The 144,179-nt window shown below is 44.5% G+C and overlaps 1 protein-coding gene across 1 annotated transcript; it reads right to left on the bottom strand.

Moving 5' to 3' along the window:
• Positions 1-41,259: 41,259 nt before the first annotated feature.
• FOXO1 (forkhead box O1) lies at positions 41,260-133,487 on the bottom strand. The gene is made up of 3 exons (XM_068984219.1): positions 132,819-133,487; positions 44,949-46,305; positions 41,260-44,483 (listed from the first exon to the last, which is right to left on the bottom strand). The coding sequence occupies exons 1-2, from the start codon at positions 133,485-133,487 to the stop codon at positions 44,971-44,973; spliced, it is 2,004 nt and encodes a 667-aa protein (XP_068840320.1). The 3' UTR covers positions 41,260-44,483; positions 44,949-44,970.
• Positions 133,488-144,179: the final 10,692 nt, after the last annotated feature.

Genomic DNA, 144,179 nt, shown 5'->3' with positions numbered 1-144,179 from the left:
AACCCAGGTCTCCCGCATTGTAGACAGACACTTTACCATCTGAGCCACCAGGGAAGTCCTTCAGTTATATATATATATGGAAATGGCAACCCATTCCAGTATTCTTGCTGGAAAACCTCATGAACAGAGGAGCCTGGCGGGCTACAGTCCATGGGGTCACAAAGAGTTGGACACGACTGAAGCAACTTAGCGTGCATATATATATATATATATATATATATATGTATACATAACTTAATTACTCCACACCAGAAACTAGCACAACATTGTAAATTAACTATACTTCAATAAAAAATAATCATTTGGAGGAGACTTCCCTGGTGGTCCAGTGGTTAAGAATCTACCTGCCAATTCAGGGGACATGGGTTTGATCCCTGGTCTGAGAAGATCCCACACGCTATGGGGCAGCTAAGCTCCTGTGCCACAACTACTGAAGCCTGTGAACCTAGAGCCTGTGCTCCGAAACAAGAGACGCCACCACAGTGAGAAGACTGAGCACCACAACTGGAGAGTAACCCGTGCTCGATGCAACTTGAGAAAGCCTGTGCCATCAGTGAAGAGCAGGCGAACTGCAACAAAGACCCAGCACAGCCAAAAATATCAGTAAAGATATTATTTTTATAAAGAAAGAGTCTTTCCTGAATGAGATTTCCCATGTGGGGCAGTAGGGGTAGATTTCTCATCAAAAACATTCCACTGGTTCACACTAGTAAGAGACAGACGCCCCTTGACTTCTCATGGTCTACGCCCCTTGGAGTGGGCGAAGTGGGAGAAGGGCTAGAGCTATGCCTGGGGCAGCAGGTGCTCAGAACAGAAGTCCATCCTTCTAGGGTCTAGGGGTGACACCAGATGTGTCCCTCTTCACTAATTAGAGTGAAGAATCCAAGCATGAAAAAAAAAAAAAGAATCCAAGCATGTATCCATGACTTCTTTTCAAAGATCTTATCTTCTTCATGTCCTACCTTGTTTATTGTGATCTGAAATGTTTTGTTACAATTCACATGTTTAATATCAAAATATGTCTATGGACTCTTTATGCAAACGCATGAAAAATATTTTGTGGGGCATTTATATATAGGTGCTGTATTATAAAGTACATGCTGGATAAGAGAGAACTTCTATTTTGAAGAGGCATGGATAAGAACTGAATTCTCAATTTAAAATGATAAAGGAATAATTTATCATGACATAGCTTCTGGCTCCTTCCATTTCCAACCCTGATTATCTTGCGTCAAGCACATATTTCCAGTGCCGGGTGCCTTAGCACCTGTTCTTATGAAATATTAGCTCATGGTGCTGGTGGGGTCAGTACAATGGGCACTGGGAGTATTTCTGGAAACTACGCCTAAATCAGAGTGGCCAGAGATACTTAACTCTACACAAGAGTGACTGGGAATCCCATCAATATATGCCTCTGACCCAAACTAAATGTTTGCCCTACTCTACTTGCCTTAGTGTGGTCCCTAAAATGCCTGCAGCCACCAATTCAAGAAGTATATGGAGAAGAAGTCATATGGAAGGTCAAAGTGGTCTTAACCAACTAAAATTAATTTCTCTTCGGTGTACAAGTTTTACAAAAATACATGACCATAGGAATGGACACTTGCCTAGAGCCTTCACACAGCTGTCAAAACAAAGGGTTCTGAAGCTGAGACTTGACTACCTTTATGAAAATCCACTCTGGCACCAACCAATCAGAACAGATGCTGGGTGTAAACAACCAGTTCATCATCTGTCACATACTGGCCGAATGAACATCCCTGAATTCTGACTACTGACATTCATAAATATCCACGGATGCCAAATGTCCATAGAGACCTGACTCTCATTCTAACTCATGAAAAGTTCTGTTACGCCTTCTTTTCTTTTATTAGAAGTCAAGTGGGGCTTAGGAAGCATCACTACAAACAAAGCCAGTGAAGGTGATGGAATTCCAATGGAGCTATTTCAAATTCTGAAAGATGATGCTGTGAAAGTGCTGCACTCTACATGCCAGCAAATTTGGACAACTCAGCAGTGGCCACAGGACTGGAAAAGGTCAGTTTTCATTCCAATTCTAAAGAAAGGCAATGCCAAAGAATGCTCAAACTACCGCACAATTGCACTCATCTCACATGCTAGTAAAGTAATGCTCAAAACTCTCCAAGCCAGGCTCTAGCAATACGTGAACTGAGAACTTCCAGATGTTCAAGCTGGTTTTAGAAAAGGCAGAGGAACCAGAGATCAAATTGCCAACATCCGCTGGATCATCAAAAAAACAAGAGAGTTTCAGAAAAACATCTATTTCTGCTTTACTGACTATGCCAAAGCCTTTGACTGTGTGGATCACAATCAACTGTGGAAAATTCTGAAAGAGATGGGAATACCAGACCACCTGACCAGCCTCTTGAGAAACCTATATGCAGGTCAGGATGCAACAGTTAGAACTGGACATGGAACAACAGACTGGTTCCAAATAGGAAAAGGAGCATGTCAAAGCTATATATTGTCATCCTGCTTATTTAACTTCTATGCAGAGTACATCATGAGAAATGCTGGGCTGGAAGAAGCACAAGCTGGAATCAAGATTGCCGGGAGAAATATCAATCACATCAGATATGCAGATGACACCACCCTTATGGCAGAAACTGAAGAGGAACTAAAAAGCCTCTAGATGAAAGTGAAAGAGGAGAGTGAAAAGTTGGCTTAAAGCTCAACATTCAGAAAACGAAGATCATGGCATCTGGTCCCATCACTTCATGGGAAATAGATAGGGAAACAATGGAAACAGTGGCTGACTTTATTTTTCTGGGCTCCAAAATCACTGCAGATGGTGACTGCAGCCATGAAATTAAAAGATACTTACTCCTTGGAAGGAAAATTATGACCAACCTAGACAGCATATTAAAAAGCAGAGACATTACTTTGTCAAAAAAGGTCTGTCTAGTCAAGGCTATGGTTTTTCCAGTGGTCATGTGTGGATGTGAGAGTTGGACCATAAGGAAAGCTGAGTGCCAAAGAATTGATGCTTTTGAACTGTAGTGTTGGAGAAGACTCTTGAGAATACCTTGGACTGCAAGGAGATCCAACCAGTCCAATCTGAAGGAGATCAGTCCTGGGTGTTCATTGGAAGGACTGATGTTGAAGCTGAAACTCCAATACTTTGGCCACCTGATGTGACGAGCTGACATTTGAAAAGACCCTGATGCTGGGAAAGATTAAGGGCAGGAGAAGGGGATGACAGAGGATGAGATCGTTGGATGGCATCAACGACTCAATGGACATGAGTTTGGGTGGACTGCAGGAGTTGGTGATGGACAGGGAGGCCTGGTGTGCTGCAGTTCATGGGGTCACGAAGAGTCGGACACGACTGAGCAACTGAACTGAAGTGAACTGAACTGAACTGAACTTTTATTAGACAGTTCATTCTTGCCTTCCTTTAAACTCTCTCATCTTCTGCATTCTTAATTTCTCATTTTTTATGATGTTGCAACTTGATCAGGGTAAATTAAACATTTTAAAATATGTGCTGTGATAAGGGGCTTTATAAAGACAGGATCCAGAACAACAGGTCTCCAAAAGAGCTAGGAGAGCTAGAGAAACAGTAGCTCAAATGAAAAGGCAAAACAGGCAGATCAGGAAAAGGAGGCTAGGAAGCAATAAATCGATGACCCAACCAACCAACTTATGGGGAGTCCTAGAAGCATTTTCCAAGTCATTGCCAGGCCTCAGATTGGGTCAGGGGCCGGACATGTCTGTTTGTTGGTTTCTGCTCAACAAGAACATAAGGCTGTTGAAGGCAAGGGCAGCATCCTTTATCTCGTGAGTCCAGCATGTACAATCAGATTTATTACTGGGCCAGGGGATGAATGATCAAGCATGGGAAACAGTCCTTGTTTGTTGGTGGTTCAGAGTCACTGGAAACCATGGCAAGTGTGATTCTGGCAAAGGTGAAGTAGAGGAAATCAGATCAGAGAAATTCCGGAAGAGTGTTGTTTATTAAGGAAGCTCATTGTGCATGCGTGCTGCAGGGTGTTGGGAGCGAGGGGGGAGGGGAGTGCAGCTGTAAACAGGGCCAAACATCTGGGTTTCATTTTACAAAAGAAGGTGTCCAAAAAGAAGGGCTAGGACCCAAAGTAGAGAAGCAAGCTGGGAGGCAGGAGGCAGGGCAGGGAGGTGTCAAGATGAGGGTGACAAAGGGCCTCATGAAACCTGTGACTTCATGTGCACATAATGTGGGGTCCTGAAGCATCTCACATGCCTCTCGGCCCCTTGTGGGAAAGTGCTTACTTCAAGGGCTATGACACCAGCACAAATGAATGAGTGCCCGGTGAGAATGAGTCACAATACAGGAGAGACTCTTTAACCTTCTCCTAGAGGAGGAAGGTGAGGTCATCAGAGATGGAGGAGAAGGCAACACATAACGCCTACAAATAGCAACAGCGAGATTAGATGCTTGAAAAGGTACTGATGGGTAATGAGAAGAATTCTAGCTCAGCCCAGTGAAAGAACACAACAGTTTTTTCAGACTCTTCTCTCATCACAAATCATTCGTTCATTTTCTTCACTGTTCTCCAGGAATGCCATCCTCCCATATCCACTCAGGATCCTTAAACGTGGCAAAACTGTTGAAACGGTTAGCACCATGCCCACAAGCAGTGACAGAAGCTGTTCAGTCGCCCAGTCATGTCCTACTCTTTGCAAACCCATGGACTGCAGCAGGCCAGGCCTCCATGACCCTCACCCACTCCCGAAGCTTGCCCAAGCTCATCCCCATTGCCTCAGTGATGCCATCTAGCCATCTCTTCCACTGACGCCCTCTTCTCCTTCTGTCCTCAATCTTTCTCAGCATCAGGGACTTTTCCAGTGAGTCAGCTGTTCACATCAGTTGAGGGAACATTACAACCTAATTAATACCATTTTGAATGTTTAATTTGCTTGAACCTGATCTCTTCCTCACCTTCTACCCCAAAGTTGACAATAGCCTTTCCTAAGATGGGTGCATATTTTACTTAAGTTACTCATAACCTTTAATTTCATCTCCGTTAACTGTGTCTCCTTCCCCAACTGTCCCGATCTGTGTTGAGCAACTGTGTTAATGTAACTCTCCAAGGTGCCAACTCTCCCAGACTAATACAGTGTTGCACATAAACTGAATGTCTACCCATCCACTTATTCAGAACCAAAAAGAAGGATGCTCATTTTCTCTTCAATGAGCTTTTTCCACTTTTTTTTTTCCTTTATGCCTAATTGATTCTTTGAGATAAACACAGAGTGAACAGAAATCTAGAAAGAGAGAGAAAAAGAAATCCATGCTGGAAGCAAAAGATAGAGTCTTTTTCTATTTCATTGGCTGGCAGCAAAGCCTGAAACCATCACTACGTTGCCTGGCAACCTAGGAAATATTGTTCTGATTAAACAAAAACTATCTGGAGTAAATTCACAATAAAACGACTGAAAAATATTATATCATTCTGCATTCCATCATTAAGACATTTGTAGCAGAGACCTTGGGATGGTTCACTCCCAGGAAAACAAGAACAAATATACTGACATCAGCAAGAAGACAGGAAATGCACTGAACTGAGGTCAAAAGTCCTGGGCAAGGCTCATAACCATTGGGGGACTTGGTTGTATTTTTTTTCTCATGTGCCTAAAAAACAAGTGGAATTAATGAACTGTGACAGTTCATGATTCAAAAGGAACAGTAAAAATGGAGAACATAGTAGCTGTCAGTTTTGGGAATGATAGCATTTACTCTACCTGTGTTGGTCAAGAACGAGGATACATGCCTAAAGGGTGAAAATCATCATTTCAACCTTAAGTGAAACCCACAGTGGGGAATGGTTGGTTTCCAATAGGCTACTGATGCTCTGTTATTACAAGAAACTCTCTTAATTTAGAAAAGCAGACACTCAGCATTATGAAAACTGCTCATCTCATTAAGACAAAAATACCTCCTAGAAATTTCTTCAAGACTATTCTAATGAGTAATCCCAGTGACAAGGAGCTCTGGTAAATTTAAAGCAACTTGTTTGTGGAAATCACGAATGAATAGATCGTAAAGTTCTCCAGAGCTGCTGCTGCTGCTGCTAAGTCACTTCATTTGTGTCCGACTCTGTGTGACCCCATAGACGGCAGCCCACCAGGCTCCCCTGTCCCCAGGATTCTCCAGGTAAGAACACTGGAGTGGGTTGCCATTTCCTTCTCCAGTGCATGAAAGTGAAGTCGCTCAGTCGTGTCCGACCCTCAGCGACCCCATGGACTGCAGCCTTCCAGTAGAAAATTAAAAACTCCAGCAACCACGCTTTGAAGAGTACCGTGTTTCAGTTAAGCAGCAGACCCTGGGGACTTCCCTGGTGGTCCAGTGGCTAAGACCCCACTGGATCAAAGCAGGGGGCCGGGGTTCGATCTAGACCTCACATGCTGCAACTAAGAGCTCCCATGCTGCAATTATAGATTCTGAATCGCATTCCTCAACAAAGATCAAAGATCCCACATCCCACAGGTAAGACCCAGTGCAGACAAATAAATATATAAACAAAATTAAAAATAAAAAAAAGCAGACTCTGGTTTTAAATCTTAACTCTACCGCTTGTACTGGTTGAGCTGTTTTTTAAACTCTCTGCCTCTCAGTTTACCCATCCATAAGGGAGTGTAAAAGAAATACACACCCCTTTTATGGTTATTGTAGAAATAAAATGAGTCAGTAATGTGTTTAGAATAGTGGCTGACACATAGTTAGCTGCTGCTGTTATTTCTGGCATGAGCCAATGATTGTTCCTAGCAGTGCTGGAGTCGGATGAACATGGATTTCAAGCCCAGCACCACTGGTTCTTAGCAAGAGCCCTTCGGGCAAGCTTCTTAACCTCTCTAAGCCTTGGCTTCTTTGTGTGTAAAATGAGAATAATCATAAAGTACCTCCTGGAGGTTTTGTGAAGATTAAATGAGATCATGCTTGTGACAGGCACAGTACACTGTAGCTACTGTGAATTATTACTGTCCAGGATTCATCATGAAATTTCTCTGCAATTTCTTTAACTTCTCATTGGTGCTTTTTGCATGTCATAAAAACTAACAATGTATGCCAAGACATTTCGATGAGGAAAGAATAGTCTTTCAACAAATGATGCTCCAACAACCGGGTATGCATATGCTAAAATAAATGAGGTTGTACCCCTTCCTCACATCATATACAGGAATTAACTCAAAACAGACCAAAGACCAAAACAGAAGAGTTAGGGACTTCCCTGGAGGGCCAGTGGTTAAGATTCCACACTCCCAAGACAGGGGCCGCAGGTTTGATCCCTGGTCTGGGAACTAAGATCCCGAGCACACCACACCACAGCCAAAAAATAAATAAAATAAAAATAGAAGAGTTAAACTTTTAAACTCTTAAGAAAAAACACAAGCATAAATCTTTGTGGACTTGGATGAGGCAATGGTTTCTTAGCACCAAAAGTGCACACAACAAATAACAATTTTAAAATGGACAAATCAGACATCATGAAAATCAACAACTTTGGCACTTGAACTGACACCACCAAGAAGGTGAAAAATACAATTCACAAAATAGAAGAAAATAATTGTTAATCCTATATCTAATCAGAAGCTTGTATCCAGAATACACAAAGAACTTTTATAATTCAATAATAAAAAGATAAATAACCCAAGTAATACATGAGCAAAAGGTCTAAATAGACATTTCCCCAAAGAAGATGTACAAATAAATGGTCAGAGAGCACATGAACGATTCTCAAAATCACCAGACATCAGGAAAATGCAAATCAAAACCACAGTGAGATATCATTTCCCACCAAGTAGGATGAATACAATAAAAAGGAAGAAATAGCAAGTGTTGGTAAGGATGTAGGGACATTGAAACGCTGTTAGTGGGAATGTACAATGCTGCAGCCACTTTGGAAGACAGCCTGACAGTTCCTCCCAGTGTTAACATACAGTCCAGCAATTCTACTCTTAGTTATACACCCAAGAGATAAAAGTATATCCACACAAAAATGTGTACACTAACACATGAAGCAGCATTATTTGTAATAGTCAAAAAATGGAACAGGGAGCTCAAACCCGGTGTCTGTGACAACCTAGAGGGGTGGGATGGGGTGGGAGGTGGGAGGGAGGTTCCAAAGGGAGGGGACATACATACACATGGCTTCTTCATGTTGATGTATGGCAGAAACCGATACAATATTCAAAGCAATTATCCTCCAATTAAAAATAAATAAAACATATAATAATTTAAAAAGTGACAATTAATGTCCGTCAACTGATGGACATTAGGAAATCAACTCTGAATCCTCATTGGAAGGACTGAAGCTGAAGTTCCAATACTTTGGCTACCTGATGCAAAGAGCTGTCTCTTGGAAAAGACCTTTCTGCTGGGAAAGATTGAGGGCAGGAGGAGAAAAGGGTGTCAGGGGATGAGATGGTTGGATAACATCACTTTTGGATTCCAGAGGTGGGAGAGAATACATTTCTGTTGTTTTAATTCACCGACATTGTGTAGGTACTTAGTTACAGCAGCCCGGAAAACAACCTAAAAGGATGGATCAGGCACCACTGAACCCACAGGAGAAAGATATATTGGGAGACAATTATCCATGCCTCAGGAGAGACCTACCCCATCTGTTCTACCTGTCCCAACCACGGGGCTTGTCAGGTGAGAGGGAGCAGCAAGACTAGACTTGGGTGAACTTTCCGTCGTCACCACTGGCATCTTGGAAAACTGTGGGCATGGATGATTGCCCACCTCTTTCTGTGCTGGGTTGTTCAGCTGCCTCCTCGGTGGGCAGAGACCAAAGTCAGGATAAGAGTTATGACTACACGGACTAACGCAGTGGCTAGTAAACTCTTAGAGTCACCGATCCCTTGGAGAACAGGGTATAATCTAGGGATCTTCCCCCAAGAAATACGGGCACATTTCCCCTAGAATATGCATAGAGTTTGAGAAATTTCACAGGTCCCCTGAAGCTTGATTATTTAATTCATCTATAATGAGTGATATGGCTAAATTGAAATGTATATTGTACACTTCCCACAGTGGTGAGTAGCTTTGTTTCTGTATATGAGCACCCAGCACAGGAGAGGAGGACACCAAGTCCTTGGCATCAGATAGATTTTGAGTCGAATCCTGGCACTCCCTTTCACTAATAAATTGATTTAAACTCTCTCAACATCCGTTGTCTTGTCTGAAAAAAGGAGGAAGAGCAACGCCTACCTTCCATAGCTATGTGAGATAAAACAGAAGTGAAGTTACTTACAGCCTTCCAGTGGGTCCTGGCCCTCCCCTGAGTAGGGTTTTGCTCTCTTGTAATCATTCAAATGGCTGTTGTTGGGTGGCTGTCACCCGCAGTGGATTACAAGCTTCTGCAGTTTATTCACATCTGTATTCCCAGAGGCTCTATAATTGCTGAAAGAAAGTTTTGCTCAGCACAATGCCTGGTGCATGGCTTGATAAATGGTAGCTCTTATTAACATTTAGCTCATACTGATAAACAAAGGGACGCCTTGATAGTCAGCTAAAGGTTATCTGCTGAGACCTTTGACCCCAGAAATGTACTGAGAAAATAAGTGGACTCCATAGAAAAGGAACAGGGATTGTGTCCTGTGTTGCCATCTCTGATGGCGATGACTCAGAGTCTACCACCCTCCCACTTCACCAGGAATCGAGCTTCTGTCCCCAGTTCTGGTCCACACAGCAGCCTTAAACCTCGGCCCGATCTGCGAGTCCAAATGAACAAGACACCACTGCTGAGTGGGAAGCTGCATCACCCAGGGTGGGAGGCCTAGCTCTTTCTCAACTAGGTGTTACTTTTGATTTCCTTCAAGTATGATCAAGGTGGGTGAAGTTGGGGGCTGCTGGAGGCTGTAAGGTGTGGGCTGGCTGAGTCAGTGCTGGTCAAGTTTCCCTTGGGAAATTCCCAGGGGGAGGAGGTGGGGTACACGCTATTATCAGCTGGGAAATTAACCAGGCATGACTTCCAGTTCAATGGGTGGATTATAACCTGGATCTAATGACTGGATAGAACGCTGGGGTGGAATTGAAATCCATAGAATGAAGTCCTTCACCTTGACCCACTCTGTCTGCCAATATTATTTCCCACCTCTCTAGCTCACAAAAAATGTCATTGGCATAAATAAAATGAAACGGTAAAGATATATTTTTAAAAACTGTAAAAGTACTTATGATATAGACAAGTGAAATATAAGCAAATTGGTTGAATTTTCATGTTGTGTTACTTTTATAAGCAAAAAGACATTGTAAGAAAAATATTACTAAAGAATCTTTATGTATGGCATTATGAACACTATTATTATTGGCCTCCACTTTGCACCAAGGAACAGGTTCCCTCATTCTGGGAGATAGAGCTGAAGCCAAAGAATTAGGGTCCTAGGGTAATTTTTATTGTATTAGCCAACCCAAAGGAGCAAAAAAAAAAAATACTAGGGCAACCCAACAATTAAAAGATATCTTAGAGGGACTTCCCTGGTGGTCCAGAGGCTCAGAATCCATGTTCAATGTAGGGTGTCCAGGTTCAATACCTGGTCAGGGAACTAGATCCCACATGCTGCAACTAAGACCCAGCACAGCCACATAAATAAGCAAATAAGTATTTTTTTAAATGTCTTAGAGACATGTTAAGCTTCCTCTCAAATCCTCATGTTTTAAATTAACATGTATTTTAAATTCTTAACCCAAGTCCTAAAGAGTGATTGGTAAATAAACTCGCATTAAAGGATCACAGGTTAGAAGTTCAGGGTAATGAGAGGGGCCCAGGAAAGAAATCTCAAGATAAAGACTCTTTCCTCCCAAAGATAAACGTGCAGGGAAATCTTCTCCCACAATGTGGCGTTGGCTTTCTTGCTTGAGTGACTTCTGTGACACAAGATAAAGGACTGTTCCCTAGGATGGGAAGACGAACAAGCTTTTCATTAATAATGATTTTCTTTTCATCAGACATCAACTATGCATTAGATACTTCCTGTGCATTAGTTCTAACCCTCAAAACATGCCTCAGGTTTTCATTTATTTCTTTATTTTCAAAAATTTCAGTTTCACATTTTTTTTTAATCTTTGAATTTTATTTATTTTTGGCTGCACTATTTATTTTATTTTAAATAAAATTTTTTATTTATTTATTTATCTTTGTTGCTGCGTGCAGGTTTCTCACTGCAGGGGCTTCTGTTGTGGAGCGTGGGCTCCAGGGCTTGTGGCCCTCAGTAGTTGCAGCTCCCGGGCTCTAAAGCCCAGGCTCAGTAGTTGTGGCGCACAGGCTTAGTTGCTCCACAGCATGTGGGTTCCTAGTTCCTGAACTAGGGATCAAACCCATGTCCCCTGCACCGGTAGGCAGACTCTCCACCACTGGACTGATAAGGAAGTCCCCAGCCTCGGCTTTTAAATGAGTTTGAGAGGGTACAAAGGACATATGAGCTCAATACGCTTATGTTTATTGTACTTGGGAAAGATCATTACATTATGGGAGGTGGCCCAGGGTTTGAATCCAGGCCTGCCTGCTCAGTCGGCTCGTCCTTCCTTCAGCTACACTGAGGTCGTTCCCAGTGAAACCCACAGTGGGTGGCACTGCCCGCCTTGGAGGATGCATTTCACGAGATGGGGTCCAGTCAGGCATTTCTGTGGTCTGGGCTATGCCTCCTCTCTAAACTAGGACACACACTGCCAGAAATCCGGTATTGAACCAGACAACCCCTGATTTTAGCTTCTCTCCAGTAAAATGAAAATTTAAAAACCAGACATGAAAAAAAATGTTTTAATGTTTTATTATGGAAATTTTCAAACACACACAAAAGTCAAGATAGTGGTAAAACTTAACCCCCCACACCACCACTGGGTTCCAACTACTACCAACATTTTACCATTCTTGCTTCATCTATTCCTCTTATTTTCTGGGGTATTTTAAGACAATCGTAGACCTCATATTATATCACCTGTAAATTTCAGTGTTGATCCTCATCCATGAAAATTAAAATTCAACATGACAACAGATCCATTATCATTCCTATGAAATAATTACTTAATATTCTTTCTTTCTTTTGGCCATGCTGTGAAGCACGTGGGACTTTAGTTCCCCCAACCAAGGATCGAACCCATGCCCCCTGCAGCTCTTCCTTCATTCTATCCCAAACTGTTTGACTTGATGAAGGTCGAATATCTTACAAGTTCCCTCTTCTTACTTCCTCTTTCAAAAATCCTTCTCCCACTTGATAAAAGAAATATCTACCTCTCCCTCATCCCAGATCTGATAATGATGCCTTGCCCAATACCTCCAGGTGGCCAGGCGAAGTTTTATTTGGAATGTTGAGGTCTGAGAAAGTGTAAACACTAATAAATAAAATATCTTCTTGCAGTTCAACTCATTTTAATTCATTGCTTTTAACAAAATGAAAGAAGCTCCTCCTGATAGATTTATTCACTATATTCATCAAAAAGTAATTTTTTATGAAAGATCCCCAAGTGATTTGGGCATTTAATTCAGAAGGTATTCAGAGAATTGAGTGACATGCTCTAACAGAATCTTTCCACTCCTATCTACTTACGTATGCAGACAAGATTTCTTAGCACTTACATCTATAAAAATCAAAAATAGTAACAGAATTGATATTGAATGTTATATCATTCAAACAGTGTCATATTCAGCCAAGGATATTTGAATTCAAGTTATAGTCTTCATAACTACTAAGGATAAAAGTTAGAAGTTTAGTTAAAAATGGTGAGAATCAACACTAATGACCCCATAGACATTAAAAGAAATAGAGGACTATTATACGAAATTCTATGGCCACGAGTTTGATAACTTAAATGAAAAGGACCCGTTCCTTGGAACACACAAACTAACAAAATTCACACAAGGAAAAATAGATAATCTAGATAGACCCGTATCTAGAAAAGAAGTGGAATAATTACTAACCTCCCTAAAAATAGAAGGCAGCAGGCCAAAATTATTCACTGATGAGTGCTACCAAACATTTATGGAATAAATTATATCAAATTCCCACATCTCTTCCAGAAAATAGAAGCAGAGGGAATACTTCCTAACTCATTCTATGAGGCCAGAATTACCCTAATGCCAAAACCAGACAACGATATGATAAGAAAAGAAAACTACAGATCAGTATCTCTCATGGACACAGTCACAAAAGACCCAACAAAATAACAGCTAATCAAATCCAACAATATATAAAAAGAACTACCACAATGAGGTGGGATTTCTGAACTGAAAACCTATACCCTTTTACCGCCCTGTTCATATTTCCCCATCCATAGCTCCAGGCGACCACTTTTCTACTCTGTTTCCGTGAATTTGACTTCCCCCATCCCTAGATTCCATATATAAGTGATACCATGATTTCACTCAGGAGGATGACCTCCAGTTTCATCCATATTATCACAAATGGCAGAATTTCCTTCTTGTTTAAGCCTGCATGACACTCCAGTGTGTGTACATATTAACATCTATATCACTTTTTCTTTATCCATTCATCAGTTAACACTGAAGTTGTTTCCATACACTGACTATTGTGAAATAGTGCTGCAATGAACATGGGAATACAGATAGCTTTTCAAAATAATGATTTCATTTTCTTTGGATATACACCCAGAAGTGGGATTGCTGGATCATATGGTAGTTCTATTTCTAATTTCTTGAGCAACCTCTATAATGTTTACCATAATGGATATAATTCTGGTTTTCATTGTCACTAACAGAGTACTAGAGTTCCCTTTTCCCCACATCCTCACTGCTGCTGCTAAGTCGCTTCAGTCATTTCCGACTCTGTGCGACCCCATAGACGGCAGCCCACCAGGCTCCCCCATCCCTGGGATTCTCCAGGCAAGAACACTGGAGTGGGTTGCCATTTCCTTCTCCAATGCATGAAAGTGAAAAGTCAAAGTGAAGTCGCTCAGTCGTGTCTGACTCTTTGCGACCCCATGGACTGCAGCCTACCAGGCTCCTCCGCCCTTGGGATTTTCCAGGCAAGAGTACTGGAGTGGGGTGCCAGTGCCTTCTCCAGCATTTGGTACGTCTCATCTTTTTGATAATAGATAACCTAATAGGTATGAGGTAATATCTCATGTTAACTTTTATTCACATTTCTGGGATTAGTGATGTTGAACACATTTTCATGTACCTATTGACCATTTGTACATCTTTTTTTTCTTTGGAAAAATGTCTATTTACATATTTTGCCATTTTTCACTCAAGTTATTATCATCATCATCATTCTTCTTCTCATGTGTAAATTTATTTTATATTATAAATATTAATCTCTTATTGGATATGTGGTTTATAAATATTTTCTCCTGTCCCCTAGGTTGACTTTTCATTTTGCTGATAGTCTCCTATGCTGTGTAGCAGCTTTTTATTCATGTAAACCCATTTGTTTATTAAAATCTATTTTGTGGCCTAACAAATGATCTATCCCAGAGAATGTTCCATGTGTACTTGAGAATCTTAGATTTAATGTAAACCCTAGCAAAAATGCCAGCAGATGATTTTGCAGAAAATAACAAGCTGATTCTAAAATTTATATGGAAATGTGAAACACCTATAGTAACCAAAACAGTATTTTAAAAGAAGAAGAAAATAAAGATTTATATCTCCTGACTTTAATACTGACTAGAAAGTTATATTGGAGAAGGTAATGGCACCCCACTCCAGTACTGTTGCCTGGAAAACTTCTATGGATGGAGGGGCCTGGTGGGCCGCAGCCCATGGGGTCGCAAACAGTTGGACACGACTGAGCGACTTCACGTTCACTTTTCACTTTCATGCATTGGAGAAGGAAATGGCAACCCACTCCAGTGTTCTTGCCTAGAGAATCCCAGGGACGGGGGAGCCTGGTGGGCTACCAGGCTGCCATCTATGGGGTCACGCAGAGTCGGACATGACTGAAGCGACTTAGCAGCAGCAGCAGCAGTGGAAAGTTATATTGTTAAGTATGGCTCTAGTGCAAACAATATGATACTATTGTAAAAACAGGAATATAGATGAATGAAGGAGAATTAAGAGTCAAGTCATATTGCCCATTATTTTTATGGGCAATTGACTTTCAACAAAAATTCCAAGGCAATTCAATGGGGAAAAGATAGTCTTTTCAACAACTGGTGCAGGGACAATTGGACATTGACATGTAAAAAGATTAACTTAGACCCTTACTTTACAGCATACACAAAAATCAACCCCAAAATGGATCTAGGGCCCTATAAAAGCTAAAACTAAAAACTATAAAAGCTAAAACTGTAAAACTTCTGAAAAAATATAAAAGAAAATCTACATGTCCTTGAGGTGGGCAAAGACTTAGAAATCACACCACAAGTATGGTACATAAAAGAATTATTAAATTTGACTTCATCAAAATTAAAACCTTTTGTATTTCAAAAGACTCTGTTAAGAAAATGAAAAGCCAAGCCCCAGTCTGGGAGAAGATACTTGCAAATCCTAGATCTGACAAAGGATTTGCATCCAGAATATATAAAGAGCTTATGCAACTCAATAATAAGACAAAACAATTTCTAAAATCAGGCAAATGATTTAAATAGACATTTCACCAAAGAAAATATGCAAATGGCCAATAAAAACTTGAAAAGAAGTTCAACATTAGAGAAATGCAAATTAAAACCAAAATGAGAAAGCACTCTACGCCCACTAAAATGGTTATAATCAGACAGATAGGCTGGGAACAGGGCAAAGCAAGTGTTGGCAAGGATGTGGAGAAACTGGAACCCGCATACACTGCTGGTGGGAGTGTGAAATGGTACAACCATTTTGGAAAATGGTTTCCACACCTAGGTATCTGCCTAAGAGAAAATAAAACATGTTTGTATGAAGACTGGATGAGATTTTTCATAGCAGCATTATTCATAACAGCCAAAATCTGAAAACAATCCAAATGTCTATAAGCTAGCAAATGGATACATAAAGTGTGTTATATTGCACAATGAACTATTGTTCAGCAATTAAAAGGAACAAGTGACTGATACAGTGGGGGCAGAAAATATAATTATACAATCAGTTAGGTTCTCAGCAAAAAACTTTATGCTCTTGAGTTTGAATTGAAAGTAACAGCATGAATTAAGATATATTTTATCTTAAACACTTTTTTCTAGCTTTGTCTACTAAAAATCCTAGTGAAAAATAAGCTTGTTATTATTCTTCAGCCATCTCTGACTCTTTAGGATGCCGTGGAGTGTAGCTCACCAGGCTCCTCTGTCCATAGAATTTTCTAGGTAAGAATACTGGAGTGGGTTGCCATTTCCAAGTCCAGGGGAATCTTCCTGACCCAAGGACACAACCTGCATATCCTGTGTCTCCTGCATTGCAGGCAAATTCTTTCCACTGTGCAGCTTGGGAAGCCAAATGAAAATAAGCTGTCCAGAATGACTGAGGTTCCTAGTGCCCAGACTATGGTCTCTGAATACAATTTTCCACCAAAAAGAATAAGTTCTTGAAGAAATGACTGACTCCAGATCTGTGGCACAAAATGTACCAAATGAGCCTGGAAATTTTTGTCATACCACTGAAAAAAAGAGTAGAAGCTACCAAAAACTACAAGAGTCACGTCCAAAAGAAAAGAGGTGCCAAGTTGACTAGATTCCAATGGGCACAAAATGGAACAACTGAGCGTCAAAGAGGACAATTACCACAATAAACTGAAATACTTCCAGTAAGTCTGAAGCTCTGACTTTATAATGACACTAAAAACAAAACAAAACAAAACTCAAAGACTGTCTTTGAAGGATGCTGGAGAATCAGCTCATTATTTTGAAAAATAATAAAGGAAAAAATTAAGCATCTGTCTTGCCTTTCATATTCAAATTCATTCCTTAGGAGACCAAATGGTTTAAGAGGACAAGCTTATCTTACAGAAGTAATAAAGGCAGAAGGAAAATGAAATTAAAAGCCACAAGTTTGCAATTCTAATGAAGTAATGGACTTAGGCAATCATTATCGAAGGCTGCTCATGTCAAGAAGAGAGATAAATCAACACACCTTGACACCCTGCTGGAACCACACTATCCTATTCATGATATAATCGAGCTAAAGAAAATAATTCTACCTGAACCTGAATGAGTCCCTACACCCAACTTACAGGAAATGCAGAGGGAAAGAATTATGTTAAATTATATCTCAGTGATGCAGCTAACAAAATCCAGGCAAAGACCCATTTCTTCACTTTAAAGAAAAGTTTTTTAAAGCTGATATACAGGGCAAACTTATATATTAAAAAAGACGTCAAAGACATCACCCAAATAAAAAGTAAAACAAAACAAAGAGAACATCTGCCAATCACCATGTATTGGCCCTAATAAAATCATGATGCAAACAAATCATTAAAAATGTTTAAGTGTTTTAGGACTGGACTGCGGTGATGTTTGCACAACTGTACAAATTTACTAAAAAATCAAGCCATACATTTACAATGAGTGAAGTTTACAGTTTGTAAACTATACCTCAATAAAACTGAAAAAAAAGTATGTCAAACAATCAGGGAAATTTGAACACAAATGGATAATAAAGAATTACTGTTGATTTCTTAAGGTATGATCGTCAAATTGTGGGTTTTTTTTTTTTTTAAAGAGCATCTTTTAAAGATCAATGCTGAAATATTTGCAGGTACAGATAATTCGAAGCATTTGAGTTCAAAACTCTCTGGTATGCGGTAAATAAGGGCTATCAGTGTAAAATCTGAATATTAATACTATTCTACACTTGTGACTGTTAGAAGTGTTCTATAATAAAAAGGGTGTGGTATAAAAGCTTGATTTGAGAAACAAAAAGGAAAAAAGAAACCGTGAGGAAGAGAAAATCTTTTAATAAATTAGTTTTCTCTTCCTTATTTAAACTTATCTTTCCACCTTTGATATTAATACAAATGCCTTGTGGGAATGGATGGTATCTAAATAACACTGCAAACCAAGTCCCATATCTTCATAACTACTACTGCTACGATCCCCACCCCCATGGATATTGCAAGAAAACTGGAAATCAACAACCCATACATGGCCATCACTCCACAAATGATGAGCAATGACCTGAATATGATTTTGCCATGGCTTACAGGCATCCCAATGCCTCACATAGACGTCACATAATTTAGTAAGGCCAGGCTGATGAAGTAAGACCCCCAGACCCATTCAATGGCTTTCTTTTTTAAGAAGTACACTAAGTTCCCTACATAAGAACCAAGTTGCAAACTTTCAAAGATGTGAACGCGCCTGTATGCCAGCTATCGTACTGTACCACTGAACTTTTCAAAGTACTGTTTTCTAAGATTAAACATGTTTTCTTTTGGTTCTGTGTGTGTTTGCTTTGTATGTATTACTTGTGTGAAAAGTATTATAAACCTATTACAGTACAGTACCATATAGCCAATGGTGTTAGTTGGGTACCTAAGCTAACTTTGTTCAACTTACAAATTGGATTTAGGAACACGCTTTTGGAATGGAGCTCATTCATATGTATGGGACTTCCTGTAAAATATTTCACACCGTTTCATGAGAGTCAGACCTCACACATCCATGAGTAACATTACAAGAGGAAGATTCTGAGTAGAAGCGAACTTTCCCCACTGCTGCTGCCGCCAAGTCGCTTCAGTCGTGTAACTCTGTGCGACCCCATAGACGTCAGCCCACCAGGCTCCCCCATCCCTGGGATTCTCCAGGCAAGAACACTGGAGTGGGTTGCCATTTCCTTCTCCAATGCATGAAAGTGAAAACTGAAAAGTGAAAGTGAGGTCGCTCAGTCGTGTCCAACTCTTCGCGACCCCATGGACTGGAGCCTACCAGGCTCCTCCATCCATGGGATTTTCCAGGCAAGAGTACTGGAGTGGGATGCCATCACCTTCTCCGTTTCCCCACAAAATTTGGTAAAAAAAAAAAAAAAAGAAAAGCCCTGTGGAGTGTAGAGATCTCACCACAGTTTTGCTTAATGGTTGTTTATTGGTTTATGTAGTTTATTTCAACTGCCCCCTTCCGTTATCTTTTTTTTCTTGAATCGTGGATTATTTGTTTCAGAATCATCAGTTCCATGAGTGAGTTCGGGGGTATCATTCAATCCATAACAGTGTTAGTATGGTAAACCTCCCAGGGGCTACAGGAGGGGCGGCTTGCACTGAGTCACATCTGTCAGGCGTGTAACCTGTTTTTCCACATCTGAACATAAGCATCACTCGCCCTGAACACTCAGCCACAGAAAACAGCTAACATTTCTTCTCAACTTACCTGCATGCATGCTCAGTTGTGCCCGACTCTGAGAACCCATGGACTGTAGCCCGCCAGGCTCCTGTGTCCATGGGATTTTCCAGGCAAGAAAACTGGAATGGGTTGCCATTCCCTTCTACAGGGGATCTTCCTGACCCAGGGATCGAACCCATGTCTCCGGCATCTTCTGCATTGCAGGTGGATTCTTCACCACTGTGCCACACGAGAAGCCCATTGGATTTATCTGAGTTAGGTGGTAAAGAGCATGGCCTTCACCATTAGATAGACGGGCTCTTTTTCAACAGGATGGAGTTAATTCTCACCTTTTCTAAGCTTCTGACTCCTCAGCAGGGAAATCGGAATGAAACACCTTCCTCTCAGGGTTATTGGGGGTGGGGGGTGTACAGTGAGATCACACAGGGGACGCTTTCAGCGCCATGCCTGGCACATTGTAACCAACACCAGTCACTGTGATCACTCCTCACCGAGACTGGGGGAAGGCGGAATTGGAGATGGACCGTGCAGCCTGTTTCACTGGCAAAAAAAATGAAAAATAAAAAAATAAAGCACTTGGGCTGCCGGATGACCTGGCAGGGCACACGTCTGATGAACAGATTTTTCCAGGGATGACTCTGAAATGGCAAAGACGTTTAAGAGAGCTTCAAAGGTCGGCCGCGGTCTCTCGGAGCCCACACAGCCTGTTGACCTCCGGACGGGGGCCCCTGGCGTGACGGAAAGAGCGAGGACTCGGGCGTCTGCATCCTTGCCCGAGCCATTCGCTTCAGCCTCCTCCCTTGAAAACGAAGATGGGAACATCTACCTCCTTAAGAAGGTGAAGATAAACTCCCACAGGAGGAAGGGTGGGAGCTCGAACTGCCGGGGACTGGGCTCCGTACAGGCAGTTCAAGGTCACTGTTATTTACTGAAGCCTCACAACAACCCGGAAAAGAACGCATCATTATCGCATTTCATCAGGGAGGAAAGAAAGGCCGGGCTGGGAGAAGGCACAGGCCCAAGGTTACATAACTGTTGTGGGGAGGCGCCAGGATTTGACACTGAGGCTGAGAACAGATTCCAGTCCTCCAACCACCCCTCCCCGAGCCTCCCACTCAGCTCCCGCCCTGGACACTCCGCCTGGGACGTGGTTTTTTAGGTCTATGCTAATCCCTGTAATTTCAAGAATCCCTACCACAGCGACACGGAGGAAGGGGCGGCAGAGGCCGGGCTAATCTCCCTCGCAAGTGTTGATCCCAATTCTCCATCAAGGAGTTCGTTCTAGTGTCTGCAGTGAACCCAAGTCAAACCACCAGGCTCCCTGAAGACCCAAGAGATACTTCTTTGGTATCTAGAAGTGAACTCCTGGGAGGAGATCCATGTCAATTCATCTCTTCAGAAAATTAATTCATGGAAGGACTCCTGTCAGCAGTTTCCAGAACTGCATATGCAGAGAACTTAATGAGTTTACTTTCCTAAGAGCTGTCTCATTGCTTGCATTCTTTAAAGCTGAACCTCTGTCTCACGACCCCAGGGTTATCCTAAGTCCAAAAGTCCCACAGTACCTGATCCACCTCACAGCTGCTAAGCTTTATAGCTGTTGTCAGACTGCTCAAACACAAACCGAGCCAAACGTCCTCCCAGCCAGCACGGCCCTGCTCCTGAGAGGCATGTGTTATGGTTTCCATCACGCCCGGCCGTAAAGTCCCACTTGAGCTTGTCAACCCAGGAAGCCGAGGGGCAGCCCGTACCTACCTGGGGACTGACCCCTGCCTCCTCCCTTGGGATGGGGCTTCTCAGCAGAATGGCCACAGTCACTGGCTGCGATGAGTCACAAGTTCCCCAAATCTCCTGACACCAGTCGGGGAGCAGAGGGAAACGGACAGCAAACAGGCCCAGCGGGGGCTGTCTAGCCGTGACCTAAGAGCCCAGCACATTTCTTCACGAACGTTCATGCCCGAATCCGCCCAGCTTTGAGGGAAGAGTGGGGGGGGGGTGGGGGGGGTTGCTCCAGAGACGGCGTTTCCATTGGGAGAGAGAAGAACAGGACCAAGCCCCAGACATCCCCAGCGGACCTTCAAGATAGTTGACGCGCCCACAGAACCTCCCTGACACCCCTGGACTCTGTGACTCTGACAGGCCAGCAAGCTGGTTCCCAGAACGTAAACGAGTCTGTGAGCAGGAAGGGTCTACGTCACAATGGCGATTCTCCTGGTGCCAAGAGAGAGTCACAGAGCAGACAGGAGCCCAGGACAGAGACCCGGGGCCAGACCTGCTTCCCAAGGGACCCAGGGCTCACGGAACAGATCCCTGCTCCCCTCTCCGCACACACTGGGACTCCCGTCATTCCCCCACTGAGGCCTCCACCTCCACAGGGACTTTGAAATCCACCATCCGTCCCCTCACACCTTTAGTTATTCTCAAGGCAATGGAGACAAGCTTACACTGCCCCAATCTCTGTATTGGGCCAAGTCCTCCATGCTCAACCAAAGAGTGTCCTCAGTGACCTCAGCCCGGCTTCTGGCCCCCCGCCCACCACCGTCTGCCATGGGGGACTGGCCTCCAGCCAGAACTACCCACTCACCCTTGTCCTGCCCTCTCTTGCTCTTGTCTTTTGACCCAGACCTTTTAAAAGCCCATCCACCTTAAAACCCTCACCTGCCCAGCCCAAACCTGCACGTCAAAATTCCCCCAGCCTTTAAAACCCAGCCAAATGCTTCTGGCCCAAGAAGGCATCCCTGCTTCCCGTCCACGTCCTCCACCCAGGTCCATGCCTCCCACCTGGGGGCAGGTAATTCCATCCCTCCACCTGGGGGGAGGGCGGGGGGGGGATGAACTGTTTCTCTTTATTTACCATTCATCAGTGGACCTTTCTACAGTAATTATTACTATGATATTCCATCAGTCATCTCTATTTCCCTCATTCCTTCTGCATTAATTCATTAGGATTTTTCTGTAAAGAAGAGTTGTCCCTGGGAGTTCCCTGGCAGGCCAGTGGTTAAGACTCACCACTTTCACTGAAAAATATGCGGGTTCAATTCCCGAACAGGAAACTAAGATTCCACAAGCACAGCCAAAAAAAAAAAAAAGAGTAGTTGTCCCTCCTCCTTTTATGTTTATTTATTTATTTTAGTCATTTATACTTATCAGTATTAACTCAGGGATGCTTATTTTATATAAAAGCTAATATTAGAGGTAATTATATTATATATTACAATATAGGATATAGAAGTACGTTAAATTCTTTATGTGTGTGTGCATAAATTAAATATAAATACTAATAATAATTTATATATATAATAATTTATATTATTAAATATAAATACTATCATGATTTATTTTGTTGCTCAAATTGTTCTAGCTTTAACCATGGGAAACTCATTTCGGTTGCTATAATTTGCTTTACTAGATTATAAGCTTTTTGAAGATAAGAATTATATCTTACATGTCCAAGTCTTTGCCACCCTACGGTGACTCTGTCCATGGGGATTCTCCAGGCAAGAATACTGGATTGGGTTGCCATGCGCTCTTTCAGGGAATCTTCCAAACCCAGGGGATCAAACCCGGGTCTCCTGCAGATTCTTTACCATTGAGACACTGGGAAGCCCCTGTGCTAAATTATATTCAGTATAAATGTATGTAGGGAATTCCCTGGTAGTTCAGTGGCTAGAATTTTGCACTTTCACTGCCAAGGGCATGGGTTCCATACCTGGTCAGGGTATTAAGCACGTAAGCACCCACAAGTCATGAAGTGTGGCCCCAAAAAATTTTTAATAAAAAATTATATATAATGTTTTCCCTATAAATTATATTAATTATGCAAATTAAATATAAATACTATCATGATTTATTTTGTTGCTCAAATTGTTCTAGCTTTAACCATGGGGAACTCATTTCGGTTGCTATAATTTGCTTTACTAGATTATAAGCTTTTTGAAGATAAGAATTATATCTTACTTGTCTTTTTGTTCCCACGGCCCCAAACACAACATCATGAATATAGTTGGTTCTCAATAATAATACTTAATATTTATATACATTTTAGGTTTTTACTGTTTTCAGATCAATTATCTTAATTTCTACATTGTTAGAAAAATGTATACATGAATAAAGACCGAAGTAATTCATGAATGATTTCTGGGTGGGTATATCCAAAAAAGTTACCTAAACTGAACTCACTTAGAAAATCAACTTTTATCTGTCTTTCCTTATTTGCACTTAGAGCTGCTATTAGGCAAAATACTTGGTTATTTTAGCTGTGTCCAGCTGTGTCCACTTCTGACTCAGACCAATTCTGTATATGGCTCTTTTGAGTAGATCTTAGGTTGTTTTTGCTGGCATGTTTGTGCTTCAAGTCAAGCTGAATTTCCCCTGCCTCTCTGCCTGTCTGGATGATGGTGGTCTAGATAGCTGTCTGAAATGAACAGCATCCTCAGCCATCACTCACTCTTAATACTGTTCTTGATCGTTGGGCAAAAGCTTCTGGAGTATTATACCCAGCCATGAACATCTGGTCTCATTTGGCAGGATGACAGTTCAGATCCACGTGGACAGGCTAACATGGAACATGCTAGTTGCCATCTTCTTGCTACACTGGCTTGGAACAGGGTGCATCATGGTTGAGTGGAAGTGGCTTCAGGTGAAAACCCATGTTTCCTAGTTATCAAAAGCAACAAGTCCAAACAAGAACAAGGTGGCATTCTTAGTCTCATTGACCATATCAGAGGGACAGTCATGAAACACGAGTGATTCTTTTATTCAGGAAGAGCCAGGAGGCCATTTGCTCCGCCTGCTCACTCTAATCTTCATTCCCCCTGGCCTCACCTCCACCATTCCATTCCAACGGAAATGAATCACAGTTGATCAAGACTCCAAAAAGTAGGAGCGATCACTGATCATGAAACATACAAGAATACTTGTTTCACATTACAAGGACTAGTCATTTCCTTGTGCTCGTAAAGCTATATATTTTTAAAACTTTAAAGCTATTGCTATATACCCACAATCTTGTTTCCTGTTGGCATCTGAAAATTTGCCATCTGATCCAGTTCAGATGTTGAACCATTTAAGTGTTTTTATTTCCTAATATTTCCTGAATGTTTTTGATATATTATTGTTATTAACATCTAGTTTAACATTATCATGGACAGAAACATATGTTTTGTATTATTATTTCAAGCCTTTGACATTTATTGAGGCTTGTTTTATGAACAAGTAATGGGTGACTAGCAAGTAAAAGTAGGGTGCCCACCAAGTAAAAGTAGGGTGCCCCCAGGATGTACATCTAAACCAAGACACTTTTGAAAGGGAAAGAGGATGCTATTAATAATGACAACAGGGTGACAAGCTTAAGTTGAGGCTACCCTGGAGGAACTGGGATGTATCCTCACTGGATGTAAAACAGAATCTCTCCCTTAAAGCAATGGAGACTGGTAAACCCTTACTGAAGGTATCTGCATGTTCGGGAAAGCCAACAGCAATCCTCAGACAGATTGTCTCATAATGGATTAAATGGGCCAAAGGGATAAAAACTGCTGGGTATGTGGAAGATATTTTTGTGGAAGGGACTCAAAGGCAAGGAAACGGAAGGCGGAACAAGCAGTCAAATACACAAGAAATAATCTCACTCCTCAAAACAAGAAAGAGAATGCAAACCTCTCTGCCTAGGAACCAGCTGAATGGTGCAGCCCAGGACTGCCATGTAGCATAAACTCATTAGTCTTTCAAATCTTCAACACTTTCGTCTTTCAAGTCAAACCCAGTTTTAAGTATTCTGTTTAATAATTTCCTTCAAGCATCTAGTCACTTAGATCATTTCCTCTTAAAAGACATGAAGCCATAAAGAAGGGAAAGTGGGGGTTCTCATCAGGGAAGGTGTTTTCTCTGGGGGTGTTTTTCTATATTTATTTGGGAGCAATTACAGACTTCACCATCTACCCAAGCTGTCTCCAGTTGGTCTCTAGTAGGAAACACCTCTTTGGCAACAAGTCATGATCCAGTATTATTTTTTCCCATTCTACCAAGAAGGAAATGGAGCCTTTGTGAGGGGCAAATGATGTGTTTAAAATTCTGGCTTGAATCAGTAAGCAGCCAGAGTTGAGATTACTCATGCTGTAAGCCACAGCCCTTCTCTTTCAACTTTAATGGGAATAGTCAACATCTTATTATGTGAGTGTTTGTCCCAAGTTCATATTTCTTTCACACAGGGAAAGGCATTTAATGATATAAATCTTTTCAAACCTATAAAATTAAAGGAGCAGGAAAGTCTTTCACATGTCCATAACAGAGACAGCGGCCTGGAAGAAACCCCCCAGAAGATCAGAGATCATGAGATAAATCTATTATCTTATGGTAGAAGCCATGAGGATCTATGAGTAATAATTTCCAACTCAGAATATCTGATAAGTGAAATACATTGAGTGCCTAAGTTAGAACCTGCCCCCAAAGTACTCAGGATAGAAATGATTATTATTGCTATTGCTGTAACTATTTAATAAGCAATGACTTCAGCCTAACGCTGTGGGGAAACTTAAATCTAGTGACGCAAGCAGATTAATAACTCTAGAAACATTGGCATTCCCAGAACTACTCAAGATAATGTCCATGGGACATCCAGAGAGTTGTTTTAAATATACCCTAGCATATGTAAAATAGATAGCCAATGGGAATTTGCTGTATAACTCAAGGAACTCAAACCAGGACTCTGTAATAACCTATAGGGGTGGGATGGGGTGGGAGGTGGAAGGAAGGTTCCAAAGGGAGGGGACGTATGTATGCCTATGGCTGGTTTGTGTTGATGTATGGCAGAGGCCAACACAATATTGTAAAGCAATTATCTTTCAGTTAAAAATAAATTAAAAATAAATAAACAAAAAGAGTTGTTTCAGGGAAGTCTCTTCACTGAAGGTTTCAGCTGTTGAATTTAGAAGAGAGGATGAAAAATCATTTTGACTCTAATGAAATAATAATAACAATTGTCAATGGCTGCTAACATTATACAAAAGAGAGAGTCAAACATCATATACTTCCAACCCTATATATTCACAGAATACTATGAAATAGTCTTCATAAAATTTGAACCTAACTATGATCACGCCTCTAGACCTAAGTATTAGTTTTCAGGATAAATAGGGGGTGAGAAATATAATAAACAACCCCATGAAGATATAATCTACAAAATCTAAACCATAGGACACTCTACAAGACAAATAACCCAGTTTCTTCAACAGAATGCAAAAAACAGGGCAGGTGGATTGGGAGGTGGGAGATACATAGCTTAAGAGAGCTTCTCAGAAACATCAAAAATAGCAAAATATGAATGGTATTTGCATTCAGTTTACATATTAAGATCTATAAGGAAAAAATACTTGAGAACATACTTGAGAAAATTTGAACATCGTGCTGAGTGGATATTTAATAATCCTAAGAACTTTTTAATTCTTTATGTGTGATAATGGTATTGTGGCTATATATTTGTTATTGTTTTAGCTCTTGATTACATATATAAACAATAAAGTGATTAGAAGAAAACATAAGAGAATACAGAAATAGGTAAAGATTTATTGGTGAACACACAGAAAGCACAAACCATAAAAGAAAAAATGAATATAAATTGAACTTAAAACTACTACTCATCAAAAGACACTATCAAAAAATAGGTAGTAGGGGTGGGAGGTGGGAGAGAGGTTCAAGAGGGAGGGGACGTATATACCTATGGCTAACTCATGTTGCTGTATAGCAGAGACCAAAAAAAAATAGTTAAGCAATTATTTGCCAATTAAAAATTTTTAATTAAAAATGTTTTAAAAAGAAAAAATAAGTAGTGGATTGGGAGAAGGTATGTACAACACCTATATCTGAAAAGATAGAAAGAAAGAATACACAACACCTATATCCTTTTTTATAATAAGGTATCTTTAAACAGACATACACAAAGTAGGGCTATGCATGATTGGTTGAAACACCTATGTCTTATATCCAATATATATATCCAATATATAAAGACCTCCTACAGCTCAATAATAAAAAGACAAACAATTCAATTTTTAAAATGGGTAAAATATCTGAATAGACACTTTTCAAAAGAAGACATACAAAAATGACCAATAAGCACATGAAAAAGTTTTCACCATCATTAATCATCAGGGAAATGCAAATTAAAATCATAAGGAGATACCACCAAACATCCTAGAACAGCTAAAATTAAAAAGATGAAAAATACTAAATTCTGGAGAGAATGTGAAACAATCAGAACTCTTTATACATTGCTGGTGAGAATGCAAAATGGTGACAGTCACTCTGGAAAACCATTGGGCATTTTCTTATAAATGAAAATACAGAATCTGAAAGAGAACATATATATTCACTTTGCTAACTCAATATTGTAAATCAACTATCAGTTCAGCTCAGTTCAGTCGCTCAGTCGTGTCTGACTCTTTGCGACCCCATGAATTGCAGCACATCCTCCCTGTCCATCACCAACTCCCAGAATTCACTAAAACTCATCTCCATCGAGTTGGTGATGCCATCCAGCCATCTCATCCTCTGTCAGCCCCTTCTCCTCCTGCCCCCAATCCCTTCCAGCATCAGTCTTTTCCAATGAGTCAGCTCTTGCCATGAGGTGGCCAAAGGATTAGAGTTTCAGCTTTAGCATCATTCCTTCCAAAGAACACCCAGGACTGATCTCTTTTAGAATGGACTGGTTGGATCTCCTTGCAGTCCAAGGGACTCTCAAGAGTCTTCTCCAACACCACAGTTCAAAAGCATCAATTCTTTGGCGCTCAGCTTTCTTCACAGTCCAACTCTCACATCCATACATGATTACTGGAAAAACCATAGCCTTGACTAGATGGACCTTTGTTAGCAAAGTAATATCTCTGCTTTTCAATATGCTATCTAGGTTGGTCATAACTTTCCTTCCAAGGAGTAAACGTCTTTTAATTTCATAGCTGTAATCACCATCTGCAGTGATTTTGGAGCCCCCAAAAATAAAGTCTGACACTGTTTCCACTGCTTCCCCATCTACTTCCCATAAAGTGATGGGACCAGATGCCATGATCTTCGTTTTCTGAATGTTGAGCTTTAAGCCAACTTTTTTACTCTCCTCTTTCACTTTCATCAAGAGGCTTTTTAGTTCCTCTGCACTTTCTGCCATAAGGGTGGTGTCATCTGCATATCTGAGGTGATTGATATTTCTCCCAGCAATCTTGATTCCAGCTTGTGCTTCTTCCAGCCCAGCATTTCTCATGATTTACTCTGCATATAAGTTAAATAAGCAGGGTGACAATATACAGCCTTGACGTACTCCTTTTCCTATTTGGAACCAGTCTGTTGTTCCATATCTAGTTCTAACTGCTGCTTCCTGACCTGCATACAGATTTCTCAAGAGGCAGGTCAGGTGGTCTTGTATTCCCATTTCTTTCAGAATTTTCCACAGTTTATTGTGATCCACACAGTCAAAGGCTTTGGCATAGTCAATAAAACAGAAATAGATGTTTCTCTGGAACTGTCTTGCTTTTTCGATGATCCAGGGGATGTTGGCAATTCGATCTCTGGTTCCTCTGCCTTTTCTAAAACCAGCTTGAACATCTGGAAGTTCTCAGTTCCCGTATTGCTGAAGCCTGGCTTGGAGAATTTTGAGCATTACTTTACTAGCATGTGAGATGAGTGCAATTGTGCGGTAGTTTGAGCATTCTTTGGCATTGGAATGAAAACTGACCTTTTCCAGTCCTGTGGCCACTGCTGAGTTTTCCAAATTTGCTGGCATATTGAGTGCAGCACTTTCACAGCGTCATCTTTCAGGATTTGAAATAGCTCAACTGGAATTCTGTCACCTCCACTAGCTTTGTTCATAGTGATGCTTTCTAAGGCCCACTTGACTTCACATTCCAGGGTGTCTGCTTCTAGGTGAGTGATCACACCATTGTGATTATCTTGGTCATGAAGCTCTTTTTTGTATAGTTCTTCTGTGTATTCTTGCCACCTCTTCTTAATATCTTCTGTTTCTGTTAGGTCCATACCATTTCTGTCCTTTATTGAGCCCATCTTTGCATGAAATGTTCCCTTGGTATCTCTAATTTTCTTGAAGAGATCTAGTCTTTCCCATTCTGTTCTTTTCCTCTATTTCTTTGCATTGATCACTGAGGAAGGCTTTCTTATCTCTCCTTACTATTCTTTGGAACTCTGCATTCAGATGCTTATCTTTCCTTTTCTCCTTTGCTTTTCGCTTCTCTTCTTTTCACAGCTATTTGTAAGGTCTTCCCAGACAGCCATTTTGCTTTTTTGCATTTCTTTTCCATGGGGATGGTCTTGATCCCTGTCTCCTGTACAATGTCACGAACCTCAGTCCATAGTTCATCAGGCACTCTATCTATCAGATCTAGTCCTTTAAATCTATTTCTCACTTCCACTGTATAATCATAAGGGATTTGATTTAGGTCAAACCTGAGTGGTCTAGTGGTTTTCCCTACTTTCTTCAATTTAAGTCTGAATTTGGCAATAAGGAGTTCATGATCTGAGCCACAGTCAGCTCCTGGTCTTGGTTTTGTTGACTGTATAGAGCTTCTCCATCGGACACAACTGAGTGACTAACACTTTCACTTTCACTAGAATAGGCAAAAAATAACCAGTAAACAATAGAAATCAGATCAATCATTGCTTCTCCATGCAGGGAACTGGCTGAGAAGGGGCAAAATGGGATGAGATGATAAAAAACATGCTATTTATTCCTTGATTTGCAGCTGTCCAACTGGCTAATTACACAAGTTCTGAGGATCAGAAGGCATGTAAACTATGGGGCAATAAAAATATTTTAAAACTTAAAAGGATTCTAATATACATAACTATATATTTTTCAAATATATATGAAATTGTATGATATATGGGGTTTTCTTCAAAATAATCCAGTGTCAGGGTTGAGTATACGTGAAACTAGTCTGACCATGAGTTGATAACTATTCAACCTGGGGGATGAGTATGTGAAGGTTCATGATACTTTTTATTCTCCCTACTTATATTTATGCTTGGAATTTTCCATGATAAAGAGTGAGTAAGAGAAAGAGAAGTGAAGGGGTGAGGGAGAGAGAGATGGAGGCAGGAGGAAGGAAAAATGGATCCAATCAAGATCCACTCACAGCAGAGGATGAAACCGAAGGACTCTGCAGGGCTCCTGGGCATGGAAGCCTTTCTGTTCCCCATTTCTTGTTTGTAGGGAATAGACTCCAGGCTCCATGATCCTTCCTGAGTTCCAAAGGGCAGATTCAACAGCTGCTAACCAGGGAGCAGAGGGGATGCAGAGACAAGGGAGAAGAAGCCAAGAAACAATGGTGCTGCCTTGGAGCAGGGTCTTGGTTCCACCTCAAGAGAAAAGCATGATATCTTTGAACTCTTCTACAGAACTAGAACCCAGTACTAGAAATCGCCTCCTCCCCTCCATACACACACACACAACAAATGGAAGATATTAGCATTCTTCTTTCCAGAGAAGATCAGTTTGACAACCTCAGGAAATTCATCAGGGGACCACCTGAGACCAAATCAAAGAAACCAAAGAAACTCATTAAGAGACCCTGAAGCCAGGTTAAAGGATTACAGGCCCTGCACACACTCTGATCCTTATCAGCAACCTCACTCTTGAACCATTGCTGTAAAACTCCTCACCAAATCTTTCCAGGTTGGGACACAGTTTTGAGAGCATGAGCCCACTGTGTCCCCCTTTGCCTGGCAAAGAAATAAAACTATTCTTTTCTATTTCACCCAAAACTCTTGTTTCTAAGATTCAATTCAGCACCAGTACATAAAGTCCAAGTTTTCAGAATGAAGGACACCTCTGGACATCAACGTGGCTTAACCACAGATATGTCTGTGAAGACCCTGAAAAAGTCAAGCTGAATTGGATATGATACTTTTTGCAAGAGAGATTTATATCCTACTTTGGGATATATCCTACTTCTATTTTACAAACAAAATAGAAAAAATCCAGGCAGCCATGGAGGTGGAGACTTCCCAGGATTCTGGAATGTTCCCTTGTCTGGGGCAGACCTCAGCATGAGGACACCACCCAAATGAGGTGTCAAGGTGCTATCATCACGGGCAACTGACCCTGCCCCAGGACCAAGGCTGTTGCTCCTCACTGGGTTTGGAACAGAGGCTCTCCACCCTGGAGCGCTCTGCCCGGGAGCTGCACAGGCTTGGCCCAGGGACACGGCGGTGTCTGCCCAGCCTGGACCACAGTGCTCAGTATGGTAAGCTCATCTCAGAGACGGGACAACTGGGTCCAGCTTCCGTTCCTTCAAAGCTGTTGCCGGATGAGCTGTTTCTCTCACGAAGCTCTTAAAAAATAAAATTAATTGAAAAAAAAAAAAAAAGCTTCATTTCCAATGGAAAACAGACCCTACACAGACTGGGTTATTTTCCTCAGTCCTGAATGCACTTAGTGCTGCCATTTGGTCAGTAGGGATCACGTTGGCCGTTTTTCCAGGTTGGCCTCTTGGCTGAAACTGCTTTAATGCCACTCCATGGTGTTACTCAGGTATGGAGCCCGGTGCTGGCAAGAGGCCAGCCCAGATCTGGATTTGCTAGCACCTCGAGAACAAAAAGCCAGTCTGCTCAACTAGTTCACTTGGCATGCCCAGCAGGTTAGGCACAGAAAAAGCCTTTTGATGGATGATGGAAATTTTAGAGTTTCAGGACCAGTTATCAGCCCAGTATTTATCTGATCCCAGGAGCCTATTTTTTACATATTTTATTTTTTCCTATGCTGGGTCTTCATTGCTGCACAGGCTACACTCCGGCTGCAGTGCACGGGCTTCTCACTGTGGTGGCTTCTCTTCCTGCAAAGCCCAGGCTCTACGGCACATGGGTGCAACTTAGTTGTTCCATGACACGTGGGATCTTCCCAGACCAGGGATCGAAGCTGTGTCTTCTGCACTGGCAGGCAGATTCTTTACCACTGAGCCACCAGGGAAGCTCCAAGTCATCTATGTTTAAAAGAATACTTCGTGACATCTATTTGGTACACCTCGCCACACATCTGAAGAGGATAGGGGACTGAAAGCCTCCTGAAGGAAGACGATAAGCCTGTCTTGTGCACCGCACAGGGCATTCCAGGCCTCTGCAGAGGACGGGCTACACAGGTGGTGCTCAGGAGGTATTTAACTGCTGAATGAATGAATATCAGTAAACCAGCATCTCCATAGACTGGTGGTAGCTCTCAAATACTAGTGTTCACAAAATCACCTGCACTAGTTAAAACACAGATTTCTCAGCCGTTACCCACCACCACTCATCCCAAGTTATTAAATCCATATATTTATAGGTATGGGGAGAAACCCAGGAATTTGCACTTTTTTACAAATCTTCCCAATTATTCTTTAAATAATCAATTAATTAATTTGGCTGTATCAGGTCTTAACTGTGGCAAGTGGAATCTTTCATCGTGGCTCATGGATTTCTCTAGTTTGTGGCATGCTGGCTCTGGAGCAAGCCCAGGTCCTGTTGCTCCACAGCATGTGGGATCTTAGTTTCCTGACCAGGGACTGAACCCATGTCCTGTACGTTGCAAGGCAGATTGTCAGCCACTGGACTCCCAGGGAAGCCCCCCTCAAATTATTCTGTTGCCCACGGTTGTACTTGGAGAAACAACACGTCTTACTTTAGCAAGTTTCCCCAGGGTCTCTAGGAACTAAACTCCGCCCAGGGAACATCCTCCCTAGTGTGTGATCTGTGCAGAGTGGGTTTGCTCTGCTCATCTGAATTCAAAGGGAGGCTGAGGAAGAAACTTCGGCAGATGCAAGGTAACCTTTCATGGAAAGTATGACACACGTAAAATGCTACTAAGATCACAAAACCTTTTGAAGAAAAAAGCTTTCCCAATAATCCACCCACTTTTCTTAATTATAGTTTTTCCTCCACAAGTCTTAGAACTGCCCTGGAAAATAACATCGACTCATTCCTCAGAGAAACACTCAATTTCAACACTTTCTTTGTGCTGGGCAATGACCAGCCCTACCGCTTTCAAACATTCCGTATGTGGAACATTCCCTCTCTGGACTCTAGAAGGTGACAGGAAGTGTGCCCCTCACCCACGTCGGCAGGAGGCCTGCAGGTGGGGTACATGGGAGCCAGAGGCAGACTGCGTCTCATGACAGCATCTTTGGGACCCAAAGCTGATTCAAGCTTCTCTTTGCTCTCAAGAATATTAAGAATGTCTAATCCCAGAGGGAGTATTATTGTCCATAATAAAGACTTGAGCTTTCATTCATCAAATTGATAACACTCTCTTTGACACTCAGATCCAGCAGTGGGGATGATGGCTGGGTTTTGAGCCAACTTCTAGAGCAAACTAAGGTAACTCAGACTCCAAAAAGTATTACACAACCAAATGCCCAAGCCTGGAAACATTCCGAAGCCTTTTTTTAGTTACCCAGAAATGACAAAGGAAATTATTTCCTCCAGGAAGGTTTGCAGATTGGTGTGGCTGAGGGATCCAAGAATGCATTTTTCTGATGTCTTTCTCCCTATTCCTACTCCTGTCAGCAGCCAAGTGACAACAGAATTATTGCTAGTCGTCTATTTTTTTAATCATGTGATTTTCTTACAAAAGACAATTGTTGTTTCAAAAAAGAAAAGGCCACATGATGGTTACATGAGATTCCATACAGCTGTTAAATGCTTCCAGCCAGTCCAATCCAAGGGTTTGAAAATTATTCACGCTTTTAGTGGAATTTCAATTAAGACAGGAAAAAAAACAAAATCAAAAGGGACCTGAAACTTTAAAGATCATACTAATTTAAAATACAGCCCACAGGGCTCTAAGAACTGCTGAGATCTCATAAGATACATTCCTAAGAATAAATGAAATTTTCTCTTCAGGGAGTGTTCCCTCACAACTTCACAAGTATTTCTAAACAGAATTGTCTGACTTCAGGAAACGTCTCTTTTTTACCAAGCCATTGTTTCGGTAGGTGTGGTGAAGTGAGGTAGGAAAAGAACTGTTATCTTGTAAAGGAGAATAATTACCTTCTTTTCAAAATAATATTGTATTTCAAAAAATATTGGAATCTTTCAAATTAATTTCAAAAATATTATTTAAAAAGTCAGAATAAAAACAAAAGCACACACCTATTTTATCTAATTCTATTCTGTAGGGGAGAAGTGGAAATAACCCAGTGATATGACAGGAAAGTAAAGATTACAAATGACAGTGTCTTTCTTGGGTGAGGTTCTGAGAAAATAAATTAGCAACCACCTCGGGGCAACCGTGTCTTTTTTTTTTTTTAATGGAGAAGCTAGGACTGTCCCAGGATTGGCACAACCTAGTTGTTTCTATAGACGTGCAACCCCAGTGTGACTGGTACATAGGGCGGGAGAGGTGAGAATGCTAAAGAAGGTAGGAAAAGGCTGTGTACATTTTAGGTTAGGTTAACACTGCTCAGACACCAGTAACATTCCTTTAGAAGCGAAACCCTCCAGTTAGAGCCAGTTCTTCCAGGAGGGTTCTTGGTACATCCACCGTGAAGCGAGGACTCGAGGTAAGCAGAGAAACTGACATTTCAGTCTCCATATTGGAAATTTTCAAGGTAGGAAGTGAGCAAAAGGGGCCTGAGCCTGGCCCAGCAGCCCTGAGAAGAGCTATGAGAAAGGACTGAGCAGCCCGTGGGGATGACTGGCTGGAAAGAAAGCCAGACGTCCCTTTAAGGCATTTCATCCTTGGTCCCATCCCCTCTCTTGCCTTTGAACTTGCCTTGGTTGAAGAAAGTGAATAGCAGCTCCAGACTTGTCCAAATACCTTGGGCTCCTTGGTCTGCTTTTAATTTGTTGGAATGTTGGCAGACGCAGACTGGCACACCCTAGAGGAATGCCTTTGGCTGTGTCCAGTGGCAAGCACTGGCCAGTTGCTTTAGGCTCACTGAGAGCTTAGGGATGACCTGTGCCAGCCAAGCCTGGTTCTGAACGTCTCTGTGGGGTGGCGAGAGGGCTGCCTCGGAAGGACCACTGAGGAGGACTATGATGGACCCAGAGCTAAACACACCACCCACATACCTGTACTTGGGAAAGGTGTCCTGAGAGGCATCCAGCCCACCTGTGCAAGGAATGACTCCCATACAAGGGGCCTAAAGGGTAGGAGGAGGTTCAGCTCTCCCTTGTTAACAAGGAAAGGAGGAGAAAGGCATTCCAGACAAAACCTTCCAGCCTGTGAGACAAGTGGAAGCATAAAAGGGAATGGCTGTTGGGTGTGACTGGTACATAGGGCAGAGGCAATGAGAAAGCCAAGGAAGGTAGGAAAAGAGAGCTTAGGTTAACCTATGCTACTCAGACACCAGGCCAACATTCCTTTAGAAGCCAAACTCTGCAGCCACAGCCAGCTTCTTTCAGGAAGGCTTTTGGTACGTCCACTCTGAAGCGAGGTCTATAGGAAGTGATTCACTGGAAAACAGTCATTTGCTGATAGGGTGAACATGTCATTAAGCACCCCAACACTAGACAAGAGCAGCTAATGATTGTGCTGGGCGCAGTTAGCCCAAGCCTGTCTTGGCCAAACCAGAATGTCTGGTCACCATTATTTCTTGAGACCTTTCTGTGTGCCAGGCACCATGATAGGGTCTTAACTCAGGTCATTTGTCTCCCTCAGTAACTCCAGTTGAGTAGGTGTCATTATTTCCATTTGATAAACCATGATGAGCCCCTGAAGCAGAACTGGCATCATTTTTGTATTTCTTTCCCAACTCCAGAATCTTCTCCTTCCACCCTCTTGTTTAAAAAAACCTCTGTTGGAGAATTCTGTTGGTTCAGTAGTTAGGATTCCATATTTCATTGCCAAGAACCCAGGTTTGACCCCTGGTCAGGAAACTGAGGTCCCCTGACAAGTGTGGCAAAAAAAAAAAAAAAGAAAGAATAGCTATCCCTCCTCCTCACATGTTTATTTATTTTAGTCATTTATACTTATCAGTATTAACTCAAGGATGCTTAGAGTAAATATAATTATACTATATATTACAATGCAGGATATATGATTATGCTAAATTGTTATTGTTCAGTTGCTAAGTTGAGTCTGACTCTTTGCGAGTTCATGGACCGCAGCACTCCAGGTTTCCTTGTCCTTTACAATCTCCCACAGTTTGTGCAAACTCACGTCCCTTAAGTCAGTGATCCCATCCAACTATCTCATCCTCTGTCACTTCCTTCTCCTCCTGGCCTGTCTTCCCAGAATCTGGGTCATTTGCAATGAGTCAGCTCCTCTCATCAGGTGGCCAAAGTATTGGAGCTTCAGCTTCAGCATCAGTCCTTCCAATCAATATTCAGGGTTGATTTCCTTTAGGACTGACCGGTCTGATCTCCTTGCTGTCCAAGGGACTCTCGAGTCTTCTCCAGCAACATAATTCAAAAGTATCAATTCTTCGATGCTCAGCCTTCTTTTATCTTCATTATAAATTAGGTAGGGAATTCCCTGGCGGTCTAGTGGTTAGGACCTCACCCTTTCACTGCCAAGGACCGAGATTTGATCCCTGGCCAGGGAACAAAAGTCCCACAAGTCATGTGGTGCAGCCAAAAGATTATAATTTTAAAAATTAAAAAATGAAACCTCTGTTGATGCTGAGGGCATTCAGCTATTCCCCTCGGTACCTTTCCTAGGCAGGTACCCTACCTGCCACTTGGTTGGTTCCTCCCCTCAATTAAGATTTGGGGCCCTTGAATTTGAGACTTCCTCTCCACCCCGTTCCTGCTATGCCTTTTGCCGGCTCTGACATCTATTTTGCACACCCCATGCAATCTTCAGGCTTCCTCTTCCCCGATCTTCTACCATTCAACGGCCCCATCCTGCTTGTCAATCACTGACTATCATGACCACACCCTAGACCTTGACACAACTTCCTGTTCTCTCCTCCCCTCCCTGCCAACCCATCTGTTCTACGTCATCCAAACTGCCAGCCTTTTCATGCCCTTGTTACACCCATCAGTGGTGCACTGGACAATGTTTAACATGCTCCATGGGGCAGCAACATATGCTGGCGTGTATGTCCGTACGTTTATTATGAGTTTATTGATATAAAAAATACGTAGCACACAATCCATAAAGAATAAAGTATACAATAGCCTTGAATTTAAACTCTATTAGGCGAATTGATTTTTGCAGCCAGCATATGGTGGTCACGCAATTCAGCTGGAATTTGACAAATCCACTTGCATATCAATCCACTCTCTTCTCAAAAAATTTAACCCACATGGGGATTCCTTGGCAGTCCAGTGGTAAGACTGCGCTTTCACTGCCAAGGGCTGGGACTCGATCCCTGGTCAGGGAACGAAGACCCCAGAAGCCGTGCGACGTGGCCAAAAAAGAAAAAACATAACTGACGTGATTTATTGTTAAGTCATTTCCCACCCTAGTTCAAACTATATTTATTAAACTGAAACTTTGTTCAACTTCAGCACCAGCAGTGGCAGCATCCCCATCATAAGATACAAGTTCAAACACCTCCAGAGTAGACAAGAGATGAGGCCATGATGAGTTTTGAGTCTTTACCAACTTTTTGTTAATTTTTGGCTGCACAGCATGTGGGCTTACTTCCAGGGCCAGGGATAGAACCAGCGCCCTCTGAATTGGAAGCACAGTCTTAACCACTAAGTCCCACTACTTTAGTTTTTTAATGTAACTTACTTAGTAGTGAGTTTCTCTAAGTCAATTGCAAACAACAGTGGTTTCTGAAATCAGCTCACAGGATTCCTGTAAACTTAAGCATTACTTCCTGTGAACTGGCAGGCTCCAGCACACAAGTCCCCCTCAACCTCAGCCTGGTTCTCACCTCTTCTCCTGTCTTAACAGGTCAGCCTATAAAGGCACATGGAGTTGGCAGTGTCTGCGTGAACATGACTGAGGTGAGGTCAAGGTCAAATTGTCTAAAACTGTCTCTCTCAATTTTCTGCATATGGGTCCAAAAAGGATTTCTTGGGAAACAAATATCTCAAGTTTAGACTGGGCACACAGCAGGTTTACAACTTACTATGTATCAAGTATTTCTGGAGTTACCAAGGAGAGGTGACAGACTCTCCTGGAGTTTGGGTCTGGTAAGATGTCCACCCACTTCCTGCATAAGAGATGGAGGCCCGCAGATGGGAATGCAGAAATGCGATGGAAACGGACCAAGCAGTCCTTCCGCTTACACCGCAGGGAGCAATGACTATGCAGAAGCCCACTAAGGAAACAGATCTCCCGAGTCCTACCATTACCTATGCTGACACCAGCTCCTACACGGAGGCTTTTCCAGAGAGGGGACGCCATCTGCAGACATTATCTCATCCTCCAAACCTCACATCAAACCTGTGAGGCATGTAGCAGACGGTATCCTCAACTTACCTCACCTGTGGGGAAATCGCTGCCAAGCATCAGACCAGCTTAGCGGCCTGCCAACACTGTGAGCGCCTCTGCCACCAGCACAGACTGAGCAAGTGGGCACCTCTAGCTTGTTCTGCAACCACTTTGCAGACAAAGTGCAAAACAGAGTGCCCTCTATCCCAGTTCACCAAGGAGAGAAATCCGTTTTAAAATGGCCCGGTGAGCCCTGATCTAAGCAGCTAAGATCATCTTGAGGGAGTGGCAACTGTACTCATGGTAACATTACAGCCCCGAGGGCATCTGCAGGAACTGCAGCAAGTGGGTCACCATCCTAGGCCAAGGTGAAGTTTTACGGGAACTCGAAAGTTGCTTGTCATGGGCTGGAGCTCATAGAAGGAAGGAGGTAAAGAATGACAACCAAACCCTCAACAAGCTGCCCTCCTCCTTCCTGAAGGAGGTAAATCTCTACTTCCCACCTGTGGCTTCCAATGCAAACAAGCCTCACTTTTCGAAGAAAGTGATAAAAGTACTAAGGCCAAAAAGTTTCGTTCCGCCTTTGAGTTTATGAGCGGGAGGGAAACGCTGTCCCACTACCAGTCAAGTTGAGGAAAGCTGGCTACAGAAAGCTGGCCTCAATCTCCCTTTTTCTCTCCTTCACAGGTGAACTCCTTCCCAGCACAGAGCTCTCTCCTCTGAGCCATGTTGGCAAGCCAGGGGTCTGCCCAGAGAGCCTCCTCTCCCAACCACCTGCAAAACTCAGAAGTTCTCTCTTCAACTTTCAGAGGCCCATGCCACTCTGTAGCCCTTCTGGTCAAACGATCCAAGGGCCTGCCCTTGACCTTCAGCTCACACCTCGGCTGTCTCCGTCTACCTAACGGCCAACAGAGACCTCCCTTTCCAGTTTCCAGTAACTTCACTCATCTTCCAGGTAACTAAACTGGTAAATGTCCTAGGAAGCATGTATCTAAGTGATCACCAGGGTGATTTCCTACACCAAAATAACGAAATAGTATATGAAAATAAGGAAACCTTGCCTAAACACGCTCTCATTTTGGAGGTCACGGCCCAGCCCAGCTGCAGGCTCCTAACGCACAAGGTTCAACAGATGACACGAGGTTCGATGTCTGTGTGCTGCACCTCCTGGAAGAGCCTTCCACCTACCTGACCTCACCAACCGGTCTAAGTTTAACCAGCACCATCATCGTTTCGGTAGGTCACAGAGAGACAATAGGCAAGGCAAAGTCCTGGCGGCATGGCAGGTTCACAGGTCAAGAAACAATCGGTCAGGCTCTGGTCACAGCAGGCGCCGAGATACTGTCCGAGGAAGGAAGTCTCTCCCTCCATGTTAACCATCCAGCTCCAACCACGCATCTGTCCCTTCCTGCTGTGTTGCTTCCTCTTATCAACGGATGTGACAACGTGGGAACCAGCCTTAATAAATGACACTTAGATGTGTGATTTGGGGTACGTGCACGGTGGGTTTTGAAAGGAGCCTGCTGGTGTGTTCTGGCAGTGTAGTCAAGGCGTTTTCCTGCGTTTGGACTAGACGGTTGCGTTGTGCTAGCTTCTCAGGCGTGTCCGGACTCTAAGATCCCATGGACTGTAGCTGGCCAGGCTCCTCTGTCCGTGGAATTATCCAGGCAGGTATCCAGGAGTGGGTTGCCGTTCCCTTCTCCACTGGATGAAATGAGTGATTTTCACAATGATGTGTGCATGAGCCCCAGGTCTGAGAGCAGATGGGGTTATCTGTTTTGCACTCTGGGCTTCTGACTATCGTTATTTTAAAGCAAGGGTTCCAAAGCTGGGAGGGAGGAAGAAGAAAAAAAAAAAATCTGAAAGCTGGACTGATCTTCCAGTGTCCACACAGGTAAACACTAGAATGACCTCAAGTAGAAGCATGGAAAGCCGGGACTTAATTCTGCTTTTAAGACGCATTTTAACCATTATTAACCTAATCCTGGATGGCTCAGCGGTAAAGAATCCTCCTGCAGTGCAGGAGATGAAGGAGACAACACAGTCTCAATCCCTGGGTCAGGAAGATCCCCTGGAGTAGGGCTTGGCAAATCTCACGGACAGAGGAACCTGGTAAGCTACAATCCACAGGGTCACAAAGAGCCGACATGACTGAACTGACACACGCACACACAATCTAATCCTAGTTTATTCCTCGAGCATTTTCTAAAGAGAAGCAAACACAGAAACCTCCCATCTGCAGCCACTGAATGGAAGAACTACCCCCCGCCCTCCCCCCTCATGTGGCCTTGGGAAGCCACCGTTCCCACCACACCACCCACCCCTGCTCGGCGACTTCCCAGCCAGGGCCCTCCCACCCGCCCTTCAGGTATTTTTACCTTCAGCTCTGCCTACTCCAGCATGAGCTCTCCTACACCCAGTCATTTCTGTGCCGATGCTGTGTCAGGCGCGGACAGATGAAGCACTCCAGGGTTGTTATCACGGACCCAACTTGCTCTAAAACCCTCAGGGACTATAGTTTGATCCCAGAGAGAGCGTTTCCACATCACCCGCCCCCCCCCCCCCCACCAAAGAAATACCAGATTTGAATTAAACATGGCACTGTAGCTGCCAAGGTTTTAACTTATGTGATAGCTAAACAAGAAGGGGGAAAAAAAAGAACCTAATAAAGAGCTTACTTTGCACAACTAAAAAAGAATGACACCAAACCATTTAAACATGATTTATGTACATTTATGGCTTTATACAATAACAGCAAAGATTGTTCTTGTGTCTGTAAGTACACCAGCATCATCAGGCACTTTTCATTGTATGGGAGCGGGAACGCAGGATCTGCACGCGTGCTAAACGCGACTGGCCAAGGGCGGGCGGGTCTGTCTGCGTCCAGATGGGATGAACGTGGCCAAGCCGCCAGGCTGTCACCCTCCTCAGGGAGGAGGCCAAGAGTAATGCTAGGCTGTTTCGTCTGCATAAACCACACTGCGTCTTTTACTGAACGATTACTCGGTAATCACTCAGCTGGGGAGAGGGAAGGAGTGGGGTGGGGAGATTGGTAACACATATCCAGCAGCTGAATTAAGTCCAAATCATATACTTTGGGGGAACTGTTTCCATTTTGAGTGTCCTTCTCCTCCTTCTTGGGACGTTCCACTGATTTACTACTCACTGGGATTTTAATTTAGACTTTGTCAGTTTTTCAAAGCAGACCTTTCCAAGTAACACATCTATCACCTAAATATACTCATACGTCTATATTACGGAAACAATACTTTATATTTAAAATATCTGAATAGCTCTATAATACAATATGCTTTTAATAACAGTACAAACCAGAGGAAATAAATCAAACAAGGCTGCATAGGTGATATCATTTGCACATTTCACAAAGCAATCATGTACAATAACTGATATACTCATTACTCCAGAAAGTCAGTATTCGTACAGAAAAAGAATTACCAGAGGTCACATAATGTTTGTTTTCAAAACTGACAAGGTGCCTTTCACTGAACTTCACTGTACCCTGGAGAGCTACCCAGGATTCCTGTTAAAATTTCCACACACACACACAAAAGTTGAAGGGAAAAAAAAAGATATTTACACAGACTCAAGAGGAAGCAACATCTTTTTAAAAGTCACTCTATGAAGTAGTAAGATTTGAACAGTGATTTTTTTTTTTTGGTAGCTAGTTGCCTCGTCAGTGAACGATGGGCCTGATGAGGCTCAGTGTGTGCTGGCCTGGGGGGCGGGAAGTGGTGGTCACAGCGGGGAACACGAGAACTGTGGCCCCAATGAGTCCGAGCGCAGGTGCAGGGGGCATCGGTCAGAGGAACCAGGGTTTCTGAAACCAGACTTATTTTGGAGTGGCCAACAATGAAGATGGTTAGAGGGGTGGCTGTTTAATCAATTTTCAAAAGTGTAGAAGTCACTGTGGGAAGCATACAATAGAGCCTGCCTCCTGGAGGAAATCCATCCAGAAGACCTGTGTTCTTGTTAAACGTGGAGGAAAAACCAAGCCAGGAGAGATGCAATTCTTGGGCAAGACAAAGCCAGCGTGATATGGGCTAGGTCAACAGAAGTCAGAGCTTTCCCAAGAAGGCCAGAGGAACACTTTTGTGTACCTGTTCCTTTCATTGTACTGACTCTGGGCATTCCGCACGACTTCAAAACACTGATGGACTAAATGGGATGCAAAGCCAATTAACTGAGGTCTAATCAGTTACAGGTAACCGGAAAATATTACAACATAATGACCAGAATTATAGTTTGGGTTGCTAAAGGGGAAAGAAACTCTCCAATTCTTAAAGCGATGGCTTTCTAAATAGATTCAAAGGTATAACTTACTGCTCGCCTGTCGGTTTTCAAATTTAGGGCCCCAATTTTTAAGCAAGTGCCAGTCTGTCTGGTAGCCACCTGCACTCATGAACACCAAGCACTTTAAAAATCACTCAAGTCCCATTTAAAAATTCCCCCGTTCAACCTCACTTTCCACAGTGCACCAAGTAATCTGCAGGACAGAAGGGGAAGAGGGTTGAAGAGTGAGTATGGACATAATTCTCCAGAAGTACAAAGCCAACTTCTGCCTAGACCAGGAAGAACACAGTGTTACGAGGGAAAACTTTTGCTGAAGTTCAACTCAAACAGGTTAAGTTGATCAAAACTCGAGCTTGAGAAAGGAGCACTGTTTTGGAGGCTGAGTCGCCCCTTCTGATCTCCAAATACTTTGCAGCCTACCCCCAGCAGTACTTGAAACAAAGCACATAAAGGCACTGATCAGAAGATTCAATGCCAGGCAGGGATGCCTAGTTCACAAGGACAGCAGAAGCAGACTTCTGTAAAACACATACACAAAAACAAATCAAGTTCTCAATGTGAAACGCAAAATGTCCGTAACAATACATCACTCTCCTGCTAAGGTAAGGCCAGAAATGTTGGGTGTGCAAGTACTAATTACAAGGATTTGAAGATTAGTCAGAAAACATCACCAAGGAGCATCCCCAAGTATACAAACCAGTGAAGCATATATAAAATTAGTACTAGTCCAGTTAGAAATACAAAAGGACAATCACGGACGCTGCTTCAAATGTCTGAGATTCCACAAAGTTACAAGCAGACCATGTAACAAAGGTAGACTCGAGTTTTAAGAAAACATTACAGTTCAGTATCTATTCCAAAAATGATCTCAAGTCCCAACAGTAACATCGAAAATCATTTATATGGAAATTAGAACCATTTAAAGTGTTTGTACAAATTTGCAAATAACAAAATAAACAAACGAAGAAGAAAAAAAAAATAGAAAAGACCTGTACAAGGCTGGAGTTTAATCTTTTTTTTTCCCCCCTAAAAGTTTTGATAAGTCCATTAATTCAGCAGATGGACAACAGGCTACTGGTTCTCCTGTGAATTATGGGGTGCCGTGAACAGATGCAGAGCTGTCCAGTGGAGCTGTAGAACGGAGAGCTTGGTTCTCTGTGATTCATCAGTTCAGCAGAACACAGGTAGTACAAAACCAAAGTTTAACTTACCAAGGACATGAGACCATCACAGTATTACAAAAAGAGTATAAACTTTCCTTGGACCAAACGAATAGTAAAAAAAAAAAAAAAAAAAAAGCACACAGATACAATTCTGTAGCTACAGCTTATGTACAAAAGTTGAAAGCACACCAGGATCCGAAAGTCTTTTCTGCAATTATATGGTGTAGTGAGTTTGGCACTTCATTGTAATGAAATTTCCAATGGCACAGTCCTTATCTACAGCAGCACATAACCTGCAAACACTGGGCAAACATCCTGTACAGGAAAAGTGTCTTCGCTGCCAAGTCTGACGAAAGGAAAAAAGAAATGCGTTTTGTGTGTTTTGTTTTGTTTTGTTTTTTTTCAAATCAAGAAAACGAAAAGGTAGGGTGAAGGACATCTTTGGACTGCTTCTCTCAGTTCCTGCTGTCAGACAATCTGAAGTACTTTTAAGTGTAGCCTAGGAAAAAACACATACACACACACAAGCATTGAAAACAACCAAATGAAAATCAATTCAACTTAACATATTAGCATGACAGACATACCTGGGGGAGGGTTGGGCTTTCTCAAACAGCTCTGAAATCATTCAATGGGAGAAAATCCCACTTTAAAAACCCCTTCAGCATTTGATTTGTATCAAATGTATTCATTTATTGAAGAGTTACTAAGAAGATGCAGCCTTCTGTCAAAAGAAACTCTTTAAAGCCATTAGAGGAAGCTTCCTTATGTTTCAGCTCAGAGGAGAATTTATAAGCTGCAAAAAGGGCAGAGAATGAATGATAAAAGATGCCTCTCCACAAGGGGTGGCCAGCTGACATAAAAATAAAAAAAGTCCCGACCCTGGAAGATACAAGGCAAGTTACTGGGCTCCTCTCTTTAAGTCCTGTTTTCAGAAGGTCTTTTGGTATCGGGGTGCTCTTACCTGCTCGCTCGCTTGCTCACTCTCAGCCTGACACCCAGCTGTGTGTTGTCGTCTTGACACTGTGCGGGAAGCTTTGGTTGGGCAACACGTTGTCAAAGTTAAAATCCAACGTGTCTCCGTCCATGAGGTCGTTCCGAATGATGGACTCCATGTCACAGTCCAAGCGCTCGATAAACATGCCGTCCAAGTCACTGGGGAGCTTCTCCTGGTGGAGAACACCCATCCGGCCATAGCCATTGCAGCTGCTCACCGAGGAGTAGCCCCCTAGGGCGCTCATCTGCATGGGGTGGGCCAGAGGCACTTGTAAAGCTGTCTTCACCGGGGCCAGGCGGTTCATACCCGAGGTGTGGGGCATGGTGTTTACCGCGTGGGGCAAGGCACGCCCATTGACTGCGGATGTTGACTGAGCGTGTCCGGGGTGGGTGTGGGAGCTGGGGGTCATCATTTTGTTGTGAGAGGCCTGGCCGCCGTAGGCCGGCATGACCGAGTTGGGGCCCATCAGCACGTTCTGGCCGAGCACTCGGCTGTTGGCTTGAGCCACCCCCGGATCGACTGGCGTCATGATGTCACTGTGCGGAGGCGAGTCGGACGTCAGCAGCTCCTTCAGGAGTCCCGGCGCACAGTACTGGCTCATGCCTCCGTAACTCGATTTGCTGTCCTGCAGCGTCTGCATGGGCATCTGGGGCAGGGGGCTCATGCTGGACTGGCCGTACGTGTATTTTTGGTAGTTGGGGCTGGGTGAATTCAGACTGGTGCTTGGCGGCGCAAAGGAGTAGCAGGGCGTCTGTTGCATCATGGTGCCCGGTGAAGACTGGGTGGACACGGTTAACGACGTTGGTGACGAGAGGAGGTTGAGATTATCCAAAAGGTTCTCCATGTTCTCAGGGTTACTGATCTCGGACAGACTGGGCAGAGTAGAAGCCATCTTTGCGGCGGATGGCGGGTACACCATCGAGTGCACGTCCCCGTCTCCCAGGTCGTCCTGCTCCGTCATGATGGGAGAGAGCCTCCCGCTAATGGTACTAGCGTTCGAGCTGGTTCGAGGGCGAAAGGTACTCCAGTTGTCGAAGTCGTCATTGCTGTGAGAGCCGGGGCTTGCGGGCCACTTGGAAAACTGCGATCCCGGGCTGTCCCCGGCACCCTCCTGGCCCGACTGCAGGGATGCTTTTTTCTTGGCAGCTCGGCCTCGGCTCTTAGCAAATTTACTGTTGTTGTCCATGGATGCGGCTCTTCTCCTGGGGGATTTCCCACTCTTGCCTCCCTCTGGATTGAGCATCCACCAGGAGCTTTTTCCAGTTCCTTCATTCTGCACACGGATGAACTTGCTGTGCAGGGACAGATTATGACGAATTGAATTCTGTAAAGCAGAACACCATGTCAGAAATACAAATACTGCTCTGGCTGGAAGACCCACTATTACACACAGACACATCTCACGTGGAAGACAAGTCATGTTTTCAAAGTTTATGGTAAGATCTGTACCATCACTACAAGACAGCTCCAATGAGTAAAGTATTATTCTATCTTAAAAACAGTATCTGTATTTTAATTTTACAAGGGGAAAAAACTAAACAGGTTTTATTATAAACACTTTCTTTTACATAGCCCTATTTTCCATGGAAATTACAGGACCTGGTTTTCAAACCACTTAGATTTGCGATGCAAATACTACTCGATTAACAGAGTGCTCTCAAAACCCCTATCCGTCCCATCATCCCCTAGAACTCCTGCAAGTTCTCTGCGGACGGTACACGCGCCACTTCACACGAAGTGAGAAGTTTTGTGTTACGGGGTCCACGTGATCCCCAACAAGAGAGAAAGGAAGCAGATTATATTCTCAGTCAGGAATCAAAACCCTGAAAACTAGTTAAGACCTACGTTCATTTACAGTCTTAAAGTCCATTAGGCAGATATAGGTGAATAGAAGGAAAACGAGGTGGTGCTGGTGGTTTTAGAAAGTTGAAATACCAAGGGAAAAAACACTTAAATTCAAGTGCTGTTCGCGACCCTCTCTTCCCAGCTTCTACTCGAGCCAAAAAGCTGCCCTGGGAGGGAAGGAGTGGTGGAAAGGGCAGAGAGCTGGTGGCTTTGGTCCACTGAGTACGGCTCCATGACTAAATCGTGACATATACATCCCCCGGGATGGTTAGGACAGAAAAACCAACTTTGAGACCCTGGGTAGCTCTGCTACTCACTGGCTACAAACCTTGGGAAGCTGCCTGGCCCCAAGTGCATAAAGTCCCCTCTGTGGCTGGTTCCACGGGTCCAACAAGACAAGGTATGTCCAACATGGTAAATGGTTGGTGGGAAGAAGCTATCAGATCCCACCTTGGCAGGAGGGCACAAGGCACCACCCTTTCTGAGCCCATCCCCCTCCTCCTAGTCACTGGGGTGTGGGTAGGAGCTTAGTGGTATTACAAACACAAACCTGCAACTCCAAACACACTGTGACGGGAGCCAAAGATGGCACAAGCCCCAGCAGAAGCAGTGGGGCCGGCCTGTAAGGGAGGGAGCCCGAGTGCGGCTCCTGTCCTGGGCGAAGCGTGAGACTGCCGGCACCTGGACAGCCTGCTGTGGACAAGAAGAGGGGCTCCTGGGAAGCAGGGCGCACCCCCTCTGGCTCGGCCCCAGCGCACGACAGGCACGCAGCAGCCTCTCTCTCTGCGCACTCAGCGCTCTCCGTCATCAGGCCCCGGAGCAGGTTCCGGGCATCCTGGACTCCAGGAGCAGGACTGAGCGCGTGGCCCCAACACCTCTGGGGCTTCCTCTGCCAACTGGATGCCCTGAGCAAGCCCCTGGGACCCCTGTGGCCCCTTCTCCCCAACCACGAAGCGGCTCTGGCTGGATCTGTGGTCACCCAGAGATGCAGCCACAGCGCCCACATCCTCATCGCCGTGGGACTCCGATGCTTGAGCGCCAGTTGCTGTGCCAGAACAGAGCCTCTGCACGGCAGGACTGGCCGGGGCTCCACGCAAACCATGAGCTCACCATCTCTCTCATTTAAAGGAGATAGAAAACAAAGAAAAAGAAAAAAAAATAAATTAATAAATTAAAATCTCCCTTTCTAAAAGGAGACGCAGAAGTCAGAATGAGGCCAGACAGTCAAGGCTGAGAAATCTACATTTCAAAATGCCCTCTGACCCTCTGTCCTACATTCCACGCGAGGATTGCAACACAGCAGCCCTGGGACAGCCCTTCGGCCAGGCCCGGGCAAGCGGGGTCAGTCACAGCCCTGGAAGGAGGCTCCCAGGCTGGATGCTGGGCAGGCATGTACGTGGGTGGTGGGGCGGGGCTTCTGCTGTTCCCAAGACTCTGTCCTCTTTCTTCCCACCTACAGACCTCACCCCAAATCCAGACTGGAGCCCTTGAAAGAGGCAAGGAGCTGCATCTCCCTAATATCCTATTCCATCCCCGTCAGATTCTCCAAACCCTACAGGCAAGGTTTCACTGACACAGACACACACACACAGGGGCCCCCCAACCTCTACATTCCTCCGCAAAGAAGCAGGCCTGCTCCTGGGGCAGACCTGGAACTGAGTCTGTACAGGCTGGAAGTCTGGGCATTTGCACAATATTCCATCATGACTATCTTGTTCTTTAAACACAATAGAAACACAGATAAGCTACGATGGAATCTCTGGAGGAAAGGAAGCTTGACTTCTGTCCCTGTCACGTTTGGTTAATGATGAAGGGGGAAGATCTTCCTAGACAGTGGCTTCCTGGCTGTCGGTACAGCCTGGGGGGCAGGGGGTGGTGGTGGGGGACACAGCTCTGTGATACATATAATTAGGTCAGATCATTTGTAACTGCAACTGGGGGACACTTCCATTAAAGATGGAATCTTTAAAAAAGTTCAGGAAGGAAAAAAAAAAAAGGTCAGGAAGTATTCACTAACCTGGGCAAGACACACACTGGCTTACTACTCAGACTTACCAAAAATGGGGAGGGGGGGCGCACGGGGGTGCACACGGGGTGTAAGCAATCCCTTACTTATCAAAACATTATGCTACATATTTTCCTAAGAGGACATTTCAGGTCACTCTTTGAGTAACAGAGCTGTCTCCTAACTTTACCAACAATTAAAAAAATTTTTCCCCCAAACAGGAAAAGGTTTGCTGTGCAGGGCTGGTTACATAAATTCCTGTTTTTCACATAGCCAGCAGGACATTAAAGAAGCTATGATAATCCAATGGGAGGAATTGGAGTGGGAGATGCTGAATAGGTAAAGCTTAAAAAACTACATGTCGGTAGTCATGATGTTGGGCTTCCTGGTGGCTCAGACAGTAAAGAATCTGCCTGCAATGCAGGAGACCAGGGTTCGATCCCTGGCTCAGAAAGACCTTGGGCGACAGAGGAAGAGATGATTGGATGGCATCACCGACTCAATGGACATGAGTGTGAGCATGCTCAGGGAGACAGTGAAGGACAGAGCAGGCTGGCGTGCTGCGGTCCATGGGGCTGCGAAGAGTCAGACACGACTGAGCAACTGAACATCCTCAATTCATGATGTGATGTGTGCAAATCTCAGCCGAATGCGCTGGACACAGCAGAGATGGGGCAAGCGTGGTTCCCTGTGACCTGGGCAGAGAGCCACACGCAGCCAACAGGGCTGCGAGCTTCAACTGGGAACAAGTATCACGTGAGGCGAGAGGCAGTGTGTGAAGACAGGACTCACGCACTGCAAACCGCTCACCCAGATCCTGAACGTTCGCCCAAGACCACCAGAGAGAAGGAGCCCTCAGCAACTCCCCCGCCACTAGCTGTCATCTCCGCTGCACGCGCCCCTCGGCTGCCTACACCCCGACCCTCCGTCACCATCTGTGTGCCTGGCCACCCTGAGCGCCGAGGCGGCAAGCCCATGGGGTACCCCAGCCAGGGTGCCCCGGCTTGCTCACCCTGCTCTGGTGGCTGTTTCTAGCTCACGGGTTCATTCCGTGCCCTCTGCAGACCAGATTCCACACCTCTTGAAAGGGAAGGGTTTTTTTTTTTTTTTTTTTTTAAATCTCATCCCAAAGCTCATAGAAGACGCCTTACACACAAGATACATTCAATAAACAGCTGCTGACCAACATCCCAAAAACATCACAGGGAAGGTGTCATGCCATCCACCTCTTTTCTCTGTCCATTCGTGCACCGCTTCATGCCAAGTAACTTTCATTAATACTGGGGCTGATTTATGCTGGGAGCAGTGAGGGACGTCAGAAGGAGCTACTCACAGAGTCTGCCTTCTGGGTGTTCTATGATCTACCTGGGGAAGGAACCAGTCCACCTAAATAAATGGCCACTCAGGACAGGAAATGTACAAAGGACTGTCCAGGAGCCTTGACGTTTTCCTGCCAAAGGTCACCACTCCTACCTCACCCTGCCACTTCTGTCTCAGCCCAACTGTCTCTTTCTTCTGAAAGCATTTCCCGAGAACCCCATCCCGTTCTGCAGCTAACAGAGGGCCTGGTTTGCTCACCACAAGCACAACTCTGCTCTGCCTGGCTTCCCACAACCCTGTGAGCTCCAGGAGCTTGGAGACCTGGGCTGTCTTCCTGGGCACTTTTCTCTCACAGCTCTAGCACCGAAGCGTCTATTGGGTAGATGAACAGATCTTGCATTTACAGGCGATTTTCAAGGTTAAATGAGATAACAGATGCCCTTAGCTCAACTGATATCAGCCGCTCTTTTGATTAGGATAATGGCTGCGTTTCAGCAACTCATCCGTATTACAAACATCGGTCTCATTCTCATTATTCCTTTATAACTATAGTATTCTAATAATTAAATTATTCTTTTATAATGAGAATAAGACCACCACCTCTCAGCCACCACTGTTCACTCCAATTTCTGCTGGGCATTCTAAGACTACTCTGGTCTTTGTGTTCAACCAAAAACAAAACCAGCAACTTAAAGATGAATACATCCTACTCAGGACCCCCTGGGCCTTCATGTTTTACACCTGGATTTTACTTTAGCACTTACAAACTGCTTTCAATACATTATGTCTCATTCTATTCTTGGAAGAGGCCAGTAAGGCAGATTATTATTGGCCCCATTTTGAAAATGGGAGCTCTGAGGCTCAGAAAAAGAATCTCCTGCAAAGTGTCTCTGCATGCAACACCACTGCCGGCTGGAAAAACCATGTTTTGGCTTCACCATCATTAAGAAGAATCACAGGAACATATTTACTTAAGACTGAGGTTACCTGTGTGCATCTTTAAGGGAGCGGAAATAATTCTGTTTACTAGTTTAGAAAGCTCGTTTTCTGCCTCAACGGCTAATAAATTTACAAAATATGATTTGTTTTTAATCCTAACTGGCTACTCTTCGTGGCAGGAAACCAGAGCAGCTGAAGTGTGAATTTCAGACGTGAGTGTTGCCTCGGGGAAAGCATGTGCAAAGAGGCTGTGGGAACCCACAAGGAGAATGGAAAGGCCCTCAGAGGCCCCACAGCCCAGAACTGCCCATCGCCCTGCGAGAGGGTGGATGTGAGCAACAGTTGGCCAGCCAGACAAGAGAACCTCAAACCCAGACTCTGGGACACATGACTAAATGGACTTGTTGTTCCAGAAATTCTAGAAATTCTTTCAGAAACGCGAGACAAACTAGACTTTTCCCAGAGTGTTTTACCAAACCCCTGTGAACTCTGTGTTGCGATGGCTTCGTAGGCTCCCGGCATGGACGTGGCCCCTCCTCCTGCTTCCTCGCTTTTTACACATCCCTTCCTGCACTTCCAAGAGTGAAAACAAACTGAGGAGAAAGTAGGAGTAATCTCTGTTCAGCAGAGTTCCCGTCAGAGGTGCTAATAAAACAACAACTCTGTAAAGTAATGCATGGTGCTTGCGAACAGAAGGAACCGTGACCTTCTTGCCCATCCTTTTTTACAGGTGATGGTGAGACGTGTGTTGCCAATCGAAGCGTGTACATTCAACTTTGGAAAGTGCTGCAATGGTGGATCTGCTGTGGAGAGCTTGACCTACTACACGTGTTCATGCTGGGCTCCGGCACCCAGCGCTTCTTCTGGAAAGCTGGTCTCACCTCCCCGAAACCTGTCCTTCTCACCCGCAATCAGTGGCCCCCAGTCTGTGCTAGGATTCGCGCTTCCCCGGGAACCTTTGTGGACAGAGGCCTCACAGCCTCATTAAACTTGTGAGCCGGAAAGTCCTGGGAAGGTCACCTGTCCTCACACCCTGATTTTGTATTAGGGAAAATAGAGTTCCGAAAGATTAAAATGCAGATGGAAAGCTCATTTACAAACGGCAGGAACCACGTGGTGCAGAAGCCCTAGAAGAACCACAAAATCAGAGTCAAGGACACGCGATGACCCTCCCCCAGACCGAACCAATCTCAGCTACACATTCTCCAACGGCTATAGGTGCACATTTAGCTCCAAAAGCAGCTTTCTCTCTGACTCAAATCATTCCAAAGGAAGGAAAATATGACTACATGACATCAGCTTCTACTGAAAAAAAAAAAGAAAAGCATATGGCAGACTATGCTCTCATGTGAAGCGGAACCAAAAAGGCAAATGTAACATCTCAGGAGAAGTTCCAGGTTTTCAGGGCGCAGTGGGGAGGCAGACTCCAAGGCCGGACCATGGGCTCCTGGTCTCCCCACGTTCTGACACCCGTGACACAGCACCGCTGTGACACAGGATCGCTGGGGACAGAAGGGCATCCTCTCCACGGAGAGCGTTCAAAGAATCACCTGGCACAAAGCGGGGAAGTGAAGGTTGGCTATTTTGTGACAGGAAGTAAAGGGATGTATAAACAGGAATTTTTTGGCCATCATGAATGGTTACAACTTGATTAAAAACCATTCATCACAGACTTCCTGTTCAACAAGGCAGTCAGCCTTCCTGAGGCTGTTTCCATGTCCTTGCAACCGAGCTGCAACCCTTCTTTGACACAGAAATCATTCTCGCCCCTTAAGAGGACTTTAAAGGTAGAGATCTGGATCGTTTAACTAGTGTGCTCGGTCAGCTTTGGGGGTGATCCCTGTCAGAACCTGTGTCGTCCACAAGGTTGTTCGAGGAGAGAGGCGTGCACGCCACCGGCCGATGAACAGCTTGTATTCGGGATGGCAAATAGGAGAGGGCAACTCGCTTCCTCATGTCTTCCCACACTGGCCAAGGAGGAAGCCTTGCAACAGAGAACCAGGCGATGCTCCACAATTGGCCTGATCCTTAATAAGCTCGTATTCGCCAGAAGCCTCAGCGTTTCAGGGTAAATCTTCAGCCACTATCGTCAGATATTGAGGACTTAAGGAAAAATCTTTGGGATGGAGCAGAAATTTTACTTGATGATATTAAAACTATGCCAAGCTTTGGCTCCTCCGAAGGTCGTAATTACAAAGAAGCACCGTGTTTCCCCGTGCTGTGCCCTAAGGGAAACTGTGTGTCAGAAAGTTGTATTTCATGAAAGGAAGGGCACAGCCCTTGATTTTCAAGATGTGAAGACCCATGCCACGCCATGTCCTGCGTTCTACACACAAGCAGAAGCCACGAACTCCAAGAGGCAAAGCCCCAACAGCCCAGGTGAGCTCGGAGCCTCAGAGGCAGGCACCTCCCTCTGTTCCAGATGCCGAGGCATGCACCTGAACCCCCCTGTCCAGGTGCAGTCTCCACAGGAGTGGCTAACGTGGAGCCCTGCTTAAGCAAAGCCTGGAAAACAGAAACCGCCTCCCACAGTCACACGCTTGGGCCGGAGGTTGCCATGGGAGCCAACAAGGCCGACTGTCAGGTGAATGTCATCACCCCTGGCTAACAAGGTCCCGGGGGGGTGGATATACAGAGACTAACTTTCATTTAGCTAAAACTCTCTTAAATACCTCAAAAAGGGGGGTTGGATGGGGAGAGGATGCGTTGGCTACTAAGGATTTCAAAGTAGAGCTGGTTTCTCCTGGGATTCATTTAGTTCCAGTGCGGCAAGCAGGCAGCCCCGGCCCTTTAACCCACTCATTGCTTCCCCAGGGAGGCACAGAGGCTGGAGGGCACTGCCAAGTCCATGGCGGGGAACCACCACTCCCCACTTTGCCCGTCGGCTGACCTGAAGGACCCCTTCCTTTCTGAAAGGTCTTTTTAGTTAACTACCCAGAATAGGGAGTTTTTTGGGTTTTGTTTTTGTTTTTTTGCTGCTCTTGCCTAACGACTGCTTTAAACACATAAGGCCCTACCAGAACGGAATATTAAGAGGAAACTCATTTGTTGAAGCGATTTTTCCATTTGCCTAATGAAAGTCTTTGTCTATTTTATAGGCTGTACCATTTTTCGAATCTGCAATGGCTCTATAAACACGCTGCTTTACAAATGCAATTAACTACCTTACATATTTGGCTACCAGAATGAGGCAAAACAAAGTCAAAACCAAAAAAACAAAGAATAATTAGGATTTACTTACTCTCTTCTGGTGAGGAATTTAAATCGAGCATACAGTGAAACTTCACATATAGCATGAGTTTGATCCATCTTAAATTCTAAAGAGAACTTAGTGAATTTCAAACTATTTGGTCAAAGTTAGTGATGAGCCCATTAAACCTGTTCACGTAAATGTTTATCCAAGGTGTGCACCTAAACTGCTTACAAGAACCAATAAAAAGCTTTACGAATGTAAAGGCAATATGTTGAAACTTGGGACAGATTAGAATCTGCAGGATAATATCCCACCGATAGGATGTACTGTCTTTAATTGCCTTTTACCCTAAATATTGTTAATATGTTCACTGTCTAGAAAATGCTAGGAAAAGATGAATCCACTGAATGCCTAATCTACTTACGAAGAACTGGTACGCACAGTAAACGGAATTACAAAGTACAAAATCTACGTTTATATGGATTTTTTTTTCTATTTTGGAATTCAAATATGATAAATCTAGATTGCAAAAGGAACAGCAAGTTGCAATAAAATACGCCACTCTGACTCACACATTATTTGCAGTGGAGCGTTTTCTTGGTTATACGGAATCTTGAAACCAGCTTTCGGCCATCATTCTGGCTAAGGAATAAAGCAACAGTGATTTCTTAAGTGCACATTGTTGTGGGGCCACCCCCAAAACACTCTTCAGAGCTTGTCCCAACTCAAATAGTTACAAATATTCACTGACTGACCCAATATGAGCAAAAACACTGGGCCCATTTACTTTAAGATAAAGCAAAATTCCACCCACCACCGGAGACTGGGCTAGCCAGAGCTAGCCATGCCCTGCAGACAGCAGGGATCCACCTCAGTGAACAGGCCACAGCCCTACTCCCCACACCTTCCTTCTTTCCAACAAGAAAGGCTTCGTCAGCACCAGCAGGACCCATGCCAGTTCAGAGACCCCAAGCTGCTGCTGCTGCTGCTAGGTCGCGTCAGTCATGTCCGACTCAGTGCGACCCCATAGATGGCAGCCCACCAGGCTCCCCCGTCCCTGGGATTCTCCAGGCAAGAACACTGGAGTAGGTTGCCACTTCCTTCATGCATGCATGCATGCTAATTTGCTTCAGTTGTCTCCGACTCTGCGCGACCCCATGGACAGCAGCCCACCAGGCTCCTCTGTCCACAGGATTCTCTAGGCAAGAACACTGGAGTGGGCTGCCATTTCCTTCTCCAAGAGACCCCATTAGAACCCCCAAAACACATCAGAAATGCAGCTTTCAGTTAAGTTACCTAAGTGCCTATATATACGGGTCCCTCGGGGCCTTTCATAATGTGTCCACCCCCAAAGCCGCACCTTCTCAGCAGCACAGCTTGTCCATGCACGAGGCCCACGCCCAACCTGAGCACCATCAGTCCAAGGTGCTCCCGCTGCAACATGGTGCCGCTCATGTCTGTCACCTATGCTGTGAACAGCACCTTCACCTCGGAAAACTGTGCATCAACTGAGCAGAGAAGGAGCCCGAGAAGCGGTCCCCTCACTTCTGAACAGTCACTGACACTCCACCAGAAGCAACACATTTATTAAGGGATGCCCACAAGGACCCACAGCCTAAACCAGGCCTCAGGTCAAGATTAAGGCCAGCTCTGGGAGAACGTGCTTCACCAAGACCTTCCTGGGCTCAGGGGACTGGAAGGCTCCACACTGAGTCTGCCCTGGAACCTGATTTAGATGACCTGCGGACATCCCACTAGGACTTCTGTGGATTCCATTACTTTCGAGCTTAGCCTGAGTTAGGCTGGTCCATATTCCAGAGAGAAGACAGAAAGAAAGTCAAGCAGGACAAAGTGAAGTGAAAAGTCAAAGTCGCTCGGTTGTGTCTGACTCTTTGCAACCCCAAGGACTCTCCACGGGGTCCCAAAGAGTTGGCCACCACTGAGCAACTGAACTGAACTGGACTATACAGTCCATGGAATTCTCCAGGCCAGAATACTGGAGTGGGTAGCCTTTCCCTTCTCCAGGGGATCTCAACCCAGGGATCAAAGCCAGGTCCTCCCACATTGCAGGCAGATTCTCTACCAGCTGAATCACAAGGGAAACCCAAGTACGACAAAAAGGATCCCCAGCTGAGTGATTGCAAACCTTGCCCATCTGGAAACCTCTCCTTGTATTAAACCTTTTACTCTCACTGCAGTTTGAACTCATAACCTCTTTAGAAACATGAATGAGAAAGTCAAGAATTGAAAGCATAAGACTATGTTTACAAACCTCCAAAGACAAAACCTCACAGCCACTTTTGAATATCATTTTTAGGAGGTGGTGATCTCTTCAAATACCCTGGCTACACATATCCATTGTTTTGGGTGGAGAAAGCAAGGAGAGAATTTTGAACAGTTAAGCTCAATCTTAAACACTAGAGGGAAATGGACAAAGGAAGAATGAATAAATGATTGTATGAACTGTTTCTAAGGTTAAGTCAAACCAATGGAGAATGAGAACTTCTCGCCCAAGCCCAAAGTCTGTGGTGGTACACCTTAAACTCCTCTTCAGAACTTTAGTGCTCACTGTTTCCAATTTTATCTCTTTGAATTTTGCCCAAAATATAACTGTGAATAGCAACCATTGTGGCTAGAATCTTGCATAGGGCACAAATGAATCTCTTCTGAGCTACTGCATTCAAGTATATTCTGCACCACTGCGACAATTCACCACAGAATGTTAGTACATTTGGGATGCCTTTTCTCCACTTTGTTAAAACCATGCATTTGCCAAAATGGTTCAGTATTAGGATCTTCGCAGAAGAGTAAAGGTTTATACTCATGTCCAAATTAGGCCGTTTCTTCTGCGTATGAATCTGAGCCACATAGGTGACGCCCTATACTTTACCATCAAATAACCCAAAGAAGCGTGGTGAAAATGTAGTGACAGCACGTTGGGAAAACAGAATATTTATTATTAAAAATGTGAAAGATGCTAAAAATTTCAATTTCTAGACATCTTTGATCACCTAAAACAAAAGCAAGATTTGCTGGATGTTGTTGGGCCCATTATTAGACACTTAAACTATGAGCAGTGAGGTAAGTCTAATTTCAATTCCTCTCACTTTGTTCTAAACAACAGGTAGTGTCTTTGATATTAGTTTATTTCCTTTCTTTTTTTAAAATTACTTGGAAAACTAATTTGAGACAAATTCTGACAACCTAGTTAAGACTGTTAGCGAGATTAGAATTTTAAGCGGGTGAACTAAGTTTGAAACACTCATTCTTCACTGTAGCTCTAAGCCCAAAGGTAAGAAGTTTCATATTTTAACCATTGTGAGAGTCCATGACACATTTCTATCAAACAGTTAATGAAGACAGGCTCCAATGCACTGGGCAACTATTTTGGCCATAAATTAAGCAGGAGTAACATGCAATTTTAGAACAAAATATTTTCTCTACAAGAGTCTTCAAGGTTGGGTTATTTCTATTTCTATTTAATTACACAGACACCCGACGGTTTCAAGAGGACCCCAAGGTCAGTCAGGGCTGGAGCAGGACGTGTCCAGTCAGCTCTGCCCCAGTGGATACCAGAGCAGTTTTGCTCTTGGAGGGATGGAGGGGCCAGGGTACAATGGATATCACAGGACCCGAATTAGTCATTTTTATTGGAAATACAAATGGAAGATAAACTCTTACCTTTATTTTAATCATTTAAAACTCCATCCAAAATTTATCAAGAAATCAAGCAAAGCTTCGTTGAAGTAGGTCTACTGCAAACTATTTAAATCCAGACAACCTCAGAAATTAACATTTCTATTTCCATATCAGTAACATAAATCAGGGTCTTCTACAACGATATTTTCATTCAACAAGTACTTATTGGGCCTCTACTGTATACTAGGTACATGGGAAAGCAAAGCAACATCTGCCTCCCAGGCTGACAAAGGGAAGGAGGCACATGCTCAGAACAAGGAAGGAAAGGCCCTAACCTGGAGCTGGGGCATGAAGACAGGCAGGAGTCAGACCTCTGGATAGGAGAGAAGGGGGTCCTCGACGAAGGAAAGACCCTAACCTGGAGCTGGGGCATGAAGACAGGCAGGAGTCAGACCTCTGGATAGGAGAGAAGGGGGTCCTCGACGAAGGAAAGACCCTAACCTGGAGCTGGGGCATGAAGACAGGCAGGAGTCAGACCTCTGGATAGGAGAGAAGGGGGTCCTCGACGAAGGAAAGACCCTAACCTGGAGCTGGGGCATGAAGACAGGCAGGAGTCAGACCTCTGGATAGGAGAGAAGGGGGTCCTCGACGAAGGAAAGACCCTAACTTGGAGCTGGGGCATGAAGACAGGTAGGAGTCAGACCTCTGGATAGGAGAGAAGGGGGTCCTCGACGAAGGAAAGACCCTAACCTGGAGCTGGGGCATGAAGACAGGTAGGAGTCAGACCTCTGGATAGGAGAGAAGGGGGTCCTCGACGAAGGAAAGACCCTAACCTGGAGCTGGGGCATGAAGACAGGCAGGAGTCAGACCTCTGGATAGGAGAGAAGGGGGTCCTCGACGAAGGAAAGACCCTAACCTGGAACTGGGGCATGAAGAAAGGCAAGAGTCAGACCTCTGGATAAAAGAGAAGGGGGTTCTCGACGTGAGTGCAGAAACGAATAAAAGGTGATGGGTATACTATGTAACAGCCTCCCAAGTGGCTCAGTGGTAGAGAATCCGCCTGCCAGTGCAGGAGACAGGAGTTCAATCCCTGGTTTGGGAAGATCCCCTGGAGAAGGAAATGGCAACCCACTCTGTATTCTTGCCTGGAGAATCCCATGGACAGAGGCGCCTGGCAGGCTGCAGCCCACAGGGTCCCAAGAGTTGGACATGACTTAGCAACTAAACCGGCACCACCACACTATAGAACGGGTTCTGAAACCCAAGAAAGCTGGATTCAAATCCAAACCTGAACAATCCTGGGCAAGCGACTTACAAGCTAACAGTAAGTTTTATCTTACTGAATCACAGTACTAAAATGCTCAGTGTGTAGAGAAGTTTGTGAAAAGCACTAACAACGTGTCTGGAAGAGAAAGAAGGGGTAAGCGTGGCCGTATTTGAGTTCAGACACCGCAAGAGGGGGAAACAAGATGGGAGGGGACTTTTATTAATAAAAATGAGCTAGGAGCTGGTGTTTCATCCCACATGCAATGCTCTGGAGATCAAGTGAAAAATCAGAATAAAGTTATGACATGAAACCTAGAGGAACAAGCCAACCTGTCTTCCCATGAAACGGTAGAAAAAGAGACTGTGTCCTCTCTCAAAAAGCAGATATTAATATTTTTGATTATCCAAAAACTTAAGAATGTGAGGGGGGTCTGTATTTTCATGTGCACAGAAATGCTTGCTGATTAGCAAAAGTATCTCGGGAAGGTGCTGTCTTCGGTATGGTTCTTTCCTCACCTGGAAAGCTGTCCTTGGTTCCGATCACCCCAACCTCAGCACAACCGGAGGCGGCTGCAGCTTGTGTGGAAAGGCTGAGATCACCTCAAGGACTCCATGCAGCTCTCTCTAAAGCTGCTGCTGGGCTTTTTTTTTCCTCAGGATTCTAACGCTGCTTGGTGGTTCTAAGACTCGTGGCATGATCTCAGAAATATGACTGATTTTTTTTTTTCATAGTCAGAGAAGGGCAGGATACTGGAGCTGGGACCATTTGTTTTGAAAACAAATTCTAAAAGTCGTGAAGTCTGCTGTGTTTTCATATTTTTATCCATCGTTCACAACATCTGGCATAGGAACGCCGTTCTTACTCTTTGAGAGGTTTATTTTTGTTTCTTGAGGTCATTGTCTAGGCTCAACCATAACATCTTGCAGGGTGTTTTGAAAGGCTAAAGGGAAATTAAAGGAAATAATGCCCTACAATGTAACCATGGCCCATTCAACATAAACAGGGATAAAGTTGCTACAGACCACTCAGCTATTCAGTACCCTGGTGGGTGCATGTGAGATCCAGGGCCAAGACCAACCCGTGGCTGGACGGCAGTGGTGTAAGGATAAACAGATGGCGTTTTCCCCCTAAACACACTCCCTCCACCACACATCACACATCACCTCCGTTACCGTGGAGCAGACACCGGCCCCCAACCCACACATACCCAAAAAAGCTCTAAATCTTGGTTTAATGTTCAATGGCGAACTATCCAGTCAGAATTTGACTATAAAAGTACGTGATTCTGGATAAAAACCCTTCCCTCAGCAGATTCCACCGACCTGTCTTCTGCCACAGCCCAGGGGCCCTGGCCTCCGTCTGCTTCCCTTCCTTTCTGCCGCTGAAGAACACTTGCTGAGAAACACACCTTTCGTTATCAACATCCCATCTATTTCACGGCAGCTCCTCGTGGGATCATTTGATTCTCCCCACGAAAACAAACAGAACCAAACTAAGCACTTCCACCGATTCAGAGTTTCTATCTTTTGGATTTTAAAATACTTTATGTGAACTTTCCATCTACATTCAACTCCTGGAACAGCTCAGCTGAGGTGAGCATGAAAGCAGGAAGAAACCAGGACAGAAAGAAAGAGACCCAGAGAAAGCAGGGAAGGCGGGAAGGGGGAGCGGGGAGAAGAAGGGGGCAGGCGGAGAGAGACGAGGGAGGAAGGAAAGAAAGAACATCAAGTATACTGCCCAAGGATCGGGTCTCAGAAGTTGGACTTGCTTCCTTAGTTTGAGATTTTGGCGCAAAATATTAAATCACTCCTGCCTGGCTGGAACACTTTCTTTCAAAACATTATAGTTCTGCTAAGAAGCTCTGCTTCTCCCAGAGCAGAGGGCTGACTGATGGGCGAGAGGGATGAGGAATCTGCCACTCGCACGCACCTCCACCATGCTCCCCACCCCCGCCCCCGCCACAATCGAGCAATCTCCGGAGAGCGAGAGCAACAAAAAGCGGCCAAGCCGAATACTGGATATTAAGGACGAGCTGGGGGAGGGATGCTGACACACAGGGCCTCCCTCGGGGAACGGGCCTGGTCCAACACCTGCCAAAAGGCAGCAGCACGCTGCTCTGGGTCCAGGTTTCTTCTGCAGCCCGTCCTTGCCAAACAGAACAGCTGTCACCCAGGCTACAGTTCATGAATCTTTACCTAACAACCCTGACACGCGGGCCTGGAGTGCTGATCCTGGTGACTGAGACCCTTCCTGCGCTCTGGTTCAAGTCCTGCTCCACACAGCTCCAGCTGAACTGCTGACAATGACAAGGTGATAGACAGGACTCCCCACGGCCAGCCTCTACTCCCCCCCCCCCACCCCCAGGGGAGATGCTCTATTCCAGAAGCTCTATTCCTCCAGCTCTCCAAAGGTGAGGTGTCCCTCTCCCCACGGAGGTCCCCTGGAGCACTTCCAGAGCAAACGCTGGACACAGCAGCACGTTCTGGCTGAGCAGAGCGTCTCCAACGTCCAAGCCAAAGCAAGGGCTCCTCAACTTACACTGGACTCCCAACTGCAGGGTTTTTAGAGCCTTTAATACGTAACTTCATGTTCATACACAAAAGCAACACAAAGCAAAACACAACAGCCTTCATTAACACAGACCTTTTGTTTGTTTTGTGGGTGTGATCACGTGTACCCCCCACGTCTCTGACACTTCCTGACAGACCATGCTGTGAAACCAATGTTTAGTGGCAGGCACACACTTTGGGAAATGCTGGTCAACTGGCAAGACAGCGGTCAAGGGAGTGAAGGTCTGGTTCTATCTCTGTATAGACGACTCTGGACAAATTTCATCTCCTGTGTCTCTCCACTTTGTCCTAACTCCAGAGAGGAGCTGAGCTGGGTACAGCGTCTTCAGGAAGCACACAGAGCGTACTGTGCACTTGTGAGGTCTCAGGATCACGCCCAGGGTGGAAGGGCAGGCCACCCGAAAGCTGCTGAGCTGCCTCCCTAAGAGCACAGCTGTCCCAGGTGCCCCGGGAAGCCCAGGTGCTCGGTGAACCCTCCCTCTCTGAAGGACGCAGGAGACACAGACTCCCCGGAGCGGGCCAGGGGACTCAAGACTGCAGGTCCCGCACAGACTCTCGCCCACGACCTCACAATAAGAGCCAACATCTTCAATAATACCCAAGGCAGACTTACCAAGGGGCCAGAATGAGCCCACTCTAATTTCAATTCCAAATCCCTCCCACCCCTCCTGAATGCTTCTGTGGGAGGAAGGAAGGCAAACACAAGGTACAAGAGGAGGAAGGAGGGGAGGAGATGACAGGGAGCGTGATAAGCCGATTTGCTCAGAAGACAGGGGAATGGAAAAAATGATTTGATTCCTAAGAAGTCTCCTAGGTCAGGAAAACATACCCCAGCCCTGGCCGTGACACCATACTGGGTAAGAACCATGATGTGAGCAGGGAGCCAGTTTCCAGGGTCATGGAAACAGAGTCCGGCGGAGAGGAAGCTGCACACCGGCTCGCCTCGTTAGCACAAGGTTTTAGTTAGAACTACTGCGGAACTAGCCTGGGCAAAAGCAGCAGCTAGGATTGGAGGGTTTATTTACATACATTTGACGATGAATGTCAACGATCACGTCCCTGAAACCTCCAGTGCGTGCTATTTGCAGCTAGTATCATTGGTGACCTTCACTGCCAGTTACATGGAATCTGCATGGTCAACTATTGCTTCTACAAGACAATCTCAACGACATAATGGTGTCTCTCAGTGGTGAAGGCAATGGGGATCTTTACTTTCTAGTTGTACATTGTCTTTTTGCTGTTGTTAAAAGAAAGAGCACATGTAACTTTCAAAATCAGAATAAAGCTACTTCCTCTGGGGGGTAAGACCAAAAACCTCTGCCTGTTCCTCTTTCATGTGTTCATTCAAAAAAACTGATTTCCTATCAAGTGACAAGACCTGTATCATACCACACATACACACAAATATTTTCATAATCAAACAAAATGAAGTTCACGAACTATATCCTAAGATTTTTTATTTTTTCAGGAAACAATAGTTCTTTCCTTAAGCAGGAAGTAGAAAAAAAACAAGTTCTGTAACAAAACCAGTCAAATATGGTGGCTGGGCCAAAGAACCTGAGCCTGCTGTCATACAAAACTAGATTCTAACAACCCAGTCCTAGCACTGAGTGAACATGTGACCTTGGATGAGTCACTTCAACTCTCCATGCTTCTTTAATCACCTCATCTGCAAAATGGGGACAGCAGCTGCCACTTCAAAAGAGTTTTCATAAGAATTAAAATGAGATAATCACACAAAGCACTTATAAACACAAAATGTCAAGCAAACGTCGAGCCTCTGAACACAGGCAAGGCAAACCTGAAGTCACCACCCTGCACAAAGTAACTCAAAGAGAACCAAGTACTGGTACATTTTTCTAGGCAAAACACATCCCTGGGCACTGGGTCCTAATGTTGATCCAACCATTTATTAGCAGTAGCAACAAAAGAGGCTGCCACTTGAAGGTGAAAGTCATCCAGGGTATGATCAAGTAAGTTCAGCCAGAAGCTCAAAGACACTTCAAGTCGCCAAACTACTCCTTAGCCCTTGTCCACACACAGACACGGTGGCTCAGATGGTAAAGAATCTGCCTATAATGCAGGAGACCTAGGTTCGATCTCTGAATTGGGAAAATACCCTGGAGAAGGGCATGGCAACCCACTCCAGTATTCTTGCCTGGAGAATTCCACTGACTGAATAGCCTGGTGGGCTACAGTCCATGGGGTCGCAAAGAGTGACTAACACTTTCACTTTTACACATAGACACACAAGGGTAATGTAGTTAGCAAGACATGGGCACCAACATTCTGAAACCCAGCAGGAGAGGGTGCTGGATGAAATACAAAAATCAAATCAAATCAAGTGCTTGGGCATGTCCTCAGAGAATACAGAAAGGCATTGGGCTTTTCCAGAGTGTTCTTGCCTGGAGAATCCCAGGGACGGGCAAGCCTGGTGGGCTGCCGTCTATGGGGTCGCACATAGTCGGACACGACTGAAGTGACTTAGCAACAGCAGCAGCAGAGTATAAGAGGTGTCTGGAGTGGATGGAGCACCATGGAACATCTCGGCTGTGTTTTGTGACCCCTTCCTTCATCGTGGATAAATCCTGTGGAGAAACTGTTTGGAGGCATTAAAAAAAAAAAGTGAACAAAAATAGAGTCCAACAACCCTCACACTTGTTGCTGAAACACATTCCTTCACCTTGGAAAGACAGTCAAGAGAACTTGTGGAGGGCTGTCCTCATACAATTGTACAAATTGTGTTTAAATTGGGAAGCCAGCTGCTCCTTGATCAGTCATCCTTTTTATCATCAACAGAACTTTAATTAGCCCCCATCTGCTTCCTGTTTTATACCACAAATTTTAACTTTCACCTGTCTGGAGCCAAACTGCAGTTAACTACACCCATAGTAAATAAAAACACTGAAATTTTCATACAACACGCAATTAATTTTCATTAAGTTGATACTGGGCTATTCAAAATAGTGCCTGATTCAAGTCAACTATTTTCCCATAAATGACAAAGTTCTATACTAAAAATTCAACAGAAACTCTCTCCCACCCACATCTTCTTGCATTTTTTCCATTAAGAAGGTTTTCAAGCTGTCTGGCTTCAATTTCCTGATTTTACTGTTAAGTATGGGGCCATGTCAGGTCATGTAATAACAATGGCTCCATCTCAAACACACAATGCTGACTTTAAAAAAAAGCTGCAGAATGATACTTACATTGACAACATTTATATAAATGTAAAAGGGGGGAGGGGTGACTATATAGGATTTACGGGCCCTCATACATCAGCCCAGCCAGGGGGCAGGCTTCTCTAAGAAAGCCAACAGCCCACCTCTGAAGCGGCGGCCGCCTCTGGGGAGTCAGGGGGCACCGAGCAAGGTAGGTGGCATCTGTTAAAACTGCACGGTGGCGTGTGCAATGTTGCCGTTCAGTCACTCAGTTGTGTCCGCCTCTTTTGAAACCCCATGAACTGCAGCCTGCCAGGCTTCTTTGTGCAAGGGATTTCCCAGGCAAGAACACCGACTACACTAGCCTCTGTGTGCTTCTAGATGTTGGGACTATTTCATACAGTTGTAAGCCAAAGACTAAGGGAGGGAGCTGCAGTCAATAAGCGAAGGTGAGCTGGTGCCTATGCCCTCTGACCCCACTTGAGAGCTAGGATGGCACAGGACACAGCGTGAAAAAGCTCCCCCAAATTCTCATGCCCTCACCCTTTGGAAAGGCCGAGTAACAGTCCACGTGCTCCAGGGCAGGCACCCCACTCACTCATCTCGAAACTGCCAGTGCTTACCTACCCAGACACGACCTGAGATGTGAGTATTATCAGAGTGACTCAATAGACACCACAAGAGGATTTCTGCGCTGCTATTTCCTAGCCCAGTAACCAAGCACATCAAGCCAATTTACCTTTCCCGAAGGAGTCAGAAGAGGTGATGAATGGCCACCACTCCAGACTAATGATTGGCGACTTCTAGGAAGCGTGTTGAAAACTGAAGCCCTGAAGCCCATGGCTCAGAGGTTGGGATCCAGCAAGTTCAGAGTGGGGCCCAGGGCTCTGTATTTTAAAAAGCCATAGTACTGGGACCTCCCTGGCAGTCCACTGGTTAAGACTTCACCTTCTTATGCAAGGGGTGTGGATTTGATCCCTGGTTGGGGAGCTACGATCCCACATGCCTCATGGCCAAAAAACCCCCCATAAAACAGAAGCAATACTGTAACAAATTCAATGATGACTTTTAAAACAGTCCACATCAAAAAAATCTTTAAAAAATTTTAAAAAGTTGTAATACTGAGTGTCACAAAGTTTGAGAACACTTGGACTAGCTTCATGTCCAACATTCCTTCCTTCAGTTCTAATATTCTAAGAAAATAACTCAACTGTGTCATTCCAAGAGACTCTGATTCAACAGGACAAAAGTGAAGTCCCAGAATATTCTTAACAAGCATCTCATCTGACAGGCAAGTCTGAGAAACACCATGCTAGTGGTACTTTGCAGTCACTAACACCAAATAATATAAGGCAACTTACTGGTATGATGTTATTTCATAGACAATTTAAAAAGGATGATTAAAAATATAATTATATGGTTACGGATAAAAGCCACTGTGTTCTAAGATCAAATTTTAAATCATCGTTTTTTTCAGGAAGAAAAACAGAAGCATCGTTAGTGAATGAGGACGTGTCAACCTCACCTTTCAATTTCCTGGAATTTTCCTCCCCCACTTTCCTCTTTAATATATAGTATTTCCTTTGGACACACACACAGCCAACTTCACAATGGAGTCTTTACAAGATCACGGCTACAGATACCAACAGGCCAGCCAGAGACTCTGTGGGAGGGACCCTACTGCAGCCTGACTGCACCGCTTCCAGGGTTTCTGCTCTGGCCAAGAAAGGATAATCACTCCTTATCAAACACTGATAGCACCTAAAATTCCTTCTCCTTTCTGACACGCCATCTGACTCCAGGGTGGAGGCAGACATCACATCTGCTCTGGAAATCACCAGAGAAATGTACTTTCATGGGAGCAAAAGTTCTGCTCACAGCTGACCACAGGTCAGGAGAACCTCAGATTACTGCAGAAGAAAAAGAAGCTGAAACCCCATCCAGCAAAGTGGATGCAAGCAGCCGCCAGTTTTCAAGGGTTGAAAGCAAAATCTAGATGACCAAGATATCCAGAAAAGTTCAACGTTATCCTGGCTAGGATGTCACATGGACTCACTTGGCATCAAATGTGAAACTTCGCACATGCTTTTAATAAGTTCATGTATAAGATAAAACCAATCCAAAAAGGGGCTGTGTGCCCAAGGGAAGTGTGGGACCCCTCCTCCCAGTCCACGACCAAAGGCCGTGTCTTTCATATACAGAGACAGTCCCTTCACCCCCTAACTCCAAGGTGACTTCGACATGAAGGTCTTTTAAGAATAAATGTGGGCAAGCCCTCAAAACTCTGGATCACAATCCATAAAGGAGTGAAACCAATCTGGAGGGTGGAGGCTAGCGACATTTTTTTTTTTAATTAACAAAATAGGAAGCTTTTTTATTTTGTAAAACTCTCGTGTCATGTGTGTACACATGCACACTGAGTCATACTAGAAAATGGATTTCTTACTATGCATCAGGCTAGGGGGAAGAAAATGAGAAAGCCACAGGAACAGAAAGAAAGGTACTTCTTCCTAGAGGACCCGCTTTCCCTCTCTAGGAAAAGCCTAATGACAGAGCCCAGTGACAAAGAACACGGTTCCATCCCAGGGTTTCCGGGAGAGAATACCCTCGAAACCTTCAGGGAATGCCCACGCAGTGCAGGCGGCAGAAGGGCCTTGTCCCCGATGTCCTGTGAGAGGTGGCTTACCATCTGGGCCTGGGAAGAATACAGGCAGGGAAAAGGTTGTCTGCTATCATGTTTGACTTCTTTTTTAATCAGGTAACTTCTGGCCGAGCTACTTTCTCATCGAGAGGACAAACGGGTGCTAAACCTTCATAGGGTGAGATTTCAAAGAAATATTACTTAAGCTTCCATCTTTCCTTCAGGGAGGTGCAGAGTCAGCACAAGAAAAGCATGGCTAGGGCAAGCAAGAAAAGTGAATTTAGATTATGTTTACAAGCCAAGGGAAGGAGAAAAGAAGACGCACTGAACAAACCCTCTACTGGAAACACTGCTGAAGTGTTTTGAAACTGAAGATTATACCACCACTTGAGATATTTTTTTCTCTACTATTTTGCCCAGCATATTACAAAACTGCATCTAGGCCTGAAATAGCAGATTGCCTCAAGAGCAAATGACAATATTTGTACCAGGAATGTTGGCAACCAGCGGCACAGATGGGTTTCTGCACAGCAATCTTCAAAATGGGGCTCCGAGAATAACTCCACCTACTGCACCAATGCTAAACTGCTGAATCCGAAGTCAGAAGGGCTCATTATTCCATATTTTCTCCACCACCTCCTTCCCAAGCACACGTGTACCTGCCTGACCTCCTCTGCCTGGGAAGAGCTCAGAGCAAGGAAGAAAAAGAGAGAAACAGCAGATTCGAGTAAGAAGTTCCCCGGGCACCAACAGGTGGTGGATGGTCAGTTATCCACAAGCAGCAGGATCACGCAAATAATGGAAGGCAAACAGTTATTTACATCAACAGTGTTCATCTTCCCCTTCAAATGCAAGTTTTAAACACTGTACCCAAGTTTCATCTCCTCTCCAAGGCTGGGTACCTTGGTCAGATGATGTCATTTTTGTTAGAGAGGCTCAGGAACGGAGGGAGGGACCAGAAGAATTACTAGGATGGTCCCAAAGCTGCCCTTCTGCACCTACAGCATAGCTCAGTGGACAAAAACCAAACCTCCTTCATTCAAGCACCCGAAGAAGAAGAAAACAGCCACCTTTACACAAAGGAGCTGGCACCCCCACGTCTGCTCTGCCTGCCAACTACGACGTGCTGTTCTCTCCCTCCGTTCCTCTGCAATTTCTACCAAATGGTCTGGAAAGGCAAATTAAACAGAAGTCTTCACTTAAGGAGACATTAATTATGAAACCCATCCAATTAAAGCACTGTCTCTGGCAGTCACCCTATCCTTTCCCTGTCTCTGAAAGTGCCCAGGGGGTTGGCAGTGGAAATGGGTCTCTGCCTCTGCGCTCTGTAGGCTGACCTCCAAGCAAACCAGAGGGCCTTCCGCACAAAAGAGAAGAAACGTAACAGACTTTTTTTCAGGTTAGGACAGTGCTTTTCAAGTTACATAATGCAGAGGGCAGAAGACGGCAACATGTTCCAAGTCCCCACACGGTCTAAGGTGGGGGTGGTGCAGGAGGCCGGCAATCTCACACAGTAAACTCAATTATTAACAAGGGTTAGGAGTTCCGGAACAGAAGCCCTACATTTAAATACTTGTTAATTTAATCCTAAAGAAACCAAGAGTAGAGGATTAGGGAGTGCTAAATCTCCCACCCTTCCTCCCCTCAGACAGGCTCTGGTGATAATTCCATGCCCTGTACTTCTCAGGAAGGTCAGGTGCATGTGGAGAAAGGACCTCTACTCTCATTATTACATCTTGATTCAGCTAATGCTGGATAAGCCAAGTGATGTCGCCAGTGAAACAAAGTTCTCTGCCTTCCTTCTCATTTTGCAGAGTTATCTAAAATCCAAGTAAAACTGAAGGTGTTAAACCCTACACAACTGCCACTAAGAAGCAGGCAATGTTCACAGAACCCCAAAGTCCAGGGGAAAGACCCTTTTAAGCTTTGGAATGGGCTTCCCTGGCAGCTCAGATGGTAAAGAACCTGCCTGCAACGCTGAAGACCCAGGTTCGATCCCTGGGTACGAAAGATCCCCTGGAGAAGGGAATGGCAACCCACTGCACTCTAGAATTCTTGCCTGGAGAATCCCATGGATGGAGGAGCCTGGCAGGCTACAGTCCATGGGGTTGCAAAGAGTGGGACCTGATTAAACAAGTAACACTTTCATCTTGTACTTGAATGAGTATATCAGGTTTGGAGGGGAATTTACTCCAAGGCAGAAAGACATCCAAAGAAGACACTGGCTAGAAAGGAGCTGGAGAGTAGTCTGATCATTTCCATCTAATTAGCCACTGAATCTCCTCAGGCCACCCTGGCAGAAGGCAGGAGCCTCATCAGAGCAGTCCTCAACCAAACCTGCTCTAGAGAATTCAGAACCCACAATGAAGGAGCCTTCCTTGGTAAAATCAAAGGCAGATCCATCACTGTCAACAAGATGGGGATTCAGAAATGCCACTGGCACCAACAGCCCAGGGGACAATCAGTAAGAGCAGATCACCAAAAAAAGACCACAAGAGTACCCAACACTAAAAGAACCCTCAAATATTCCCACCTATCCTCACACAGTTTCATCCCGTTCTCATTCACTCTAAATAAGAAAAGACTGGCATGAAATTTACATTTTCTTCCCAATCAAGGCCATCCTCACCCACAGCAACGTGGAATTTAAAAGAGAAAAAAAAAAAAAATTACATAAGCAGTCAGTGTTATTTTTAGAAACAACTTTCATTTCCATTTCAATGTACTTAAAATTCAAAACTTGCTAATAATAGAAAGCACTTCAGTGTCACTAAAACCGGAAGTTGCTGCAAAATAAAATATGGTATATTTCATAGTCAAATTCTAGGATCCCATGTTGTAAAATATTTGGTTTCTGTTACTCTTTCAGCATTCAATTTGTAAAAAGGAAACATGTTCTACTCTGGTTAATTAACCAGTAACAGAAGTCAAGTCATGAATGCTGCTGCCTCCTAAATAAATCAGAATAGATGAACAGAACCCTCTGAGCTCCTTTGGTTTCAGAGCCCACGGTGGCTCCGCCTGAAGTTAAGAGAGAAGGCATGTGCTCCTGGGTGTCAGCAGCAGAGGCATGCAGGAGCGATCCCGCTCCCAGCACGGGGGCAGGCCGCCAGACTCCTGGGGCTGGTCACTGGGGCACGACTGGGCTGAGAGCAGAAGTGACAGGTGTCTGAGGGGCGTGTGGGAACAGGCGAAGATGCAAACACTGGGAACTTGCAGACACACACAGGTCTTACTCTTCTGCCATAATGTGCAATCAACAAGTTTTACTAAAAGCCTGCAATTCTATCCCTGGCAGCCTCTCTCTGCCTACTGTTTGCGGCCCCTACCCAACTCCTCCCAGTAGCAATGGTGTTATTTCACAACCCCTCCAGCAAGTCTGAAAAACCTAACAGATTCGAAAGCCGTCCTCTGTGCCGAAAGAGCTATTCCAGCACGGTGGCAGAAAAGAGACTCTCTCGGGTAAACAAAAAACCTATTTTCACAAAACAAGGGATTGGATTTGACCAGGACGGCTGATGACATCTTAAGGCAAAGGATGCACACACAACACTAGGAAGAGGGATTCACACCACGGCCCGGGTGCCGCACCCGGGGAATCTTCTCCTTGCTGAGACGCCCGGGCCTCTCCTTACATAGCAACTCCTAGCAGTCACTGTCCCTAAAAGAGTCTTTCTTTCCCAAAGAGCCACCATCCAAATATCCACCCTTTCCACAACTAGAGTCACGCAAGTTTGAGAGACGCGTTCACCAGTCAAGGGTGCAGGATGGAGACAAGACTGTCTTTCATGGGCCCTGCCGGCCAGGCAGCTGGGAAAAGCCACTTTGTGTCCAGCGGGAGGCCGCTGAGCTGGCAGCCAAAAAGCCCGGCTCTGCCCAGGGTCACCTGCTGGCCTGGCAACGCGGGCCCAGCCCTAACCTTTCAGCTCTTCAAGTACACTGGAGGCCCCCAAACATCCTTCAGTTCCTGTAGTCATCTGTGGGTCTAAGAAAACTGGGCCCCGTTTTGGTAATTCAGCCAACTCTCGGGAAATAGAGGGACCTAAGAAAACCCTGCAGGGTGGATGCAAACTATGTGCCAAGCTTGGAGATACCGTGGTTGGGCTCCAGACCACCGCCATAAAGGGAACGTGGCGATAAAGTGGGGTGCGCGAATGTCTCGGTTTCCCAGTCCACACGGAAGTTGTGCTTACACAATCCTATAGTCTACTTAGAGTGTGCCATAGCAGTATGTCCTATATATACATATATACCTTCATTAAAAATAATGCTGTTGAGAAAATGGTGCCAACAGACTTGCTCAACACAGGGTTGCCACAAGCCTTTCACTTATGAACACGCACTATCTGTGAAGCGCAGGAAGACAAGGTATGCCTGTATCCCAAATGGGAACCCAGCCAGCCTTCTAAAATACAGAAACTCCAAACCGGACTAGAGAAATCGAAAGATGAAGCCAAAACAGCACAAAACCAGAAAATTCAACAGACAGAACTGAGCTTTCCATCCTCGCAGCACAGGTTAATCCAAGTAGTCTCAAAGTCTCGATTTGTTACGATGGCTCAGACTGGCTGTGAATGGAAATGTGATGAGGATGGGGGGACACGATGAAATGCCAAGCCAGTTTAAATAACACACCCAGAACTGGACTAATGCCTTCCATGCAAGTTTTTTGTTGTTGTTTTTTTTTTTTTTTTTTTAAGAAAATCAAATTGCTCTGAGGAGAGCAGTGGACTTAACGTTAACTAAACATTTTGCCTGGCACATGACAATTTTTCACTTAACATTCCATTTTACAAGCTGCCCAGCAAAATCCTCTTTTACTTAACATCCACTCCTCTGTTCTTCCTTTTATCCCCTTCTGGTTTTCAAGGTGGTGTGTGTATGTGTGTGTTAGTTGCTCGGTCGTGTCCGACTCTTTGCGACCCCAAGGCCCGCCAGGTTCCTTTGTCCATGGAATTCTCCAGGCAAGAATACTGGAGCGGGTAGCCATTCCCTTCCTCAGAGGATCTTCTCTGGAGATCGAACCTGGGTCTCCTGCATTGCAGGCAGATTCTTTACCATCTGCGCCACCAGGGAGGCCCCTTTCGAAGTGTGAGGTATCACTAAAAACACCATGTGTAGGTTCTAGAGCTCTGTAGGGCTGGAGCATGACTGATGGGGGCAGGATTTGCCCAGGCAGACAGGGTGACCACTCAGTGGGTTCATCAGAAGTCCATCATTTCTGCTCTGCAAATCCACTGAGAATCAGAAAGGTCCTTCTGCCAACAAGTATGGAGGACGGCGGGAGCACTGAGAACTCCAAGAGGGAACGCAGACTCTGGAAGAGGGCGGGTCGGCCCCTTGGGGCTGAGGGACAGCAGTGATGTAGACAGCTCCCTTGATGCTCCCACCTTCTGGACATAGACCACTATGACTAGGTCCAGACATGGTTCAGCAGACCGCGGCTCACATGGAGAAGGCAAGCATCTCCAAAGAAAGAAACCGACATTGGCCCTGAGCTACAACCACACTGGGCAGAGCTGCCAACCGGATGGAGGTCGAAGAACTGTGAGCAACCAAAGTCCCAGAACCAGTCAGGGGTAGAGGGGCTGAGGAGGCGAGTACTGACTCGTCCTGCCCCAGCAGGCCCACTGGGGAGAGCACCCACGACTGCTAAGCACGACAGCAGAGTGCAAGGCAGAAGAAATTCGCAGTTGTTGTTGCTGTTCAGCCGCTAAGTCATGTCCGACTCTTTTCTACCCAATGGACTGCAGCACACCAGGCTTCCCTGTCCTTCACTCTCTCTCAGAGCTTGCTCAAACTCACGTCCATTGGGTCAGTGACGGCATCCAACTATCTCATTCTCTTGTCCCCTTCTCTTAACACTCTCAGGGTCTTTTCCAATGAGTTGGCTCTTGGCATCAGGTGGTCAAAGTATTGGAGCGTCAGCATCAGTTCTTCCAATGAATACTCAGGGTTGATTTCCCTTAGGGTTGACTGGTTTGATCTCCCTGCAGTCCAAGGGACTCTCAAGAGTCTTCTCCAGCACCACAAGTGCCAGTTATCAATTCTTCGGCACTCAGTCTTCTTTATGATCCAATTCTCACATTCACACATGACTAATGGAAAAACCATAGTTTGACTATATGAAACTCTGGCGGAAAAGCGCTGTCTCTGCTTTTTAATATGCTAAGTTTGCCATAGTTTTCCTTCCAAGGAACAAGTGTCTTTCAGTTTCACGGCTGCAGTCACTGTCCGGAGTGGTTTTACAGCCCAAGAAAATAAAATCTGTCACTGTTTCCACGGGTTGCTCTAGCTGAGTAAATAAGTTAAAGCTTTGCAAGTAGATTAAATGCAACAAATCACGAGGCTGAATTCTCATACTGGCATCTTCACGCGTCAACATTCCACGTCCACACACGCGTGGCTCTTCTCGGCTGGGTAAATCACAGTATGCAATCCCCACCTCATTTCACCATCATGCCACTCTCACCTCCTCTTCCAACAGCTCTCAGGTTACTAAACTGCAGACAAACTAATTTCAGGACGTGTGAACCTACCATTGCTTTAAAATAAATAAAACTTTGTATTAAAAATCAAAACTCCAGACACAGAGCCAGTTGTTTCCTGCCCACCACACAATTTGCTTTGTGAACTAAGCCTACAATGTCTTCCCGGGAGTCATCTTAAATGCTTAAAAGCAGCAGATCAATCTGTATTTCAAAGATCCAGAACAAAGAACAGTCTCTTTTTGAATAGCTGTGAAAGCAGAGAAGAAGCAAGACTCAACCAGAAGAGCGCCCGATGACTACATTCCTCGGGAACATTTTCTGAATAGCTCTGATTCTACAATTGGAACTGCAGCATCAGGTGACCCCTGCCTTGGAGGTAAGCTCCTGGGACTAAAGCTCAGTGTGACCCTGTCTTTCTGCAGCACTCAGCACAGTTGGGAAACCAAACTTCCAATAACCGAGGAGGATCTAAGTTACTCCCTCCTTCTTTCCAATTTCAGTGGTCCTAATTTCTATTTTCCAATTCTGTGTATTACTTTACTGCTTAGCAGGGATGGCATGTCCTTGCTGTCTTGCCATGAAATATTAAATATAAGGGGCATTTCCAGGTCTCACATTATTAAACATAATAAAAAGGCACATGGCTTATGATATTAACAGTATAGTAATACACAACCACTTCACAACAACAATTACGTTTATAAAACTTAACACTAATAAAACACCTACTATGCCTCAAGAATAGGAGGCATTTTGAATGAGATCATTTAAAATCAAAGACTCGAGGAGGAGAGGTATTGAACCTTGGATCACACACGTAATACAGTCATTAGAGAAGAGTTCACTTTCAGGGTCTCAAGCCCTAGTGTTCAATCACTCCAAAAAGCTACTGTTTTCTACCTACACGATATGAAAAAGCTTTTATACAGACTGCAAAGAAAAGCTATTACTACTACTTCAAAATATAGTTCAAGTTCAGATATGAACTCTGGTAGTAAATACAAACTACTGAACATCCCAACCTGGGATATCACAAGTAAAGAAAAGTGAAAATATTTAGCTTTCTGTTTGTTACTGCTTCAAACGGCAAATTATTATATGAGAATCCTCCAGCTTCCAGTAAAATCTACCCCAGTATAACAAGGATTCAGGACTCTGGATCCTTCTTTGCTCCTTAATTAGATGCTTCATAGGCTTCCAAGTGAAACTCAATAACTGGCCCTGAGACCACCTGCATGTAGCCAGCAACACGCGCCGCCCGGTCACCATCCTAGAGCACTGCCTAATGAGGTTCCCTTAGACAAGCCTCACTTGACAGCAAGCCGCAATTCAGTCAAATACTGGGGTGATCCGAGACTTCCTGACTCCTCAGAATTTGGAGAGGATGTAGGGAACCCTCCTCCCTAAAAATGTCGGAATAAGGAGAGATAAGATTTCATGCAGGGGTGTCTTCTGTTTGAAGGGCCCCCAAGAGAAAGAGCGCTGCATCGTCACCAAGTGAGCACTAATACACACTCAGATGCATTCACGAGCTCGCCCCCGAGTCTGATAGACAGTGCACAGAAACCCCATGCTAGTCACCTCTATGCTGCTCTGGAGTTTAAGGAGGTCCGTGAACGCGGGAGGAGCAGAGCAGAAGGCAGGGTACTTAGGAAAGCAGGGAGGATGAGCAGAAGGAAGGGGTGTCGGAAGCACACACAGAAGCGGCCCCGGGCCGGGAAAGAGCTGGCTGGAGAACGTGGAGATGGGCTGGTAAGGGTCTCTAGAGTGTCTGAATCCCATGCCTTCATTTCAGGGGTGAGGAAACAGGCAGTGGTCACAAAGCCAGTAAGCAACAGGAATCAGCCCAGGCTGCTCAAGTGTCCCTGCTGGAAAAGTCAAGATGCATGGACCACAAAGGAAGACGTGCAAACCACACGGTGTGGAACAGCTTTCTACATGTTCACCTCACACTCCCCTCCAAGGAAGAGCACAAGATGAAGGCGTGCCCCAGGAGGAAGGGCCATCTGGACCATACCGTTGGTCACTGAGCATCTATCTTCAGTGGTACCTACAAGAGAGATTCGTAATTGGATTGTGGTTGTTATACTCTTAAGAGGCCAAAATCAAGTCCTCTCTCCAAATAAAGGAACACCCTAGTAACTCTGGGGCTTCCCTGGTGGGTCAGACAGTAAAGAATCTGCCTCCAACGTGGAAGACACAAGTTCAACCCCTGGGTTGGGAAGATCCCCTAGAGGAGGGCATGGCAACCCACTCCAGTGTTCTTGTCTGGAGAATTCCATGGACAGAGGAGCCTAGTGGGCTACAGCCCATGGGGTTGCGAAGAGTCGGACAGGACTGTGCCTCTAACACTTTCACTTTCACTAGGAACTCTGAATTACAAATGGAGAAAACTGAGATGCTGTGATCAAGAGGTTTAATAAAGATCAGGCTTTGCTAGAAATGGCAAAATGCCCCTTCAGTGCTCAACAGCTGGACTTAATACTTCTGTTCTTTAGGGCCTGGCTCCAAAAATATGAGATTATATTCTTGAAACAGGCTTTGTAGAGAAGAGAAAAATCTCCATTCAACAAGCTTAACCATTAACTTCAGGGAGGGGGTTGGGGGGGGCGGTGAGGGAGAGTACCATAAAATCCAGTGCTTCTCATATTAACATGCACAGGAATCTCCAGGGAATTTGTCAAAATGCAGATTCTGATTCTGTAGGCCTGAGGTAAGGCCTGAGATTCTAACAAGCTCCTGGGTGATACTGATGCCACCGGCCCCGTCCATGAACCATACGTCAAGCAGCAAGGCCATAAAACAACAAGAGGTACGAAAACCACATTTCAACGAATGTTTTATCTCACAACTCAAGACTGCTGGCTACAAAACAGTGACATGTGAGTCTTTCTCCTCCTGATGAGTGATAGGCTCTGCAGAAATGTCAACACAACTTCTTGCAGGGGGTGGGGGGGCGGTTTCAAGTCCAACAAGTATACACAAAAGCATTCAGCACATGGCATTGTGATTATTTAATACAAGAGAATTTGTTCCAGGTTTGCTGGCGGCGGGGAGGGGATCATAGCCTCTGTGTTTGTCATACAAGAAACAGAGAGTAAAGGCTGGAGACACAGAATCTGGTTTAAGTCCTCCTGGGTGGTCAAATGAACCATGCGTTCATTTGCATGAAAGCTGATCTCCCCCAGTTGCACTCAGAATGGGCCCTGCTTCACCTTCCAGGAGCCCCATGGCTTCTGTTGTGACAGCCCACAGGAGAGCCTGGGCTTAGACCACGGAGGAGGGCTACTCTCACCCAGGCACTTCTAGAACACCTGAGGCCACTTCTTTCCACAGTCTCATGCACCGTAGTAGAAATGTAAAGCTGAGGAATCCAATTTTTACAAGGAGCCTTTAGGAAGCAAAGTAGCTTTGGAGATCTGAGATTTAGAGATCTGATCCAAATCCCTGACCGTGACGAGTTACATGACCTTGGGTAAATTATTCAAAGCTTTGTGTTTCCTCGACTATGAGGACAACAGCCACTTAGGGAGGTTTCCGTGAGCTCAGGCACTAAGTGGCCGGCCTGGTGAGGGTCAATGGCAGGAGGACTACCAGGACCACCAGGGCCACCTTCTCCAGCTGAGCCAGGAAATCCCAATTTGCGCTGTAATAAACACACACATCACTAGCGGGCTCTCTTCTCAGTGAGCTCATGCCCCGGGCCAGCAACGTGTATAAGTCACCTACTTGTTAAACATCGCTGAGAACTCCTGATTCCTCTGCACTCACCTAAGCACGGTGGTATGGTGAGAAGGAAGACTGTAATATTTACTGTCCCCAGCACCATCTCATCATTAATCCTCCCTGCATGCCACCTTCCCCTTGCATCCTCATCCTGTCAGAAGACAGCTCAGCACCCCAAACTTGAAGAAGAGAGCCTGTCCCCTCACCCCATCTCCCCACTATGTGTCCTCCGTGAGCCAACAGCAACTGGTCTATCCAGCAGGTTGTGAGAAGGAATGACCGTCTTTCCCCACCAGTTCAGCACTGACCACACGGGAAGGCTACTTACGACAGCAAAACCCTGGCAGACCACAGTTTACAAATAAATGTGTGTGATTAATGCTATAAAGTAAAGAAATTAATGCTTTACAGAACGCCGAAGAATTGATGCTTTTCAACTGTGGGGTTGAAGACTCTTGAGAGTCCCTTGGACTGCAAGGAGGTCCAACCAGTCCATCCTAAAGGAAATCAGTCCTGAATATTCATTGCAAGGACTGATGCTGATGCTGAAACTCCAATACTTTGCCTACCTGAGGCAAAGAACTGACTCATTTGAAAAGACCCTGATGCTGGCAAAGATAGAAGGTGGGAGGAAAATGGGACGACAGAGGATGAAATGGTTGGATGGCATCACTGACTCGATGGACATGAGTGTGAGCAAGCTCTGGGAGTTGGTGATGGACAGGCAAGCCTGGTGTGCTTCAGTCCATGGTGTCGCAAAGAGTCGGACACGACTGAGTGACCGAACTAAACTGAACTGAATGCTTTAAAGTCCACAGTATTCCAATATATATTATCTCATTCAATCCCAACAGAAACCCTGTGAAGCATTTAAAACTGCTCTTCTTATTACCATCATGACAGATAAAGGCTCACAAAGAGTGATAAACGAGACAAGTTCATGGCCACCTTCTCTCACTCTCTTAAGACAGAGGTCTCCCCAGGATGATGGTGGGGAGGACATTCCAGAGCCCCCTGAGTCACTCAGTTGCACACATCTTTCTGACGGAGCCCACTGGAGCCCCCTCTATCAGCCTGAGCTGCGCCTGCTCTAGGTCATCAGGCTCCGTAAACCACAGCTCACCAGCTGCAGGCCCTTAATCATAGCCTTAAGAAGGTCTTGCGCGCTGGAATGTAAATGGCAACGCTGAGTCAAGGGTGAAGCTGAAACCCTACATTTTCCCTTGGAGCAGGAAAGGCCCTGCTCTGTGAAGAACCTTCCCTTGAGCTCGGGATTCAGAGCCGAGCAGAAACAGCCCAGCTGCACAGGCAAGACGACCGCGCGAGGGCCTGTTCACCAGCGTGAGAGCTGCCTTCCCCCTCCCTCTGCCCACACACCCGTCCCGGGCTGAAAGGGCCTTTTCAAAGGCATCGGAGGTGCTAGAACATCTCCGCTAAGTAATTTAATAATGAGCATCTGGTACTTGAGTCCCAAACAGAAAGGAATGTGCCCGGGAGCTGGCGGGGCGAGCCACATTCCTCCTGTCACCCTGCAGCAGCGGGCGGGTGGGCGGGCTGCAGGCGTGCTGGGGACAAGCCTTCTGACAGCTCCGCTTGCCCAACATCAAAGGGCCAGGTCGTGTCTTCAATTTGTAACTTGGGGCTTTTTTCTCAGTTTCAAATCACAGACTGACAGAGGTTACAGGCTGATGGGGTAATAAAATCATCGTGCAGCAAGTCAAGAAAATGACAAGCAAAAGGAAACAGCGGGATAAAAGAGGAGAAGGGGATGGAAATCTACCACGCGAGAGGCAGAGCACCAAGCAGTGAAGCTGGCTCTTCAAATGGCACAGGGCACAGCAGTGGTGACTCTGCCAAGTATTGTTCGCAGAACAGAGTCACAAATGGGCAAGGGCTGTGTCCTACTGGTGATACTTTTTTTTTTTTTTAAAGGAAGAGCATTCACAAATGATTCCAAGTCATTTCTCATTTTCATCCTCCTAAAACTTCCGGTTGGATTCACAATGATTTCCACTGATACAATATTATTTGCCAGAGGAAACAAAAATAAATGCATAAAATCAACCAGTCTTGCCCACTAGCATTAAAAAAAAAGAAAAATCATGTAACACCAGAACTTTAAAAAGACGAGTTAATACTTTTTCGAATGGATTCTTTCAGGAATATTTACACAAACATGGCCCACATGGTCACTATCCACCCGAATGTGAGGAGCGGTTTTCGTGGGCTAAGCTGTTCCTGTTTGGCCCTTTATACTGTCACATCCCTAAACCTGAATGCGCCCCTGACTCTGTGCTAGTTAAAGTGTGGTTTGGGGACCGGCAGCTTCGTCCACTCCAGTACTCTTGCCTGGAAAATCCCATGGACAGAGGAGCGTGGTAGGCTGCAGTCTGTGGGTTCACGAAGAGTCGGACACGACTGAGCAACTTCACTTTTACTTTTTACTTTCATACATTGGAGAAGGAAATGGCAACCCACTCCAGCGTTCTTGCCTGGAGAATCCAAGGGACAGGGGAGCCTGGTGAACTGCCGTCTATGGGGTAGCACAGAGTCGGACACGACTGAAGCGACTTAGCAGCAGCAGCAGCTTCATCTAGGCGCTGGTTACAAATGCAAGATCTCGGCTGTGCCCCAGACCTACTGAGTCAGAACTATATTTGAACAAGATCCCGGTGATTCATATGCACATTGAAGTTTGCTAACCACCATCTCAAAAGATGTTTTATTATTTAAAAATCATTTAAACCCATTTTAACAGCTCTGCTAAGAAAGTCTTCCTTACACGGAGTTGTAATTTGCCCTCCCATATGTCCCATTTATAGATGCTTTCTGGTAACTAGAATACTCTTAGGCAAAGAATTCCAATCTTAAGCCTGCTGTGTGAAATACTTTTAAAATATACTCAAAGTTCTTTTTGTTTCTGTGTGCAGTGCAAGAGAGAAGAAAAATCTCTAAATTCATTCTAAACTATCCATGACACACCATACAATATCACTATTCCTACTGAGGATCAAAAATGTACCCAAAAAATAAAAATAAAAGCAGGTATCCACATTAAATAAGCAGTATCAACCAAGCAAAAAACACAGCAATTCAAGTGAAAAAGGTACCCAAACTATCTCCAAGACAAAATTATTTGCAAAATTCATCTTGCCAGGGAATATCTGCTATACAATTCAGAGTGAAAAAGACAACTTTTGTTTCCCCCATGTGCCAGTCTCTGCCCTCAGCATTTTCAACACTATTGAATTTAAGCCGTATCACAGCCTCGTAAGATGGATACCGTTTTAAGTCTATGTTTTATTGATGTTTAACTTACATACAGACGAGCACTGAAATCTGCTATGTACAGCTCAGTGAGTTTTTATATCTGAACACCCTCATGTAACCACCACCCCAGTCATTCCCAGCATCAGGCTCCTGGCTGCACCCAGTCGGCAGCCCCTTCCCCACAGGTTAACCACTAATCTAGCTTCTAGCAGATACACTAGTTTTGATTGTTTACTGAAAGTCATATAAATAGCACCAGGCAGACGTTACCTTTCGAGCCTCGCTTCCTTCCTTGAACAGATCTAGAAGGATCTACCTAGTGTGGCTAGGGAAGGGGAAGGCCTTGGTGGGGGAACAGAGTGAGCAAAATAACTAGGAGGGAGGAGAATGCCGTGGAGCACAAAAGCAGAACTGGCAGAGGAGTTTGTAGGAAGGAAGTTGGAGAGGTGGGTCTGTTGGATGGTGGGTGGCCTTGGATGCCAACAGAGTGTGCAAGTGTTTGATGGGGTGATTGACATAATTAATGATAAAACTAAAGTGACATGTCAAGGAATCTGATGTCACAGCCTGCCCAGAGGCGAGTGAAGGAGGAAACGGGGAGGCAGCAAGGCCAGTGTGGGGACCCAGGTACAAGATGGTCATGACCACAGGGGAGGGGAGGGAGGAGACACTCCAAGGCAGCCTCCGCTGTGGAGGCTGGAGTTGATGGGACGAGTTTTCTCCACGGCTCCAGGATGAGACTTCTTTCAGCCAAGTGAGTGGTAGGTGCTATTCAAACCAATAGAGAAGTCAGGAGGGGAAACCAGTTTTAGGGAGGAAAACACCCTGGGTCTAAGGCCATTTGGTCACCCAGCTGGTGGACAAACGCAACTAAAGCTCAGGAGGAAAGATCCGAAGATGTCGTGTAGGAGGCGATGAACAAGAAAGCAAGAATTAAACGCTGTCCAGAAACCATGTGTTTGAATCAAGGCAGCTGAAGCCAGTGAGAAGGGAGGACCACCACGAACCAGCATGAGGTACAGGACTGCGCCCTGGGGAAGACTCACAGGAAAGGGGAAAAAGGAGTATGCAAAACAAGGACAGCAACAGGGCGGGAGTATAAAAACCTAGAAGATGGCAGAATATACTTGGCAGCAGTTCCCACAGCAGCACTGCATTTAAAGACTCTTTTTCTCAAGTATTTGCTGCTGTTCAGTCATGCCCGATTCTGCAACCCCATGGCGTGCGGGACGCCAGGCTTTCCTGTCCTTCACCATCTCCCAGAGTTTCTCAGGTATAACCACTGTAAATCCTGAAACCAGATTCTCTAAGGAAACGCAAAGTACTTCAGAAGCTTCATTAACTCTTTCTAGCATCTTCAAGGCATTACTTTGCAAATTACTGTCTGGGTATGCTAAACTTAGTAAATTACTGTTTGGGTGAACTAAATAGTAGCCTAGCGCTCTGAAAGAGTTAATGGGGCTTTCAAACTATCTAATTTACTCCTGAGGTGCTCGTCATACTCAGAACTCTAACTCGACTTACCTATCACCAAGGATGATTAAATCCACTAAAAAACTGGGCATTCGCATTTCAGTCCAAATTGAAGCTAACAGACTTTTTCATTTAGGCTTCCTAGTCATCATAACAACCAAAGTCCAGATGATTAACAACCAATCAACAGTGGTCTTTCATCAAGAAAATCCACTACAAAGAAAAGCTGAAAAGAGACAGGAAAACAGAAAAGTGCAGATCGATGTCTGCAAGGTGATGGTGTGTGGAAGCAGGAGCCGAAGGTGGGTCTGGTCCCCACAGGCATGGGTCACAGCTCACTGTCCCCGCCTTCCTTCTCTGCACTCATCTTCCCCCTTTCACCAGATGACAACTGCTAAATCTGTTTGTTAAAGCCCAGTCTTCGGGAAATAGTAAGTGAAAATTCCTAAGAGCAGGTATGTTTCTTTTCTCTAAATGATGACAATAGGTAATATAAAAGGAAGAACTGAGCTTTGGATTTAAAGCTTAATTTTTATTTGCTCAAGTCACTTCCAGTTATGTTGCCAATGATAGCATTTTATGTTATTCCCTGACTGAACTTACTTTATTAATCAGAAGCAAGTTGGCAAGTTTATACATAGCTTTAAGCGGAGATTTTTTTTTAAAGATACTGCATGGAAAAGAAAAGGGGAGCATTACTAAAATATTGTTTTCTTTCATAAAGAAATATGGCTCTTTTCCCTATTCTTTCAAATGTCTTTTATGATTTTTTTTTAAATTATAAATACAAAGTCAAATTAGTTCACATCAGGTCTTCAAGCAGATCTGAACAAATCAATCTTTTGAGCTGCCCAAACACAGTGAACACTGACGCTTCACTAAAATGCGATTCTGAAATTCCCATTAAAATTCGCAGTGGCTGAATGGCTTTTTTGTCAGACTGTCACTTTTTGGCACACGTTTCCAAAGATGTTATTCTTGCTTTGCTATATAGAGCAATAACTAGTCATATCTTTATAAAAACACAGTTTTATCATTAATATCTTCATTTGAAAACTAGCTTGAAATAGAAGTATCACCAAAGATCCTCAGTTCAGACCAGTTATGAAATCTGAAATTAGTACCGTGTTTTCAAATATTAGAGATTTTAAAGAAACAAGGTACCTGGAACCCTATTATGGAGGTATATTACTGTTATACATGTAATATACAAAATTTCATTACATAGCTTTCAGAGCACACAGAAAAACAATAACAACACAGACCTTAGCAAAAAAAGTTTAGTCCCATCATGGTAGGAACAAATTAAATAAAGTTTTCTCAAACTTTTTTTTAAAAAACTAAGTGCAAATCAAATGACCGACCTATCCCATAAGTGCAGGCAGGTTACGCTTCCTCTCTCGAACTTTCTGAAGATGAATCCAAGCAAAGGAAAGGGCCATGCACAGTCAAGGGACAGTGAGTCTGCACATACTCTCTGGCACAGGTCATCTGCAAAGCGCTAAGCCTGCTGCACACAGAAATTTTCAAAAGGAGTAGGTATGTGAGAGAAATAAAAGCTTTCAAAGGAAATTTGAAAAGCCTTCCTTCTCTTTCTCCCCAGTCTAACTCTTAAGGACAAAAAAAAAAAAAAAAACACCCAATTTTTAACTTTTCAAAGCATAAAACTCATTAACACAGACCCCTAAGGGATTAAATGTGCAGGATGGGGGACAATGTATAACCAATGTCAAATGTAAAAGAGAATGACGTCCATACAAGCAATACAAACAATTGTTTCAAACACCAACGGAGTGAAAGTCACTCAGTCGTATGCAACTTTTTGGGACCCCATACAGTCCATGGAATTCTCCAGGCCACAATACTGGAATGGGTAGCCAGACATTCCCTTCTCCAGGGGATCTTCCTGACCCAGGGATCAAACCCACATCTCCTGAGGCTCCTGCATTGCAGGCAGATTCTTTACCACTGAGTCACTAGGGAAGCAATGGAGAGACACTTACCTTCAATCACTAATAAAGCTTTTTTAATGCTTTTTGTTTTTCTACACAAAATCATTTGAACTGGGGGTGGGGGGTGGGGGGGGGACTTGTTTTAAGTTCATCCTAAACAGTACATTCCATCTAGCAGGCATCGTTTGTTTATACAGCCCCTAACACACCACCTTTGGCTACTAATTGGCAATCAATCTTTTTTCAGGATTTGTACCGGAGATTCAGGAGTAGATTAACAATCTATTCTTTTAGTTGACACAAGTAAAGATGAACCCAAATGCTAGGCAAAACCAAAAAACCACACTATGAAGCTCAACTACTCGATAAGCAGAATATCCTACACCTTACTCACAGTACCATAAAACTGGTACAGAGGTCACGGTCCCAGGCTAGACGCAGTTCTGTGTGGGATGAGTAAGGGATGAATGTGAACACTCCACCCACAAGAACCCAGCACACGCTCACTCACACACTGCCTCAGTCACTCAGCAGCTACACCACTGTTAGGGCCAGTTCCCCAGTTTTAATTGAAGGCATTGGCAATAATCCTTCAAGTCTCTTTGAAAGCCTTACCATGCCTGGGCCTTTTATTTGCATTTCGGACTTTTCCCACCACATTCCTGAGGTGACCTATCATTCCAACACAAGGTAATGAAGAGAAGCAAGACATATCCCTAACAATGTGGCTTTTGGTGGGCAAAGTTTTTAATATCACAGGTTAAAATACATTTGTCACCCAATACAATCCCAAATCAAAACTGGAGTTGGCCAATTAATTTTAAAAAGGGAACGTTAAAATGCACAATTTGTTAAAACTGATATACAGGCCTTAAACATTAACCTTAAAATAAATACATACAGATGTGTGAGGTGAGGCAAAATCTTTCCTTTGAGACAGGCCCCATCTTCCTTATAAATCCACAATACACTGTCACCAAAGGTTTGCAACATTGATTTCTTTAAAGTGGCTTCCCTCGTGGCTCAGATGGTAAAGAACCTGCCTGCAATGTGGGAAACCCGGGTTCAATCCCTGGGCTGGGAAGATCCCCTGGAGGAGGGCATGGCTACCCACTCCAGTATTCTTGCCTGGAGAATGCGATGGAGCTCTCTCCGTGTAGCCTGGCGGGCTACAGTCCCATGGGGTCACAAAGAGTCAGACACGACTGAGCAACTAAGCACAGCAAAGTGGCGAAATCTACCAGACTACTGCAGAGCAATCTAACTACATAATTCTCCATGCTTTCCCCCTTATTTTTTATAGGGTCTGACCATACCTAATTTATCAGCAATTTACTTCCAAAGTACCCAACTTAGTTTTCCTAAAGATAATTATTTCAATTCATATTTAATGGATTCATTTAATGTTTAACTTTTTTATTAATTGGGAAAGTGATACAACCACATTAACAATGTCTGATAAAACACTAATGAGTTTCAAGAAAAATGAGACCAAGCTGGTGTACTAGAGGGTAGCATGATCAGCCAGAGGAAGGTATATTTCACGAGGGAATGCGAGCATGGGTTCACGTGTGTGTTGCTCCAGCACCAGTCGACCACGAGGCCGGCTCCTGCATATGCTGGCATTAACCACCAAATTGAAAACGTTTTTTTGTGCATCCAACTCTTTGCGGACCCATGGGCTGTAGCCTTCCAGGCTCCCCTGTCCATGGGATTCTCCAGGCAAAGATACTGAAGTGAGCTGCCATTTCCTCGAACTTCAGAGAGGATCTTTCCAACCCAGGGATCGAATCCCCGTCTCCTGCACTGGCAGGCAGATTCTCTACCACTGAGCCACCAGGGAATTCCCCTATCACCAAAGTTGACCACAGACATTTATGTGCCAGATAGGGGTAAAGACAGGGAAGAATGTGGCATTTCTTTTTTAAGGCTCCATTTATGTTGAATGTGACTGAATTAATTTGAAAAGTTTCACTTCCATTAAAAAAAAAAAAAATACTTGCCACCCAAGAAGCACTAATATTAACACATTAAATGTGTAAGAGTTGAATGTTACTTGTTCCTACAAGTCCATCTTCTGGAAAATCTGAATAGTGATACCGTATATGTATGTGCATGTATGTACATGCTCATTAACGTGCACATACGGCTGCATGTAACTCAATTATCTCATAATTAGCTTGGTGCCAGATCTTTTTTTTTTAACTCTCCTGGGGTTGACATCCATGGTCTGGTCTTTAGGGAGGTCTCGTGGCACAGTTCTCTTCCTTCGTGCTCTCTGTATTAGAACTGACTCAGCGTCACCCTGGGACTAGGCAAGACGTGCCAGCGTGGATGAAAAGATGACAGACACACAACTCGATGCTGCAGACACTGAAGGGGAACGCCACTTAATCACCATCAGCCACTCTCTGCTGGAAACTGTTCTTCCTCAGAAATGTCCTGACAGGCAACGCAGCTCTACAGCACACAGCGCTGTATCTGCTCACATATTTGTAAATATTACTGTCATCCCTAAAAACTGTCCTGTGTAGAACAAAAAGCCACGTTCTACCAGGTTAAGATGTGATTTTTTTTTTTCCAGACAGAAATCCAAAGTGTGCTTACTTAAGAGAGCAAAACAGCCGTATGTTAACTCTTTCTAAAATCCAGCTGGTTCCTATTTGATGCGAACACTTTCTCCTGGTTCTTAAGCTGCTTCAGGAATGCAGTTTCTGCTACGAATAATCACATTTATTAAACACCATAGAAACTGAAGTCTCTGTTTCCAAAATTTAAAGACTGCTAAGTATTTCTTGATTTAAAAAAAAAAAAACAAAACTGGGTTGTAATGTTCTATGTCACTTACTCAAAAACACTATGATTGTTTTTTAAATGAGATTTAGCATTTTAAAAAATCTTTGAAATGGACATGCTGAATCTATAATAGTAAAGGAACTGACGTTTCCAAGAAAAATAAGTATGCTCAGTTATGTCAGTCCTTTTAATACAATTTAAGCAGACAAAACTGGTAACTCAAAATTTCCAACACAATAATTAACATATTTTTTTCTTGATAAACTATAATCCAGTCCTTATTCTTAGTAAGCAAAACCATACACTGTAGGGGAAAAAAAAGTCAATACTGAATGAAAGCCAGTTACTGGTACATGACTACAGGAGTAAATAACTAAATAGAAAAATAAAACTCTCAATAACATGTGATCATATCCTGTTCTTCCTTGATCAAGCGGCTATTTTCCAGGATAATTCCAGTCTGTTCTCCGATGCTTAGCCACAAATCCAAGCAATCGTAATCGGCACTTAAAAAAAATTAATTAACGGCATTATCGTCAGCAATAACACGTATGAAATAGTTCTTTCTCGATAGTTCCTGACTCTCGATTACAAATGACGGGGACGGGACAAGGCCCCCACTTTGGCATGACCTCCAGGACCCACCTCCAGCTACACTGCACGTCTCAATTCCCTTAACACACAGGCTCTCTCCCACCAACAGCCCTGTGCTCAGGCCGCTCCCCCCAGCCGCCACCTCCTCCCTGCTCAGCCCAGAAGCGGGGTCAGACTGCTGAAACTCAACCCGCACTTCTTCGCAGGCGTGGGCCACACTCCTCCTGGTGCTCCGAACCCCTGAAGCCCCAGCATTCCCTGTCACATTGCTCTCGGGTCACTCGCCCTTAACACCTGTGCCGTCAGTAGTTATCTAAGCCCTGACCCGCTGTGACCTCTGAAGGCAGAAGTTGTATCATCACTGGCTGCACAAGGCAAAGGAATAATACCACTGGTGATCCATGGAGAGGGAGGCTGGCAAAACCAACCAACTGGTGTGCGGAAGAATGCCACAAGTTACACCAATAGTGCTGTCAACACTAACCGATCAGAGATGCCTCTTACTATCAGCAGACAAGTGCTTAAGGCTAGCAAGCATGAGCCTAATAATCTACATGTACGTGGACTGAGCAATAAAAATATCAACAAATCTGAGACATGAATGACACGACACTGTGGTGGAATTTACTGAAAGGCATGTTCTGCTTAACCAAAATACTGTAAGAACCACTTTTCTCCCAAGTGTGAGATAGTGAGATGAAGCACACGTTAAAAACTGAAGATCAAAATAACAGCCATCACTGTAGTGAACAAGGTGTTTTCAAACACCCCAAGGAGACGTTTTAACCAAACTGCAGTGGTATCAGCCTTCAGCCCGGAGACTCTACCACACCCATCCTGTCACCTGTAGCTACTATTTAGCCTAAAACAGCTGATCTCTAGGCTGGGCCACACTTCAAAAGCAGTACACCAGCTCTTACCAGCAGAGGAAAAGGTTTTCATCGACTGCACGTTAAGCTCTCTATTTTCTGGAAGGACGGTGGGATGAGGCAGGGTGCCAACAGGGGTGGAGGAAGACGCCGCAGGCAGATGTCCTGGGGGGCTCTTCCGTCAGGTGGCCCCCTGCCCCTCCAGCCTCCCCACCCATGCCACTTCCTCACGGCCACTCCTAGTCCCCACTTTCTATAAAAGCCCATCTGCTCACATCCCTGACCCTGCTTCAAACCCCCCTGGCTTCCTTTTTCCATCAGATAAGGATCAGGTTCGTGTAAGCCTCTCAGACCTGACCCTGCCTGCCTTTGCAGCCTTGTTTCACCCTGAATCTCCCTTCAGATTTTGTACTTAGGACTCCCAAAATGTACTGTGTCCTTTCATGCTTCCCGGAGGCTCTCGAGAGAAAGCCCTTGCGTTCCTCCCCGGGGACAGCTCCCTGCCCTTGTGACTGGAGGGAGGGCACTGCTGTCTCCTGTTTTCTTGTCCTGCACCCTGAGTGCTTTGCAAAATGCAGGAGGACAGAGCATGGAGTCCAGCAGTACGTGACGTCTGAGCACTGGTGTGATCCTGGGAGTACTGTAACATTCCCACCGCCCTGAGGCGGACAACTGTCCATCCCAGTCACACAAAGGAGCAGCAGAAGGCCCGTGTTCTCTTCCTAAAGACACCTTTAGGCTACACCCTCACTAATCTCCCATTCGAGACTTCTTTCCTTCATCCATTTGTTTCAAATGTGCTCTACCACAGGGGAGGCACTGTGCTAGGCACTGCAATGAATGAATGGATGAACGAAAGGCAGACAGATGGACAGATAAGGCACTGTCTCCACGCTCAGGAAGCTGAGTGCCTACTGGGGGATTCTATAACCCCTCAGTACAGCCTTCAGGAATTATTTCACATTTTCAGTACAGTACACATAGACAGTAAGTCTCTACACATTCAGTGCCTTTATTCTCACCCACTGTTTAACCTGCTTTCCCTACTAAAGTCATCCTGTTACGCTTGGATGTTTCCCAAGTTTTACACCCTTATGACACATGGCAGCGTAAAGGCGGACTGGCGGTGCCAATAAATGAAACCTGCAGTTACAGACAGGGAATGAAATCTCCATTCTAGTGGTGCAGAGAACTACAAAGACTAGCCCAACATGTTCATTCTACAGAACAAGCAGCCCAAGACAGGAGACAAACTACCCAGCTGCCTGGGGTCTCCCAACAGACTACAGCTAAACCTGACTTAGAATCGAGACCTCCTGTCTCAGCTCCATTCTTTTTCCCTCTGTCGGCTCTGCCCCTCAACCGACAGTAACATGTCCCCTGTGATACGCTGGATTCAAACCACAGTCACAGGAAACGCTGAACTGGTGTTTCTTGGGGCCAGAGGAAAGGACAAAAGCCAAAGGCAACCAAGTAGCACCAAAGAAATCTCCTAAGCAAAGGCTTCCTTCAGTTGCCAGCATTTTTCGAATTTGTGGTAAATAGAATCATTGGTCCTAATTGCTCCCATGTGGTTAATTCTCATGGCCCCTTGCTGAAGTGTCCTTCTCTACTGCTCGATTTCAGGCTTGGCCGTGTGGCTTATTTTAGCCACCAGGGGCAAGGAATGAAATTGTGAAGTAAGGCTCCCCTTTTGTGCATCTGACATCACCCCAAGAAGAATTTACCCCAGACAGTTACTTACCTGCCAGCGGGGGCCTCAGAGTGAGAAGCATAGTGAGCTACCCTAGACAACTTCATATAGGTGAGCAAGATGTAGAACAATACATGCTTACAGGTGTACAGCTCTGAGATGTCCGGGTGGTTTGTTACGCAGCGAAAGCTAACTGATACAATGTCTTATTTATCCTCAAGCCAAAAATGCTTACTTGTGGTTATCCGTCACTGTTGCATCCCCTCAGAGTACTTGCATGCTGTCAACGTAGAAACTGATTTACTCTCTTTTACTTCCATTCTGCTAATTTCTTGAGACCACCTCTTATCTGAATTACCTTCAGAAAAGAATCTTGTCTCCAAATTAAAGTGTTATCTCCAAGTGCTTCATTGATGCTTGTGGTAGGTATTACGTAAGTGGGAGAAAAATGTATCCTTTCAGCATAATCTCATGAAATGCCTTGTCTCCCTTTAAAGCAGTAAGATTTGTCATGATCACCGTTAATTTAATAAAGATAATTTTCAGCTCATATGATAGATCCTACAGATAGGTGGGAAGGGAATACATGTATCTTTCAATGCAGGTACTAAAAAAATTTTTCAGGGTTACTTTAAAGCCTTCACCCAGAATAAATGCTAAAAATACCAATTTTTAAAAATATATAAATTTTTTAAAAGGTCCTCTAAATCAGGGTAACATTAAACAATGACATTCAATGCAAATGTCCTTTGATTTAGCCATTTTCTGATTTCACCATATAACCTGATGATGTTAAAACTACTCCAATTTAATTATCATTATCGTTTGTAATTTTTGAAGCTCAGTAGACTTGAAATAGAATTACATTTGGATGACAAAACCCATTATGCAATAGAGTCATCTGGAGGGTAGACCACCACACTGGAATCTAGGAATCTACAGCTTATTTTTCCTTCTGCTTGCCAGGACAAGGTTAATTTGTTTCCTTTACTCTTTTTTCTGTCTTGCAAAATGAAAAGGCTATTATTTCCTCTGAAAGGACCTAATTTCCACTTTATATACATATATAACATGTCTAATATATTCATATACTATATACGCACAGTATTATAAACCTGGAATGCAGACAGAATTATGTATGAGCAACATCTATCTGAGTCCACTGATGGGACTCCACAGATTTGAGGGCGTCTAACTCTTGATGTCAAAGCACTTTATGATCTTAGGAAAGAGAAGGTTGATTTGTCCATTTTGGACGGCAGATAGTTAACTAGAATTTGACCAGGAAGACAAAACTAAACATTCCTTCTTGTTCTGGAACCAACACCAGTAGAACAGCACTGTCTAAGGAAGACAGGATTTGTACAGATCAACCTGATGTCTAAGAACAGCCTGCAGGAGAGAAAAAAAAGTCCTCAAGGGTTCTTCACCTGAAGCCTATGGGTAGGATTCAAGGGATTTAAGAAAACTTAGGTGGGGGCAGAGCAGGGGAGAGACATACATTTGGTATTTACTAACCAATCAATGAAACTTAGCATTTCTTTCAATTATGAAAAGAGCAGTGCAACACAGTATTAGCAGTACCTGTGACTGTGACACCAATGGAAACAGATGTGTCAAAAATTCAAAAGACTTCTTTTTACTTGCGACAAGTAATTACCTAAAAATTATGGTGCCTTGCCACTAAATCCTGTTATTTTAATGCATTGATAAAGAAGCACATGTCCTAATGAGTGACAATTCTGATCACTGTATTCGCTATAACTGGTTTTCTCTGCCATCACATGCATTGCACCCACCTACCACATCCCTCACTCCCTAGTCTTCATGAACGAAGGAGCCCAGGGCAGGGAGGAAGACAAGCACTCTGAGGAGAGAGGAGGTAATGACCTATATATGTGTCTACAGCAGTGAAATTAAAAAATGGTAATTATGATGAGGCATCTGTCTGTTTGGCACCATCTAAAACCGGCAAGCAATAATTGTACAACAAGGGGGTGTTTAGTGTGTGAGGTTTAGGACATTGTGCCAGAAAACCTGAAGCGTCCAAGTTGTAAAACACTGTAATAAGCAGGTAATCCTGGGCCCAGCGTCCGAGTTTCTGCCCTAACCTGTTCCTTGTGATTGTGATTTTAAAACATCCCAGTGTCAGCAGGTTCATGGTGAGTCAGACCTGAAATAATAAATGGCTTATTTTCCATCCTGATGGAGGAAATACATCACGGCTCATTGTGGCTCACTTAACTGAGGCTGTTTTTACAGGAAAATATAAAAATAACCAAGTCATTCTGCCTGACCACTTTTATTTAAACTTTTTTTTTTAATTAACAAAGCTCTTTACTACATCCACTTTAAAAAGAAAAAGCATGTTTTCAATATAAGTTGCAAAAACAATACCTCACAAACATCTAGAAGGAAAAGTAACATAAACATTCAGAAAGAAAATTAAGTTTTTGACTAACAAATACCCTGGTGGGCCAAGACAACCAATCAGATGCATTCACTTCATCAAGATAAAGTGTTGCTTATTTAAACTGTCAACCATGTGATAATGCTATTAAATGACAGTCAAAATCTTTCACCACCATTTGCTAAGGCTGCCAGGCTTTCGAAAACTACATTTATTTATACACAAATATAGAGACACATTCCAGAACCCAAAGTCTTAGCTATTGCACCCTCTCAACTAGAAGCTGATGGAAAGGTGACAGCGTCACCAAAGGTGAATACTTATTCAATGACATTATGCTGCAAGCAGACGGCCAAACCCATCATGTCTGTGGATAAAATAACCCCAGGGAGTGAGCAGTATATTCTACGAACAATGAGCTGATTTTGTCCTGCACTTCAACACTTTCTGTGCGACCTTACAGAGTTCTAGAGATCACTGATGCCACCGCTTCAGAATGTAATCTTGTTTGCTCCCCAAAACTCTGCAAGAGTAGTTCAGTACATTTTGGGGGAAAAAAAAAAAGAAAAAAAGACATCATCACTGCAGCCAACATTAGGTACAAACAGTGCATATTTCAGGATCTGACCAAATGATTGAGAATTACATATAAAGTACTCAGCGTGTAATACATCTGAAGACAAAATGAAATCACAGCTCTGCTGACTTATTACAAGGAGAGGGTTAACTTTCATTCCATCGCCTTGAAATGGTGCTAAGAGGCAGAAAAACCCGTTGGGAGCTCCCACTGACTTACCTGCCCATTCTCTTCTCACCTGTGTCCCTGAGCAGGGATGGGGGAGTAGGGAAAGAAGGCGTGAAGGCAAGCAGCAGAAGCTTCATTTCTGCATGCTGTTGCTCCCAATTTCAAATAAAAGCTTTATTAATAAAAGGCAGAAACTCTACATACCGTCCGTCACAAGCCCTTCTGTCCCTCTCCTCCCATCACTGCTGTAGTGTTATCGACAGTTTTAAAAAAAGAAACACTAAGAACTAAAGGTCTAGCTTTCGCCCTGCCTTCTGCAGGAATTACCAAGGGCAGGGTCCTTAGGTTTTACAGAGGCTTAGCAGGAAAAAAAGCCTTGCATTCAGACATTCCAAATCTCCCTCTTCTGTTTATTAGCTGTCTCCCTGTGGAGACCGATAAAATCTGGCTTCACCACCTCTCCCACGGGGTCCTGTAAAGTTCAACTGGGACAGAGCGTGGCAGGCACACAGCACGTCACACACTCAAATATTAAGAGATCATGCCATTTACGAGGGGAAAGATGCTACACGGGCTCCATGCATCTGTAAAAGAAAGTATCAGGATGATACCTCAGGTTTTCAAACTTCAGGGAGAAACAAGAGAAGAGATTCTTTTTTTTTTTTTTTTTTGACCACACCGTGTGGCTTGTGGGATCTTAATTCCCCAACCAAAAATTGAACCTCGGCCCTCAGCAGTGAAAGCTCAGAGTCCTAAGCACTGGACCGCCAGGGAACTCCCCAGAAGGAATTCTTGACAGATTTATCTGCTGTGTTACACACATACACACAAACAAGTGCAAGCATACTTAACAAAATGCCTTTCAAAAAGAAGGCTGACCCTACAGTTTCTATAGCCAAGAATTGTTAAACTCCCAGACACAAAATTTCTTGTTGTTCGTTTTAAGTCAATTCCATGACTGGTTTATCAACCCATCTAAAATTTTAATGTCAACTTTTTAGAAAAGAAAATGACCCACAGACTCTGCTTTCCCTTTCCCCATATTCCTTTCATCATCAACATAAAGGCAAAGAACTCAACTTCTACTAGTCACAATCGTCACAAACCTCCTATATGATCTCAAGCATTTGAACCTTGAGATCTTGGGCTAAAAAGAACATCTGATGGGAATAAACTCTTATTTCCCCATCAGGATTATTACTAGGTCAATGAAACACAGCCGAGTATGAGAGTCCTCTTCTGGGGGGCGGGGGGCCCCGGCATGTGTGTTGGGGGCAGGGTCTATGTGCGGAACGGCTGTGAGATGGGAGGCAGTGAAAAGGTCAGTGGCCTGCCACCTCTCTCTTCCTGAGGCACCCAAGGATGTGACATGCTGACATGTGGTTAGCAAGAGGCCCCTCCTCCCTTTATGATCTGCTTCTCTACCCCATCCCCAATCTAAATCAATTTTTGTTTTCAGTTAAAAAAAAAAAAAAAAAGTTGCCACACACAGAGGGACTTTAAGCCTGAGACTGTAATCACATCAAAGTCTGGAACTTCAAAGATGCAGCCCCCACAGCAGCAGCAGCTCGGCTCCCATCTGCAGCGTGAGTGGCACTGTGCACGCCAGCGTCCCTGATCGAAGACCCTGATGAGTGTGTGGGCAGCGGGGCCGCGACACACGCACTGTGAATCTGGGTTTCCTGACCCTCGCTTGGCAGAGTTGAGGCGGGTGATTAGGGGGCGTGAGCATCTGCATTTGAAACAGGTCCCCAAAGAGGAAGCACATTCAGGTCACTTGAACAAACACGAGCGCGAGTCACACCAGAACCATCTGACGGCCCGCCCGGCAGCCCCGCCCCTTCAGTTGTACAGTCTTCCGGGCCTGTGACCAGGACCGACGCGACAGCTTTGACAAGCCTTAAAGTTGGGCCCTCATGGCTTGTACCGTAAAACGGCTCATTTTTCTAAGAGCCTTAACAGACAGAAGGGAAAGTAAATCAAGTAAAATCAGAAGGAGAAAAAAAACTAGCATGTGACCTTGCATCTGAACGACTAGCGGTTACCTTTCCTCTACCAAGCAACATAGTGGTTTCCAGAGGTATTTCCCAGCAATTCTACTTCCTGATTTCAGTAGCCACTGTTTCAGGAATAAGAACAAAATTCAATACAGAGGCAAATGTTGGAAAAGCCCCTGGGAACTGACCTGGCCCAGTGGTTACGGGCAAGTTCACCCGGCCATGCCAAGATGCTTCCCAAAGCCTAAGTGTTTGCTGTAGGCTTGGTCCCCGTCTGAGTTTAGGCGGTTCCATCTCCTTTGGTGGCTGGAAATTTTGAGGCCAGATACATTCAACTACCAGGAAATGACACGCGCTAAATCCACTTTAGGAAGGCAAGAGCACTGGTGGGAATATGACCCTCTGTTTCAAAGCATGATCCTGCAGTATGATGGCACCACACTTGATTCATCTGAAAATGATACCCAGGAAGTAGCCTAAGTTACTCAAGGTCACTGGAATTGTAAAAGACCTGTAAGAGACCAGTCAGTCTGGTCCACCTTATTTTGCAAACAGAAAACTAAGGAACAGAGGGGACAAATCTTCACGCAGAGGGTCTTGTTCCTGAGAGCGAGGCTAGACGATCTTTGGTGTTGCGCTGTCCGTGGAAGACACACAAGCCCTGGGCCCTGCAGAGGAAGAAGGACAAGCCCAGCAGTGTTCCTCCCACCTGGTGGGCAGCCTTCCAACAACCTCGACCACTCAGAAAGCGTCTCTCCTATTCAAACAACTGTGAGTCAGAGAAGCCGCATCCGCAGAGCACAGAGACCACCTGAGACCCTCATCCAGCACCTGCTGGGTCTAAATAACCTGAGTATAAAATAAGGTCAGTTATCTGAAAGTGAAAGTGAAGTCACTCAGTCGTGTCCGACTCTTTGCAACCCCATGGGCTGTAATCTACCAGGCTCCTCCGTCCATGGGATTTTCCAGGCAATAGTACTGGAGTGGGTTGCCATTTCAACCTGAGTATACAATAAGGTCAGTTATTTAGCACACTCTATTACCCAGGTTCTCCTGAGGCCTCACTCGATCCTATGTAAAGGACCATTTTTAAGGAGCTGGGAGACCAAACAACGCACAGCTGAGAAGAGGTGCTTCAGTAGCCCCAGAGAACACTACGACACAGATGGGAAGTGAAAAAGTGGATGTTCCCAGTGACCACCCCAGTCACATTGTCAGGCTAGAGCATATGGTGACATCAGAGGTAGAGGGAAAGCACGCTCCTGCAGCAAATGGTTGCTGGGCACGTACACGTCCTGGGTCCAAAGGAACAAACAAAACACACAGGCGATGCTTGTCCTCGTGGAGCCTGGGCTCTGCAGGGGAGATGGACAGAGTAAACGCAGTGGATCGGGTAGCAATAAATGCTATGAGGGAAAATAAAGTGGGGATGGAGGCGGCTATAATTATCAACAGAGTGGTCAGGGAAGGTCACGTGGGAAAGGTGACATCTGAGTAAAGGAGGCGAGGTGAAGGAAGTCAACCGTTCAGACACTTGGAGGAGAGCGTTCCAAGCCGAGGTGAAACACGGCACCAAGGCCCTGAGGCAGAAGGATGCTTGGCCGGCAGGAAGGTCAGTGTGACTAGAGGGACGTGAAGGAGGAAATGAGTTCCGAGAAATGACTGGGGGGTCAGGCTTGGGGAGGAGCACTGGAGGAACCTGGGCTCGCACACTGAAGGAGCGGGGCGGTGGGGGGTGGGGAGGGTCAGAAGAGGGGCTGTGAGCGGAGGACTGCTCTGGGCCTGCAGCGAAGGGAACCAGAGCAGAGCAATTCTCTGCTCACGCCCCGCCCCACGCCCCGGGGCTCCTTTCGGGCGCAAGCCAAGGTTCCTCCAGCGTTCCAGAAACCAACAGGTGCCATGCCTGTCAAACTCACATTATCTGCATTTCTAGATATTCCATCCAGAGTAATTCAAGGCTTAGGGACAGCAGAAGTACATATACAAACTCGCAACAAACACTCTTCATGCTTCCAATCTCCAGAGTGGGGTTCCATGTTACAGGATTAGATTTTGGTGGGTGACTCTCCTAAACTGGGTGATGAGGCAGAGAGAAGAGTGACTGTCATTTTACTGAAGAGCAGAGTGACAACTGAGAACAGAGCAGGAGCTTTAAAACCAAGAGCCTTGGAGACAGACAGACCTGGATTGGATTCCAGGTTGTCCTTTTCATTAACTATGTCATCTACCGAAAATAGCTAAACCTTGATTTCCACTTGGAAGAAGGGGAATAGCAACATTATCTACCTTATGTGGGTGGAATAAGAATTAGAATCGCACTCAGAATAAGTAGTGCTCAGTAAAAGGCAGCTATCTCATTAGCTTGTCTACAACTTAAGCTTGATTTTTATTTCTACTGCCATTCCAGGAGTAGAAAGCAGTATAAAAATGGAGTTGGCTGCACTCCTTTTAAGTCCTGAGAGAGAGACTGGTGGTTATCTACATATGCGTGAGCCTCCTTGAAAGAAACTTGATGGATTAATAGTACCCTTTAGCATTATATAATTATTTGTATATAGTATTAAATATGATTTGTATAATTTCTCCTAATTAAAAGGCTTGGCATCTCTCTTATGTAATGGCCCATATTCCAGCAAAGATTTATCCTTCATTTTAAAATCTCAAACACACAACTGTGGTTTAGAGCTAGACTTACAGATGGGATGTTTATTCAAAACAAAACCTTTGACTGAACTGGCTGAGTCTCAACATGACAGCCCAAGATATCACTCCCTGGGCGATCCATGGCCTGGTCACCCATGGAGTTTCCTTCTTTTCTGGCAGAAGGCAATTCTGCTTTAGGCAATTCTGCTTTTCCCAAGTCAAAGATACGTAAACAAAAGATATCAACCTTTCATCAATTCCACATTAATTCCACTTTTCGCTAGCCCATTTCCTCAACTGTGAACATGGTTAAATAGCAGGTAGGTACTTCAGGACTGCTGTGATGATTAAAGGCAATTAAGTTGTATGCCAGGCACAGAGTGGTGAAAACCAAAAAGTGAGCTATTTGCTGTTATTACTAATATTACTCCTGGTTTTGCCCATTCTGCAAGAATTCCTAGAGCTGTAAGTAAGCATGGAGGAGGAAGGGAGCTCCTTGTCCAGACTGGCGACTCCTCGGGGCATTATCCGCTTGGATGGTTAGACTCACAGATCTAAGCCTAGGCCAGTCACCTCTTAGGGCTCAAGTGGGCTGATGGTTAACACATTTATACAGTCAAATTCTCAGCTGAAAAAAATACCTTTTATCAAGAGTACTACTTGATCGAAACAAAACAACCTAATTTGCATTAATTTACCTTTCCACTAATCCTCCAGTGGGAGAGTTAAAAAACAACGAACTATAGGTAAAGGAGGAGAGGAACAATGGAAAGGAGAAACTGGCTGGCTTCTGAAAAATCACACAACCTTTGTATTGGAATATATTTCCCCAACTATCAAAAATCTGACCAGAAAACATTAACCCACTGGAAGACCACTCCATGAATACAGGCTTTTCTAAGTGGTACTGGGCATCATGCGGGACATTCGTCCTTACTGGTGCTGGGTTGTTAGCCAAGCTCTTCTTACTCCATGTGTATATCTATCACATCATGAGGCAGAAGGCAGACCAGCAAACCCACCAATGACACGCAGCAAAATCAGATAAGTAAGAATCAACAGAAGGATTAATTTACACAGACAAACTAGAATGCTGGGCTAAAAATCAAGGTAAAATTGAAAGTTTAACAGAGTTGTTTAAAAAAAAAAAAAGACATGAAATAGGATAGTCCTTATATGTGGAATCTGAAAAAAATGGTACAGATTTACAAAACACCAAACTAGAATAAATAAAACCCGGGTGGTCCAGTGGTTGAGACCCAAACTTTCCCTGCTAAGGGTGCAGGTTCAATTCCTGGTCAGGGACCTAAGATCCCACAAGCCATGTGATATGTCCAAAGGGAACATAAAAAATAAAATTTTTAAAATTGAGCCACTTACATAAAAAACAAACTTACGGTTACCAGGGGAGAAAGGTTTAAACTGGGAGATCGGGACTGACATACACACACTACTGTATATAAGATAAACAATAAGGACCTCTGTGTGGAACAAGAAATTCTACTCAATGACCTGTAATCACCTATATGGGAAAATAACCTAAAAAAGACTGGATACATGTATATGTGTAACTGATTCACTCTGCTTTACACCATAAACTAACACAACAGTGTAATCAACTATACTCCAGTACAAATTTTAAAAGATGAGGGGGGGAGGGATATGTTTGGAGGTAGTCAGAGAAATGTCTGCTGACTGCAGGCTTCAGAGGAAGCATCGGAGTGATACAGATCCTGAATAAGCTGTTAAAAGATATAACCTGCAGAAACAAAATATAGTTTTCAGATCAAGGGAATGTTCCATGTCCTCAGAAGAGGCCATGTAACAGCTAGAGGACCAGTGAGCTCTTTATTATCACTTAAAATGCACATAAGAGTACCTGTCAAAAAGAGAACGGAGGCCGGTTCTACAAACGCGAGTCAAAGAAGTCCTTACCTCTGGAGATAGCAAGGGACTAGGTGACCCTCTCTAGGAGATGCTGAGAGGGGATGCAACCCAGTCTCAGCTCTGAAATCATGCACCTGGGAACTGCTGCCATATCACAGCCTCAGAGCACCAACAAGAAATAGATCCGTAACGTGATCACAGCCGACAGCGCTAATATTGCTGCTTTTAACAGCAGACCACTCATGAAGCTCCTAAGACCACAAAGAAATGATGGACCACAGGAGCTTCCCCAAAGCTTACCAGAACCCACAGCAGTGCTTTGCTTTATAATATCTAAAATTGCACCGAAGAACAATAGCCAAATACCACTTACGGGGTTTCTCCCACCCTATCCCACCACTGATAAACTTCCAGAACTGATTCATATTGTATTATGAGGATGGTACTCTGACTAAAGGAGAGGGTGGGTAACCATCTCATCATAAATTAAATGGGGGTTAGCCAGACAAATGGCAGGAGGACACTGTGTATGAGTTTCAATTCAGGTCAGTCACTCAGCCGTGACCGGCTGTTTGCGACCCCATGGGCTGCAGCACACCAGGCCTCCTTGTCCATCACCAACTCCCGGAGCTTGCTCAAACTCATGCCCATCCAGTTGGTGATGCCATCCAACCATCTCATCCTCTGTTTTCCCCTTCTCCTCCTGCCTTCAATTTCTGTCACCATCAGGGTCTTTTCCAATGAGTCAGTTCTTCACATCAGGTGGCCAAAGTATTGATAGCTCATTTGGTAAAGAATCCGCCTGCAATGCAGGAGACTATGGTTTGATTCCTAGGTCAGGAAGGTCTGCTGGAGAAGGGATAGACTACCCACTCCAGTATTCTTGGGCTTCCCTTGTGGGTCAGCTGGTAAAGAATCCGCCTGCAATGCCAGAGACCTGGATTTGATCCCTGGGTTGGGAAGATCCCCTGGAGAAGGGAAAGGCTATCCACTCCAGTATTCTGGCCTAGAGAATCCCATGGACTCTATAGACCATGGGGTTCACAAAGAGTATATGAGGTTAATACTTTTTAAAACTTACCAACTCCACTCGAAATATTTTTTGGAAAATTTTAAAAGTGTATGGAATCACCCATTCTCCCAATCTCCTTATAAACGTGAAAAGGAACATATGATTACAACTTTCACTGAGATTGTTTCAGTAAAGGAAATAACTATCTCACTGAGTACACCTAACAGTTTTTCATGTATATAACAAAGAATATTTCTGGCTTTTCATTAGTTAGAAATTTTAATAATACCAGTATCAGCAGCGAAGATTTGTGTCTATGTTCTAAAGTCCCTTGCCAATTATAAAACGTGGTTTTAAATGCTATTTGAAAAATAACAAAAAATCTAGTAACAAGGTTTTGATTGGATAAATTTAAGTCAGAATCCATGAAAGTATTATTTATTGTGATAAAGTAGCTTGTTAGTACAGACAAAATTGATTAAAGCTTTAATGCAATAGAATTACCACGGTGAACTGAAAGAAACACAAAACACAGTAAATTAATCCCACTTAAGCAAACAAACAAAAGGACTTCCCTGGTGGCTCAGATGGTAAAGCTTCTGCCTACAATGCGGGAGACCCAGGTTCGATCCCTGGGTCAGAAAGATCCTCTGGAGAAGGCAATGGCATCCCACTCCAGTACTCTTGCTTGGAAAATCTCATGGATGGAGGAGTGTGATAGGCTACAGTCCATGGGGTCGCAGAGAGTCAGACACGACTGAGCGACTTCACTAAGCAAACAAAGGTGGGAGGGGGAATAAAAGCATCGCCACAGACTATCATATATGTGGCGTGTTGATAAACTGCTTATTATGACCTAGAACCTATGTAACATGGCACAAATGCACGATTAAGTACAAAGTGCGTCATCTGAAAACTCTCACTCAACAGGTCTCCTTCCCAAGCAAAATAAAATAAACATGGCATCAGCAATCTACACTGCTTGTAGTCCCCAGTGTTAATGGATCACTTCTCCAACAAACACAGCAAATTCTGACTACTGCTCAGTTAAGTATCCACAGTTTCCCACCATTAATGCTCAGGATGGAAGCATAGAAATCCAAGTGTGGCCTAAAAGAGAACTTTGTAAGCTAGAGTTCAGAATTGATCATTCCAAACTGTGGTGCTAGACAACACTCTTGAGAGCCCCTTGGGTTGTGATGTGAAACCAGTCCATCCTAAAGGAAATCAACCCTGAGTAATCATTGGAAGGACAGATGCTGAAGCTCCAATACTCTGGCCACCTGATGCAAACAGCCAACTCATTGGAAAAGACCATGATGCTGGGAAAGATTGAGGGCAAGAGGAAAAGGGGACGACAGAGGATGAGATGGTTAGATAGCATCACCAACTCCATGGACAAAAATCTGAGCAAACTCCAGGAGAGAGTGAAGGACAGAGAAGTCTGCTGCAGACCATGGGGTCGCTAAGAGTTGGGCTTGACTTAGCAACTGAACAACAACATAATACGTAAATCTACATTAACTTAAGGCTCAATTTAAAAGTCTAATTCTCCACAAAGAAAGAGAACTCAGTTATATGATCTTGTGATAATTCCACATAAGGCAACTGCCTCTTTAAAATATTTTCGGTGCAAATTAAAGGAAAATACACCTCATGATAAGTAATTATATGGACACCAACCTTCCCACGACCATCTGAAGACAAGTCTTCACAGGCACACCATCAAAAGCAATCCAGGACATGAGAGATTATCATCTCTATTTTACAGATGAAGAAACTGAAACAGGAATGTCTAAGTGACAAACGTGACCAGGGATAGGGGCCAGGGCGAAAAGCCTTTTCCATCTTTACTACTCTTTAAAACCTAAGACTACTTTAGAAAATACCTGGCTCTCTATGTTCTATCCAGATATAATAATAGAATCACTGATTTTAGGCATCACCATAGACTAATGTAAGTGATCAATATTTTACCAAATGGAAAACCTAACAGTTCCTAGAGCTGCCCTGTGAGAGCTCTAGGAGTGAGAGCTCTCCTGCCCCACACCCTGCAATGTTCTTTGCTTTACAAGGATTATAAAAATAACTCTTGGTCAGTTAAGGTTGCTAAATTTCCCAGACTCTACTATATGGAAGATCCAGAGGTAACTCTTTGCACTTAGTGAACTATTACACACGCACAGAAATGATAACTAGACTACACAGGCTACATAACAAAACTGTAAACTCCACCTATGCCTCTTTCCATTCTAAGCCCATCCTTAAGGTGAGGCTCTGCATATGGTCTCAGCTGGAGATCTTGGCCTACTTTCACTTGAGGGGCCATGAACCTCCCTAAAACTTGGTACACTAGACTCAGGCCAAGATGACACCAGCCTCGACTCGTTAAAGCTAAGAAGACAAACTTCCCTCCACCTAAGGCTGAAGAGTTACCAGCTACCAACCTGTGCCCAAGGGTGACTTCACTGCACGGGCCCTTCACGCAAATAACTTCAATCTGGCCACAGGCTCTAACACTCCTAAGATTTCACAATCTCTTTCTAAACTGGAGGTGTCACAGTGTCCATCAAGTATGCAGAAATGAATATATACACCTCGGAGACAAAAATGCCCTCCCAGTTTTTCTTTGCTTCTCCCACCTCCTCTTTCATTATTTCATTTCCCGATCACGAGCCTTACTGGGACCCTGCAATGTGCTCTGCTCTCGCCCAGTGCCATCTACAGACAAGCAACTTCATCAGTATCTCCTCCCCCTACTTGGCCTCTCAGAGCCAAGCAACAAGGCCACTGCTCTCAACCCGCTCTGCCTCCCCCATCCATCTCACACCTGTTCATCGCCCCCAAGTCCAGAGGATCCTATTTCCCCACCTGCTCAAAACCCTCTGACACTCTATAAAAGCTGTACTCTTCCGAATTGTCAATTGCCTAAAAGATGAAAACTGAGGAACTGTTCAAATCCAAGGAGACTAGAGAAGGTGATGTTAAAGTGCCTGTGTGCTCCTGCACTGGGCCTGTGCCATGAGAAGCAGGTGTGACTAAGGACATCACTGGGAAGCTGACAAAGCTGGAACACGGGATAAAACAGAGGATAAAAAAGGCTGTATTCCTGAATGCGGTAGCCGTACAATGGATACTAAAAAGCTTACACTTGTTCTTTGAAAATATACACGGCAACATTAAGGAATAAAGCAACACCATTTATATCAGCTACTCTTTTTAACTGGAGTATAGTTGATTTACAATCTGTTAGTGTCTGTTATACAGCAAAGTGAGTCAGTTATACATATACAAATATCCACTCTTTATGTAAGCTACTCTTGAACAAACTGGGGGGAAATGTATGTCTACTATATAAATTTACACACTCATGCATATATACGGGACTTCCCTCGGTTTTTCCAGCAGTCAAGTACGGATGTGAGAGCTGGACCATAAAGAAGGTTGGGTGCCAAAGAATTGATGCATTTGAGTTGTGGTGCTGGAGAAGACTCTGAGAGTCCCCTCAGAGGGGAAAGGAAATCAAGGAAATCAAACAGTCAATCCTAAAGGAACTCAAGCCTAAATATTCACTGAAAGGACTGATGCTGAAGCTCGAATACTTTGGCCACCTGATGCAAAGAGCTGACTCAATGGAAAAGATCCTGATGCTGGAAAAGACTGAGGCCAAGAAGAGAAAGGGGCAGCAGAGGATGAGATGGTAGGATGGCCACCACTGACTTAATGGACATGAGTTTGAGCAAACTTCAGGAGATACAGTGAAGGACAGGGAAGCCTGGCATGTTACAGTTCCCAGGGTCACAAAGAGTTGGACACAACTTAGCGACTGAACAACATCAAATGCTTATATACATCAGAATGCAAGCAAACGTGGCAGATGTTAAAAACTGGTATATCTGGGTAAAGAGTGTGCAGAAGTTCTTGATGTTATTCTTTAAACTTACCCTTTGAGGGGACACAGAAGGAAACTTCACAGTGATGGGTATGTTCATTATCTTGACTGTGGTGAGGTTTCACAAGTACATATGTGTGTCAAAACTCATCGAGGAGCACAGTAAATACGTGCAACAGATGAATGTCAGTTATGCCTCAATGAAGCAGTTTCTTAAAAACATATATGCACAGCCCTTTGAGGGTTTCAGTCTTCGTGAGCTCTCTCACAAAAGCATCTCAACACACCTTGAACCGTGTGGCCCTCTCGTCCCTCTTCTGCACTTTTCACCCTTCCTTCCCACAGTCCTGAAGAACTCGCTGTGCTGTCTGAGCTTGCCTTCTTCCCTCTTTTTGTTCATTCTTCTACTACTTCCTGGAAAAGGGGGAGTGGAATTTGAACTTACGTGGCCTAGACTCAACTCTCATCTGTATCCAGTCACACACTCAGTTGGCAGCCCAGCTCCTAGCCTGAGAAATAGGGATTAAGACCACCTACAGTCCAGACACAGACAGGGAACCGGTCCAGCTAAGTGAGGTGGAGAGATGAGAGAGTTCTACAGACTGAGATGATACACAACAGCGTCAAGGGTCATTACCTCCACACATCTGAAGCCTGCAGGCTCAACCCTCTTCCCCATGCCACCTTCTCCAAAGCAGACTCACCTCTCCCCTGAATTCACACAGTATTAGAGAGACACTCAGTGAGGCCACCCTAGGTCGGCTAGGTTCATCACAAGAGCACGCCGTGAACAAGGCCCACCTATCTCAATTCCCCGGAGAAGGCAATGGCACCCCACTCCAGTACTCCTGCCTGGAAAATCCCACGGACGGAGTAGCCTGGTAGGCTGCAGTCCATGGGGTCGCTGAGGGTCGGACACGACTGAGGTGACTTAGCAGCAGCAGCAGCAGCAGCATCTCAGTTCCCAAGTGTTAACAGCCTCCTCTTGATGTGTCCTCCTTGCACATCAGAAGAGTGCAGTATCTGAATGCAATAATCATACTGAGTTACAGTGATTAGATCCTAAGCACTGAAGGAGCTCAACCAGAAAATGGCGATGAATAGTTGTAATGGGAAGTTCTGAACCGCCTATGCCTTCATTCACAACCTGAGGATGGACAAAGTGGCTGGATGTGGGGCCCGCCCACCCACTCGTGGACCCCCGTTCTCAGGCTGAGTTGTGAGCCTTGGCTAAAACCTGGGAGGAGACCACAGATCCAGCTTCCCTGTGGCCATCTGGTTCCACCTGGCCCTTCTGGGGCACTGAGTTCTCTAAGAGGAAGCTACAAATGATGGGACTCTGGTAAATATGCACTGGCGGAGTGAGTACACATCATTCAGAAACCAGGGGACCTAGAAGGCGGATGGGAACCGGTGGTCAGGAAGCCTCTGAAAGAACGAGGAGCCGGGTTAGGGCCTCTCTCTAGCTCGGCACTCAAGCTCATCAGCATATGGAATGACCACAACCTCTAGCTATGTCATACTCAGGACTTCCAACTCACTGCTCGCTACTTTAAAAACGCTGGTTCTACCCTTCTATCTTCAAAGGGTAAGGGAAGAAGGTTTAAAATGTAATTAGCTAGACCAGGAGCCCCAGACTGGCCAAAATGCTAGGCATTTTGTTCTAGGAATTCAAGTACTGTTAATTTCAACAGCAAGAGGAACCAAAACCCAGAGAATCTGATTATATAGAAAATCTGCATGTAATTTATACACACGCAAGCCAAGGGAATCCTCCAGAACAGCCTGGGCCAGTTTTATCTTTGCTCTTACAGAAGAGCAAAAATGATCGGTCAACAGGAAAAACCACGAAAGGCTTGTCATTTAATGAGTGGTCTGGTAACCAAGAAAAGGGACTGAACAATCTGTTCACTGCCGAGAAGTCCTGTGAAATCTACACACCTTGGCAACAGCACTCTGTCCTTCTCTTGGGTTAAGTCTTCTGTATTTGTTAGAAGGGAGGGAAGTTGCCTTGAGATGTAACACCAAGATTCCTCCTGGGCCGACTCTGCTGGAATGTGGTTCATAAGGAGACGAGAAAAAGAACAGAGGAGATGATGCCTCCACACAGGTGTGACTTCCAAAGCCCCGAGAGGCTTGCCTGAAGTGTGGGGGGATTTTCTGCCTGACATAAATGATGCTGTGGGGGTAGATAAGAGAGAAAGAATAAATCCACTGCAATCAATAAAGAAAAAAATGAAGAGAATACAAAAACAATCACTGCCAAAGTCATCGCTCCAGAGTTCTCAATCCTGTGGGGCTGAGAGGCCAGGTGTGGGGAGCCGCTGCAGGTGGGAGTCACGCTGTGGCAGAGAAGGGCTCCCTGACGACACCTTTAAGCTCCAGCTTCGCAACACAACCCGAGTGGACCTCACAACCGGAGGGTAAGTTTAGCGCCACCGTTCTGTAAAGCAGAATGCGACCTCACAGTATACACCAGCATTAACTCCAAAGGATCAAAAGACCTTAATGGAAGAGCTAATGCTATTCAACTCTTAGAAGGGAATGGAAATCTTTGTAACCTTGGATTAGGCAGTGGGTTTTTTCTTTTTTTATATTTATTTATGTATTTGGCTGCACTGGCTCTGCGTGCATCATACGGTGTCTTCGCTGTGGCACACAGATGGTCGAGCTGGGGCAGCCGGGCTCCGGGGCACACGGGCTCAGCAGCTGCAGCCGGGAGGCTTAGCTTAGTTGCTCTGCGGCATGTGGGATCTTAGTTCCCCAATCAGGGATCACACCTGAGTCCCCTGCACCCCAAGGTGGGTTCTTCACCGCTGGACCACCAGGGAAGTCGCAGGCAATGGATTCTTAGACAAAAGCATGAGCAACAAAAGAAATAAACAGAAATAAACTGGGCTTCGTGTAAATCTAAAACTTGTGTACTTTGAAGAACACCACCACCATTTTCTACACCCATGTTCATAGCGGCATTACTCACAATAACCAAAAACTGGAAGCAATTCAAGTATCCACGGACAGATGAATGGATAAACCAGTGTGGTACATACACAGAAGGGGATGTTAGCCTTAAAAAGGAAGAAAATTCTGTTCTATACAACAGTCTGTTTGAAAACGTTAGACTAGGTGGAAAAAGGCCAGTCACAAAAGGACGACATCACATGAATCCTTTCATGAGGCACCTAGTACCTAGAGTAGTCAAATTCAGAGACAGAAGGGAGAACGGCGGTTGCCAGGGAACGAGGCTGGAGGGTATGGGGAGTTACTATTTAATGCATCAAGAATTTTTATCTGGCAAAATGAAAAGAATTCTGGAGATGGACAGTGGTGATGGTCGCACATTACGATAGCACTTAAAGCCACTGAAATACATACTTCAGAATGATTCAGATGGAAAATTTATGTGGATTTTACCACAATTTTTAAAGTAGAAGAAAAAAAAAAAAAATACCATACCACCACCAAGAAAGTGCAAAAGCAACCCACAGAATGGGAGAAATTATTTGCAAATCATATTGATAAAGGATTTTTATCTAGAATATATAAAGAACTCTTAAATCTCAATAATAGAAAATATAAACAACACAACTTTTAAATGGGTACAGAATCCAGGGAGTTCCCAGGTGGCCTAGTGGTTAGGATTCAGCGCTTTCACTGCCGTGACCCAGGTTCAATCCCTAGTCCGGAACTGAGATCTTACAGGCCACGTGGTAAGGTCATAGGAAGAACAAAAACTTGGAATTCTCCAGGCAAGAATACTGGAGTGGGTTGCTATTCCCTTTGATGATCCCCTGGAGAAGGGAATGGCAACCCACTCCAGTATTCTTCCCTGGAGAATTCCATAGACAGAGAAGCCTGGCGGGCTACAGTTCATGGGGTCACGAAGAGTCAGACATGACTAAGTGATTAATGCTTTTAAAAAATAATAAATAAATAAAGAATCTGAACAGAAATTTCTCCAAAGATGATACGCAAATGGCCATTAAGATGTGCGACATCATCAGCCATCAGAAAAACGGAAAACAAAGGCACAATGAGGTACCACTTCGTATCCACGAGGATGGCTAAGATAAAAACAGTAATAATATCCAGGGTTGCCAAGGATATGGAGACATTAGAATCCTCACACACTCCCGGCACATATATAAAATGATGCAGCCACTTTAGAAAAGTTACCATATGACCCATCTATTCCATCCTAGGTATATATCCAAGCCAAGGGAAATAAAAAGGTATGTCCACACACCAAAAATATGACACATGAGTGGTCCCACAGCAACATTATTCCTAAGAGTTTAAAGGCTGAAACAACCTAAATGTTCACCAACTGATAAAACGTAGTTTATTCATACAGTAGAATACTATTTGGCAATAAAAAGGAATGAAGTGCACACTACAAAAATGGGTGAATCTTGAAAATGTCATGTAAGTGAAAGCCAGTCACAAAAGATTGCATATTATATACAAGATGTCCAGAGTGGGCAAATCCATAAAGACAGAAAGCAGATGAACAGTTAGTAGCCTAAGGGTGAAGTGCAGGGGGCAATGGAGAGTGATTAGCCATAGTGACAGGTTTGAGGAGTGATGCAAATGGTCTACAGTTGACTGTGGAGATGGCTGCACAATTCTATGAATATACTAAAAATATTGAATTTTACTATTTAAATGGGCTAACTGTACAGTATGTGAATGATATCTCAATGAAGCCACTATGAAAAAATATAACTGTGAATGTCTATCCATGCCTTACCTAAAAGGTACCAACCAAGACACAGTAACTCTCTGAATGGCAAAGGAAAAAATTCACAAGTCTCCTTAAAATCAAGTAGAGGAACTCAAACTACTGGCCCAGGCACACCTCATCAGTAGAAGTGCCTTCTGTATGCATCGTGCCTAGCATCCAAGGCCATTCGAATGAAGTGACAAGGCACTATACCCCAGCACCTCACTCACCATTAAGGTTGGAAGCTTACTCATGAGAGGTGCCTTTACGACCTAGGACTTGACGACTCCTGAACGTCAAACTCTCCTGCCCACGTGACAGATAGGCACGACAGCCTACCAAGGTGTGTTATTCCATAGCTATGACTTAACAGCAAAAGATGAAGGCTCAATTTTCTAATTAAACTGCCCATGATAAAGTCGCCTCAGAGTTTTCCCAATGACACCACAAAGTCTCGCCTTGTGTTGGGGAAATCTTCAGAAGACTCGACAGCATAACTGGTTCATGTCTACGTGAGTACATAATTAATTACTTGGCTATATAAGCAATAACAAATCTCACTTAAGACATTAAAAAAGTCCCATGTTCAATAAAATGAATATAAACTTAAGAAGTTGCAGTAGGAAACATGTAATTTATAAGTGAGTGAGTATCATCACTAAGAAAAGTGGCTTCAGTCTTATTAAAAAAAAAAAAAGTACAATTTCAACATCACTTTAACATCATTCACTAAAATCTATGCCTCTAAACATAACTCGCAACACTTACGAGTCATAACCAACCTTACAGGGCATCTGGCATTGCTCTACATGCTTGAAATGAAATATCAGACATCAGAAATGTTTATTATTACAGAAGAGCCTTTCAATCAAGAAATCTTAAGGCCTACTTCCACATTAACTAACCAGAAAGAGTTTAGAAAAATAGGAACTCCCATTCATCCTGCTTATTCAATTTTTCCTAAGAAGATAATAGGGAGTGAATTCAAGGTAACATTTTCCTTTAGGCTATGTATAACTTCACAGAACCATTACATTGCAAGCTTCTCTTAATATTAAAAAAGAAAAAAATGTAATTACTTCCAATAAAAAGTCTTTTAACCCAGAAGGGCAACTTTTAAAGACTTAATTACAGTTTAATATTACAACACACTGGACCGAGGAGGAGACACTTTATATATTGCCAGGGTTGTTTAAAAAGAAAAATTACCATGGCCAGTTTTGTTTTTAGTCAGCTCCATAATTCGCTTGTCAGGCACTAGCGACATTTTTGTAATCAGGTTTATAGTGCTTAAACAAATATCTTGTTAAGACTAAAATGAAACGGAATCCTGCCAGAGACTTTGCATATAAGAAACTTAGAGAAGATGTCATGTCTGGGCGATTTCTTGAACTAGATCTCTTACCTCTAACCACTGCCCTCTACAACTGGGCAGGGCTGGTCCCCTGGGCAGGCAGGGCCTCTGGCCAACGGCAAGCCACACCCTGATGAGGGAAATGGCTTCAGGGAGTGCTTCACCCTCCACTGGCGGCCCACCCCGCCCGGCCAAGGGGCCCAGCCATGGAGATGCGGGGCACGCTAACTGCTGCTCCCTTCCTGGGGACCCAATATGTGCATTTCACAGGCCCACGGGAGCACATGTCTGCAGGAAAAAGCTGTAGCGTCAGTCCTACCTCTGCCACAACAAATTATACAATCTCAGGCAAAGTTCTCCTAACTCTCAGGGTCTCCTGATGATAACACTTACCTTGGAAGGTTTGCTGAGAGAACCAAACAACATCTCATAACAAAGCTAGCACAGTTCCTGTCATGAGGTACAAGCTGAATAAATGACAGTGATTATTAACTCCGACATTCCTTGAACAATGACTGCGCCAGGCACTGGTTTTTAAGCACTTTACACGTATTAACTAACACAGTTCTCAAAACAACCCTCAATCATCATTATCCTGACTTATAGATGAGAAAACTGAGGTCAAGAGGTTATGAATTTCACCCACCAGTCAGGTAATCTGGATCCAAACATCAAGAAAAGAAATATTCCCAATTTGATGGTTATCAGCCCGGCAACTAGTGACGCGTATATGCAACAGCTATGGATTCTAGTGTGAAAAGTTTACAAGAGGGGACCTCCTCTGGTGGTCCACCTGCCAATGCAGGGAACATGGGTTCAATCCCTGGTCCAGGAAGATTTCACATTCCAAGGAACCTGCGCTCCTAGAGCCTGGGCTCTGCAACAGGAGAAGCCGCTGCAGTGAGAAGGCTGTGGACCGCAACTTGAGAGCAGCGCCGCTCACCGGAACCAGAGAAAGCCTGCACGCAGCAACGGAGACCCCGCACAGCCACCCAGCTGTTCCTACCTCACAGCCACCCAGCTGTTCCTACCTATCAAACTTTACCTCAAAAAAGTCAGCCTCATCCTTCCTGCCTTCTGTTATGTTCTGCTGCTGCTGCTGCTGCTAAGTCGCTTCAGTCGTGTCCGACCCCACAGACGGCAGCCCACCAGGCTCTGCTGTCCCTGGGATTCTCCAGGCAAGAACACTGGAGTGGGTTGCCATTTCCTTCTCCTCTGTTACGTTCTAGTCTATGCTAAATAATAGCTGCCATTTATAAAAGACACTCGTACACACCAAACACTGCACTAGAGGATTTCATACTTTACTGTAGTCTCATAACAACTTACAAGAGAGTTCAGTTCAGTTGCTCGTGTCTGACTCTTTGCGATCCCACGGACCGCAGCACGCCAGGCCTCCCTGTCCACCACCAACTTCCAGAGCTTACTCAAACTCATGTCCATTGAGTCGGTGATGCCATCCAACCAGCTCATCCAACCAGCTCATTTCTCTGTCGTCTCCTTCTCCTCTTGCCTTCAATTTTTTCCAGCATCAGAGTCTTTTCAAATGAGTCAGCCCTTCGCATGAGGTGGCCAAAGTACTGGAGTTTCAGCTTCAGCATCAGTCCTTCCGATGAATATTCAGGATTGATTTCCTTTAGGATTGACTGGTTGGATCTCCTTGCTGTCCAAGGGACTCAAGAGTCTTCTCCAACACCACAGTTAAAAAGCGTCAATTCTTTGGCGCTCAGCTTTCTTTACAGTCCAACTCTCACATCCATAAATGACTACTGGAAAAACCATAGCTTTGACTAGATGGACCTTTGTTGGCAAAGTAATGTCTGAGCGACTGAACTGAGCTCTCTTATAAGTTGTTATGAGAAAACAATAAGTATGAAATACTCTAGCACAGTGTTCAGTGTGTACAAGCATCTTTTATAAATGGCGGCTATTATTGCTTTAGCTATTATTACTTTAGACTAAAACATAACACAGAAGGCAGGAAGGATGAGGCTGACTTTTTTGAGTTAAAGTTTGATAGGAACAGCTGGGACATAAGAGAGCTACTGTTTACATTTTTCAGATGAGAAAACTACAGCACAAGTGAGGCCCAAGTGACAAAGTTGCTAAGTGCGAAAGGCAGGAATCATCTGGGGCATGTGACTAGCTAACGCGAGTTCTTACCACTCTAGAATATGGACTTCCTCAGCAGCGATTACTTTATGAGAATAACTGTCACATCTTTGGTTCAGATAACCAAGACTAAAGAATTTCAGGAAAAGCGTATGTTTATCTGTAAACTACTGATGAGGATAAAATGTTTGAACCATCACATTTCAGGATCACTTCCAGTTGTAGTATGCATTTTTACCAACAGTGTCTTACTAAGTTAACAGTAATGTGTTTGTCTACTTTATGTCTATTTTTTTTAATTCTTGGAATTTCTTTTTCTGCCAGTCTAGTTCAGCAGCAGAGAAGACTGGAATACTGTGGAGGATTCTTTTCCTTCCTAAATCTAGGAACAGCATGGATTGGTTACAGTTAGGCTGCTGAAGCTCCAATACTTTCGCCACCTGATGCAAAGAACTGACTCACTGGAAAAGACCCTGATGCTGAGAAAGATTGAGGACAGGAGGAGAAGGGGACGACAGAGGAAGAGATGGTTGGATGGCATCACCGACTGGATGGGCATGAGTTTGAGCAAGCTCCAGGAGTTGGTGATGGACAGGGAAGCCTGGCGTGCTGCAGTCCACGGGGTCACAGAGAGTCGGACACAACTGAGTGAGTGAACGGAGTACAATTAGTAGAGAACCAGATAATTTAAGGACCTGGTAATTTAAAAGGTTGCTCTAGAAAAACACATCAAGCAATGAGAATCTCTGGCATCATCATCATCTAACTTAAAGAGGAATATTACAGTGACGTATGAAAACATAATATGAACGAATAAAAGAAATTATCTTTTGGTCCTCTTCAAGAAAAATGTAGTATGCTGTTTTCTAACTATTTGTTTCCTATCCATTTATGTGGGAGGAACTATACTCAACTGTTTCCAGAGACGAGGAAACAGAAAGGAAAAATTCTGCCCTGAAGAGCTCCCAGTCCACGGTGAGACAGGAAGCAAGAGACAAATCCACGAGAAGGCACACCCATCACAAGGAATCAAAGGCAAGAGATCCCTTTGGATTGGAATTCAACTGGGAGGGAACCAGGAAAGGCTTCGTAAGGGAGAGAGCAAAAGAGGCACTGTGAGCAGAGGAAGGAGGCCGTGCAGGAAAGGCGGGCACCGCCAACTCCCATCACACATCAGTGCGCAAGGACCAGGCCTGGGCAGAGCACTTTGCCACCACACACCCGGGGGCACCCAGGATTTCAGAAGGCAGAAACTGTCCTTAAGAAAACTCATTCCCTCTTATGACAGTACTGAAAAGAACCAAAGCAAACCTTATATTCACGCCAGGAAGAGGGAGGAAGAAGTTCTGAAGTCATTTAATGAAACAGTAAATGAGGCTTCCTCGGTGTCACAGTGGTAAAGAATCCACCTGCCAATGCAAGAGTCTGAGGAGACACGGGTTCGATCCCCAGGTCGGGAAGATCCGCTGGAAGAGAAAATGCAACCCATGCCAGCATTCTTGCCTGGAGAATCCCAAGGACAGAGGAGCCTGACAGGCTACAGCCCATGGGGTCGCAAAGAGTCGGACACGACTGAGCACATACAACAACAGTGAACAACAAATAATGAGATTTTAGGGCAGGAAAAAAACAAAGGGAAATTTTACATAGAACAAGGCTTCCCAATCTCAGCAGTACTGAGGCTTGAGGCTGGATGATGCTCTGCTGGAGGGCTGCCCTGGATGTTTAGCAGCAATCGTGGTCTTTCCCCTCTGAGTGCTAGCAGCCCCACCCCCAATTGCGACGACGAAAAAATTCTCCCAAATTGCCAAATATTCTTGGGGGCAGGCGGTGCACAAATCCCTCCCAGTTGAGAACCTAGTCTTTTGTCAGGAATGCAGAAATACAGACGTGCCTCGGACACACTGCAGGCTCCATTTCAGACCACTGAGACAGAGCACACACGCAATAGTGAATCACACGCACCTCTGGGTTTCCTGGTGCATATAAGTCACGTTTACACTGTTGTTATTGCTGTTCAGTCGCTTAGTCGTGTCCAGCTCTTTGCGACCCCATGGACTGCAGCACGCCAGGCTTTCCTGTCCCTCACCATCTCCCAGAGTTTGGTCAGACTCACGTCCATTGAGTCGGTGGTGCCATCCATCCATCTCATCCTCTGTTTATTACGTGTGCAACAGCATTACGTCTCAGAAAATATATACATGCCTTCATTTAAGAATGCTAACCATCATCTGAGCCTTCAGAGAGTTGTAATCTGTTTGCAATAGTAATATCAGAGATCATTGATCACCATAACAAATACAATAATGAATACTTCGTAATATTGCAATAATTTTTTGCAATATTGCAATAATTGCCAAAATGGAACAGAGACACAAAGGGAGCAAATGGTGTTGGGAAAATGGCATCAAGAAACTTCCTCAACACATGGTTACCACAAACTTTCAATTCGTTTTTGTCTTTTTTTTAAAAAAAAAAAAGCAGTAACAGCAAAACGAAAGAAAAGAGAAGGGCAACAAAATGAGGTAAGGCTGAACTTGGAATTTTTTCCTTCCTCTCCTCAATCTGAAAAATCTCTCCAGATAGAACAGATAAGAGGGCAAAGAAGACAGTAACAACAATCCCAGGATGTAGTATTATCATTTTACAGATGAGGAAACCTATACCTAATGTTAACCTGCCCAAAGTTCTGCTAAGTTCAACAAGCCGGAATGGATCTGGTGACAATACTCCAGGTTCTAAACACTACTGCTATTGCTTCTCAGCCTTTTGGCTAAGATCAAGTGCAAACGTTACCACTCCAGGGGGTCCTTTTACTTAGGTAGAGAGAAATTCCATTACCTAAATAAAATAAATATTAATAACCTTAGTTATTAATAATTTAGTATAAAACCCCATACTAAATTAAATGGCACAAATCCTGTCCATCTATTAGGAACGACTTGTTCAGGAAAAACCTAACACGTTACCACTTCACACAAAAGCAGATGGGAGAAATAATTGCTGTGGGTTGATGCCATTTTTCAAGGCTGTATGGGAAAGGCAGGGGGGAACGAACACCATTTGGAAGGAGGATCCGAAATTAAGCGGTATCTATCCCTGAAGCACGGCTACCATTTCCTCCAAACCACAATCCTCTGGTCAAGCAGCTCCCAATGCAGAGGACTTTCTCTCGACGAGGGGCATTCTAGAGTTATACAGACCAACTGATGACCTAGTAAGGTCCCAGCCTTGGAATGGAAACACGGCCAACTGGTAAAGAAGGCTGACCAGCACCTTATTAAAGTTTGGGGGATAGGTCAGGTAAGAATTTGCCTCATATCCTTGTCCCTTAAATGAGGGTTCAATTGCCTTCCTGAAGCGTAAGCTCGGCCCAAACACAAGTCTCTTCTGTCCAAATGGGTCAGCTTTTGCTCTGTTAACCCCAGAGCATCACCAGGCCAAGTCCATCACTCCCCGTGAGGGAAGCGCTCTTCCTCCCAAGCAGTGTGCAGACGGAGTAACAGAGCCCACAGAACACCCCAGCACCCACCAGGCCATCTGGTGAGGAAAATATGGGCCAAAGACTCTTTTCTGGCACACTGAGAACCATGACTGGGTCACTGGGTCACTTCTCCCAACCCTTCATTAATCATCACCACAAATGCATGCCTTTCCCTCCTCAGAGGACCAGAAAGCTCACTACCCCAAAGGCATACTACGTACGCCAAACAGTCTAGTTAACTAACTGAACAAGCTAGCAACATTTCTGTCTTAGGATTGTCACCGTGCGTATTAACTGTTTGGATGCTGAAAATTAACTGATCACCTTATCCATTCACTTTATCTTATTTCCAACGGTAAGTCCTAGTTTTCCTCCGAGACCCCAAACACAATCATTCTCTCTGATACAGCAAAGTGAAGTGGTTAAGAGTCTGAGCTCTACAATAAAAACCCGCCAGCATCTTGCTTCTCTCACTTACTATGTGACACTGGGCTGTTTATGCCCCTGGCTCCTCACCTAAAAAACAGGAACAGTCAATTTTTATACATCATCTTTGTTCAACACTTGGTATTGTCATATTTACAGTGTTTGCCAATATGTAGGGTTTTAAATAGTATATTACAGTTTTAATTAGTAGTTTTCTGGTTACTGATGAATTGGGTCATCTTTTAAGGTACTAATTGGTCATCTGCTTTTCTCCCTCATATAAATTGCCTATTCATACCCAGTGTTTACTTTGGGGAGAGTTGTTTGACATTTTCTTATTGATTAGTGGGAGTATTTTTAATATTTTGGATAATAATCCAATATACCTTTTACTCCATGCTGCTGCTGCTGCTAAGTCGCTTCAGTCGTGTCCGACTCTGTGCGACCCCGTAGACGGCAGCCCACCAGGCTCCCCCGTCCCTGGGATTCTTCAGGCAAGAACACTGGAGTGGGCTGCCATTTCCTTCTCCAATGCGTGAAAGTGAAAGGGAAGTCACTCAGCCGTGTCCGACCCTTAGCGACCTCATGCACTGCAGCCTACCAGGCTCCTCCATCCATGGGATTTTCCAGGCAAGAGTAGTGGAGTGGGGTGCCATCGCCAGAATACTTCAATTCTGACATAATAAAATGCATCAATCCTTTAAAAAAATGGGGATAGTAATGGCAGCTACTACCTTTTATGTTTATGTGATTGCTTGCCTGAATCCAATATTCTCTCGAGGAGGAGGAGGAGGAAGAGGAGGGATGGAAAATCTCAAATTTCATTTTCATTTCAAAAACCTTAATGCTTCTAATAAAGACATGTGTTGCTTAAAATCTTTAAAGGCAAAATATAAAGGCAAAAAATAAATTACCCATATTTATACAATTTAAATACAACCCACCTGTAGTATCTGGGCATATTTCCTTCCAGACATTTCACACAATTGGAAACTGAAACTGAAAGATATTTCATACAGTTGAACAAGTTTACATACAATTTTACTCTCTGCTTTTTCATATTGCCAGCTATTTTCCTGTACTATCAGAGGTTCCTCCAAAACACAAAACCAGTCTCCAGAACACCCTTATTAAATTTGCTACAGAATTACCAGGCAAGTTTGGGAAAGAAAGGTCTAGTTAGCCATTTTAGCTTTCTTTGGTTCTACTCTGTTTTTTTTTAATCGAAACACATTTTATATAATCAAGACGTCCAGAGACAAAATATGAAAGCCCCAGACTCTCAGCTACTCTGAATTTCAAGTCCAAGTATTTCTGCTGATGCCGAAACCTGTAATATGGCCTGACTACCTAGCTCCCTGCTCTGAGCACCGCGAAGTGCCCTACAAGTACCCTCAGTGTTATCATTAGCCCCATTTTACAGGTAAAGAAGCTAATACAGCAGAAATGGGACTTGTCCAAATATGAATTATCTGTTTACCCATCTGGAAACAAAACTCAGGACCTCCTCTAACAGTCACTGAAAAATCACAGATCTGGACTAGGCTCATGAGGGCATTAGGAAAAGCAAATGCCAGAGGGAATTCTGATGGCTCTGCAGTGACCTCAACACCCAGTCTCAAACACCTTGATGGTCTATGGGCATCCTCCCAGGGATGTGTAAGAAGAGCTATCTAAGTGTGTTTTTTAGACACTGGCACTGGCCAGCCAATGATTCCCAACAATCCGTGATTAAAACAGGACGAATGTTCTGCTCCTGGCTCAGCTCATCCAAGGTGGAGCCAGGTAAGCGAAGCCTCCAAGTGGACTGACAAGGAGTGGGGACTCTACTGCTCTGAACAGAAAGGGCAAAGGTACTGACTGGGAGGACCAAGGAAAAGGCGGTGGTAAGGGTGAGCATCAAATCCAAAGGACACAGAGACACACCCGTGATGTAAGAATGTCTGCACGCACACAGTACTGGCTCAGGAGCTTCTTAAGTGATTTACAGGCGCTTCACGGCCTTAATATTAAGAGATCTCAACTCCATAAAGCCTGGTTTGCCTGGGTCAAATCTCTGCAATTAACAGGGGCAGCATTCTCTCTTCTCATTAAAAAAACAAAAACCACACAACCCTGAGATTTTAACTGCTTTTACTAATTGTAGAGACTTCTCCAGTCTGCAGTCTCATATTCTCTAGGCCTGAAGTTGAAATTTAAAACTTCAGAATGTGAAATCAACCAACATTACCCATCTCAAAAATCAATCATTTCCACATTTAACACAGATGGAGCAGGAAGGTTACAGAATTTGCTAAGCCAGACTCCGGCTAGAGACAAAGTTCAAGATTCACCACTGAAAAGCAAGAGGACACACTGGAGCTCAGTAAAAGCAGCTGATGACAATATACACCTGGCATAATGCTGATACGGCTAGGATTACTCATCTTGCACTTTGGAATGGTTCTCACTTCCAAAAGTCAAACACAGGGTAACTACACATCACGGAATGGGATGAATGCGGCAGCGCAGAAAGTCACAGCTACACATTCAGACTATCCCACATCCAAAACGCTCTTTCCTTCCCTTCCCCTGACTACTTATCAGTACAAACGGTAGTTAAATAAAAAAATCAAGACAGGCAGACTAACAGGTTTGTGGCATAAAAGGCTAAAATACACTGAGTTGCTTCCATTAAGTTTATTCCCCTCAGTCACTCGCCTCCTTGAAGATCTCCTCTTCACAGGTCTGGCTTAAGGTGGGGCTCCTACTTCGTCATGTGGACTGGTCATTCCCTGTCCACAGACAACTGGGTTTGGGGTTCGACGTTTTGACAACGTGTACAAATCTTAAGTCCTCAGAAGTGTTTATTAAGGAGTTGGGACTGGTCAGCTGGGAAAATAACTATGGGAACTGGCTTCAGGTACATGAAGGGGAAATAAAGTAAGCTGATTCAATGAAGCTCCCAAGTCCAGACCCAGGAGCAAACCGGGGGCAAAGAGGAAGGGAATTATACATCAACACAGAGGCTCAATACAGAAATAAGCTTTTTAGCAGTGTGGGTGGTAGGGATTCTCAAAATCTCCAAGTGGCCAACCAGAGGCTCACACACCAAGCAGTGCTTTTAAAATTTATTCAACTAAAAACTTCATGATTCCTCATACCTTCTCTTACACAAAGCTCAGTACACTTTAAAGGCCTTGAGCCAAAAGTCAAGAACGAGGAGATAAACAGGAATGCCAACTCTTTAAGGTAACCTCTATACAGACAACATCCTTGTTGTCTGTTTCAGACACAAATCTCCTTGTAAATACTTCTGAATGAGATCAGATCTATTAATGATTTAGGGACCATTTCCAATGGCAGTCGTAAATACAATCAGGTTGCTGGAACCAGCAATAAACTTTAAGGAAAGGTCTCACCTAATAAGCTGGAAAAATATATTCAAAACAAATAAATGAGGGGGCTGAAATAAGAAGGAAAGCAAAGAGGCAATGAAAAAGGGGGGAAGGGGTGATGATCAAAAGCAGCACTATTTTAAAATACAAGCATGGGGATGTGTGCCCTCAAAAAGCTCAGAAGGCTGCACGAGGCATTCTTCATTTAGTGCATAACTGAAAACAAAATACAGTCCCTACATCGAACACTGTTAACTAACCTACCCTGGGTATTGACCTTAGATGGGAAATGAGAAAATTAAATGGCAGGCCTACTGGTGGGTTATTGGGAGGTAGGGATACATTACGATTTTCTGTTTAAAATGCTTACAGCAAAAGGTGACTTTTAAAAAGAAAATACTATAAAACTCTGACTTCAACAGTTTCTCTCCACTTCATCAAGCTTCAGATGCTAAATTTCAGATGCTAAATGTCAGATTTCATGACAATTCAAAGGGGATAATTTTTGATGTCAGTTTTGACTACATTCAGGAAACATAATCACACATGTAAGCTTTTAGTCAGTAGCAGCCAACACTCCCCTCCTCCAGGAGAGGTGCAAATACATCCCCCCCCTTTGCAGTTGATGGCAAACTTAGGACTGGTAAAGACATCACAAAAAGACAAGCATTTTAGTTCTCTTTGCCATGTGTACACAGATGAAAGAAGAGTTCAAAGACCCTAAAATGTCGAGCTAGTCAAAAATTTAAATCCAGATCAGAGAAAATAAAACAAATACGAGTATAGCATTTTCTCAGTATTTGGCACTACTTTCGTAGGCTCAGACTCCTAATAAAAAGCATGCCAACTGTACCACACCCAGAAGAGAAAACTAATACCCTCTTTGTGAGGTCCAATTTTACTTTTTTCCTGTCTTCCTCCACCTCTGATTGAAAGAGCCAAAACGCATACTCCCCACACTAGCACAGGAAACAAAGCCAGGGAATTCCATCTAAAGTGAAGGATGTCAAGTTGCCAAGCATGTCAAGCAGGATGTCAAAGGTCATGCCTCGTGTTTGACCACACAAAAATACTACTAAATATATTTATAGACAGAATGAGTTACTGTAAATCCAAAAGCTGTAACCTGGTGAAAAAAGGCAGAAGGGACATTAAACTCAAAAGGGTTTAAGCCTACAGAGGGGAGCTGTCCTGGGTGACTTTCAAGTTCATTTGCACAATAAATGTGGTCTGACAAGTCATTATGCTCTTCTCGGTGGACCCGTGAGCTGGCCGTGTGCCCCTTGCAGGTCTGCAGAAAGGTGGCTGCTGGCTTGTTTCAGGCCTGAGGAGCAAGACAACAGCCCAGGGGAGCAGGGACAGCTCATCAGCAGAGGTGAGCTTGTCTGCAAAAAGCCTGAAACTCTGCCTAATAAAATGCAATGTCATTTTTCTCAGTGAGTCCCTCAAACAGTCTCAGCAAGCCACCGAGAAACTAGTATAACGGGGCACGTGATTTAAGGGGTGGGGGGCTGTCTCCATTTCCAATCCCAGGGGTGGATTCGCAGAGTTAAGGATCTCAAAGACGTTAGTCATGAAAGGAATCCCTCTGAAATGGTTTAAGTTTTCGGGTTATCCTTCATTCCTTCTTCCTCCCAGTGCTCTTTCAAGAGTGATTTGAAACACAAATGGAGGTGGGGAGTGTAAATGAGGCATAATTGGCGGCCCTGAGTTGTCAACTGCAGGGCAATCGATCTCAGCTCTAAGACTTCCAGGACTGAATGTGTTTTCCCTTTTCTCTTCTTGGCTTTTACACATAAACACAGGCAGAGGTAATGGGTAGTCTAAGGACACAGCCATCAACAGCTTGTCTTTGATTAAAATGTCTCCATAATTTCATCACAAAAGAAATTAAGCAGGAATTCCTTCTAGGAACACATTCAGCATTTCAACGGACTCAAGACAGTTTACACTATTCGATGGGAGCACATGGCACAATAATCAGCATTTTTAATTTTTTTCAAAGAAAGATAATTTAGAAGGCATGCAATCAGAAGGCAGTAAGGTCTGGAACGGACTTCAAACATGTACCTACTGTTTGTTCAGAAAAAACTACTCAGCATAAGTATGAGCTGCCTCCATATCAATATTCCCTCCATTTTATTCTCTATTCCCTACCCTTCAGCGCAAAATAAAGCAATCACACCAAGGAATGCAAGGGCACAGACTTAATATTCAAACTACTCACACCAAATGGCTTGTAACTCAACTCAGCCGAACAGGTTAATTTAATACTGACTAGACTCAGACACCACAGTGAGAAATAAATTCAGGCTGAAAAGACCATAAGGAAGGGCAGCCTCTGAAAGGATGATGACAGACAGGGAGACTAGCCTTCCAGCACAAGGACCCACCTAAACACTGCAGCATGGGCAAAGGAATTCTGGAAGCTTCTGACAATCATGCTTCTCAAATTTTTTTTAATAAAGTGACTTCTGCATTAAAAAAAAAATGGTACAATGTTCTTGGTACAATTCATTATCAAAAGTATCAAAATGGCATTTCAAGAAATACAGAGCACTTCAAGGAAACACCAAGGATACTGGAATATAATATTACAGGGCTACAACAGAGCAGGAGGATCGCAGCTGGAGAAGTACTCATTACAGAAACAAAAAGAGGACGTAAACTGCATCAAAATGTGCCTCATTACAGGAATTTCCAACTCTAGAAGATTCCTTTCTTTAGCATTAGTTTTTTAATTATCCCACATATTTCAGAAGATAATAAAAACAACAATGAAAACCATTAGAGTGACCCTCTTCTAAAACAGGTCACCGAATACTGTGCGTAACATCAGCGTTCCATCATAACCTGAAAGCCTGCACATTAATGCAAATACACATAATAAATATAAACCCAGGCCCTACGTTAAGTAATTCTACTCCAGGAATTCCAAAGGGTTCAGGAAATCACTTTGGGTAACAAGAGTTGGAGTACAGGCATCTTTCACATTCAGTGCATGCAAATGTCACAATGGGCCACCAGAGAGAAAATTAAATTCCAAAAGGCTGAGGGAGAGACCAATACAGTCGCACAGATTATAGAGAACTGTCTCAGTCCTGAGGGGCCACAGGATTCTTTCATATTCACTGCATGTAAATTTCACGACGGCATGCATATCTACCCATCCAGAGAAAAAAGGTTTACATTCAAGTTTAGAGAGGTGCAGCCAGCTAGGTTATCCGGTATACAAACAACCTCAGCTGATATTTACAAGTTCAGTAAGTTCCCCTTGGCTACCTCCCCCTCCGACCCCTTCAAGGCTAGCCTTGCGGAGCAGACAGGTAATGCAACGCCTGCCTTTAAGGTGTCTGGGTGTCTCCAGTATTCAAATCACAGTATTGGCGGGCTGAAACCTGACAAGGAACCCTCACTGGTGTGACAAATTGATGACCCTGAAAATTAAACATTATAAAGAACATCTCAAATCCACCTATCTCGCTGCAACCCTACACTAAGGAATAACCGCAAAAATTCATGTCAAAATAGGAGTGCAATGAAATCCACTGTCTCAAGATTCTACTAAAATAAGACCCTCTGGCTAAACCATATGCAAACCATTTCCTTTTACCTTGCTTCCAAACAACCAAACTGTCTGAGATATGATATATATTTGCTTCTATAGACCATTTCCAGATATTTATGTGGTTATTTTTTTAGCTTTAAAGGGCACACAATATTAACAAGTCTAGGAATTAACATAATTCAATTTTTTATCTCTCCAAATTGGACTTGAAATTCAAATGCATTTGTTTTCAGGTAGACCCTCTTCACTTACCCTCAGCATCACTACAAACATACTGCCACCTCACTCTGTGGGCAGGCACTTCTCTTTCGGACAAGAGAGGTCTCCCCTCAAGCCACCTACATGGCAGGCTTCTGAGGCATGCTATTGGTGGAGGAAAGCACTTATTTTTTAATTAAAATAGGAACACTGATATGGGAAGCAAAGAGGCAAAGCTAAGTGCCTCCTTCTCCTCTTCCTCCTTCCTTCACTAGGCAGGCCTCTGTCTTGGCTTGAGTCCAAATAAGAGGGGGTTAATCACGCTCTTTGAGAGTTTTTTACTGCAGGTACAAAACACAGCCACTGAGGTCCCCTCCCCCTTCCTGAAATCAGGTTCCTTAGCTACTTTCAAATTTTTAACTCAGCAAACCAATCATGTAGGCCCCTCACTGGCAGTGCAAAGGCAAGCTGTGTAACAACTCGGTCACAGCTGCAAACAGAAAAACATTTCTTCTCAAACCCCGACTGTGCGTGCCAGCTTTGCAACCCCGTGGACTGCAGCGCACCAGGCTCCTCTGTCCAGGGATTTCCCAAGCAAGAATACTGGAGTGGGTTGTCATTTCCTCCTCCAGGGGATCTTCCCAACCCCAGGATTGAACCCACATCTCTTGCATTGGCAGGTGGGTTATTTACCACTGAGCCACCTGATCCTGATTCTTATCAAATCTCTAATTTAATAAAAGAAAAGACTCACAAAACCATGACCCATTTTCTAGATTCAGAAGGAAAGGCAATTGAGAAATAGCCTTCCTCAAAATAGCCTTCATTTGACTTCATCAAATGAAGGAAAAACAAATGGACACAGACCACCAGCTCTGCCAACCCTCTTTCTCAGGACAGCTTTGCTTTTAATAAGGTGAGCTGGACAGCATCTCCAAAGGTGTTAAGATCACGGGGTTTAGTACTAGGATCAGGTCTGTCACTTCAGCCACACAAAGAACGATGCTACAATTAAGACAAATATCATCTAGGGGAAAAAATTAATCAAGGCAGAAAAAGACTTTCTTTTTAGGTCAAAGACCAATGCAGAGATTATAGAACCAAGTCACAGCCAAAAAGGTGGCAGCTTGGGCATCTCCATGCATGTGGCTGGCGAGGGTTCGAGAAGAGCAGGACCTGTCAGAGGCAAGAGAACATGCCAGGTCACACACGCCTATGGGCCATGTGCTTTGGAGGTGAAGTGAAGTCGCTCAGTCGTGTCCAACTCATAGTGATCCCATGGACTGCAGCCTACCAAGCTCCTCCGTCCATGGGATTTTCCAGGCAGAAGTACTGGAGTGGGGTGCCACTGCCTTCTCCAGGGGATCTTCCCTACCCAGGGATCAAACCCGGGTCTCCCACATTGTAGACAGACGCTCTACCTTCTGAGCCACCAAGGAAAGTTCAAGTTGGAGGTGACATTCTCTTCTCAAAAGACGGTAGTGCCACCCACGATCACTAACAACTGAAGAACTCATATGACTCTCTGTCAGCAGGAACGGGCCACCGTGGAAGAAATGACCTGCCAACCCACAGACTTCCACAATGACTTCTGACTCTGCCCAGAGGGAGATGCTTTACCTCTCTCTCTGCTTATGGAATGAAAAGACCCAAGACCTGGCCAGCAATTTTCACCCTCACCCAATCTACAGAAGTTGAGAGGGGGGAAACAAGACTGACCAATCGTTTCCTAGTTACTTTTGACTAGATGACCCAGACATCATTAACAATCACACAAGAGGGATGACCTGGTGTGCTGCGAAAGCTGTTTCATCCAGGTGGATGGTAACTTACTCATTTAACAAAACCTCACAGTGGTGAACTATGTCGTCTATTTTTGCATCACTGTCCTCCCCCTAGCAGCAGGGTATCTTCTGAATAAAGTGCTGCCTGCTACTATAGGTATAAACACAGGAGTAAAACAGCTTCCTATATTTCAACACCTGTCATTTCTAAAATGGCCAATAAGCTTTAATATATCTGTATGTCTGCCTTTTGATATGCCAGAGTTTTTACTGTATAAACCTTTTAGTTCACCAAAAGGCTAGTCAGACTCACTCCAAGTATTCCGAATTCATGCAGTTATGTCTACCTTCCTGACATCAATTTTGGGTTTAGTCTATCTAAATTTAACCTCCTCTGGATCTGTTGAAACACCTCCTTATAACCTTCTTCATCCTGTACTTGGGTTACTGGATAAAGATATAATGAGAAAGTTATTAAGGATATCTAATATTTAGCTGGTATGAGAACTGACATTTAAACTGTAAAGCAACATAACTTTCACTCATAATTGCTGTAGGTTTATTTAAAGACTGCTAACTTCAAGAGTTCTCATTAAAAAAAAAACTAAGAATTAGACTCAATCTTCTTTCTTTGAATCACTCTTTCCTCAGGACACTGGGCATGAAAGTTGATTTTAAAGAACAAACCAAGCAAAAAGCTCAACATTTTATAAACCTCTACTAGTCACAGTAAGTTGATTCTGTTCCACGCATTACCAAATTCTGTACATCACTTTTAAATCAAAAGCAGCACACTGTCTTTAAATCACATTTCATGGGCCTCTATCATGAGAGCATGTTTCTGAGAAATTGTATTTAGAAAACTAAAAATGTAAGCCTATTTTCACAATTTCTTATATTACAAAAACAAAGATACAATTTCACAGAAAAATTTAGTTTATATTATTTTTATAATGTATATAAAGTCCAAGTTCAGTCTGACAGTAGGCTCTGCTTCCTATACTTTTCAAACCTTCCCTATGTGCAGCATATACCCATCTCAAAGAGAAACCGTGTTTCCCTACTTTCATGTCCTTATGAATGCCAACCCATCATTCCAAAAATAAATTTTAAAAACTAAGATTGGTGGGAAGATGGATGTGCCAATGGACAAATATATGATGGAGCAAGTGCCATAAATGCCAGAAGTAGAAACTAGATGGTAGGTAGATGATCTTCAGCAGAGAATATTTTATAACGAAACCTTGGGAGAGTAACATTCCATTTTCAAGGTCCACCTCAATGGCCAACCCAGAACTCCACTTTTCTCAAAGGCACTTAACCATGCTACCACGTATCATAATCATTACATGTCACATCTAACCTCCCTACAGGATCCACATCTGAGTCATTTTTCTATCAATCAAATGCCTCTAATATAACAACTTACACACAATAATCATTCAACAAATGGGAAGAAGATACTTTGACCGCAGACTGAAAACAATCACTGTTCTTTAGCTGCACTACTAATAAAATTATCCTCATGTACTACATGAGAATAATTGCAGATTTAGCTTTCCAATTTTATTGGGCCTAATACCGAAACTAGCTCACTTTTCTTTCTTTTGGTTACAGCAAAGCTACATGAGGATAGATGGGGGGATGGGGGAGAGAGGTGACCCAAATGCCTTCCAAGTGGCAAAAATAACTCAACCCAAGACTCAGTACGTTCAGCACTTAGCCCACAAGTCCATACACCATAGACAGACTGAGTGGAGTAAACTGGGATGCCAGTGGAAAAAGAAAAAACGAAGCTGGGTTGTTTTTTTTTAAAGGTTGAACCATATGAAATCACAAGTGTACAAACAAGCATTTTCATGTTTCTGGTGTTCTGTATAAGACTACAGAAAAAAAAAAAGGTAGTAATTATCTTCGAAGACTTTCTGTGCCTCTGACTTGAATATTGTTGGTCTTTATTGGTAATTAACAAAAAGGGAGACTGCATCAACACCTGAGTGCATTTGTACACAGAGTATCCACTGAAATAACAAGCCTTTACCCCTCAGACACACCAAAATAAACACTTTCAGGTTCCTCTGGTCCTCTCTGGTTCACAACTGAGTAACAATCTACCAACTTCAGACCTCTGTGTGCACCAGGGCAGGTGGGGGACTGGGCAAGTCTTTGCAAACTTTTACTATGAAGGCACACCTTGAACTGCAGAAGCAGGGCTGGATCCGCTCCTTCCCTGCAAACTCCTCTGCTCTCTCCCATCACCATGGGGCTTACAGTGCCTTTCTAAGAGGATCCCAGGAAGCCCCAAAGTTATGGCACACAAAGACAAAAAAAAAAAAAAAAAAAAAACCAGCAGAGTCGATTCCTATGATGCCAGGGTACTGGGCCATTTCCAAGACCAGAGGGTTCCAGAAAAATGCAAACAGTTCAGGCTTCCCAAAGAAATTCCAGGCTAATACAGACAGCTGTTCTCTTAGAAAGTCACCCAGAACTGCAGTTTAGGAGCTTGGATCAAGAGGTTAGAGAACAAGGGCAAGCAAAACATTGGGGCCCTCCCTAGCAGGGGTTCTAAGCAACCACTGAGTATTCACTTCTCCCTCCCCACTTCACGTGTGTGGGTGGGTGCGTGTGTGTGTGCACGCGCACGCTCAGTGGCTCAGTCACGTCAGACTCTTTGCAACACTATGGACTGTAGTCCACCCGGCTCTTCTATCCATGGGATTCTCCAGGCAAGAATACTGGAGTGGGTTGTCACGCCCTCCTCCAGGGGATCTTCCAGATCCAGGGATTGAAGCCACATTTTTTTGCACTGGCAGGCAGATTCTTTGCCACTGCACCACCTGGGAAGCACCCACTTAAACGATCCCCGCGCAGTGCATGATAGCTGGCAATACTTGTGTCCGTTGCCAATGCCTTACAGTAACTGGGGGGTGGGGGGGGATAGAATCTCAACAAACATTAACATTTTTCAAGTTTCCATGAAACATTAGAATTAAAAATGCCTTCTTTCTAGTATTCACATGTTTGTCACTTAAAAAAAAAAAAAGCTGAATACCATTCAAAAATAGAAGTCACCCCTCATGCCGCATCTCCCCAAGGATTTACCAGAAGACCAAAAGTAAAATAAAAATGAAGCTCTTATGAGGGGCAATTAAGTATTCATATTTGACATCTATTTGGGAACTTCTGAACATAACATCTCAGCCACAGACATGTTCACATCAGACCCACATAACTTTCAGCCTATAGCAAATAAGACGTCACACTTTGCTGCATTAGCCCCTTTCCCAACTCTCTTTCCTCATGCTCCTTTCCTCAAACACATATATTGAGATTTTCGCCTGATTGTAAAAAAGGTTTTCTTTAAGGTTAATTTCAATAATCCTCACAGGATTCTGTCAAATATAATTGTGCAGTAAGAAAGCAGCCATCAAACCTGCCATGGAATCTCTATGGCTAAATTACTCACCTGCAGATTGAAAGCCCTTAGAATAGAATAGATAATTTAAACATTATGAGAAAATGCACCATCAGGTCACAGACCAAATTAAAGAAACTTCATTCCAAAATAAAGACTATCTCAGGTAGCTCATAGTAAAACAATTTTAACAACTGTTAGGTCTTACTGTTGAAGTAAGCTATTAACCTATATTAAGTGTTTCAAATAATTTCAAAACAAAAACAAAACACAAAGACAGAACTCACAATATTACTTCCCAAGCTCTAGAAAACTTTCTGCATGGGAAGAGGAAAAAAAAAAAAATCATAGAAATGAAGTTTCACTATTTATAAATACTGTACATGGTTTAAAAGATCTCGGGTTTTCCAAAAGTCTCAGCTTCCACTTTGTGTGTAGCCTTATGACAGCTCTAAGCAATATTCAAACAAGTATAGAGAAGATTTGGCATACCATTCCTACAAATACAAATGCATATCCCACAAATACAACCAGTCTTTAAGAAATTAAAAGTTTCTGAACTTTTCAACAGATTTTCCAACTATTCTGTCCTATGCAAATCACTTTCAAATTCTCAGGCAGGCCTCAGGAAGTAAAAGCACAACAAACTATATTTAATTAAATATTCGATCTAATTCCCTACAGTAAATCACAGGAAATAACTTAGTTCCAAAGCAGCCTCTCCTAAAGCAGTCAAGTTTGGGTTGATTTGCATTTTAGAATTGAATTTTTTTTCAAGCTAAAAGTCATAGTAAAATTTCTCCTTTTTATGAATCTTTAAAACACAGCGAGTCTTTCAGATCTGAGAGTGAAACTTGGTTTTAACAAGTAACTCATTTTTATGAAAACTCCAACCAGAAGACGAGTTATGAGTTAGAAAACACTTCAGGTTGTTTCTTTTCTTCTTAAAATACTCTTTTACTCAAAGTGAAAATGCACTTGCTGTAATCTGACTTACACCAACTGACTGATACACCTGAAACATTTCCTCACTTGAGAATGGCAGCCTGCTCCCTCCCAAAGCCCACGAGGTTCTACGAGCTGCTGTAACTGCAGGGAGCTGCCACTGGGCCTCTAATTCTGGACCAATAATTCTTACTAACATTTAACAGATCTTCCAGCTTTAAGCAGTACTTTTAAATTATAATTGCATTTGGGGAAAAAAATTAAAACAAGAACCTAATATAAATGGCTGGGGGGGTTGATTTTAGCCTTAGAATCTTTTATTTTTAAAGCACTTAAAAAAAATTTAAATACATTTAAGTTATATTTCTAGTTTAAGAATGTCTTGACTTAAGGCCATGAGAGGTGAAACTAAAAATAATTCCCAAACTTTGCCTTCCCCTATCTTCAAAGAAAGGCACTCCAACAAGCTGAAGTAGCTGTATCCATTTCCAAGGACATGCAAAAACGGTGTTAAGTACATACCGTACTCCGAATGATTAAAAAAAAAAGGTTTTTTTAATGGCAAATGCTTTATAAGAGCTCAAGTAGAATTGATAAATGTCAAGTACTTAAATTCAAATATTAAAGTAAAACTGAATTTGGCAGACATCCTCTAACTTAAAAGAATATACACCGCGCATAAAGTACACAGGCTCTACCTTTTAGAAGCACTTGGTAAAATTGCATGTAATTCCTAGTAATGAATGAGATTCTCTGTGAGGCTTTTACTCCAAAACACACTTCGGAAGAAGCAAGATCCTGGCTCCTTCTCCACGAGTTTCAATACGATGTGATTAACTTAACCTTTCCGACACACATTAACCACTGGGATGACACTGTATGTAAAACCACCTTGGTGTAACAAGTGCGCAGCAAAGAAAACTACTACGGAGTACAGTCCAGATGAGGAGTGAGGAAGGAGTCTAGATCAACTACAGAACCTTCACATCCATTCTTTCACCTGTGACACTGAGAAACTGCCAGATCCTGGAAGCCGCAGGGCGGACAGAAGGCCGGTCGGCCTCCCCTGAGCACCCCAGGGCCTTCTCCACCTCTCGGTAGGGATGAACCTGCCTCCTCCAGGGTCTCTCCTGGTGGGTATCTGTCTCTCTCTCTCTCCAGAAAGGCAAAAAGGGCCAGAGGCACTTCATCTATAGGGTCTCCCGCGATGCAGGAGGTTCCTCCGGTTCCCTAGATTCGAACCTCCACTGCAACTCTCCCAAAACACTGGTCTCAAAGCCCCCTGCCTTGCCTCTCGGATCTGCACCTCCGTGCTAAGACGGAAAAGCAACAGAGGACACATGTTCCCAGCCCCGGGCATCCAGGGGAGCCTCTCTGTGCCTAATTAAAGGCCTTGAACCTAGGGGGAGGCCAAGTTTGCGGGGCACTTCCTGGCGCGGAGAAGCGCTGGCCTCGCCGCCCCGCGGCCCGGGCCCGGCGGCGCGCGCGGCCAGAACGCGCTGGCCCTTTAAAGGCGCAAGCTTCCTGCGCCCGCGGCCCCTCCCTCGCTGTCGCCAGCTCCCGCCCCCGCCGAGGGTCATACTTGAACTTTAGCTCGCCCCGCGCGGCCGGGCGCCGGCGCTTCGCCGGCGGTGGCCGCCCCTTCGCACGTGTCGGAGGCGCTACCTCTGGCTGGGTGCGCCCGGCCCCCGGCACTCGAGGCCACTTCGAAACGCAATCGAAACAAAACAAAATGCACGCTGGCCTCCCAAAACGGCGCGTTCGGCCCCACGGACCTCCTGGCTGGCGCCCTGCCTGTACCCTCCACCTGCAGCTCCGTTCTCGGGCGGCGGGGCTCCGAGGCCCCCATCGCCGCGCCCTCCTCCGCCCCGCGCGGCGGAAACGGCTCCGCGGGGCGTCCCGGGGCTTGGGGGTGGGGAACGAGCGCCGCGTGGGCGGCGCAGAGCCGCCCTCACGCTTGATGTCCTGAGGGGGCAATATGAGCAGCGGCTGGAGTCCGCGCGAGCCGAGGGGGAGCCGTTCCCAGTGAACCCCCCGCCCCACCCCTCTTTCACGGGCGAACTTTTCTGGCCGCTCGGAGGTCCACTTCTTGGCGTCCTTTTTCTCACCCGCTCTGGTCCCAGCGAGCCCCTTCCCTGTCCGGCTCCAACTCTCACTAGAGCGCGCGCAAACACACTCATTCCTGCCCCCCGCCCCCCTCGACGGGTCCCGGGCAAGCCCACGACCCACCTCTGCCACTCTCGCCCTCACCCTGCACGCGCTGCCCGCGTGCCTTGCACTTTCAGGCCAAGAGAACTTGTACCGGCGGGCCCCCGTCCCCCGTCCTCCTCCTCTGCCCCGCCGCGACCTCAGACGGAGGCCGGCTCCCCCGGACACCCACCCACCCCTCCCGCTCCGGCCGTGCGCCCGGAGGCCGCTCACCTTCCAGCCCGCCGAGCTGTTGCTGTCGCCCTTATCCTTGAAGTAGGGCACGCTCTTGACCATCCACTCGTAGATCTGCGACAGCGTGAGCCGCTTCTCGGCCGAGCTCTCGATGGCCTTGGTGATGAGGTCGGCGTAGGACAGGTTGCCCCACGCGTTGCGGCGGGACGAGCTGCTCTTGCGCGGCTGCCCCGCGAGCGGCCCGCCGGCGGCGGCGGCCGCGGCGGGAGGCACGGGCGGGTGCTGCGACAGCGGGCCGGGCGGCGGGGGCTGCGGCGGCGCGGAGTGCAGGCAGCCCGCCTCCGGGCCCTGGAAGTCGCCACACAGCCCCCCGGTGGCAGCAGCTGCGGCCGCCGCGGCAGCCGCCGCCACCGCCGCCGCCGCCGCCGCGGCTGCCGCCACGGAGCCGGGCGCCTGTTGGAAGTCCCCGCTCTCCTCCAGCAGGCTCAGGCTGCTCATGAAGTCGGTATTGACAGCGGCCGCCGAGGCCGAGGGCAGGCCCGCGGCGCCGTCGGGGTTCGCCGCCGCGCCGCCCGACGGCGCCGGGCTGGAGGTGGCCGAGTTGGACTGGCTAAACTCCGGCCGGGGCAGCGGCCAGGTGCACGAGCGCGGCCGGGGCAGCGGCTCGAAGTCCGGGTCGATCTCCACCACCTGGGGCGCTTCGGCCATGGTGACCCCCCCACCCTTCCCCCAGCGGCGGGACTTGCCCAGAAGTGAGAAAAGCGCAGCACCGGGCGGGGGGGGGGGGGGGGCGGCGCCGAGGGGAGAGAGGGCGCCGAGAGCCTGTCCGAGATCTGCGGGAAGGGGTGAGGTCGGTGCAGCGAGCGGACGGAAACCCGGAGGGAGGCGCGGCGGCGGCGGAGTGGAAGCGCGAGCCCAGAACTTAACTTCACGGCTCCGTCCGCATCTAGGCGCCTCCGGGTCCGCTGCACTGACGGGACGGCAGGCCAGAGTCGTCGGGGCCCCGACAGCGCTGGCGTCGCTCTCCGCGCCGAACGAAGGACGGACGGATGGACGCCGCGGGCCGCTTGCTCTCCCCGGGCGGGCGCGACCGCGGCGCTGCTGCCTGTTGAATGCGGCGGCGGCGGCGGCGGCAGCAGCGACTACGCGGCCGCCCCGACTTACGGGATCTGCCGCCGCCCCCCGCCGGCGGCGGCGGCGGCGCGCGCGCCGGCCCGCCCCTGACGGACGGCCCCTGCGACCAATGAAAGTGCGGCGGCGGCGCCCGGGCCGCCAATGGGCGCCGGCCTGGGCGGGGCTCGGTTTTTCACGGGGAGGCGGCAGTGGGTTGGTGGGGGGTAGTAGGGTGTTTTTCTATTTGACATGCACACTCTCTCCCTCGCTCGCTCGCTCTCTGTTTTTTGGGGTGTTTTTTTTTTTGGCTCTCTGTTATTATTTTCTGGTAATTCTCGAGTGTTTCTGTGAGTCTTTCGCCCTCTCAGTGTTTTGATTGCTAGGAGGCAAACCAACGTGGAGGCGGCGGCGACACTTTGTTTACTACTGAGGAGCCCAGCCGAGTACTCGGGAAGCCCGAGTGGAACTAGCCGCCCGCTTCGCCTCGACCTGCGCTCGGGAGCCCGAAGCTGGGCCGGGCGGGGGCCGGGGACAATCAGCGCTCAAGGGGCCGCCGGGTGGGTGGGTGCGTGGGCGGGCGGGCGGAGGCGGCCTCGTCGGAGTTCTGCTCACTCGCCCCCTCTCGACTCCGCCCACGATTTCTCTGCAGAGAAACGTGGGCAAGTCGGTGGGTTTTGTTTTTGTTTGGTTTGGTTGGTTGTTTTTTTTTTTCCTTTCCCTGCGATGTGTCGAGTTCTCCGGCCCCGGCCGCACACACGCTTGTCCCCACCCCCGCGCGGGGCCCGGGCTCTGACTGCCGAGTCGGCGGGGAGGACCCAGCCGCCGCCGCAGCGCCGGGAACCCACCTTTCCGCACCCGCGAGCTGAGCCTCGGCGGTCGGTGTAGACTAGTGGGGGGGTTGGCGGTGGGGGGCGCCGTTGGCCAGACGAGCCGCCCCGAGCCGGGTTCCCGGGGGCTCGGCCCCGGCCGAAGACGATTGCTCCTGCACACGCATCCTCAGAGCCGAAGGCAGCCTCAACCCTCGTGCCCTCCGTGGGAACCTGTTCCTCTGGGCAGGAACCTCAGACTGTCCACTGAGTCAGTCCGGGACGACGGGGAAGGCGGGGTCAGAGGAGAGCACTTAGGGAGAGCCTTGTCGCTTTATTACTTACTTACACTAAATTCGATTGTTTGCTTGTCATTGCTTTGCTATTTAGAATGCAAGTGCTGAGACGTTGAGAGGTGAAAACCTAACAGGGGACAGAACCAAAGGCTTGAGGCGAAGCCCTGCCCCACTCCCAGGTGTTGCTTTAGGCTGCTTGTCCCGCGTGTCAATCACTGCCCCCTCCCATCCCACCCCACCTCGCTCCATCTGGGCTCTAGGTCCAGGCTGTCCTGCCAAGATCAGTGGGGGCCAAAGGAAGACAATGGCCCTTGTGTCTCAGGGAGCAGAAGAAATACTTGTCAAGTTTTGTTTTGCTCTTTTTAGAAAGAATATGGAAGGCATTTCCTTTCAGAGAGATGGGATCACTGAAGATGTACGACTGACGGTAGAGTTTTAAATATCTTTGTCCAAAATGACAGCTTCCAATCCCCCACCACCCCACCCCCCGGCAAAAAAAAAAAAAAAACTCTTTATGACAGTTCTTCAATTGAAAAAGTGGCATCTAAAGCAAAGGAAGCCTCGTTTAGAAAAGTTTGAAAAGACAGAAAGATTTGGTCCTCGTTGACATTCTCACCCGTCCAAACTCCAATTTCTTCATAATCCGATTATCACAACAGCTTCCCACTGATACTGGGGGTAGCTGGGGGTCGTGAGCGTGATGGATTGAAAACAGGGTTGGTTCCCACTCGCCTCCTGTGGTCTCAGCGTTTACTATCAGATTGAGACTGTTCCGGCCTCCTCAGCCAGCCGCTAGAGGACCTCAGTAACCCAGATGATGAGCCGAAAGGAAGGCGGTAGTGTACAACCGCTGCTACCCTCTACCTTTCCGACTACGCTTTATACAGGCAGCCCCCATTCAGACGGCCGCACCCTACAGATAGGCGGTGCCCAAGTGGATCATGCCTGGCAAAGGAAGCCAACTGCAAATTTGGCCTTGCCTTCATTTCAATTCCGGTTTTTCAGGACCTCAGTTGGAGGAAGGTATTTGGTTAAAGGAGTTTTCTTACAGACTTTCTCCCCAAATCCTTGAAATCTTCTGAGCTGTCATGCCCAATTGTTTCTTTAAATGACAAATTCGCTTTTCTTTGGTCTTTCTTGAGTACCTACAGCACCAATGTCCCTGCCACATGGTTACAAAAAATTAAAAATATATATTTATAGCTCCCAACCGTAATCTCATAGCACTAAGAGATTTTGCATATGTGCAAGTACATCCACAGGAGGAATGTCCAGAAAGATCACTGGGGTCAGCAGTCAAGTGCATTTGTAATTCTGAAAGTGAAGTTGCTCAGTCGTGTCCAACTCTTTGCGACCCTGTAGACTGTAGCCTACTAGGCTCCTCTGTCCTTTTCCAGGCAATAGTACCTGAGTGGATTGCCATTTCCTTCTCCAGGAGATCTTCCCATACCAGGGACTGAAACTGGGTCTCCCGCATTATAGACAGACTTTACTGTCTGAGCCACCAGGGAAGTCTGCCAAATTGCCCTCCATTATGGGTATATCACGGAGAAGGCAATGGCACCCCACTCCAGTACTCTTGCCTGGAAAATCCCATGGACGGAGGAGCCTGGTGGGCTACAGTCCATGGGGTCGCTAAGAGTCAGACACGACTGAGCGACTTCACTTTGACTTTTCACTTTCATGCTTTGGAGAAGGAACTGGCACCCCACTCCAGTGTTCTTGCCTGGAGAATCCCAGGGACAGCGGAGCCTGGTGGGCTGCCATCAATGGGGTCGCGCAGAGTCGGACACGACTGAAGCGATTTAGTAGTAGTAGTATGGGTATATCAAGATGAACTTTATTTTCAGCTAGACCTAGAGGATGTTAAAGTTGGAAGAAAATCTGGAGATCATCCTAGAGGTGAGGCACCACACAATGAACTGAGACACAGTAAAGTGAACTGATTTGCTCAAGTTCACATAAGTAACAGTGATGCTGTCAGGGTTAGAGCTTCAATTTCCTGCTTTCCCATCAATAATCTCAGTACACAGATCGAAGATTATAAATACCACATAATACCAATGTGGGCTTCCCTGGTGGTTCAGACGGTAAAGAATCCGCCTGCAATGCGGGAGACCTGGGTTGGATCCCTAGGGTTGGAAGATCCCCTGGAGGAGGGCATGGCAACCTACTCCAGCATTCCTGCCTGGAGAGTCCCACGAACAGAGGAGCCTGGTGGGCTACAGTCCATGGAGTCGCAAAGAGTTGGACACGACTGAGCAACTGAGCACAGCTCAATCCCAAGGTATCGATAATCACAATAAAACTTTGTAGTGTATTTCTCAGTCAATCCCATAGATTTTAGTAATTTTACTTCGATGAAAGTAAAATTTACTGAGCTGGAAGTTTTGATTTAAAAGACATTTTAAAAAGAGACACACAAAAAATTATAGTAAGATAAAAAGATTACAAAAGGAATTTTGTGGGTTTGGGGTAGTTTTTTTTTAGTCAAAACATGTAAATATTTTCTTTGCAGGATGGCGAAGGATTTAGGTTGCCACTAGTTCTTCTTAAGAGAAAAAGGTTTATTTTCTCCTTCAGTTTTTTTTTTTTGTTTGTTTTTATGGTAGCTGTTTGTTTTGAAGGCTTTTTCTAATGATTCTCACTTCTTAATAAGTAAGTGGGAATCATTATCATTGGTGTGTGTGGACAAACTGTGAAGAAAAATATTTCATGTCAGGTAAGGACAATTAAGATGAAAAAGGAAGTTTATGCTCACAAAGTCCATCTCACAAACCATAGTGATATTCTTTCCCCTGCCGCTTTTCAGAGGAGTTATTACATCGTCCTTGACAGGAAGACTGAGGAGATGGTTCCCTTTGATCAATTCCAAGGCAGAAATTTCTATATTTACCCCTCACCACCACCACATTGATCTCTGGTTTAAATTCTTACATGTCAAAATAGGTAATTTAAGTCCAATTTAATGAGCAAAAAGCTTGGATGCCTATTCTTCTTAAGTGGATGGCACTTAACTTACTATTCCACCTTCTCTTCCCCAGAACTGCTCATTTTCAATATTCTGTCTGAATCATAGGATACATTGCTATCAACTGAAAACGCTTTCTTCCAATTGCCCATAGAAAATAATCACCTGAAACAACACAGCTTTGGCTTCTTAAACCCGTGTCCTGAAACCTGGCCTATGGCAAATATCAGAAGCAGTCATTCATTTTTCTTGAGGACTAATTCTCTTTGGATTTTCTTATTCATTCAACAAATATTTATAGAGCACCTACTATGTACAGGCTAGGTGCCATGCATCTCTTTGCTATTAGATGGCAGATTCCTTGAGGTCATAAAAGAGTGAGTGAGTGAAAGTCACTCAGTCATGTCTAACTCTTTTTGACCCCATGAACTGTAGCTCCTCTGTCCGAGGAATTCTCCAGGCTAAGAGTATTGGAGTGGGTTACCATTTCCTCCTCTGGGGGCTCTTCCTGACCCAGGAATCAAACCTGGAACCCTAGTCTTTGGTATTGCAGACAGATTCTTTACCACTGAGCCACCGGGGAAGCCCAGGTCATAAACAGTTTGTGTTATTTTGCTATACATGATATTTGATGTCAGAATTAAAACTGTGTCACTCTTTAAAAAATCATCAACGCATCTTGACACTATTTTTTGAAGGAATTAAAGTATTTCCTAGATACAAGGAGTGCTGAGGCAGAAAAGAATTGTATTATCATAGTCACCATTTTGAAGAAAAATAATAAGATGAGGTAGAAAAACTGAATACATGCACTTCTACATGTGTTGGGAGTATGAGCTCTGAGCACCAGCCTTGGAGTTGGGATGATCAAAAAATACAGGCTACATCAGATGGTTTGTCTAATACGAGTGTTTGTCTAATACAATCTGTAACTGGAGACAAGCACTGGGCGGATCATAAACCAGAGACCCAATATTTTCAGTCTGTTGTGAAGATGTTTTTCTTCTTCAATAAACTCTGTTCCTTTGCTTTAATTGTTAGTGAGAGGCTAGTTGTGGGTCCCTACAACAATACTAAAAATGTGTTTGGAAATAATCTAAATGATCAACAATAGAGAATGATTAAAGAATGACATATCTGTTCAGTTCGGTTCAGTCAGTCACTCAGTCGTGTCCGACTCTTTGCAACCCCATGAATCGCAGCACGCCAGGCCTCCCTGTCCATCACCAACTCCCGGAGTTCACTCAGACTCATGTCCATCCAGTCAGTGATGCCATCCAGCCATCTCATCCTCTGTCGTCCCCTTCTCCTTCTGCCCCCAATCCCTCCCATCATCAGAGTTTTTTCCAGTGAGTCAACTCTTTGCATGAGGTGGCCAAAGTATTGGAGTTTCAGCTTCAGCATCAGTCCTTCCAATGAACACCCAGGACTGATCTCCTTCAGAATGGACTGGTTGGATCTCCTTGCAGTCCAAGGGACTCTCAAGAGTCTTCTCCAACACCACACTTCAAAAGCATCAATTCTTCAGTGCTCAGTCTTCTTCACAGTCCAACTCTCACATCCATAGGTGACCACTGGAAAGACTATAGCCTTGACTAGATGGACTTTTGTTGGCAAAGTAATGTCTCTGCTTTTGAATATGCTATCTAGGTTGGTCATAACTTTCCTTCCAAGGAGTAAGCATCTTTTAATTTCATGGCTGCAGTCACCATCTGCAGTGATTTTGGAGCCCAAAAAATAAAGTCTGACACTGTTTCCACTGTTTCCCCATCTATTTCCCATGAAGTGATGGGACCAGATGCCATGATCTTTGTTTTCTGAAAGTTGAGCTTTAAGCCAGCTTTTTCACTCTTCTCTTTCACTTTCATCAAGAGGCTCTTTAGTTCCTCTTCACTGTTAGGTAGAATCATATATAGTCATTTAAAATAAAGTGGACCAAGCATTCACAATGGCATTGTGACAATACTGGTAATAAGATATTTAAGAGGTTAGAGGTATCACTATTGGCTAAAACTGTTAGCAATGGTTGTATCTGGGTGATGGATTTATAGGTGATTATTACTGGGCCCACAGAAACCCCTCATTTTACAAGTAAGAAACCAGACACTGAGAAGTTAAGTAATAGACCCCAAGGCACTGGGGTCAGAATTCAGGCCTCATACTCTTGTCTGGAAAATCCCATGGACGGAGGAGCCTGGTAGGCTGCAGTCCATGGGATCACTAAGAGTTGGACATGACTGAGCTACTTCACTTTGACTTTTCACTTTCATGCATTGGAGAAGGAAATGGCAACCCACTCCAGTATTCTTGCCTAGAGAATCCCAGGGATGGGGGAGCCTGGTGGGCTGCCGTCTATGGGGTTGCACAGAGTCGGACACGACTGAAGCGACTTAGCAGCAGTAGCAGCAGCATTCAGGCCAAAAGTCTCTGTATCGCATTGCTTTTCACTTTAACTTTCTAACTGGAGGTTTTCAGATCACTAATGAAATTCAGCCTATTCTAAACACTAGGTCTTAACTATCCTCAAAACAATAAAATTACTCTCCCAAACTCCCAACATTACATTTAAATCTTTTCTAATGTTAAGGACTGCAAGTTGCCCTAAAAACGAATGGGTGGCACATGCAATCCCAAGTTCTTTGAATGTCATGAATCTGAATTTTGCATGCATGCTTGCAACACAATGTGTTTTTCCTATTTTATTTCTGTTTCATGTCATATTAAAGCTCTTAGCATGCATCCAAAAAGGGGGGGACATATGTATTAAATAAGAAAAAGCCGCCATGTAGATCACAGATGGTACTACATTTTTGGCAGAAAAGAAGTTTAACAAGGCATCCTGCTTATTTACTTGGAAAACTAATATGTATGAATGTTCACGTTAAGCAGTAAGAATTAATCACCGTTTTACAATAATCCATTTTTTCCAATCAAATTGCCCTATTTCCACAACATAACAGTAGGGAAAGGGAGTCAAGTGTGATTGTAAACAAAACCCTAAAAAGAAAGTCCACAACAGTAAGAATGAAGCAAGAAGAAACAGCTAGCATTGTATAGTAACTATGTTAGTTACGTCACTTGCTGATAAAAATCAATAACAAGAGGTGATGACCGTGTAGTAGGAGCACATGTGTTTTTAATATGATATGGATAGTCACCGTCTACGTCAGTTATGCTGTAGAAACAGGAGGCAAGAGTTTATCAAATTTCAGATTTGGCTGACTCACAGGGCCCACCCGTATGTGAAGTCTGCGATGCCAGAGAATAAACATAGATGAAGAATGAGTATTTCTCTGGAATATCAGGTTTCTATTTTGTGGTAAATACAGCCTTTAAGACACACAGAGATACTCTACATTCTAAGGTTTAACATTTAAAAATGGAACTTCCAATTAGTTGATCACCGATATCACGCTGGAAGGAAAAACTGATTTGTCTCCTGTGATGCTGTATGTACGTTAAATAATTTTGTGTTTGAGCAACAAACTGAAAACAGAACGTTTGACAACTACGTGGCACGCTTGCACTCCAGAAGATTCCAACCTGGAAAAATTCTTTCCACAACCCAGAACTAGGCTGGGTGAGATCCCACCCTCCTGTTTTTCAGATTTACGTATTATCTGAGGTAAGATGATATGTATATTGATAAATATAAATATATATCTCTCACTTCAAAATGTTTTCATTTCTAAGTCATAAATCATTCTTCACCCAGAATCAGAATAGACACATTTTCTTTCTCTCCCAGGGTTAATAAAAACTACTATTTTCAACAGTAATTATGGATGAAGTGTTATATAGCTATTATCAGTCCTCAAACCAATAATGTAGAAATTATTGGGAATTATATTTTACAGAAATTGAAACTGAGGTACAGAGAGCTAAGAAACTTACTGAAGGTAAGTTTACTTACTTTAGAAGCTTATCTAATTGTTATCAGACTTGAACCAACTACTATCAAAATCCAGAGCTCGTCACCTGTTTCCACACTTTTTGCCTTTGTAAACTGTTGGGGTTTTCTAGAGGCCTAGAAATTAACCAGAGGTTAATTTGATGATTCAGTTTTTTCTTTCCAGAAAATTGACATTTAAACATGTTAGGGGATGGAGGGATCTTTGTCAGCTATCAACTCTGCCTGAAACCAGTTTAGTTTATGTTAATGAAAGGAGTCTAGAGATAGACTATAAATAACAATAATAATGCTGATGTTTGCATTTGTATAACACAAATTATGTGGGGGATTCCAAGCCATTAGCACTTGCTTATTTGAACAGACAGCCGCAGACCAGCTTCAGTAAGAGCAACCTGCCCTTCCGGAATGGTTGGCTCATCTGAAACTCTTTCCAAAGCTCTCCTAAACCTGAATAGACATCAAACCAAATTCAACAGCTCTCTTGAGCTCTGTCCCCGACAAAGAAAGTGGTTACAACTGGATTTTGATCGAAAAGTCATTCCACATATTGAACCAGGAGGTAGATGAGCCCCTCACAGAGTAAAGCAATTGGAGATGCCTTTTCTGGTGAATCAAAATTCCAAGATGAGAAGAGCAGGACAATTAGGGGAGGAGGAAGGGCCCTGCCCAGACCACACATTTCTTATTCTTGAGGTCAGGAGACCTCCCTAACCACACATGTGCAGAAAGATTCCTTGGAGGTCAAAGGGAATGCTAACTAATGCCAGGCTACCCACAGGCCTCTTCGGTAAAATCCATCTTGGCTAAGAGATGTGTGTGCGCAGCTGGGAGGATCCTGATGTATACCAAATATAGGATGTGTACCAAGCAAATCAAAATGACCGGACAAAGGAAACCTGGAAGAAATATCCCATAAAACTAATTCAAATTGCCGGGGGGGCACAACTCAGCAATACTCTCTCCCTGAGTCCGCCTGTATGTCTATCCACACATACTGTACTTTTTTCCTGTTAATAGATACTTGTTTTGTTACTTTCCGTCTCTGTGGAAATTCTTTTCCGCAAAGCTGAAGGGCCAGGGCCCTTGTCACCGACCCCTGGTCTAGTGGCTAGGATGTGTGCTTTCTCGACCCAGCCCGGTCTCTGGCTGGGAACCCAAGCCACGCTCCAAGTCGTCGCGGGCCCGAGGCCACTCGAGATCAGGAAGAGCTTCAGAAGATTGGACTTAGCTTAGAACAAGTGAGTGTGTATTCTGCAGTTCAAATAGAGGACCTTATTCCCATACTATTTAATCCAGCTCTGTTTGCTGAACGCACTGGGGACTGATCAGAGCCATAACATTCACTTGCATGAGACAGTAGACAAAATTAAGAACAAAAAAAAAAAACGCTTGTGTTCCTCTCGACCTCAAAGTGAATTAGAAAGTGCCCTCTCCTCTCCGCCATCAAGTGAGCATAAAGTATCAGGAATATTTGTAAAGGACCTGTAGAAAACTTACTTTGGAAGTGGGATGGGATCCTATCTTAACGCCCCCAGTTTTCATTAAGAAAGCACGAATGGAACACCCTTAGGGTTAGAGTTCAGGAGGCTGTCTCCTGTCTTCACAGAGAAGTATCTGCCACCTCCTCAACCTACAGATTGCAGCCTGGCATTAGTCAGAAGAGCTTATCTGTGGCTACCTTCCCTTCAGCCAATTTAAATTACCAATGAATCACAGAAGGAAAATCACCCCTCCGTGCTCTCCCATTTCCAGGAGATATCCTAGTTTTAATTAGCTGATGCATCCAGTTGTGAGAGTCAGAAGATGTTGAAGATTAATGCAACTTTTATATGATCATTGAGTAAAGTCAGTATGATCATCCACATATATAATCTCTTTTCCTGAAGAGCTGTATATTTGATGTTTCGCTTTTCATGGTAGGCACAGACCCTCAAGCCCTGGAGAAGTAGGGTGGAGAAAGGAGTAGGATGCCTCTACCTGGATAAGAGAACAAATCACGTGTGTGCCTTGCTCATCTCTGCGGAGGCTAGTATGAGTAGAAAGCTGTGGACAGAGAAAGAGAATTATCATATGTCATCCCTGCATTCTGCATATGTCATATGCAGAATCGAAGAGGAAAAGATACAAATTAACTTTTTAGCAAAACAGAAATAGAAGAAACGGCAACCTACTCCAGTATTCTTGCCTGGGAAATTCCATGGACAGAGACTGGCTGGCTACCAATCCATGGGACCTCAAAGAGTCAGATACAACTTAGTGCCTAAACAACAACAACAACATTAAGAATCTAAGAAGAAATGA

This window comes from Capricornis sumatraensis, chromosome 12 (genome assembly GCF_032405125.1).
Source record: "Capricornis sumatraensis isolate serow.1 chromosome 12, serow.2, whole genome shotgun sequence".
Classification (NCBI taxonomy): Eukaryota; Metazoa; Chordata; class Mammalia; order Artiodactyla; family Bovidae; genus Capricornis; species Capricornis sumatraensis.
Note: the sequence above shows the minus strand (reverse complement) of the source record. Positions and strands in the feature narration are given on the sequence as shown.

What these genes read in the sequence shown, in the direction of transcription:
- FOXO1 (XM_068984219.1), bottom strand. Translation starts at nt 133,487, where the DNA reads ATGGCCGAAGCGCCCCAGGTGGTGGAGATCGACCCGGACTTCGAGCCG. An exon ending in ACAGCTCGGCGGGCTGGAAG is followed by an intron (nt 46,306 to 132,818) that starts GTGAGCGGCCTC and finishes TCTGCTTTACAG; the next exon opens with AATTCAATTCGTCATAATCT.